The sequence below is a fragment of the Phocoena sinus genome, chromosome 7 (assembly GCF_008692025.1).
Source record: "Phocoena sinus isolate mPhoSin1 chromosome 7, mPhoSin1.pri, whole genome shotgun sequence".
In the NCBI taxonomy this organism is placed as follows: domain Eukaryota; kingdom Metazoa; phylum Chordata; class Mammalia; order Artiodactyla; family Phocoenidae; genus Phocoena; species Phocoena sinus.
In genome coordinates this window covers 91,929,557-92,073,735 of record NC_045769.1, presented here as the reverse complement: position 1 = coordinate 92,073,735, position 144,179 = coordinate 91,929,557, and the positions used below count along the sequence as shown (strand labels likewise).

The window sequence follows — 144,179 nt, the reverse complement described above, 5'->3', positions numbered from 1 at the left end:
TATATGAAGAATATACAAAAGCCAGAATGACTGTTGAAGGATTAAAGGTGGGCGAGTGCTAGGGTAGGTAAGACCTTTGGGTCATAGTAAGGACTATGTATTATTTTCCTGAGTATATTGGGATGCTACTGGAGGATTTCAAACAAGGGAGTGATATGCTCGGATTTCAATATTAAAAAAGAACTTGAAAGCTCTCTAGAGACTACAAAGTAAGGGACAAGAAAGGCTATGGGAGTGATAGTCATAGCTGGGAGTAGGCTATGGCTGTGGTAGAGTGCTGAAAGTTGTTCTGACTGAATGTATTTTTGATGGAAAAGCAAACAGGAGTTGTTAAATTGGATGTGGAGAGTATAAGAAACAGAGGAATCAATGAAGTTTGCTAAATTTTTTTGTCTGAGAATCTAGGTAATAGATCGTGCCATTCACTGAGATGAGGAAGCCTGGAGAAGGAGAAGCAGACATAAATGAAGAATTCTCTTCTAGACATTACATCTGTAATGCTTACTGAACAGCCAGCGAAGATATCAGGTGGGCAACTGGAGATGGGAAGCTCATGGTGGGAGGAAAGGAGAGATTGGGGCTGGAGATATAAAGTTTGGAGTTGTCAGGGTGTTGGTATATGAAACCAAGAGACTTCTTGATATCACCAAGTGACAGTAGAGAAGAGAATTTTGAGGACCGTGTCCAAGAGCATTCCAATATTTAAAGCTCAAATCATAGACTCATGGACTCAGGAGTTAAAAGGCTCTTAGAAGTTATTCGATTAAACCCTCATCTTTTCAGTGAAGAAACTAAGGCTCAAATGATTAAGTTGCTCGTGTCAGATCATATAATTTGTGCTGGCAGAATTAGGCTACCATCCAGACTTGGCAGCTGCTTGCCCACTGCTTCTTCATCTATCTTATAATCAAAATAATAATTCCTGTGCTGAAGGAGAAAAAGAGGAATTAATAAGATGAAAGAAAAAAAGGGAGGGAAACAAAGTGTGCAGGATCATGTTTTCCCTTCCATATCCACTCTCCATCCTTCTAGTAGGTGCAGAATACATTCTATGGAAAGGATAGAGTATTTGATAACACTTGTATTATTTCAACTAGGAAAGGGCTGGGAGAATCCTCAGCAGTCGCCAATACCATCGTAATGTGGCAAGGAACCATCTTGGGGAAAGTAAGATGAGCTGTTGGAAGAAAGAGAAGGGAAAACTCCATCCATTGTCCTCACATCACGAAGCAGAAGTTAATCTGGTTTTGCTGGTCTGAGAGCTCCAGATTTGGGTTGCAGTTGGGGGTGAGGGAAGGTACGACAGGACAGACCCATGATGGAAATGATGGACATGGTGGAAAGGGTAGAAGAGCCTCAAGAGGCAGGTCCCATTTAACCAAAATGTGAAGAGGTCAAATTCAGGGACTGAAAAATAACGGTGGATGGTGGGAAAATAGATGGGACTTACCAAAAAATATCCAGAATGACAAATAAGACGCCCCAGTCCTGGAGAGAGCCATTTCTTCAAGAAGCCCAGGTTCCTTTTAATGGAAAATGGCATTAAGAAAGCAACAGCAGCCTTTAGAGTGTTGTTGCTTCTAGAGTCTCTGAATGTATCAATCAATGTATGGATGCACACATATAAACCTATACCTGTTTAATCCTTCTATCTACCTACCTGCCTGTCTTTCTATTACAGGCCAGTTCAGTCCAGTCCAGCGCTATAAAGTGATTAGTATTCCCATTTCCCTAATCCTAACTCCCTTATCTGACAGTGAAAAACCTGGCTCTCATTGTTCTCACTGTATTTACTTATTTGCTCAATCTCCTGACCACACCAGCTGAAAATCTGACCCTGGGCACATTGGTCCCTCCCATCACACCTCCAGCTCCACCAAGCACGCCAGCCAACAGCTTGGAACCAATGAAGGGAAGGCACTTCTCTGCCTCTTTCCACCACTTGGCCCCAAGGCCACTCAGCTTGAGCTCAGGGGTGCAGGGTTTCCATCAGCTTCTGGCTTTCACTCATGCCCTGATGTCTCCCCAATACTTTCATCAAATAACAAACAATCACACCAACAAAAACAGTTCTGTCTTTTCCTGGTCCTTCCATTTTGTCACAGAGACTCTAATAAAGTTTATTGGCCAAATGGGGGGCAATGGTTTTCTGCTCCTAGTTTCTTAGCACCCACTCAGGCCTTCCTCATCTACTTCCCAGTCTTCTAACATTCAAATTTCCCCCTCTTTTCTGAGTAACAAAACATGTGCCAATCCTACTGATGGATGTGAACAGATCCTGGAGGAAAGAGGGTGGAGTGACATCTGGTCTAGAGTTCTGTCAACCCCAGGTGCCCATCTCCCTGATCTGATGATCTCTTGCTGCTTTTAGCACCCCAAAGACAGGCTAGCAGCAACACCTAAAAAAGGGGCTGGCCACCTCCCATATCCAGCCAAGCCCTGTGGTACTCTGGAGAGAAACACTCTGCTCCAGAGCTGGGCCAGCCCTAAGTGACTCACACTACTTGGACCAGGCTGAATGGAGCGACAGAGCTGTGGGAATTGATGGATCGTGCTTAGATCGCACCACGAGGCTAGTTGGCTTCCAGGTTTCTTCAATTTGAAACAGTCTGAGTACGTCCTGTATTCCAGATGGTGCTAAATGGTGAGGTTACAGGGTTGAATATTAATATTAAAAATCACTATTTATTAATAGTCCTTTTGATTGACATGTACACACTTCTATATTTTAAAGTAGAGAACAAACAAGGACCTACTGTATAGCACAGGAAACGCTGCTCAATATTCTTTAATAACCTAAATGGGAAAATATTTGAAAAGGAACAGATATGTGTATATGTATAACTGAATCACTTTGCTGTACTCCTGAAGCTAACGCAACATTATTAATCAACTATGTTCCAATATAAAATAAAAATTAAAAATAAATAAATATATAGTCCTTTTCCTCAAATAATTCACTGCCTAGTTTAAGGGACAGACAAATGAACAAATCATTGCAATGTATTATATTTGGTGGGATGCCAGAAGTATGATAGAAACATAGAACAAAGAGGAGCTGGCAGAGACTGGTGAGGAAATGTTTTCAAGACAAGCTCCTAAGCATTGGAAGGGGAGTAGCATTAGCCAGACCCAGTATACAAAAGAAACAAAGGCATGTAGGTGACAGAACTTGATGCTTGGTGGGTGGGGATGGGGGCGGGGCTTGGGTTAATTAGCCAAAAACGTTAGGAAATCAGCTCAATCACACCCTGAGGTTCTGCTGTACAGTCCAAATTGGTACAATCTTCCTGGAGGACAATTTATATTTCAACAGCCTTGGTCTTTGACCCATTGATTGCATCTTTATGCATTTATCCTAAGGAAATAATCAGAGAGGTAGGAAAACACTTATGCACAAAACCATGTTTATCTCAGTATTATTTATAATAGCTATTTATAAGAGCTAAATAAAGTGCCTATGGTGAAAAGAAAGATGAACCTCACAAAGGAAGACAAGGGAGAATAATCATTGAAACAATTATTTCAAAACATTGGGAATGACTTCTTTTTTTTTTTTTTTTTTTTTTTTTGCTGTATGCGGGCCTCTCACTGCTGTGGTCTCTCCCATTGTGGAGCACAGGCTCCGGATGTGCAGGCTCAGCGGCCATTGCTCATGGGCCTAGCCGCTCTGCGGCATGTGGGATCTTCCTGGACTGGGGCACGAACCCATGTCCCCTGCATCGGCAGGCGGACTCTCAACCACTGCACCACCAGGGAAGCCCGGGAATGACTTCTTTGTCTAATAAGTTAGGGTGGCATATTCATGGGTTCATGAGATGGAACATTACACCATAGTGACTTTGAGGACTTTGGTTGGGTTGTTTACCCATTTTAAATATAGCAGTGTGTTATCTTTTAAGTCAAGAGGAGTGTCTTAATTCTCAGAGCAAATGGCAAGTCAGTAAGGGTTTTAAAGGGAGTTTGGGGGAGCAAAGACTGGGTGGGTCTGGAGAGAGGATCAGATTTACATTTGGAAGTAGAAAGATGATTCTCTGTGTAGAGTGGAGAATAAATTCAAGGGGGGTGGTCAAGAGGGAATGAGGTCATTACTTAGGGCCCAGGTCAGTGCACACAGGAGCGGGTGATGGTTGTACCATGGCATGGTGAGTGGATGATTTGGGAGTAAAATCAATGAAACTTTCCCATACAAGGAATATGGGGAGGTGGGGAGACTCCTCAGTCTGACGTCTACGATATTTAGAACTTACTATAATACAGGTGTACCTTGTTTTATTGTGCTTCACAAATATTGCATTTTTTACAAACATTCGATTTGTGGCAACTGCTTTGAGCAAGTCTATGGGCCATTTTTTTCAACAGCATTTGCTCACTTTCTGTCTCTGTGTCATATTTTGGTAATTTTCTCAGTATTTCATACTTTTTCATTATTTTATTTGCTACGGTGATCTCTTATCAGTGATCTTTGATGTTATTGTTGCAGAAAGATTACAACTCACTGAAGGCTCTGATGATGGTTAGCATTTTTTAACAGTAAAGTATTTTTTAATTGAGGCATGTATCAATTTTTTTTAGACATAATGCTGTGGCACAATTAATGGACTACAGTACAGTGTAAACATAACTTTTATGTGCACTGGGAAACAAAAATATTTGTGTGACTTGCTTTATTGCGATGCTTGATTGATTGCCATGGTCTGAGACTGAACCTGAAGTATCTCTGAGGTCTGCTTGTAATTAGAGAGAAAAGGTACAAAACGTGAAACTGTATGGCAGGATATGTTAACAAAATTAACATGCAGACCAGAGACTACACTGAAGCTGGGGTGGAGTAGAAGCTGAAAGGGTGCCATAGGCTGAAATGATCAGAGGAGACTTAGGGAAGAGTAAGGCCCTGAAGGAATGGGAGAATTTGGACAGGTCACGTAGTTATGTGGTTAAAACGTTGTAGTGGACTTTATGCTATCTCAAAGGGAGCAGAAACTTTTTTAATCTGAGAGAGACTGAAAAAGCTATAGGATCAGTCCGAGATTTTGTCCAGGGGAGAGAAAAGAAAACATAGTTCACAGAGAAGGCTGGAAGGCAGTGAAAGCAAGAATCAAGTTGGTTTCTGCTCAGATTCTACTCTATTGAGTGTATTCAAGCATTGGTAGTTTTTGGCAGAGCTGGTGATTTGTGGTAATCTATACCCCAGGATTAGTAACAAATCTGTTGGGATTTCTTCTAGAGCAGGGGTTGACAAACCACAGCCCAAAAGCCAAATCTGGTTCACAGCTGCTTTTGTAAATAGAGGTTCACTGGCTCCCAGTCACGCCCTTTTGTCTAGTATTGTACCCAGGGCAACTTTAGCAATACAGAGGGAGAGTTGAGTAGTTGTGACAGAGACCCTTTGGCCTGCAAGCTAAAAATATTTATTACTTGATTTTTAAGAAAAAATTGTGCTCATCTCCAATCTAGAGAAACTGAGGAATGAGAAGTTCACTTCCTAATGCAATGTAATTTTAGAGAGAGATATACTGATTTAAATGAAAACAAATCCAAAAGTTTTTATTGAACAGAACGTGAGAAGTCAAATAATAGGTCTAGAAAAAAAGAAGTTTATCCACATCTCTACTACAACATTATTCTACCATTCATTCCATCTTCCATTCATCTAATAATTACTTATCGAGTACATACTATGTGCCAGGTGCACAGCTAGCTGGGAAAATCTCCCATCACCTTGAAGCTTTACTCTTGGGAGTGGGGAAAGCGTGATGAAAAGAAAAAAAAATGAAAGTAAAGATACATAGAATGCTGATGGTGATGCATGCTATGGAGAATAATAGAGCAGGAAAGGAGGAGAGGGAGGGATGGGTAGTTGAAATAGGGTGGTTAGGAAAAGCCTCATTAGATGAGCGGATATTTGAGCTGAGACCTGATGGAGGTGGAAGAAGGTTGCCATGTGGCTCTGGGGCAGAAGCTCCCACAGAGTCGGCCAGACGGCCAGTGTCTTAAGGCATGAACATGCCTGCTGAGTTAGTAGGACCCGAGGAGGCAAGTGTACCTGCAATGCGGTGAAGCCAAAGGAAACAAGGTGAGAGAAGAAGTAGCAAAGTCAGATGATGAGGGATGATTGGAGGGACTTTGGCTTTTCTCTGAATGAGAAGGCGGGTCTTGCAAAATTGTGGGCAAAAGGGTAGTATGACCTGACTTACATTTTGAAGGGTTACTCCGCCTGCTACTTGAGAATATACCGTCAGGAGCCTGAAGAGGTGGAGGCGAGCCAGTTAGGAGGCAATAATCCATTCCAGCGGTAATGCGGTTTAGAACAGGGCAGGCAACTGAAGTGGCAGCTCCAATGGGACCTGCAATTGGGTTGGATATGAGGTACGAGAAAAAGCACAGTCAAGAATGACTCCAAGGTTTTGGGGATGAGCAACGGGAAAGATGATGCAAGCCTGTGGGGGGAGCCAATTTTGGTTGAAGATTAAGAGATTGAGTTTGGATTAGTTAGGGTTGAGATGCCTGTGGCATCCACATGGAGTTGTCAAATAGACAGAGAGGTGTATGGGTCTGGAGTTCAGGGGAGAGGTCCCTTTTGTTTTAGTCCTGAATATAGCCGTTCCAGAAATTTGGGGAGCCCACAGGCCTGGGTTGAGATGCCTGTGGCATCCACATGGAGTTGTCAAATAGACAGAGGGGTGTATGCGTCTGGAGTTCAGGGGAGAGGCCCCTTTTGTTTTCGTCCTGAATATAGCCGTTCCAGAAATTTGGGGAGCCCACAGGCCTGAGAAGGGCAAGATGCTGTTGAATATGATGGATTCAAAGGCTTTCAGACTTAAGGACAATATAACACTTGGCTTTAGGCATGTAGAGGTAGAGGTTTTCTTTTTTTTAAAGGAACTGAATATTGAAAATCACTTAAAACTGATTTTTCCTATCTAATAAAATATGTCTCAACAAATATGGTTCCAATATCCTATTGCTTGATTTTTCCTAAGAAGGCCTTGTAGCTGAAAAGTTAAAGCAAAACAAAAACAAACAAACCAACTGATGAGGTTCAGGGGAGGCCACCCCAAAATATACCACTTTGACATATTGATTATTTTGATTTAAAGTTACTTAAGAAACATCAGGTGCAAGAATAAATGAGAGATAAATCTCTCATGTGAAAGGTACCCTCCCTGTACCAGGGGTTAGAGAGACATCCTTATCACCAGAGACAGGGAATTCAGGTCCGAGAAGGCTGTATAAACAATTTTCGTTACTTCCTCAGTAATTTACTACCCTATGCTCAAACTTCTTTGTCTTATCAACTCGTCATGAATTTATCATTTCTTTGTCTAAAAACGTATAAAACCTGCCTGCTTTGGTCACCTCTTTGAGTCTCATATCTTTGGGGTCCCTGTACATACAAAATTCAATTAAATTTGTTTTTCTCCTGTTAATCTCTCTTTTATTATGGGGGGCGTGGTCTCAGCCAAAAACCTAGAAGGGTAGGGGGAAGACTATTTTTCCTCTCCTCACAACCAAGCAAAACCAAAGTATAGTTTATAAGAATTAGTCATAAACGGTCTTGCAAAACTTAAAGCAGGTTATAAATTTCTCATCAAAATGCAGAGTAAAACCTTGTGGAGAACCTAAGTTTAGTAGTTCTTTTTTAAGTGAAAAAAGAGTGAGATGGTAAAACATGGATCTGATGAGTAATGTTTAGAAAACCATACATACTTGAGAGGCTCATTTCTCCCATATTTACAAATCCAGTTTATCTGCACATTCTTTCTGATTGAGTCTCAGAAATGGTCTCTCACACTCCGAATAACACGCCTCAAGGGAAACATATTCCCCCTGTGCTGGTCCGTCTTCATTTGCTGCTGCCTCTTCCAAACCAATCCGTTCCCTGCCTTTCTTTGCTCTGCTTTGAGCCACGGAAATCTGACCTCTACATGTTGTACTGTGTGTTCTCCATTGCTCTTTGGCTTATGGTTGAGTTGATCAGTGGAAGCACCAACGGGAGATTGGAAGATGGGAGGAGAGAAAGATTGGGGTATTTCTTCCTCAGCTCCATCCGTGCTCCAGACTAAAATTCTGTTGAGTCTTCCTCCCTTCATGGCTCAGCTCTTGTTGAACATACTTTCTTCGGTAGTAGCTCCAATTCACTGATTTTTGTTTTTGTTGTTCTTGTGATTTTTTTTCTTGTTTCCTTCCTTCCCTTCAGGCTTGGGAGTAGTAGGGAATTCCCACTGCTGCCTTCCCTCGGTGTCTCAACACCCTTTGGTAGTTCCTCAATCCTTGCAGTACCTCTGTAAATAAGTCCCTCATTAAATTTTTTTCAGAATACCTCTTCTGGGTGTCTTTTGTTTCCTGCTGGAATATTGACTGATAGATATATCACCTAAGGGTGAACTTTACTAATTCCACAATATGTCCCCAAATGGAGGGACCCAGAAGGTAGTCTCCTCATTGTCAAGTGAATTAAACACAAATTACTGGGCATACTAGGGGTCGGGCACTTTGCTAAGTGCTAGGGAAGAATGATGAATAAGAACAATGAAGAAGAGATCCATGGTCTGAGCAAGTGGACAATCTAGTCAAAAGGACAGTGCTTTTTTAACACAAATTATATACCTGCTATTTATCATTGTGTCCACATTGTACCCTGACCAGATATCATGTCACTAAGGTTGCACCTCAAGGCAACATCTATTAAGAAGCACATGGTCTCTGGACACAGTTATTCTGCCATAGACCGTGTTATATTTATTACCACCTCATAGAAAATCATGGAAAATAATATTTGATGAGTTGAGGTTTTATTGACCTGTCCTTGAAGTCAAGTGCTCACACTCAGCATGGAACCCTCTATACTGATACTTAGACAAGATCTCCATGAAAGTCGGGTGGGAAGGTTTGGGGACGAAAGAGTTAAACATTTCCAGTTGGGTAACCCCAGCATGTGTTTTGAAATGTTTTCTCTTTCGCTTGTTTCTTACACATTCATACTATTTGTGAATGAGTTAATCACATCTTGCATCTTGCCTGCTTTCCCCCCAACCTTTACTACAGGGAACAGAAAGATGACCATTCTTTTATTTGCAGCAGATAGGATTTTATTATATTCAGTTAGAAAAGACCTGAACAAAAACTTCTTCCTGAGTTTTGCAGGAAAAAGGCTATAGCTTTTTTCCTAAATGAAGTTGTTATTCTTGGTAAACATCCTCAATAAATAAGAATGCTTTATTGTGAAATAACTTCATGTATTTCCCTCAGCATACATTTTGGAAGTGGTTCGTTTTGTAGAGTACATCAGAAAATAACTTCGGTGAAAGTTATTTTCATCGACGAAAACTGGCAATCAATCGATAAGGGCTTTACTGAGAGTTTGTTTGGGGAAGGATAGCTGTTGGGTTTCCTCTTCCTTAGAATGACTCTCAGGTTCAAACTCTTGTAACCATGTTTTGTGGAAGAAAATGTTGAGGATCCCAAACAATACCAACAACTGTTTTCTCAGCCTATCTCACAGCTGGGATTGTGCAGTCCTAGGGAATGTGACGTGGACGTCACTGGGAGGGGCTTCGGGGAAAGCCCTTTACCGTGGGGTAGATAAACCAGCCTGTTTCATTGTTTTGGCTTTGCCCGCTGTCTGTCCTTTTCCTCCTGTCTGATATAAGACTGCATTGATGCAAACGTTTTCACTGTGTGGTAAGGAGGAGAGGAAAGCCACCTGCTAGGGATGGCACAGCAGGAAGAGCCTGGTCCCTGTTGGCAAGATTACATCATGATGCTTTCATAACAGCCCTAGATTTCCCTGCTTACCTCCAGACTTATTTTACATGAAAACAACAAAACCTTTATTTGTTTAAGCCATTCTAAGCTGGGTGTTTTTTAGGTGGAGCTGATATGTTCTCTGCCCCTATTTAATTGTGAAGACCATATTTTGGTTATTAATCTAGAAGAGCTCTTTTGATTTAAAGGGTATGAAAACACCGTACTGCCAAATCTTTTCCAGTTTTTCATTTTAAAACGTTTTTGTGTGGTCTCTTTTGGTATTTAAAAAATTCCAGGATCAAATTTATCAGTCTTTTGTTTTTATAGTTTCTGCCTTAGTGTCATACTTGGGGAAACCTTCTTCACTACGTGATTATTCACTTATATTTTCATTTAAAACTTAGGTTTCAGTTTTTACCTAAAAAAAACTATGATGGTATATCTGCTGTTTTCCCCTCCCCCACTCATGGCAGACATTGCTAATTGGTTATGTCACTCATTCTTAGTGAGCAGCAAAGCAGGCTGCAAATCCTTTTCAACACCATTTTCTGGGTCTCCACTACCAAACAATAAAGTTTCATATAGCATAAAAGCCATTTGTCATCATTGATCTATAGCATTTTGTATTAAAAAAACTTTCCCTCTAAGCCACCTTAAATAATTTCTTGGACAAGATGAAATGTAAGTAAATAAATAGAGAGACTGATCTCCTGGTACTTTTAATAATATTGGTCAAGCATCACTGAGGGCACATGAGCAGTTATTAATATTTCATAGACTAGAAAAGAAGCTAAGAAACATTTTTTTAAAATTATGTAGCTTTCAGTCTAAAAAGAAAGTCAGTACAATTCAAATGATAATGTCCCTCAAATGACAAAATTACTGACCTATCTAAAGGAATCAACAAAAATTATTTAGACAGACACAGATGTTTTCTTTTGGCCTCTCACTTCCACAATATAAGCTAGTGTTTGGGTAGTCTAAGTGTTTGTGGAGGAGTCTAGATCGCTGGTATGTTCAGAACCATGTCAATTTAATGGGAGGACTTATTTTTTTTTTGGCTGCCCTGCTCCGCTTGCGTTCCTGTCCAGGGATCGAGCCATCACCCTCTGCATTGGAAGCTCGGGGTCCTAACCACTGGACTGCCAGGAAATTCCCTAATGGGAGGACTTAAGAGGGAGATGAGCATCTTTGCACAATAGCTCAGAAATAGGGAGTAGTGATTAATGAATTAGAAACAATAAATACAAATCCTTTGGGAGCAAAAAGTTCTTCAGCAAGATTTGAGGAACTAAATGTTAGAGGAACGTCATCCGTGGATCCTAGGAATAAATTATCAGGAGCATTTGGGAGTCATGGCGGATTTTTCTTTGACCTTCAACTTGGTCCATTCCCTTCATTATCTCTCTTGGAACCTGCCCGCCTCTTACCTAATATAGAAGGTGCTAATACCTGTTATGACTGTCCTTGCTTTCTCCTTAGAATGCAAACAAAGGGGCACTGCAGGTGTAGATGCTTATAAAATTGAAAGGAAATAATTCTTAAAAATATGCATTCTGTAGTTCCTTTCAGGGTTTAATTTATATTATTAGGTTCTGAAAGGAAATACCTAGACAACCTCTAAAAGCTTCCTTTTAGCTAGTGTCTGCCACAGAGCTACTAACTGAAGATGAGTGGCTGGCTGCTCTGATGTTATCATGGTGATACCAAAGCATAAAGTAGGAAGAAATAAATGGGACTGGGCTTCATTGGTTTAACCTCAAGAAGAATCATGGCACTAAGTAGAGAGGTTGTGGGAGGGGATCAATAGTTGACAAATGAAAAGAGTCTCAGTCAGTTGGAAAGAGCATTTATTTTCCCATGATGTAGCAGAATAAATCACTTGCAGAATCCCACAACTCAGGACTGTCTCTTGCAAAATAACACCCTCAGTTTTTTGTTACCTAAAATCTTTGAGAACTACAGTACAGTTTTTCTTTTTTCTACATTGCATAATCAGGAAAATAGAAATACACTCTCTAAATCCATGCTGGAAGAGAAGCAAATCTATTATCACTGTCATTGTCCTGATCAAGTACTTATGTAACGTATAAAATTATGTGGTACAACATCAGGTACCATAGAATCAGCTTAAATAAAATGTGATTCCCCTTCCCATCAAGTTATTTCCTCTCAATAAAATAGCTTATAGCCTACTAGTAACCTATGGTCTCAATGTTCTTTTCTATTGAGAGAATGATCTCAAATCATTATGTATCTCTCACTAATTCTTTGTGTAAGTAAAATTTATCTTTTACATTTGTAGGACTCTTGGTTGCATGAAACATAAATATGTTTGAGTTATTTTGGAGTTATTCTACACTTGTCCTTCCCGTTCTCCATCCATTCACTGCCAGTATGGCTAATGGCTAGTGTCTGCCATCGTGTTGGTCAACGCTCTGGGATGCTGAGCCCTCTGGGCTCATTCACGTGGACCATCTTGTTGATTGACTTCTGGTTGGCTTTGACAGTGGGAAGTGCTGTCAAATATGAATGAAGGTAAGAGGAGGGAGAGACCTGGATATTCATTTCTTTCCTCTGCTGTTCTTTGAGCAGTGGCTCCATTCCCTGGACCACAGCTTCCCCTAGGCTTTGCTCACTCCTGCAGCTCTCACTGGCTCTCAGTATACTATTTTTTCCTTTATTTCTTTAACTTAAGGTACCAATGACCTCTAGCTATTGCTCATCTATGGGTGCCTCACTGTATTTGTCAGTTTTTATTGTGGCAACAAACAACTGCAAAGTCTCAGTAGCTTAAAACAATGGACACTTGTTTTGGGGTCATGTAACATGAGGGATATGAGTCAGCTGTGGCTCAAGTTCCAAGTGTCTTCTCAATTTAAATCCCAGGCTGAAAGGATATGATGTTTTCATGACAGAGGGCAGAAACTTAAGAAAGTGAACCAACCCAAACCCCACAATTACACATAAAGCTTCTGGTTGGATAGGGCAAAAGTCAAGTCTACTCACTTCCAAGTGGCCAAAGCATGTAACATGGCCAAGCCTAAAGTCAAATAAGTGGGGACATTTACTTCTTCCACAGGATTCTCAGACAATCTGGGTGACCTTTATTTCCTGCTATGACTCTAGCTAATACAACTATCTATAGGAAAAAAAAATGATTAAAATGATACCTAGAGTAGTCTCGCTGAACCCAAAGACGGGAGGGATTGCAGCCAGCTCCTGGGAATGAACTGGAATCAGAGACTCGCATGCTTGCTGTTTCTCATGTCTGCTGCTTTCTGTTTGCTTCTCTCTTTCTCTTTCTGTAGGATAGTTTCATTTGTTTCTTTACCTACACGTTGGAAACATCATGGCCAACAGTCCCTAAGTGTCTCTTGGTCTTACCTTGACATTCCCAGAGAAAACTTCTGGCTGGCTCAGTGTGCAAGAGGTGCTCATTCCCAGTGCTACTGAAGGAATCCAACCGGCAAGGTCACATTGCACAAAATAGCTGCTGGGATCCAGCAGTGTCACTACATTGATTCTGCCAAAGTAAAATTGATAGGAGACAATGGGAGTGGCAAGACCATCCATTAAGTGCTCACTATACATGGATATTGTTTTGGTGATAGATTTTCCTTTGTCATCATTATTTTGTTAAACAGCATTTATAACTAAGTAAAATTAATTTACTTTTGCTTTACCTTTTTGTTTAGTGCAATATCTATTCTCTACTTAAAAGAAATCTGGGCTTTTTAATAAGAAGTCAATTGTCCCTTGTTTTTAAAATCTTTCATTTTCCCTATGCAGGACAAAACGTCCAAATATTCACCTTCTCCCAAATAAAGAAAACATCTTTTTATATATATATATATTTTTTTTTAAATTTATTTATTTTTCTTATTAGTCATCCACTTTATACACATCAGTGTATACATGTCAATCCCAAACGCCCAGTTCATCACAACACCACCCCCACCCCACTACTTTCCCCACTTGGTGTCCATATGTTTTTTCTCTACTTCCGTGTCTCAATTTCTGCCCTGCAAATCAGTTCATCTGTACCATTTTCTAGGTTCCACATATATGCGTTAATATACAATATTTGTTTTTCTCTTTCTGACTTACTTCACTCTGTATGACAGTCTCTAGATTCAACCACATCTCTAAAAATGGCCCAATTTTGTTCCTTTTATGGCTGAGTAATATTCCACTGTATATATGTGCCACATCTTTATCCATTCGTCTGTCGATGGGCATTTAGGTTGCTTCCATGACCTGGCTATTGTAAATAGTGCTGCAGTGAACATTGGGGTGTATGTGTCTTTTTGAATTATGGTTTTCTCTGGGTGAATGCCCAGTAGTGAGATTGCTGGGTCATATGGTAATTCTAATTTTAGTTCTTTAAGGAACCTCCATACTGTTCTCCATAGTGGCTGTATCAATTTACATTCACAACAATAGTGGAAGAGGGTTCCTTATCTCCACACCCTTTCCACCATTTGTTGTTTGTAGATTTTCTGATGATGCCCATTCTAACTGGTGTGAGGTGATACCTCATTGTACTTTTGATTTGCACTTCTCTAATAATAAGTGATGTTGAGCAGCTTTTCATGTGCCTCTTGGCCATCTGTATGTCTTCTTTGGAGAAATGTCTATTTAGGTCTTCTGCCCATTTTTGGATTGGGTTGTTTGTTTTTTTAATATTGAGCTGCATGAGCTGTTTATATATTTTGGAGATTTATCCTTTGTCCGATGATTCATTTCCAAATACTTTCTCCCATTCTGAGGGTTGTCTTTTCATCTTGTTTATGGTTTCCTTTGCTGTGCAAAAGCTTTTAAGTTTAATTAGGTCCCATTTGTTTATTTTTGTTTTTATTTCCATTTCTCTAGGAGGTGGATCAAAAATATATTGCTATTATTTATGTCAAAGAGTGTTCTTCCTATGTTTTCCTCTAAAAGTTTTATAGTGCCTGGTCTTACATTTAGGTCTCTAATCCATTTTGAGTTTATTTTTCTGTATGGTGTCAGGGAGTGTTCTAATTTCATTCTTTTATATGTAGCTGTCCAGTTTTCCCAGCACCACTTATTGAACAGATTGTCTTTTCCCCATTGTATATCCTTGCCTCCTTTGTCACAGATTAGTTGTCCATAGGTGCATGGGTTTACCTCTGCGCTTTCTATCCTGTTCCATTGACCTATATTTCTGTTTGTGTGCCTGTACCATATTGTCTTGTACTATAGTCTGAAGTCAGGGAGTCTGATTCCTCCAGCTCCGTTTTTTTCCCTCAAGACTGCTTTGGCTATTCAGTCTTTTGACTTTGGCTATTCGGAGTCTTTAAGATTTTTTGTTCTAGTTCCGTAAAAAATGCCATTGGTAATTTGATAGGGACTGCATTGAATCTGTAGATTGCTTTGGGTAGCATAGTCATTTTCACAATATTGAGTCTTCCAATCCAAGAACATGGTATATCTCTCCATCTGTTGGTATCATCTTTAATTTCTTTCATCAGTGTCTTATAGTTTTCTGCATACAGGTCTTTTGTCTCCCTAGGTAAGTTTATTCCTGGGTAATTTATTCTTTTTGTTGCAGTGGTAAATGGGAGTGTTTCCTTAATTTCTATTTCAGATTTTTCATCATTAGTGTATAAGAATGCAAGAGATTTCTGTGCATTAACTTGTATCCTGCAACTTTACCAAATTCATTGATTAGCTCTAGTAGTTTTCTGATGCCATTGTTAGGATTCTCTATGTATAGTATCATGCCATCTGCAAACAGTGACAATTTTACTTCTTCTTTTCAATCTGTATTCCTTTAATTTCTTTTTCTTCTCTGATTGCCATGGCTAGGACTTCCAAAACTATGTTGAATAATAGTGGTGAGAGTGGACATCCTTGTCTTGTTCCTGATCTTAGAGGAATGCTTTCAGTTTTTCACCATTGAGAATGACATTTGCTGTGGGTTTGTCATATATGGCCGTTATTATGTTCAGGTAGGTTCCCTCTATGCCCACTTTCTGGAGAGTTTTTATCATAAATCAGTGTTGAATTTTGTCAAAAGCTTTTTCTGCATCTATTGAGATGATCATATGGTTTTTATTCTTCAATTTGTTAATATGGTGTATCACATTGATTGATTTGTGTATATTGAAGAATCCTTGCATCCCTGGGATAAATCCCACTTGATCATGGTGTTTGATCCTTTTAATGTGTTGTTGGATTCTGTTTGCTAGTATTTTGTTGAGGATTTTTTCATCTATATTCATCAGTGATATTGCTCTGTAATTTTCTTTTTTGGTAGTATCTTTGTCTGGTTTTGGTATCAGGGTGATGGTGGCCTCGTAGAATGGGTATGGGAGTATTCCTTCCTCTACAATTTTTTGGAAGAGTTTGAGAAGGATGGGTGTTAGCTCTTCTCTAAATGTTTGATAGAACTCACCTGTGAAGCCATCTGGTCCTGGACTTTTGTTTGTTGGAAAATATTTAATCACATATTCAATTTTATTACTTGTGATTGGTCTGTTCATGTTTTCTATTTCTTCCTGGTTCAGTCTTGGAAGGTTATACCTTTCTAAGAATTTGTCCACTTCTACCGGGTTGTCCATTTTATTGGCATAGAGTTGCTTGTAGTAGTCTCTTAGGATGCTTTTTATTTCTGCAGTGTCTGTTGTAATTTCTCATTTTTCATTTCTAATTTTATTGATTTGAGTCCCCTCCCTCTTTTTCTTGATGAGACTGGCTAATGGTTTATCAATTTTGTTTATCTTCTCAAAGAACCAGCTTTTAGTTTTATTGATCTTTGCTATTGTTTCTATTTCATTTATTTCTGCTCTGATTTTTATGATTTATTTCCTTCTGCTAACTTTGGGTTTTGCTTGTTCTTCTTTCTCTAGTCCCTTTAGGTGTAAGGTTAGATAGTTTATTTGAGATTTTTCTTGTTTATTGAGGTAGGCTTGTATAGCTATAAACTTCCCTCTTAGAACTGCTTTTGTTGCATCCCATAGGTTTTGGATCATCGTGTTTTCATTGTCTTTTGCCTCTAGGTATTTTTTGATTTCCTCTTTGATTTCTTCAGTGATCTGTTGGTTATTTAGTAGTGTATTTTTTAGTCTCCATGTGTTTGTGTTTTTTATGTTTTTTCCCCTTTAATTCATTTCTAATCTTATAGCGTTGTGGTCAGAAAAGATGTTTGATATGATTTCAATTTTCTTAAATTTACTGAGGCTTGTTGTGTGACCCAAGATGTGATCTATCCTGGAGAATATTCCCTGCGCACTTTAGAAGAAAGTGTAATCTGCTGTTTTTGGATGGAATGTTCTATAAATATTAATTAAATCTATCTGGTCTATTGTGTCATTTGATGCTTGTGTTTCCTTATTAATTTTCTGTTTGGATGATCTGTCCATTGGTTTAAGTGAGGTGTTAACTTCCACCACTATTACTGTGTTACTGTCAATTTCCTCTTTTAGAGCTGTTAGCAGTTGCCTTATGTACTGAGCTGTTCCTATGTTGGGTGCATATATATTTATAATTGTTATATCTTTTTCTTAGATCAATCCCTTGATCATTATATAGTGTCCTTCCTTGTGTCTTGTATCATTCTTTATTTTAAAGTATATTTTATCTGATATGAGTATTGCTACTCCAGCTTTCTTTTGATTTCCATTTGCATGGAATATCTTTTTCCTTCACCTCACTTTCAGTCTGTGTGTGTCCCTAGGTATGAACTGGGTCTCTTGTAGACAGCATGTATATGGGTCTTGTTTTTGTATCCATTCCGCAAGCCTGTGTCCTTTGGTTGGAGCATTTAATTCATTCACATTTAAGGTAATTATCGATATGTATGTTCCTGTTACCATTTTCTTAATTGTTTGGGGTTTGTTTTTGTAGGTCCTTTTCTTCTCTTGTATTTCCCACTTAGAGAAGTTCCTTTAGCATTTGTTGTAGAGCTGGTTTGGTGGTGCTGAATTCTCTTAGCTTTTGCTTTTCTGTAAAGCTTTTGATTTCTCCATCAAATCTGAATGAGATTCTTGCCGGGTAGAGTAATCTTGGTTTTAGGTTCTTCCCTTTCATCACTTTAAGTATATCATGCCATTCCCTTCTGGCTTGTAGAGTTTCTGCTGAGAAATCAGCTGTTAATCTTATGGGAGTTCCCTTGTATGTCATTTGTCATTTTTCCCTTGCTGCTTTCAATAATGTTTCTTTGTGTCTAATATTTGCCAGTTTGATTACTATGTGTCTCAGCATGTTTTCCTTGGGTTTATTCTGTATGGGACTTTCTGGCTTCCTGGACTTGGGTGGCTATTTCCTTTCCCATGCTAGGGAAGTTTTTGACTATAATCTCTTCCAATATTTTTCTCAGGTCCTTCCTCTCTCCTCTCCTTCTGGGACTCCTATAATGCAAATGTTGTTGTGTTTAATGTTGTTCCAGGAGTCTCTTAGGCTGTCTTCATTTCTTTTCATTCTTTTTTCTTTATTCTGTTCTGCAGCAGTGAATTCCACCTTTCTGTCTTCCAGGTCACTTATCCGCTCTTCTGCCTCAGTTATTCTGCTATTGATTCCTTCTAGTGTAGTTTTCATTTCTGTTAGTGTATTGCTCATCTCTTTTGTGTGTTCTTTAATTCTTCTAGGTCTTTGTTAAACATTTCTTGCATGTTCTTGATCTTTGCCTCCATTCTTTTTCCGAGGTCCTGGATCATCTTCACTATCGTTATTCTGAATTCTTTTTCTGGAAGGTTGCCTATCTCCACTTCATTTAGTTTTTTTTCTGGGGTTTTATCTTTTTCCTTCATCTGTTACATAGCCCTCTGCCTTTTCATCTTGTCTCTCTTTTTGTGAATGTGGTTTTTGTTCCACAGGCTGCAGGATTGTAGTTCTTCTTGCTTCTGCTGTCTGCCCTCTGGTGGATAAGGCTATCTAAGAGGCTTGTGCAAGTTTCCTATGAAAATATCTTAAGTAGATATCTCTCTGAAGACACCTGAGGGTACAACTACCTGTTAATCTGCACATATCACTTTAAGCCTGGTAATAAGGACTTTTCCACTGATATACCAGGTACTTTCGAAGAAGAGATTTTGAATAAAAACAATGAAATCTAATTATTTACACTGGCTTTGGTGTGTCTTCATTGTCTAAAATTATTGGTAATTGGTAAGTAGAAAATAATAAAAAGAGTATTTTGCTTTAAGGTTCTTATCATTCCTTACAGCTCATAATCTCAACACTGCTATGAGTTGGGTATTCTAACTCCATTTTGAAGATGGGAAAACTCAGAGAAGTTGGGCATGTCGCTCAAGGTCACACAGCTATTAAATGGAGGACTTAAGACACAAATCTAGGTTGGATTAACTACAAAGTCTGTACTTATTTGAAAAGTATCTAGGACGGTGTCAGACCCATAGTAAGCATCAACAAACATTAGCTCCCTTTTCCTATAAAGACTCTTTCATTTCTGTTATACTATGATTTGAATGGTTCTTTCAGAAAGTGAGTGGAGTGGGATTATGATAAAGATATGCTGCATTTACCACATTAGTGCCAGAGGGGCTCTGAGAGTGAGCTGGTTTCCCAGATCCTATTGGGAGTGGGATGTGAGCTTAATCCTCTTAACTAAGATTTGTAATTTCTCTTTGGCCTAAAAGTTCTGCAAAATTGTTTTATGTTTCAGGGACTAGAGTAATTCCATGGGACCTCTGTTTGTCATAGTGTGGATGACAAGAAAGAGAGAAGGTAGAGAGCATCCATTACTCATACAATCCTGGGGTTATTCCATTTTTTGAGAATGTATTGAGCCATACACTGAGGAAATGTTCTTAGTGTTTTTATATCCCAGTCAAAAATTTTGCACATAAGATATAATGGTATATTTACTGCATTACCATACTATACCTATTGCAACTACATAAACACTGTATATATATGCATGTGTACACAATATCCATATATATGGGTACAGATGAGAAGAAAATATATTTAACTTATTGGTGATGAGATTATGGGTAATATTTTTAACTTAAAAAAACTGAAATTTGAAAGTGATTTGTTGAACTTAAAAATAAAAAAGTAACAAATGAACAGATCACAGCACTTCAACTAAACAGACACACACAAAAGGGAGAATCTGGGGAAACTGAAAACACTTTGAATCACTTAAAACACTTCAGGACATATTCATTTATCTCTGCCAGGATACACAAGACATTTATACTATGGTTTTCCTCTGGAGAGAGAAGCAGAGTGGCAATAGAAAAGGGGTGGGAGAGAGGACTTCCATTGTATATCATGTTGATACCTTTGGAATTATGAATCCATGTAAGTGTGTCACTAACGAAAAATAATGACAGAAGAAAAAACATATACTCTTCTTCCCTATTTTATTAGGTGAAGTAGAATTAGCATGATTTTCAAATTCTATTTTATTATCTTTTAAGAATTCTCCAACTCTGTTTTTTTATGGGTCATTTGTAAAACAAATATTTTAAAATACATAACTTCTAATGTTACAGTTTAATACAATATAACATCAGATACATATCACTTAAAAGGCAATAGCAGGGGGACCTTCAAGATGGTGATGGTCCTTCTTCCCCACAAATACATCAAAAATGCATCTAAACGTGGAACAACTCCTACAGAACACCTACTGAACACTGGCAGAGAACCTCAGACTTCCCAAAAGGCAAGAAACTCTCCACGTACCTGGGTAGGGCAAAAGAAAAAAGAAAAAACAGAGACAAAAGAATAAGGATGGGACCTGCACCTCTGGGAGGGAGCTGTGAAGGAGGAAAAGTTGCCACACACTAGGAAGGCCCTTCGCGGGTGGAGACTGTGGGTGGCGGAGGAGGGGAGCTTCCGAGCCGCGGAGAAGAGCGCAGCCACAGGGGTGCGGAGGGCAAAGCGGAGAGATTCCGCACGGAGGATCGGTGCCGACCGGCACTCACCAGCCCCAGAGGCTTATCTGCTCACCCGCCAGGGCAGGCGGGGGCTGGGAGCTGAGGCTCGGGCTTTGGTCAGAGCGCCGGGAGAGGACTGGGGTTGGCGGCGTGAACACAGCCTGAAGGGGGCTAGTGCGCCATAGCTAGCCGGGAGAGAGTCCGGGAAAATGTCTGGAACTGCCTAAGAGGCAAGAGACCATTGTTTTGGGGTGCGTGAAGAGAGGGGAGTCAGAGCGCCGCCTAAACGAACTTCAGAGATGGGTGTGAACCGCGGATATCAGTGCGGACCTCAGAGATAGGCATGAGATGCTAAGGCTGCTGCGGCGACCAAGAAGCCTGTGTGCAAGCACAGGTCACTATCCCCACCTCCCCTCCTGGGAGCCTGTGCAGCCTGCCACTGCCAGGGTCCCATGATCCAGGGACACCTTCCCCGGGAGAATGCACAGCGCACCCCAGGCTGCTGCAACGTCACACCGGCCTCTGTCACCGCAGGCTCACTCCGCATCCATACCCCTCCCTCCCCCCAGCCTGAGTGTGCCAGAGCCCCCAATCAGCTGCTCCTTTAACCCCGTCCTGTCTGAGCGGAAAAACATACGCCCTGCGGCGACCTACACGCAGAGGCGGGGCCAAATCCAAAGCTGAGCCCCAGGAGCTGTGCGAACAAAGAAAAGAAAAGGAATTTTCTCCATGCAGCCTCAGGAGCAGTGGATTAAATCTCCACAATCACCTTGATATACCTGCATCTGTGGAATACCTGAATAGACAACAAATCATCCCAAAATTTAGGCGGTGGACTTTGGGAGCAACTGTGGACTTGGGGTTTGCTTTCCGAATCTAATTTATTAGTGGTTTTATGTTTAATCTTAGTTTAGTATTTAGAGCTTATTTTCATGGGTATATATATTTTTTGATTTGGTTGCTCTCTTCCTTTATATATATATTCTCCTTTTTCTCTTTTTGTGAGTGTGTATGTCTATGCTTCTTTGTATGAGTTTGTCTGTATAGCTTTGCTTTTAACATTTGTCCTAGGCTTCTGTCTGACTGCTTATTTTTTTTTTTAGTATTGTTTTCAGCACTTATTTTCATTGGTGGATTTGTTTTTTGGTTTGGTTGCTCTCTTCTTTTCTTTACTTTATTTTTATTACTTTATATATTTTTCTATTTTTAATAAATTTTTTTATTTCTTATTTTAATAACTTTATATTATTTTATCTTACTTTTTTTTCCTGTCTTTCTCTCTTTGTTTTCCCTCCCTTTTCTTCTGAGCCATGTGGCTGACAGGGTCTTGGTGCTCTGGCTGGGTGTAAGGCCTGAGCCTCTGAGGTGGGAGAGCCGAGTTCAGGACATTGGACCACCAGAGACCTCCTGGTCTCACATAACATCAAAAGGCGAAAGCTCTCCCAGAGATCTCCATCTCAATGCTAAGACCCAGATCCACTCAACGACCAGCAAGCTACAGTGCTGTACACTCTATGCCAAACAACTAGCAAGACAGGAACACAGCCCTGCCCATCAGCAGACAGGCTCATAATAAGGTCAGAGTCCCCTCAAAACACACCACCAGACACAGTCCTGCCCACCAGAAGGACAAGATCCAGCCTCATCCACCAGAACACAGGCACCAGTCCCCTCCACCAGAAAGCCTACACAACCCACTGAACCAACCTTACCCACTGGGGGCAGACACAAAAAACAACAGGAACTGTGAACCTGCAGCCTGTGAAAAGGAGACTCCAAACACAGTAAGTGAAGCAAAATGAGAAGACAGAGAAATATGCAGCAGATGAAGGAGCAAGGTGAAAACCCACCAGACCAAACAAATGAAGAGGAAATAGGCAGTCTACCTGAAAAAGAATTCAGAGTAATGAGAGTAAAGATGATCCAAAATCGTGGAAATAGAATGGAGAAAATACAATAAATATTTAACAAGGACCTAGAAGAACTAAAGAGAAAACAACCAATTATGAACAACACAATCAATAAAATTAAAAATTCTCTACAAGGAATCAATGGCAGAATAACTGAGGCAGAAGAATGGATAAGTGACCTGGAATATAAAATAGTGGAAATAACTACCACAGAGCAAAATAAAGAAAACATAATGAAAAGAATTGGGGACAGTCTCAGAGACCTCTGGGACAACATTAAATGCACCAAGATTCAAATATAGGGGTCCCAGAGGAGATAGAGAAAAAGAAAGGGACTGAGAAAATATTTGAAGAAAATATTTGAAGAGATTATAGTTGAAAACTTCCCTAATATAGTCACGTATAGGAAGCACAGAGAGTCCCATAGAGGATAAATCCAAAGAGAAACATGCCAAGACACATATTAAACAAACTGTCAAAAATTAAATACAAAGAAAAATTATTAAAAGCAGCAAGGGAAAAGCAACAAATATCATACAAGGGAACTCCCATAAGGTTAACAGCTGATCTTTCAGCAGAAACTCTGCAAGCCAGAAGGGAGTGGTAGGACATATTTAAAGTGATGAAAGGGAAAAGCCTACAGCCAAGATTACTCTACCCAGCAAGGATCTCATTCAGATTTGGCACAGAATTTAAAATCTTTATAGACAAGCAAAAGCTAAGAGAATTCAGCACCACCAAACCAGCTTTACAACAAATAAAGGAACTTCCCTAGGCAGGAAATACAAGACAAGGAAAAGACCTACAGTAACAAACCCAAAACAATTAAGAAAATGGTAATAGGAACATATATATCGATAATTACCTTATTATCGATAATCCAGACATAGACCGGCTGAATGGATACAAAAACAAGACCCATATATATGCTGTCTACAAGAGACCCACTTCAGACCTAGGGACACATACAGACTGAAAGTAAGGGGATGGAAATAGATATTCCATGGAAATGGAAATCAAAAGAAAGCTGGAGTAGCAATTCTCAGACAGAATAGACTTTAAAATAAAGACTATTACAAGAGACAAAGAAAGACACTACATAATGATCAAGGGATCAATCCAAGAAGAAGCTGTAACAATGGTAAATATTTATGCACCCAACATAGGAGCACCTCAATACATAAGGCAAGTGCTAACAGCCATAAAAGGGGAAATTAACAATAACACAATAATAATAGCGAACTTTAACACCCCACTTTCACCAATGGACAGATCATCCAAAATGAAAATAAATAAGGAAACACAAGCTTTAAATGACACATTAAACAAGATGGACTTAATTGATATTTATAGGACATACCATCCAAAAATAACAGAATACACTTTCTTCTCAAGTGCTCATGGAACATTCTCCAGGAGAGATCTTATCTTGGTTCACAAAGCAAGCCTTGGTACATTTAAGAAAACTGAAATTGTATCAAGTATTTTTTCTGACCACAATGCTATGAGACTAGATATCAATTACAGGAAAAAAAATCTGTAAAAAATACAAACACATGGAGTCTAAACAATACACTGCTAAATAACCAAGAGATCACTGAAGAAATCAAAGAGGAAATTAAAAAATACCTAGAGACAAATGACAATGAAAACACGTTGACCCAAAACCTATGGGATGCAGCAAAATCAGTTCTAAGAGGGAAGATTATAGCAATAGAATCCTACCTCAAGAAACAAGAAACATCTCAAATAAACAACCTAACCTTACACCTAAAGCAATTATGGAAAAAGGAACAAAAAAAAAAAAACCAAAATTAGCAGAAGGAAAGAAATCATAAAGGCCAGATCAGAAATAAATTAGAAAGAAATGAAGGAAACGATTGCAAAATCAATAAACTAAGAGCCAGTTCTTAGAGAAGGTAAACAAAATTGATAAACCATTAGCTAGACACATCAAGAAAAGAAGGGAGAAGACTCACATCAATAGAATTAGCAATGAAAAAGGAGAAGTAACAACTGACCCTGCAGAAATACAAAGGATTATGAGAGATCACAACAAGCAACTATATGCTAATAAAATGGACAACCTGGAAGAAATGGACAAATTCTTTGAAAAGCACAACCTTCCAAGACTGAACCAGGAAGTAATAGAAAATATAAACACACCAATCACAAGCACTGAAATTGAAACTGTGATTAAAAATCTTCCAACAAACAAAAGCCCAGGACCAGAGGGCTTCAAAGGCGAATTCTATCAAACATTTAGAGAAGAGCTAACATCTATCCTTCTCAAAATCTTCCAAAATATAGCAGAGGGAGGAACACTCCCACACTCATTCTACGAGGCCACCATCATCCTGATACCAAAACCAGACAAAGATGTCACAAAAAAAGAAAACTACAGGCCAGTATCACTGATGAACACAGATGCAAAAATCCTCAACAAAATACTAGCAAACAGAATCCAGCAGCACATTAAAAGGATCATACACCATGATCAAGTGGGGTTTATCCCAGGAATGAAAGGATTCTTCAGTGTGTGCAAATCATTCAATGTGATACACCATATTAACAAACTGAAGGATGAAAACCATATGATCATCTCAGTAGATGCAGAAAAAGCTTTCAACAAAATTCAACACCCATTTATTTAAAAAACTCTGTAGAAGGTAGGCATAGAGGGAATTTACCTCAACATCATAAAAGCCATATATGAGAAACCCACAGGAACATCGTCCTCAATAGTGAAAAACTGAAACCATTTCCACTAAGATCAGGAACAAGACAAGGTTGCCCACTCTCACTACTTTTATTCAACATAGTTTTGGAAGTTTTAGCCAGAGCAATCAGAGACGAAAAAGCAATAAAAGGAATCCAAATTGGGAAAGAAGAAGTAAAACTGTCACTGTTTGCAGATGACATGATACTATACATAGAGAATCCTAATGATGCCACCAGAAAACTACTGGAGGTCATGAATGAATTTGGTAAAGTACCAGGACACAAAATTAATGCACAGAAGTCTCTTGCATTCCTACACACTAACGATGAAAAATCTGAAAGAGAAATTAAAGAAACACTCCCATTTACCATTGCAACAAAAAGAATAAAATACCTAGGAATAAACCTACCTAAGGAGACAAAGGACCTGTATGCAGAAAACTATAAGACACTGATGAAAGAAATTACAGATGATACAAACAGATGCAGAGGTATAACAATTTCTTGTACTGGAAGAATCAACAATGTGAAAACGACTATAGTCATTCAAAGCAATTACAGATTCAGTGCAATCCCTATCAAACTACCAATGCCATTGTTCACAGAACTAGAACAAAAAATTTCACAATTTGTATGGAAACACAAAAGACCCCGAATAGCCAAAGCAATCTTGAGAAAGAAAAACGGAGCTGGAGGAATCAGGCTTCCTGACTTCAGACTATACTACAAAGTTACAGTAATCAAGACGGTATGGTACTGGCCCATAAACAGAAATATATATCAATGGAATAAGATAGAAAGCCCAGAGATAAACCCACACACGTATGGTCACCTTGTCTTTGATAAAGGAGGCAAGAATATACAATGGAGAAAAGACAGCCTCTTCAATAAGTGGTGCTGGGAAAACTGGACAGTTACATGTAAAAAAATGAAATTAGAACACTCCCTAACACCACACACAAAAAATAAACTCAAAATGGATTAAAGACCTAAAGGTAAGCCAGACACTACAAAACCCTTAGAGGAAAACATAGGTGGAACACTCTATGACATAAATCACAGCAATATCCTTTTTGACCCACCTCCTAGAGAAATGGAAATAAAAACAAAAATAAACAAATGGGACCTAATGAAACTTAAAAGCTTTTGCACAGCAAAGGAAACCATAAACAAGGTGAAAATACAACCCTCGAATGGGAGAAAATATCTGGAAATGAAGCAACTGACAAAGGACTAATCTCCAAAATATACAAGCAGCTCATGTAGCTCAATATCAAAAAACAAACAAACAACCCGATCTAAAAATGTGCAGAAGACTGAAATATACATTTCTCCAAAGATGATATACAGATAGTCAACAAACATATGAAAGGATGCTCAGCATCACTAATCATTAGAGAAATGCAAATCAAAAGTATAATGATGTATCACCTCACACCAGTCAGAATGGCCATCATCAAAAAATCTAGAAACAATAAATGCTGAAGAGGGTGTGGAGAAAATGGTACCCTCTTGCACTGTTGGTGGGAATGTAAACTGATACAGCCACTATGGAGAACAATATGGAGGTTCCTTAAAAAACTAAAAATGGAACTATCATACGACCCAGCAATCCCACTACTGGGCGTATACTCTGAGAAAATCATAATTCAAAAAGAGTCATGTACCACAATGTTCATGGCAGCTCTATTTACAATAGCCAGGACATGGAAGCAACCTAAGTGTCCATCGACAGAAGAATGGATAAAGAAGATGTGGCACATATATACAATGGAATATTACTCAACCATAAAAAGAAATGAAATTGAGTTATTTGTAGTGAGGTGGATGGACCAGAGTCTGTCATACAGAGTGAAGTAAGTCAGAAAGAGAAAAACAAATACTGTATGCTAACATATATATGGAATTAAAGAAAAAAAATGGTTCTGAAGAACCTAGGGACAGGCCAGGAATAAAGATGCAGACGTAGAGAATGGACTTGAGGACATGGTGAGGCGAAGGGTAAGGTCGGACGAAGTGAGAGAGTGGCATGGACATATATACACTACCAAATGTAAAACAGATAGCTAGTGGGAATCAGCCGCATATTACAGGGAGATCAGCTCGGTGCTTTGTGACCACCTAGGGAGTGGGATAGGGAGGGTGGGAGACACAACAGGGAGGAGATATGGGGATATATGTATAGCTGATTCACTTTGTTATACAGCAGAAAGTAACACATCATTGTAAAGCAATTATACTCCAATAAAGATGTTTAAAAAAAAAAAAAGGGCAATAGCTTTATCTGGGCATTGTAGGATATCCCAAAAAAGTGGAAAATGTGATCTCTGGCTTTGGTGAATTGGATGACAGAGCACATGAAGTATAAATAATAACACAAGCTAAAAGCTGTGTGTATGAAATTATTACTGCAATGCCTAACATAGATTGAAATAATTCACATAGAGATTATAGTGGGTTAGAGCACATAGAGAAGATCTTTTGCAATATTTGTATTAGTTAAGCTCAAGCTAAGGTGCAGTAGGGTGGGCTTTTAGTTAGCTGGGTGGCTATCTTCCATGGTTGGAAAGACATTCAGATGGACAGTTGTTTTGCCCCCCTTTCTAGGCAGCATCTCAGGTCCTTTAGGTCATCTATCTGAGACAGCCAAAGGGAAAAGAGCATTGGCAAGCCTGAATGTGCTTTTATGGTAAGTCTACACATGTCTTCCTCTCACATTATACTAGCTGTAGCTCAGCAACCAGGCCATACCTCACTGCAGGAGAGGCAGGGTCATGCAGTCTAGTGGTCCAGCAATACCCTTGACCCTTCCACTGCAATGCGAGGAGGAGAAGGCCCCATCCTGGTGGACAGCTGACAGTCTCTATCACAAATATGGAAAATCAGTGATTCGGAGGAATAAAGAAGAGAAAGAATGGCTTTATCCAGGCAGGAAGAACAATAAAAATAGCTAAAAAAAAAAAGGCTGTTGAACCTCATCAGGTCACCAATTCTTTATCTGATAAACAAAACCTATTCTAGAGTGTTTCCATCTTTTAAGCTTCTGTGGTTCTGGGAGCTAGCATTCAACAGGTATCGCATTCAGCTGGAGCAATGTCTTCATGTTGGAAATAAGGTAACTCAGGTGGGTAGTGGGGGTCTTGAATAATCACTGTTTTTTCGCTGGAGATTTTTAAAAAATCGAGTGACAGATATTGACTAAGTACCTACTACACACCAGACACTTTGCCCAGTGCTGTAGCGGACACAGTTAACTCATTCTTTCTAAGAGATTATGGGCTATTTATGGGGAAGCTGAGCAGCATGATGAAAAGGGAAGACGACCAGTGAAGCAGAACGGGATACATTCCCAGGGTTCCAGACCTCGCGTTATGGGGTAGGACTAGGACATGAGGTGAATATGAAATGACCCTTGAATATTTTTTACAAGATTTTTATGAAGAAAAAAAATCTGTAGCAAGAGCTTCTTTGCCTGTGATTTGTCACTGACAGTTGGAGACATGAAATTTCCATTCATTGAATGTTCTGATTAATTAACTTGGGGTTAACGACAGTTTTACTGCAAGTAAAAATGCATGACTCCATCCTCTATTTTATGAAGTAAAATTGGACCCTTGGGTAATTAAGGCATTTCACACAATTTACCCATTTCTATGAAAATGTATTCTCAGGTGTTAAAATCAGTTGAAAATTCTGTCAAATGTAGTAACTGCTGTTAACTCTTAGCCAGTCATACCTCTAATACATCCCAGGACTCTCATCTTTGGACATAATGGTTTTATTCTGACTTCATTTTTCCAGAGTTTTAGGTTTAAAAAATTTTGTGTTCTTAGAGAAATCGCTATCCTGAGGATTTTGGAAAGAGAGCATTTCCAGCCATTTTCATGTTCAATTTTGGCTTCTGGATCACATCTTGTAATAAACTCACCACAATTATTTTTGTTTTGTTTTGAATATCTTGCTTCAATTTACCTTTCTTCTGTAATACAAGACCTGGGAAGAGGAGTCAGGAGACCTGCATTTCAGTTGGCTTTGTCACGTACCAATTGGACATGTCCTTGACTCTGATGGGGTCTTGGTTTTACTTATCTGTCAAATGAGAGGGATGAACCAGAAGATAGTATAGGCTGTGCTCTCTTTCAAATATTACTCTTCTATATGTTAATGTTGGTTTGATTACTTTCTTGATTTGGTTATCAATCTGTTAGTTTAATTTTCATTTTTGAAAGGGTCTGTTTCCTTCAACATTTTTTAAAAGTATTGTCAGAAGCCTATTGGAACCAGCACAACCTAGGGTTCTTATTTAAGATGTAGATCCTTAATTCCTAATTTACGAATTCCATTTACTAAATCAGAATTTCTAAGGAAGTACTTCTCAGTCTTTAATGTCAATACAAGTCACACGGGTATCTTGTTAAAATGAAAACTCCAATTGGGTGTCCGAGGTAGGACCTGAGATTCTGTATTTCTAACAAGCTTACAGGTAGTACTGCTGATGTACCAACTGCACTTAATGGCAGCTCCTACTCAGCAGAACCATGTCTTGAATGGAGAAGGAATTAGCCAACTGTGGAATGTTTAAGGTGTAGCAATTGTGGGTCATGTAGCATCTGCGTCATATAAAGAACAGTGTGGCAGAATACAGATTAAAAAATATAATGTGATATGAATCAGGTTCTCTTATGAGTACCCACGCCAGAGAACCATACTCACTCTTGTTCTGTTATTCTAGATCATGAGAATGTGTTGAAATTCCAAGTACCAAGCAGTAGGAAGAAAGAAAATTGTTTCCTTTTTACTGATTATGCTGTGCTACACGGTGTCCACAGGTTTTTTTCTCTTATTTCCCTTCCCCAGATTTTACAGACCCTGTAGCTGATATGATCACATTGTCCAGAGTCATGGAAATATGACCTCTTTTCTGATTCTGTGTGGTGATGAGTAACAAGATTGTTTCTGCTGAGGGGTGAAAAGGTCTTCAAACTCGTTTGCTTTCTCGTAAACAGCTGGCCTAGAGAGATCCTGAGAAGATAACTAACACCTCCTTGAAGATTAAATTTCTGCTAGTGCTTTTTTATTTTTTAAATTAATTTTTTTATTGAGGCATAATTGACACAAATTTTATTGCTTTCAGGTGTTCATCTATTAGTTTGATTTTCATTTTTAAAAGGGTCTTTTCCTTTACATTTTGAACAATTTGTGATTGGGTATAAAATTAGCTTACATGAATGTCCTTTTCCTCAATTGAAGTACTCAAAGGCAAAAATGGTTTTGTGGAAATGTGTGCATTTGCATGTTTAAATGGGATCTGATTTGTATTGTGCCAAGTACCATTAATGGCAATGATGTAGGCTTTGAAATGAAATTATGACTACAAAATATATGTGGCATATTTTCTATGCCAATTAAAAAATATGCCTGGGGAACTTTCTTTCTTTCTTTTTTTTTAATTCCACAGATCCTGCTAAAATCTAAGAATCATGTAGACTGATTTAGCTTTTTTTTCTTTGCATGCATATCATGTTTATACCACTCACTTTTGAACATCAGATAGTTTCAAATCACATTTCATTTGTAATAATAATTATAACAATCATAATGGCAGCTCACACTTACAGAATTCTTACTAGATGCCAAGCTATGTGTCAAGTGATTTATATGAGTTATTCTTTTACTCTACTTTAAAATCTCCATAGCCTAGCTGTTCTGTTTAATATGAACATATGGAAAATCTTAATGCTCAGTTGATAAAACACACACACACACACACACACACACGCACGAGCACACACATTAAACCACTGTGAGGAAAAGAAACAAGAACAGTCTTAAAAAACAGCAATAACCCTGAAGCCATGTGACAGATTTAGCAAATTCTTTTTATTTACATAGAAATGTGTACACATACTTTCTCTGTACACAGAAAATTCTAAGTTTATATACATAGATGGTTCCCACATATTTTACAATAAATAGTATTTTAATCTTGTTTCTACGTGAAAATAAAAAGATGTCTCAAAATATTTCACACCAACCACAAAATTACAAAAGCGCCCGATGAACTCAGAGCAAAAATTTCAAGCCTGTACTACCACACACTAAGTCTAGTACAATTTTTACAAAAGACAAAAACCAAACACTGTGCAGATATCACCAAGAAAAGGAAAGGAATGGAGATGCAAAATAGAGATGAGTGCTGCTGGCTTTTTGAACAATGTAGTAAGAGCATTTTTGTTGGTTAGGACTGGTCTTCCTTTAGTCCTCAATTTAATGTTTTACTTTAACTGATATTTTTCAGGTAAGAAGGGGGAAACAAGTTAACGTCTATCGTAAAAAAGAGTAACCATTCCATGAGTCTTACAGGTTCTAGAAACCTTTGTACTGGTCAGCCAGACTGTCTTTCTGTGCTAATTCAAAGACCATCCAGTTCTATGACACAGGATGACCGTCGACCCCCTCAGAGAAGATGAGGAGGACAGGGTTGTGAAGCAACATTATTAGGAAGTCATCTCAAAAGACTGGTGAATCATGCATCTTGGTTATTAACACTTAATAATAATTAGCAATGTTTAAATATACTCTTTATTTCCACAATTTGATCCCTCATGTAAATAATTAAATGCAAGGAGAACTTAATCTAAGAGGCTAGAAATAATGAATATATCATCCCAGGATTTCCTCCTTCCAATTCCAATTTCTTTCCCATTCTAGCCTAGGAAACAATCACTTTCTCTCAATTCAAGAGTTGTTCTACACCTGTATATAAAAATCATACTACCAAATGAATAGAATGAGGTTAAAGGGTGAATACAGATTTATGATATCTTTGACCACCTCACAGCACTGAATCTGACAAAACAATCTAAAAACGTCCTGATCGTCATTATTGTTGAACTGACTTACAATATATCCAGATTTGCTTTCTTAATACACTAATGTTACTACCTGCATGAGAATCCTGAGGCTGGTGACCAAACCAGGGCTAAGTGTTTAAATCCCACTCCACTCAATCACTGTGGCACTGTAACTGCACACATGAGTTTTGAAACAAATTTTACCCCTTCATCTCTCATATCAGTGACAGCACAGATGTGGGAGAAAAGACAGCAATAAAAAAAAGAATTCAGTGTCAGAAATGCGATTCATCTACCCAATACAATCTTTTCAGTTGCTTTACTGCATCTGCTATTTTTAAGGTAATCTTCCAAAACATACTTCAAAGGCAGGCTCACTTCAAGAGCAATGTTTATCACATGCATAATTCGGTTCTTTCCTGTTACATGTTGCTACCATCGACTCTTAGAGAAACAACAATACCTGGAGGACTTAGCCATCCTATGTGAGAGCGATGGCTTCATACACAGTTTTACTCTTTAGATTCAGGTACTTATGATCGAAACAAACACAATTCACATTTAAAGATGTTTCTTTTTAAGTTTGAAAACCTTATAGGGAATGAAGGTTCACTGCCAGAAACAAAAGGGATCCCTTACCACGAAGAGCTGGGCTTGGTTCTTGGTCATTCTAATTGAATATATATTTGTCCTTCCTTTCTATTGGCTGTAGAAAGATTCAGCCAGAAGATAAGTATGGAGTCTCACTATGGTAATTGTAGTCAGGACAGACCTTTTGCACAAGTTTATAATCAACACTGTAAAAGGCAATGTAGATGCAAATGACCTTGAAGGGCTTGGAACACAACCAGGAAACGTGGCTCTGAGTCTGCTCCTGGTAGCAGATCTTGGACGGGTCGAAGTTGCACAGGGCAGTCTTCTTCGCCCGATCTGTTTTTTCATACTCAATGCGACAATTGAAAGATTTGGATTCCTTGGTCTCCAAGGTAGACTGTGGGGAAACTTCAAATTCCACCACTTTGGAGGGGGGTACCAAACTCACTGAAACATTGCCCAGGCCTGTGGAATTATGTCGGAAATAAACACTGAAGGTTCCATTTCCATGGTCAACGATCTTCCCCGTGATAAGGAGGTTGAGCTTAACAGTTTTAATGTTGGAATGGAAGTCGCCCCATCCAAACATTTTCTTAAATTTTCCCGTTTTCACTATTGGCCTCCGTTTAGTTCTTGCCAAGGGCTCCTGAACCTCCGTGATATTGGCCAGCCAATCCCAAAAGTTCTCCAAGCTGTCCGCATACGCCAAGTGTCCGGGCTTGGGGACTGGAGACTGTTTAACAAACAGACGCAGAGGATTGATGATCCTTGAGTGTACCACGTTTCCCACCAGTGTCCCGGCAGCATCTTTGTCTTCCCAATCCAGCCCTTCTGTGGCATGCACCACCTTTTTACTGTCACAAAATAGCTGTTCGAAAAGAAGAAAGAGAAACACACTTTAGGTTAGGCTTTGAGTGCCTTTTCTTTTTTTTTTTTTTTTTTGCGGTACGTGGGCATCTCACTGTTGTGGCCTCTCCCGTTGTGGAGCACAGGCTCCGGATGCGCAGGCTCAGCGCCCATGGCTCACGGGCCTAGCCGCTCCGTGGCATGTGGGATCTTCCCACATGTGTGGGAACCCGTGTCCCCTGCATCGGCAGGCGTACTCTCAACCACTGCGCCACTAGGGAAGCCCCACCAGGTTAATTCTTGTAATTTATTTCAGTTCCTGCTAGATAGCATTTCACACACACAGCTGGGCTCCACAGTGTAACAAGATGACCATTTAATTCAAGCAATGTAAATCCATGAGTACGAAAACGGAAATGATGAGATCAAGAAGAGAGTACAGTTGGCTCTTTGTATCTGCAGGTTCTGAATCCAGTGGATTCGACCAACACTGAATTAAGTTAAAAACAAATGAAAACCCCCTCCAATACTCCCGCCCCCAACCAGAGATTTCCAAAAAGCAAAACTTGAATTTGTCATACTCTGGCAAGTATTTACATTGTATTAGGTATTATAAGTAATCTAGAGATGATTTAAAATACATAGGAGGATGTGCATAGGTTACATGCAAATACTAAACTATTTTATGTAAGCAACTTAAACATCCCTGGATTTTGGTATCCAAGGGGATCCTGAAACCGATCCGCCATGGATATCAAGGGTTGATTGTATTTCATTTTAATGGGTTGATGTGGTTTTAGTCTCTGTTCCCTAATCTTTACAGTTCTATCTTCCCAGACTGGGGGAAATAGTATATTTTGGTCTCTTATTTCATAAAAACATTAAATTTGTAAGATCTTTTTTTTTCAGGTAGAAAACAACTCTAGAATGCTGAGGTTTCTACCATGGAGCTAGAAACCACCTGAATATAAGATATTGATAAGACTCTTAAAATATTTTTGCAGGTACTAAGGGTATTATTGTATTCAAAGCTTGTCATATAATTTCATAACTTCTGATATAATTTGACTTCAAATTCTGTAACGAAAAGTAGTGTGAATAGGAAGTTCTACAAAAGTTTTAGTTGAAAAAATATAATTTCAAATTTAGCTGCCTTTATAGAAACAGAAATAAATTGGAAATGTACATTTTGAATTAATTAATAGACCTATAGTTGATAAATTAAATTTTGTTACAACTGAATAATACCCTGAAAGATAGGATTGCCAGGAAAGAGTCATGTGCATGTGTTTTATGGATTCCACAGTATTTTGACTCAAATCATACCCACTGAAACATAGCACTTTATTTGCATTTGATTTTTCTTATTCTTTTTGTAGTGTAAGAGTCCTCATGATTTCTAAAAATCACTTAGCTAAGTCAATATGAATTTTGAGGGACAGAATCATAATATATGAATCTGTTGCCTGGCATGAATATTTACGGATGAGTTATAAAGTCTGGAAAATAGAGGTTTCTAGTGGAAACACAGAGAGCCTCTTATCTCGAATGGTACAAAGCACTCTGGTAATGATTCTCTGGAAAAGTGTCAGCAAGATGAAAAGGATGAGAAAGAAGTGGGGCTGTGTTTATGTAGTTTCCCCAACCATTTCAAACTTGGCAAAGCACCTGGTAAAACCAGTCTCAGGTTGTTACAAAAATTATTGCTTTCAATACAATTTTGAAAAAAAAAAGCTTGAATTATTAATATTGCACCTGACTACATGGTAGAGTTTAATAATATGAGGTTACATTTTATATATTCATAAACGTTTTAACAGAGTTTTGTGAGAAGTGTTTTCATCTATAGCTTGTACCCAAACACTTTAGAGGAGGAGTCCAAGGACTTAAATATATGTGTAGATTTTTCCTTTTTTTGCTTTGGTGGGGAGGGAGCACATAATAATGTTTTGGTCCCTTTGATTAATTTCCCGAAGGCTTTCCCCCACTCAGGTCTGGTATTTTTAGAAATTCTTTTCTCTTTACTTAAATTACAGAGGTTTGTCAGACTGCATGCTGCATGTTCTTACTGTTTTGGAAACCTAAATCCGTACTACCTCTTCTTAGGGGCTTACACATCCTGAGTTGATGCTTCTTTCTCTCTCCTGGCGTTAAAGGGCTGGCATATTCACCAGGAAAAGAGGTATCATTGCTCAGGATTTCTGGCTCAAAATACTCTGGGTATTTCTGATACTGTAACTAGCTTTCTGTCTTTGAACACTCTTAATTATAATGTGCACAAAACCTCATTCAGATCAACTGGTCATACAGCTCATGAAGGTCAGTACAGGCTCCAGATATGACTTGAGTTTCCTGGGAACTGATGCAACCTGGTCCAAGTGACTTGTCCTGTTCTCTCTCCAGGGAGACATTCAAGGACACATGGGCAGATAAGAAACCCCTTGCTGATCAAGGTCCAATTTCTCTTCTCTCTGATTATGACTCTTGCTGTCTATTACCTATTGTTTTGCCTGTTTCCAGTATTTCACGAGATGTGCCTTGGTCATTGCTGACAGTCACAACTACTGTTCCTGAGAATCACTGGTACTCAAGCTTCTCTTTACTTCCTGATCTCAACTCCCCTATTTGTACAACTTCCTCACTTCTTCCCTAGCTCCTGCCTTTCATTCTCTCTTTCATAGGGTAAATTTCCTTTCGCTTGCTTTTTCAAAAAACGCCCCCAAATCTTAATTCTTACTTTTACACACCATGCTCCTGATGAATACTTTATTAGCAGAATTAAGATCCATTTTCCGTTCAAAAAATTTTTTTCACTTACAAGTATGACAACACTCTTCACTACCAGGAGAAACATGCTCTTTTTTTTAAAAATGTTTGTTTTACATTACACATTTTCCTGAGTTTTTTCTGCCTGGATCATTTTTCTTGATTTAGTCCTTTGCCTTATTTTTCTCCTTCCTGTTCTGTTATTGAAAACCTACCAACATTGAACCCATTGTTCAACAAGAAGTCTTCAATCATGTAGAGTCTCAAGTTAACTGGTATTAGCGTATTTTAGAATACATGATGGGCCCCCTTATGAGATAGACATTATGAGATCCTTCTTTTATCTCTTGGACTTCTGATGTGATGGTTCTGAGATTAGTCAATAATAATTACTCAGAAAGTCATTTATTGACTTTTAAAAAAACTGAAGATTTTCTTTGTAGTAACATGGTGTAGCAACTTGACCCAAACATATGTGACTCATCCTAAAGAAATATGAGTGTAAAAAAAAAAACCTAAGCTTATCAAAAGGATACATTAGATATGATTATTTGCTTTTAGAAAGGCTTTTCAATTCTTCAGGAAAGATTCTCCAGATGAGAATTTAAAATGAAATTTGATTCCTAAAAAATATATTCTAACACAATACTCTTCAGGTTCAAACCTGCTCGAGGAGCCCTTGATTTTAAGGTTGGCTTATATAAAAATAATCAAATTTAACTATTAAGCACAGATCTATAATTGTTCTCTGTTCCAGTGAAAAACAGTCACTGACAGTTCCTTAGACAAAAAAAGTAGATGGATGTATCTTTTAGTTTTTTTGCTTTGCCCTAGACCATCACATTTGTCACTTGCTTTGATAACATTAAACAAGGTGAGAAAAGCTGTGTATAACTTCATCTGTTTTTTACTCTAAAATGCATGGACGGTTCTTACAAGTACTGATTTCCAAATCTAAGCCCAAATTTTAAAAAAACTTTTGGATGATTATGTATTGGTAGAAGAGTATAATTAAAAGGGTAAATATATTTCTAGTTGTCTTAAAAAGCCAACAATTGTACCTCCTCTCCCAACTTCCTCTCCCTTTGGCGTAACTTGTTCAGCCTTCTCTCTGGAATATTTTCTTAAAGGCATGCATCACTGCTGAGAGGGCACCCTCTCCTAAACAGGTCTACAAAGACAGTTGTGAGACCAAAGTCCCCAGGGCTCATGCTTCACCTCAAAAGACCTAACCGGGGATGACTGGGGTTTGGATCAACCACAACCCTGCCTGCACTCATCCACAGACTCCCAATATGAAAGCAGCATGGTGGAAAAAGCATAGGGTTTGGTGCCTGATGACCTCATCACCCCCTTAGCTTGAAGTATTTGATGTGAGCCCCAATTTTCTCACCTTTATGTCCTTTGCCGGTTGATTGTAAGGACTAAATAAAAGAATGGATGGAGACTTCCCTGGTGGTCCAGTGGTAAAGAATCTGCCTTCCGCTGCAGGGGATGCAGGTTCTGTCCCTGGTTGGGGAACTAGGATCCCACATGATGCGGGGCAACTAACTAAGCCCTTGTGCCACAACTACTGAGCTTGCATGCCTCAATGAGAGAGCCCGCGTGCCGCAAACTACAAGAGCCCGTGCTGTAAGGAAAGATTCTGCAGGCCTCAACAAAGATCCCACGTGCTGCAACTAAGACCTGACACAACCCCCCAAAAAGAAAAAGAATGGCTAGAAATTACTGAGCCCAATCTCTTGCAAAAGGCATTCAGTGACTGCTGGCTCTTACGTGGTCCAAAGTGTAGTCCCATGCCTCCTATCCAAGAATTGTTTTCAAAGGATTTTATGGATTCTCCGGTCTCCAGGAAACTGATTAGTGGTTAATCAAGCAACTTGTTCAGTGCCATATGATACATTAACGAGTAGAAATTGACTTTCTCAACCCCAGAGCATCAGTCAAATGCTGCCTCGTGTTTCCAGTCTCGCTGACATCTGAGTCATATCCATATCACAGGGACAGGTGAGCTGTTTTTGCCAACAAAATGTGTTTGTGGATCTTTTATTCCAACCTACGAAATGAGTCAGCAAAGGATCTGAAAGTACAATGTGTCTGGCAGGTGCCCTCATTCCTATATAGACAATTTCGGTGATATAGCCTGCTGGGAGAGGACCATAGGTGGTTCTGAGCCTGTTGGCAAACCACTCTGTCCAAGGCAAGGTTGTTAGATGTTATCTGCAAAAACACAAGGCTGTATCCTCCATTACTTTTGTACTTGCTGGGGCTTCCTATGCTAATATCAGTAGCACTGCTATCTTTTGTCCCACCATATTACAATAATAATGCAAAAACATTTAACGGCATGCACAAAATGGAGTTTAAAAAAGGGAGAAAAAGAGGAATTGCTGTGTTTTATCTGTTTGAACATTCCCTGATTTCAACACATTTATCAAAGCTTAAGTAATTTATGTCTTGGCAGGGTGTATCAATTTCACAAAGCACACACATTAGCCAGATACAATGATATCATATTACCTTTTTCTGCATCTTAGAGAGGAGCTCAAAAAGATTAATAAAACCTCAAACCCTCATCAATTAAATGAAGCAGGTGGAAGGAAGGAAATAGAGGCAGAAGACTGTATTTCATTTCAGTTCTTTTGTTTTTAGGGGGGAAAAGGGGCTGACAAGTTCAAATCATTCATAACAGGCTGGAGTTGAATTTCACTGATAATTAAATGCAGTTTCCCAAGAGGCAGAGAGGGCACAATGAATTTTATAGTAGCAGATGTGAGAACTGTCACGAATTATGGAAATAATTTATAAACTAAAAAGCATCTCCCTTTGCAAATACTATACCAGAAGATCTTTTTTTTCAACCGTATTTGTAATGTATTTTTCAATAAACATTTTATTTTAGAATAGTTTTAGTTTACAGAAAAGTTGTGTGGTACAAAGAGTTACCAAATACCCTGTACCCAGTTTCCTATATTGTTAACATCTTACACTTGTCACAACTAATGAACCAATGCTTATACCTTATTATTAACTAAAGTCCATACTTTATTCAGATTTCCTTAGTTTTTCCTTAATGTCCTTTATCTGCTCCAGGATGCCATCTAGGGTCCCACACGACATTTGGTCATCATGAATTTTTAGGCTTGTCTTGGCTGTGACCATTTCTTGGTCGTTCCTTGTTTTTGATGACCTTGAATGTTGCAGAGAGCACTGGTTAGGCATTTTGTAGAATGCCTTTCAATTAGAGTTTGTCTGATGTTTTTCTCATGATTAGACTGGGCCTTGGGGAGGAAGAATACAGAAGTAAGGTGCCGTTTTCATTACTTCATCTCAAGGGTACATGCTAGCAGCGTGACTTAATCACTGTTGATGTTAATCTCTGGCTTAGGTAGGGAAGGTTTTTTTTTTAAGTTTTGCTTTCAGAATTTTCACAAGGCTTGTACATTTTTGTTATTATAAGCTTAGTTTAATTTACATTTAATTCAGTGGCACTTGGTTTAGGATTGATTTCTTTTAAATGTCAGGAACTCTCAAGCATTTCAATTTATAACCCTTTACCACATCACTGAATTATCTCAAATAACGTCAGAGTTGTTTAGGAAATCCTACACTATTCATAAATTATTCTGGCGCTCTTATGTGCTATAAGTATGTCTGTCATCATCAGTTATTATTATTGCTATTTTATTTAGTATTTATTTCTTAAAAATGGGGCCTATTTTGTTAATTGATAGTTCAATAAAGAAGAGCTTAGTCTAGGGCTTCCCTGGTGGCGCAGTGGTTGAGAGTCCGCCTGCCGGTGCAGGGGACACGGGTTCGTGCCCCGGTCTGGGAGGATCCCGCATGCCGCGGAGCGGCTGGGCCCGTGAGCCATGGCCGCTGAGCCTGCGCGTCCGGAGCCTGTCCTCCGCAACGGGAGAGGCCACAGCAGTGAGAGGCCCGCGTAACGCATTAAAAAAAAAAAAAAAAAAGAAGAGCTTAGTCTATAAATATCTCACATGGAGTTGGAATTACTTGCTTAACATATTAGATTCAAATGTCCCTTTTCTCAGTTTTGGAGCTCCATCATACTTGACTCTATACATCCAATGAGTCAGTATCAACATTTATGTGGGGCTTTCTTTGCAGGTCTGTTTACCAAGGGGAATGGAGCTAAGGAAAGAGAGCCTCCCAAAGCAGAGTTCTACATTCATAGTAAGCTGGGTGCTGCAGGACCATGACCACTACTCGCTTTCCCTTGGCATCTGAGACAGTCAGACCTCTGCCGTAATTATGGGATAACCATCTTCTATATGTCCCTCATTGTGATAGCTTTGCTTCTTCCCTGTCGCTGCATGTGGGGATGGGTCCTAAACTGTGGGGGGCAGGGGAAGAAGAGGGGGAGGAGATTTGTCTACACCCATGAGTAATAGAAAGGAAACGAGGGCATTTAAAATGTGAGCTTCTGGGGTTCAAATTCCATTCAATGTATAGCATGCCATTATCAGTTCAAGTAGCTCTGTCCTAACAGGTATTATTTTTTATTTATTATTTGAAGAAACACCTGTGGATGAAATATCAAGACCAGCCTTGCTGTCCAGTCTGGGGTTTAGCAATTCTAATTGACACGTTTATTTAGCCCCTATCGACTCTTCACGTACACAGCACCAGGAAGTTGAAGGAGATGCTTCAATTTCCTAAGTAGTTGAAGCATAGCTCTTCAAGCTCACTGCTTCGAAATACAGCTCAAGAGACTGGATGAACTTAACACACCTTGTTTAAGGGAGTGGGAAACCTCAAATGGTTTAGAAATATTCCCACTTTATTTTTGCAGGAGTAAGTTTATGGCTCCACTGATTTTTATCTTTGCCTGCCATCCTATGAGTGCTACGGTACTCCCACATGGCACTTGCAAATTATTGGACGGAGAGAAAAAGTGAGTGTCCCAATCAAGTCTGTGCATTGCAGAAAAGAATCTGTTGGCACATCCTCCAGTGGCTGAACTTCCGTAAGTAAAAGATTGTTCTAAGAGTGAAGGAATGAATGAAAGAAGCAGGGGCGATGAACCCAATCAGAACAGGTAAAAACCAAAGCAGGAAAAAGCAAGCAATGGAAACAGTAATGCTTTGATTTCCTGGAAGGAGTTGGAGTCAGGAGCCCTGGGATGGAACATTGGTACTGTCACTTAGGTCCCATCACCTTGTGCAAGCCATGTGCCCTCCTGAGCCTGCCCTAAATGGTGAAAATGAAAGGTTGGAGTTGCACTTCAAGGAGACGAAGGAGGCTCTGAGGTAGGAAGTGAGCTAGAGTGAGGTGGGTCCTGGGGCAGGAACACCTGTAAGGAGGTGAGTTCTGTAGTCCAGGGAAGAAGTGCGGAGGCCGGGAACCTTGGTCACAAATGCATGTGTTCATTTATTTTCTTTCTTTTTCTTTTTTTTTTGCGGTACGCGGGCCTCTCACTGTTGTGGCCTCTCCCGCTGCGGAGCACAGGCTCCGGACGCACAGGCTCAGCAGCCATGGCTCACGGGCCCAGCCGCTCCGCGGCATGTGGGATCTTCCCGGACCGGGGCACGAACCCGTGTCCCCTGCATCGGCAGGTGGACCCTCAACCACTGTGCCACCAGGGAAGCCCTATTTTCATTTTTTAAAAAATTAAATTATAGTTGATTTGTAATACTGTGTTAGTTTCAGGTATACAGCAAAGTGATTCAGTTATATATATATATATACATACACATATATACATATATACATATTATTTTTCAGATTCTTTTCCATTATAGGTTTATTACAAGATATTGAATATGGTTCCCTGTACTATACAGTAAGACCTTGTTGTTTATCTATTTTACATATAGTAGTGTGTATCTGTTAACCCCAAGCTCTTAATTTATCCCTCTCCCTGTTCCTCTTTGGTAACCATAAGTTTGTTTTCTATGTTTGTGAGTCTGTGTTGTAAATAAGTTCATTTGTGTCATATTTTAGATTCCACATGTAAGCGATATCATACGATATTTGTCTTTCTCTGTCTGACTTCACTTAGTGTGGTAATATCTAGGCCCATCTATGTTGCTGCAAATGGCATTATTTCATTTTTTATGCCTGAGTAGTATTCCATTGCATATATGTACCACATCTTCTTTATCCATTCATCTGTTGATGGACATTTAGGTTGTTGCAATGTCTTGGCCATTATAAATAGTCCTGCAATGAACATTGGGGTGCATGTACCTTTTGAATGCATTCATTTTAAATCACTGATTCAACATGTATCTATCAAATGCCTTCCAGGTTCAGCACCTGTGCTCTGGGCACTGGGAACACACTGCTAAACAGGGCAGATGCAGTGCCTGTCTTCATGCGATTTGCAGAAGATTAGGGAAAAGGAACATTACATATATAATCATAAATAACATCCCACTGATGAATAGTTGTCATAAGGGCCTGAAAATATATGTATATATGTCTATATCTATCTATCTATCATCTATCTATGAACAGAGAGATATATCAGGCAGGGAGCACTAGTCCTAATAAAAGGAGGCAACGGGCAGGGGGTGAACAGAATTGAGAAATTAATATCTTTATTCTTTATAGAGAAATGAAACCCAAGATATACTAGTTGATTGTTGAAAATGAATGGATCAGTGACAAGAAAATGAATCAATCTTGGTATTTATATTTCTTTTCTTCTTGTTCCAAATCGTATATTGATTTGTTTATAATTATTATTTTTTTTGCGGTACACGGGCCTCTCACTGTTGTGGCCTCTCCCATTGCAGAGCACAGGTTCCAGACGCGCAGGCTCAGCGGCCATGGCTCATGGGCCCAGCCGCTCCACGGCATGTGGGATCTTCCCGGACTGGAGCACGAACCCGTGTCCCCTGCATCGGCAGGCAGACTCTCAACCACTGCACCACCAGGGAAGCCCTGTTTATAATTATTAATGAGAGTGTAATAACAATGTAAGACAACAGTTATATTTTTCCTAGTGAAACACTCATTTTTAATTTTCTTTTCCAACTTTATTGAGGTATAATTGACAAATGAAATAGTAATATATTTAAATTGTAGAACACGATGATTTCATATATGCTTACATTGTGAGAGGATTCCTACCGTCAAGTAATTTAAGTAACACATCCATCCCTTCACATAGCTACCTTTTTTCTTTTCTTTTTTTTGGTGAGAATCCTTAAGATAGGGTTCTTAGTAAATTTCAATTATACAATACAGTATTATCAATTACAGTCACCATGTTATATGTTAGATGCTCAGACCTTATTTATCTTATAATTTAAAGTACACGTCCATTTCTTTTAACAATAAATAGGCTCCAAGTTTCAGTCAGTGCTAAATTCCTTACTTGGAGGTCTTATGCTTGGGGGTGGCAACCTTAGCAGGCTTTGTGTTTCACCCTTAAACCTCCTAAGAGCTGTTAAAGGTAACAATAGTTATTTTTTGGGTTCTAGGACAGTCAGACCTTTGCCATAACTGTGGTGTAACACTTTTCTATTACCCTATATGATTATTACAATATATATTAATGCTTCTTGATAATGAACCAAGTATGTTCTGGGTAAATAACAATATTTTGAAATAATGTATGTTTGTCTTTATGCTTATAGGTGTGTGAAGATATGCTAACAGGCAACAAATCTGACTAATGTCTATGATTTTCACAAGAACTGATGAATGCTCTAAATGAAAGGTAGAGAGGACTTTCAAGATGATGGAGGAGTAAGACATGGAGATCACCTTTCTCATCACAATTACATCAGAAATACATCTACACGTGCAACAACTCCTACAGAACACCTACTGAACGTTAGCAGAAGACCTCAGACCTCCCAAAACGCAAGAAAGTCCCCACGTACCTGGGTAGGGCAAAAGAAGAAACAGAGACAAAAGAATAGGGACGGGACCTGTACCAGTGGGAGGGAGGTGTGAAGGAGGAAAGGTTTACACACCCTAGGAAGCCCCTTCTTGGGCGGAGACAGCAGGTGGCGGAGGGGGGAAGCTTCGGAGCCGCGGAGGAGAGCACAGCAACAGGGGTGCGGAGGGCAAAGTGGAGAGATTCCTGCACAGAAGACCGGTGCCGACCGGCACTCACCAGCCCGAGAGGCTTGTCTGCTCACCTGCCGGGGTGGGTGGGGGTTGGGAGCTGAGGCTCGGGCTTCTGAGCTAAGATCCCAGGGAGAGGACTTGGGTTGGCGGCGTGAACACAGTCTGAAGGGGCTAGTGCACCACGGCTAGCTGGGAGGGAGTCTGGGAAAAAGTCTGGAACTGCCTAAGAGGCAAGAGACCATTGTTTCAGGGTGCACAAGGAGAGGGGATTCAGACCACCGCCTAAATGAGCTTCAGAGACAGGCGTGAGCTGCGGATATCAGTGCAGACCAAAGAGACAGGCATGAGACGCTAAGGCTGCTGCTGCAAGAAGCAGCAAGAAGCCTGTGTGCAAGCACAGCTCACTCCCCACACCTCCCCTCCCGGGAGCCTGTGCAGCCACCACTGCCAGGGATCCAGGGACAACATCTGGGGGGAGAACACATGGCGCGCCTCAGGCTGTTGTAATATTATGCTGGCCTCTACTGCCGCAGGCTCGCCCCGCATCCATACCCCTCCCTCCCCCCCGGTCTGAGTGAGCCAGAGCCCCCTAAACAGCCACTCCTTTAACCCCCTCCTGTCTGGGCAAAGAACAGATAGCAGAGGGCGACCTACATGCAGAGGCGGGGCCAAATCCAAAGCTGAACCCCAGGAGCTGTGGGAACAATGAAGAGAAAGGGAATCTGGAATCTGGAAGCCTCAGGAGCAGCAGATTAAATCTCCACAATCAATGTGATGTACCCTGCATCTCTGGAATACCTGAATAGACAATGACTCATCCCAGAATTGAGGCAGTGGACTTTGGGACCAACTATAGATTTGGGGTTTGCTGTATATGACTGACTAGTTTCTGATTTATATGTTTGTCTTCGTTTAGATTTTAGTACTTGTCATTGGTGGATTTGTTTATTGGTTTGGTTGCTCTCTTTTTTTTTATTACTTTCATTTTTTATTTTAATAATATATTTTTTAACTTTTTATTTTAATAACTTTATTTTATTTAATTAAAAACAATTTTTTTCCCTCTCTTTTTTTTCCCTCCCTTTTCTTCTAAGCCATGTGGCTGACAGGGTCTTGGTGCTCCAGCCAGGTGTCAGGCCTGAGCCTCTGAGGTGGGAGAGCAGAGTTCAGGACACTGGAACACCAGAGACCTTGTGGCCCCACGTAATATCAATCAGCCAGAGATCTCCCAGAGATCTCTGTCTCAACGTTAAGACCCAGCTCTATCCAATGACCAGCAAGCTCCAGTGTTGGGCAAGCTATGCCAAACAACTAGCAAGACAGGAACACAAACGCACCGATTATCAGACAGGCTGCGTAAAATCATAATAAGTTCACAGACACATCAAAACACACCACTGGACTTGGTCCTGCCCACCAGAAGGACAAGATCCAGCCTCATCCAGCAGAACACAGGCACCAGTCCCCTCCACTAGGAAGCCTAGACAACCCACTGAACCAACCTTACCAACTGGGGGCAGACACCAAAAACAACGGGAACTGTGAACCTGCAGCCTGTGAAAAGGAGACCCCAAACACAGTAACTTAAGCAAAATGGGAAGACAGAGAAACACACAGCAGATGAAGGAGCAAGGTAAAAACCCACCAGACTTAACAAATGAAGAGGAAATAGGCAGTCTACCTGAAAAAGAATTCAGAGTAATGATAGCAAAGATGATCCAAAATCTTGGAAATACAATGGAGAAAATACAAGAAACTTTTAACAAGGAAATAGAAGAACTATAGAGCAAACAACCAATGATGAACAACACAATCAATGAAATTAAAACTTCTCTAGAAGGAATTAATAGCAGAATAACTGAGGCAGAAGAATGGATAAGTGAGCTGGAAGATAAAATAGTGGAAATAACTACCACAGAGCAGAATAAAGAAAAAAGAATGAAAAGAATTGAGGACAGAGGACAGACAGTAGAAGAAAGAACAACTACAATCCTGCAGCCTGTGGAACAAAAACCACATTCACAGAAACATAGACAAGATGAAAAGGCAGAGGGCTATATACCAGATGAAGAAACAAGATAAAATCCCAGAAAAACAACTAAATGAAGTTGAGATAGGCAACCTTCCAGAAAAAGAATTCAGAATAATAATAGTGAAGATGATCCAGGACCTTGGAAAAAGAATGGAGGCAAAGTTTGAGAAGATGCAAGAATTGTTTAACAGAGACCTAGAAGAATTAAAGAACAATACAACAGAGATGAACAATACAATAACTGAAATGAAAACTACACTAGAAGGAATCAATAGCAGAATAACTGATGCAGAAGAACGGATAAGTGACCTGGAAGACAGAAAGGTGGAATTCACTGCTGTGGAACAGAATAAAGAAAAAAGAATGAAAATAAATGAAGACAGCCTAAGAGACCTCTGGGATAACATTAAATGCAACAACATTTGCATTATAGGGGTCCCAGAAGGAGAAGAGAGAGAGAAAGGACCTGAGAAAAACATTGGAAGAGATTATAGTCGAAAACTTCCTTAACATGGGAAAGGAAATAGCCACCCAAGTCCAGGAAGTGCAGAGAGTCCTATACAGTATAAACCCAAGGAGAAACATGCCGAGACACATAGTAATAAACTTGGGACAAATTAAAGACAAAGAAAAATTACTGAAAGCAGCAAGGGAAAAATTGCAAATAACATACAAGGGAACTCCCAGCTGTTAATCCATAAGGTTAACAGCTGATTTCTCAGCAGAAGCTCTACAAGCCAGAAGGGAGTGGCATGATAAAATGATGAAAGGGAAGAACCTACAACCAAGATTACTCTACCTGGCAAGAATCTCATTCAGATTCAATGGAGATATCAAAAGCTTTACAGACAAGCAAAAGCTAAGATAATTCAGCACCACCAAACTAGCTCTACAACAAATGCTAAAGGAACTTCTCTAAGTGGGAAACACAAGAGAAGAAAAGGAACTACAAAAAGAAACCCCAAACAATTAAGAAAATGGTAACAGGAACATACATATTGATAATTACCTTAAACACGAATGGATTAAATGCTCCAACCAAAAGAACCAGGCTTGCTGAATGGACATAAAAGCAAGACCCATGTATATGCTGTCAACAAGAGACCCATTTCAGACCTAGGGACACATACAGACTGAAAGTGAGGGGACGGAAAAAGATATTCCATGCAAATGGAAATCACATGAAAGCTGGAGTAGTAATACTCATATCAGAAATAAATACACTTTAAAATAAATAATGTTACAAGAGACAAGGAAGGACACTACATAATGATCAAGGGATTGATCCAAGAAGAAGATATAACAATTATAAATATGTATGCACCCAACATAGGAGCATCTCAATACATAAGGCAGCTTCTAACAGATCTAAAAGAGGAAATCGACAGTAACACAATAATAGTGGGGGACTTTAACACCTCATTTACACCAATGGACAGATCATCCAAAATGAAAATAAATAAGGAAACAGAAGCTTTAAATGACACAATAGACCAGATAGATTTAATTGATATTCATAAGACATTCCATCCAAAAACAGCAGATTACACTTTCTTCTAAAGTGCTCATGGAACATTCTCCAGGATAGATCACATCTTAGGTCACAAATCAAGCCTAAGTAAATTTAAGAAAACTGAAATCATATCAAGCATCTTTTCTGAACACAACACTGTGAGATTAGAAATGAATTACAGGGAAAAAAAATGTAAACAACACAAACAAATGGAGACTAAACAATACGTTACTAAATAACCAAGAGATCACTGAAGAAATCAAAGAAGAAATCAAAAAATACCTAGAGAAAAAAGACAATGAAAACACAACGATCCAAAACCTATGGGATGTAGGAAAAGCACTTCTAAGAGGGAAGTTTATAGCTATACAAGCCTACCTCAAGAAACAAGAAAAATCTCAAATAAATAATTCAACCTAACACCTAAGGGAAGTAGAGAATGAAGAACAAACAAAACCCAAAGTCGGCAGAAGGAAAGAAATAAAGATCAGAGTAGAAATAAATGAAATAGATACAAAGTAAACAATAGCAAAGATCAATTAAACTAAAAGCTGGTTCTTTGAGAAGCTAAACAAAATTGATAAACCATTAGCCAGACTCATCAAGAAAAAGAAGAAGGGAACTCAAATCAATAAAATTAAAAATGAAAAAGGAGAATTTACAACAGACACCGCAGAAAGACAAAGCATCCTAGGAGACTACTACAAGCAACTCTGTGCCAATAAAATGGGCAACCTGGAAGAAATGGACAACTTCTTAGAAAGGTATAACCTTCCAAGACTGAACCAGGAAGAAACAGAAAACATGAACAGACAAATCACAAGTAATGAAATTGAAACTGTGATTAAAAATCTTCCAACAAACAAAAGTCCAGGACCAGATGGCTTCACAGGTGAATTCTATCAAACATTTAGAGAAGAGCTAACACCCATCCTCCTCAAACTCTTCCAAAAAATTGCAGAGGAAGGAACACTCCCAAACTCATTCTGTGAGGCCACCATCACCCCGATACCAAAACCAGACAAAGATACTACCAAAAAAGAAAATTACAGAGCAATATCACTGACGAATATAGATGAAAAAATCCTCAACAAAATACTAGCAAACAGAATCCAACAACACATTAAAAGGATCAGACGCCATGATCAAGTGGGATTTATCCCAGGAATGCAAGGATTCTTCAATATACGCAAATCAATCAATGTGATACACCATATTAACAAATTGAAGAATAAAAACTGTATGATCATCTCAATAGATGCAGAAAAAGCTTTTGACAAAATTCAACACACATTTATGATAAAAACTCTCCAGAAAGTGGGCATAGAGGGAACCTACCTGAACATAATAAAGGCCATGTACAACAAGCCCACAGCAAACGTCATTCTCAATGGTGAAAAACTGAAAGCATTCCTCTAAGATCAGGAACAAGACAAGGATGTCCACTCTCACCACTATTATTCAACATAGTTTTGGAAGTCCTAGCCATGGCAATCAGAGAAGAAAAAGAAATTAAAGGGATACAAATTGGAAAAGAGGAAGTAAAACTGTCACTGTTTGCAGATGACATTATACTATACATAGAGAATCCTAACGATGCCACCAGAAAACTACTAGAGCTAATCAATGAATTCAGTAAAGTTGCAGTATACAAAATTAATGCAGAGAAATCTCTTGCATTCCTATACACTAATGATGAAAAATCTGAAAGAGAAATTAAGGAAACAGTTCCATTTACCATTGCAGCCAAAAGAATAAAATACCTATTAATACACCTACCTAGAGAGACAAAAGACCTGTATGCAGAAAACTATAAGACACTGATGAAAGAAATTAAAGATGATACCAACAGATGGAGATATATACCATGTTCTTGGATTGGAAGAATCAATATTGTGAAAATGAGTATACTACCCAAAGCAATCTACAGATTCAATGCAATCCCTGTCAAATTACCAATAGCATTTTTTACAGAACTAGAACAAAAAATATTAAAATGTGTATGGAGACACAAAACACCCCGAATAGCCAAAGCAGTCTTGAGGGAACAAAGCGGAGCTGGAGAAATTAGACTCCCTTACTTCAGACTATACTACAAAGCTACAGTAAGCAAGACAATATGGTACTGGTGCAAAAACAGAAATATAGATCAATGGAACAAGATAGAAAGCCCAGAGATAATCCCACACACATATGGTCACCTTATCTTTGATAAAGGAGGCAAGAATATGCAATGGAGAAAAGACCGCCTCTTTAATAAGTGGTGCTGGGAAAACTGGACAGCTATATGTAAAAGAATGAAATTAGAACACTCCCTAACACCATACACAAAAAATAAACTCAAAATGGATTAAAGTCCTAAATGTAAGGCCAGACACTATCAAACTCTTAGAGGAAAACATAGGCAGAACACTCTATGATGTAAATCACAGCAATATCCTTTTGGACCCACCTCCTAGAGAAATGGAAATAGAAACAAAAATAAACAAATAGGATCTAATGAAACTTAAAAGCTTTTGCACAGCAAAGGAAACCATAAACAAGATGAAAAGACAACCCTCAGAATGGGAGAAAATATTTGCAAATGAAGCAACTGACAAATGATTAATGTTCCAAATATACAAGCAGCTCATGCAGCTCAATATCAAAAAAACAAACAATCCAATCTAAAAATGGGCAGAAGACCTTAATAGAAATCTCTCCAAAGAATATAAACAGATTGCCAACAAACACATGAAAGGATGCTCAACATCACTAATCATTAGAGAAATGCAAATCAAAAGTACAGTGATGTATCACCTCACACAGGTCAGAATGGCCATCACTACAGAATGTACAAACAATCAGTGCTGGAGAGGGTGTGGAGAAAAGGGAACCCTCTTGAACAGTTGGTGGGAATGTAAATTGATACAGCCACTATGGAGGTTCCTTTAAAAAGGAAAAATAGAACTACCATATGACCCAGCAATCCCACTACTGGGCATATGCCCTGAGAAAACCATAATTCAAAAAGAGTCATGTACCACAATGTTCACTGCAGCACTATTTACAATAGCCAGGATATGGATGCAACCTAAGTGTCCATCGACAGATGAATGGATAAAGATGTGGCACATGTATACAATGGAATATTACTCAGCCATATAATGAAATGAAAGTGAGTTATTTGTAGTGAGGTGGATGGATGTAGAGTTTGTCATACAGAGTGAAGTAAGTCAGAAAGAGAAAAAGAAATACTGTATGCTAACACATATATTTGGAATCTAAAAAAAAAAAAATGGTTTTGAAGAACCTAAGGGCAGGACAGGAATAAAGATGCTGATGTAGAGAATGGACTTGAGGACACAGGGAGGGGAAAGGGTAAGCTGGGATGAAGTGAGAGAGTGGCATGGACATACATACACTACCAAACGTAAAATAGATAGCTAGTGGGAAGCAGCCACATAGCACAAGGAGATTAGCTGGGTGCTTTGTGACCTCCTAGAGGGCTGGGATAGGGAGGGTGGGAAGGAGACGCAAGAGGGAGGGTAATGGGGGTGTATTTATACGTATAGCTGATTCACTTTGTTATACAGCAGAAACTAACACAATGTAACACAATTATACTCCAATAAAGATGTTAAAGAAAATAAATATATGAATAAAAGATAAAACAAAACAACTGAATTTTTCCCCATAATCATAGCATCTATACCTCAAGTGGATGTTTTCAGTTTTTGTTGTTTACACTGAATATAAAATATTTATAGCCCATACTGATTTTCTGTGAAATGCTTGCAATATTAGAAATAATGCACCATGCATAGATTGAATAGATCACCTTCCATTAACAAGGAAGGCCGTATCCTTAACTATTTTATAGTACATCAAAAATATGTAGTCCATCAAGGAAAAATAATTATGACTTTCCAGGATCAGGCAGAATGAGCTGAGTGCTCCAAACTTGTGAATTTATACCAAGCTGGGAGGATTGGCTTTTCCATGATAACAGGACTGGCATATGCTACTAGAGATAAATTGATACAGATCTGTACAAATATTTTTAAAGGCAGCTGGCTTGCCCCCACTGGATATCCTGGAAGCATTTATTAATGTTTTTTCACAGTGACAATCATTGCTAAGTGCCAGTTTGGAAGAATAACTGGTTTAATAGATTTGTTTATAGTACTGTTGCTGATAGAATACATTAATTATTTCACTGGGGTAGTATTAATTCAAGCCAAGGACCCCCAAAGTGACCACTGCTATACAACATAGAGGTGGCCTGCAGATCCCACTATAGCTGAACAATTATAGAACCAATAATGAAACGTGGTCTCAGGCATCATTTATGTTGCATATATATATAGCTTATATAACTGGATTGCTCTAACAATTCTGTCCCGTATCCTTCAGTTAAAATCAAACAACGACCTGCTCAGCAGGAAGAAAAGGGAAAAACCCTCTTATGATCGAAATTAGCACCCCATTAAATTTTTTGCTTGTAAACGAATTTTGGAAAGCATTTTCTCTGGGTCGAAATTTTGCAGAGTATCATCCCTGCTGACAAGAGAACACGTATCTGCTGGACAACGGGCAACACTATATTGATGATTAGTAGTATGGCTTGCCCTGAAGTCATATTTCTGGTGCTCCATTACAGAACTGCCACAGCAGATTAAAAGAAGAATGGCATAAAGGGAATGAAGAATGACAGAATCAAACATATATCAATGTATTAATTGTACCTATTAATATTTTGTGGCATAATGTGGCATTGTTTCAAAATTCATCTTGCAAGTTGAAAAACAAATGATTGCTTAGGAGAAGAAAGCTAAACAATGGACGTCCTTTCTGCTGAGGGTAGCAAATTCATTTTACCTTCCAGATATCTTTTAATAGCTACCCTTTACTTTTTTCTAAATTGATATAGGAACTAACAGGAAACATAAATGTGAAGACAGAAATCTTAGTAGTAAGAGCCAGAAAGCTAGATTGCAAGGCTTGGCATAGTTTTATTGCTAAGGTTAAATATGGCAATTCTTATTTTATCTTGATGACAGTAATCTGGAAAATCGATGACACAACGTCTGCAAAAAATCTTACACACACACACACACACACACAGAAGCCCACATTCTGACACACAGAAATATCACGTGTATAAATGCATGTGTGCATGCACATACCATAATTTCTGTAAACATTTAAAAGAAATGGTGTGATACTAAGTGAAGTAAGCTAGACGGAGAAAGACAAATATCGTATGATATCACTTTTATGTGGAATCTAAAAAAAATTATACAAATGAACTTATACACAGAAGAGAAATAGAACCACAGACAGAAAACAAACTTATGGTTACTAAAGGTTGGGGGGGAGGGATAAATTAGGAGTCTGGGATTAACAGACACACACTACTATATATAAAATAGATAACCAACAAGGATCTACTGTATAGCACAGGGAACTGTACTCAACATTTTGTAATAACTTATAAGGGAAAAGGATCTGAAGAAGAATATATATAGATAGATAGATAGCTATAAAACTGAATCAGTTTGCTGTATACCTGAAACTAACACAACATTGTAAATCAACTATATTTCAATAAAAAAGAAAAGAGATGGTGTGAAAGAAAACAGATTTCATTTTGTATTCGCAAGCTGCATAAAAGGGCCTCTTTAACAAATTATGAACAGACTAGAAGTAAATTTTAAGATGCCTTGTGGTAGAGGGCTGCTAAATGTTAGGCTATGGCTATGCTTCCAAAGTAAAACAGGGTCAGAGTGCAATCTCATTTAACCCAAGTTTTGCAGAGTCACGGAAGGTATTCTTTTGATCATCTAATAGAAACAGTCCTTTCACTGTTAAGGAATAAGTGACTCAGCATGGTAAGTGGCACTGTCTCTTTTCACCCCCCATCCTTAGAAGCCCCATCCAAGTTTTCAATGAGAGAGAAGAGCTTTGCATGACAGGAACACATAAATACTTCTGAAATATAATGGCCTGGGAAAGACAACAGGCATCTGTGTCTTGACCCCTAAATGCTGGCATTTAAAAAGGAAAGTTTGCAACAGAGGGAAGAGCAGTGAAAGAAGTGGAAATGGCAGATATTGTATTTTTTTACGCCAGTTTAGGCAGAGTTTCAATGCAGGATGAGGAAACATGGCAGGTTGGTGGGTGGACAGGGCAGGAGACAGGGGTTAGGAGAGGTGTACTGTGTATGGCTTTGTACTCTACCATCAAATCCATTTGATATTTCAATCTTCAGTTACCAGTAATCCAGCAATTAGCACATACTGCCTGTGAGGGTTAGTTTTAATTGCCAACTAGGCTAGGCTCTAGTACTCAGTATGCAAACACAAGGTGCAAATACCAGGTGCTGCTGTGAAGGTATTTTGTAGATGTGGTTAACTTTGCCAATAAGTTGATTTTTCTTTTTTCAGTTAAAAATGTCAGCATTTATTGATTACATCTTTCACCAAACATTACATTCAGTAATTTAAAATAATTTTTCAAATGGTTTTAGATACACAGATGATATTTCACTTAAATGTAAATATTCATAGTCTATTGGGGATTTTTACAGGATCCTCCATAAAAATGCTGCTTTATGATGGTCCAATATAAGTATGTTTTGTAAGATCAGTGTCAGTTTCCACACTAAAAAGCATCTATTTAATAAAAAAAAAACTCAATGCATATTGCTTGTGTATATGAAACTGATAACTGTGTCAAAATTATTTTTGCATTAATCACTCCTGACATTTATACTGAGAATTACAGAGTTTCTGTAGCCTGAGAGAACTTCAGAGACTTGCCCAAGGTCTAAGTATTGAGAAGTAGCAGTAAGTCTAGAAATCAAGTCTTTTGTATCACGTCACTGCTCTTTCCACACTAATACTGTAATGGACCTGACACACAAAAAAGCTTGAATAATGTAATATAAATAATAATATAACATTTGCCTTATAAATAAAAATTTTTTCTAAGTACAAAATGAAGTTTACTGTAGAAAATGAAACTAAGAAAACTGAAGAAAATTGGTCTTTACAATTACTAATATTTTAATATTTATTTATATTTTCTCCAAATGTAATAAAAATAATATATATCTTATATATTACTTTAATTATTTTTAAGGAAAATACATTGTATTCAGTCACATAATAATTCAAATGGTCTAGAAGAAAAAAATCTTGCTATTACTAAGAGTAAAATCTAAATTCTAATCTGGGTCAGTTTCCCCTAGACCTCCTCCCTAGATCTTGAAGGACATTTTACTGTGCCATCATTTGGGATCATGGATCTTTCTGGAAAGAAGCAAGCTCACTGTCCTCTGGGTGAGCTGCAGTAGCAGCCCCTCAGTCGTAGCCCAAGGAGGTATTGTCAGCCCTGGTCTTTGCATCCATGGCTCTGCCCTCAGAGTCATTCTTTCTTTATTTTGTCCCGTCTCTGTGCCTCTCAGTCCAGGCTGGAAAAGTTTTTTTCTTTTTTTTTTTGACTGCCCCGCATGGCACGTGGGATCTTAGTTCCCTGACCGGGGATCCAACCCATGCCCCCTTCAGTGGAAGTGCAGAGTCCTAATCACTGGACCGCCAGGGAAGTCCCTGGCAATGTTTCTGATGGCATAAAATTCTTAAAACCTTGTCAGTTTCCTGTGTAGTTCACTGGGGTCCAAGCCATCAATAAGAGTGCCCTCCAAGCATCTTTTCTGGATAAGTGTGTCTCTGCTTCTTGTTTATGCTGAGATAGTTGATTGGATCCATGTGTCATACACCCAATATCTTCAGCAAAAGTTGTTCAGTCACACCCTTTGGTGTTTTCTCCAGAGCAAACAGTTTGACTCTAAGTAGATTATTCTTGATGTTGTGAGTGGGCCTTATCCAATCAGTTGAAGTGTCTTAAAAGCAAAACTTCTTCCCTGAGGAAGAAGACATTCTGCCTCAAGATTGCAGCATCGACTTTTGCCCAAGAGTTTCTGGGGTCTGCCCTATGGTGTCAGAATCGCCAGCCCCCATAATTGCAAGAACCAATATTTTGAAATACAGCTCTTTAGATTATCTATCTATTATCTCTCTCTCTCTCTCTCTCTATCATCTATGTCTATTTATCTATCTATCTATCATCTATCTATCTATCTATCATCTATCCTACTGGTTCTGTACCTTTGAAGAACTCTGATACACTGCCATTTGATTTTAATAATTATATCCATGTGTGAATGTCTTATTTTCATGATTCAATTATACCTCTTTCTTTCTTGTCTTCTCCATAGAACCGAATACAGTGGACCCTTGAACAACATAGGTCTGAACTGCATGGTCCACCTATATGCAGATTTTTTTCACTAATTACGCATTACACTACTACACGATCTGTGGTTGGTTGAATCTGTGGATGCAGAACTGTGGATATGGAGGGCTGAATGTACCCAGATTTTTGACTGTGCAGGGGGTGGGCAACTCTTAACCTCTGTGCTGTTCTAGGGTCAACTGTAGAGGGATACTTGATGGTGACTTAATTGCTGGTTCAGATTTAGGATCAAGGGACTTCATGTGGCTCCCAGAGGAAACTGTGAAAGTTTAGATCACTGCACTTGTCATATTGTTTATTATTATTATTAGTTATGTTTTACTTGACTCTTCCTCTTGTAAACTCCTTGGTGGCAGCTACCATATCTTGCTCACCTTTATGTTTCCAGTGTTCTTCACGGTGCTTGATTCACAGTAAGTGCCCAGTAAAAACTGAATACATAAATCTGACAGAACATCCTGGACTTTTCACAACTTTTTATTTCTTTAGGCCTTACTCTTAGGACACACTGGAAAATGCTTTAAATCTTAAATAAAACGTAGTTGGTAAAGGAGTTAAGTAAGAAAAACAGTGGAGATGGAGAGTAAGGAGTTACAAGTTGGGAGAATGGAACTGAATAATAAGTAGTGATAACTGGATAGAAGAATAATGAAACCTCTACTGTAGAGGACAGGGAACTCTACTCAGTATTCTGTGATAACTTATATGAGAAAAGCTTCTGAAAAAGAATGAATATATGTGTATATATAACTGAATCACTGTGCTGTACACCTGAAGCTAACATAACATTGTAAATCCACTATACTCCAATAAAATAAAAAAAAAGATTATAGTTATTCGACATAAAAAAGAACAATGAAACCTAAATAAAAATATTAAAAATAATATTTGAAAAAGTTAGGAGGAATTATTAAAAGGATTAATTTATAGGGTGTTACTTTCAAGGGGTCCTCATACCTGTGTCTTCATCTAATACCTATAAGCTAATTCACAGGCCTCCACCTTCAGCCCAGACTCTCTCTGGAGTTCATGATCCGTATATCTCCCTTTTTAAAAGACAGCCTCACTTTAAATGAACCATGAAAAGTATACACCACCAGTTTTGCACTTTGTAAAACATAACATGCTGCCTTCAAGGTTGTGGAAGCAGCAGTTAACAACGAGGATAGAAGGGGATTGGGAAGGCTACGAGCTCTCTGTTAGAACTCAACGGACTGCAACGCTTCCTCATCCGACCTACTGGGCTGACGTTCATGCCTGCACAACTCCCTGAACTTCTAGAAGTACCTTGCTGACAACCGGCACAGCCAGGTATATATCCTGGGAGCTCTCTTTCAGTCATCCGATACTGGGCTAAGATCAACTGTGGCTTCTTTCTTGCCATCTGCAATCATTTGTAAACCAGACCAAAATCAAAGTCTCCTCTGTCTCTCCGGCTGTCTCTGCACACCTGGTTCAGAAGTCCTGGGAAAGGTCAAACAGTACGGTCCTGGGATTAGGAGCTGGGTCAGGACCACAGGCAGTGGGCCAGGCTCTGTCTTGCAACCATTTCCTGTCAAACCATATCCATCAGGCATCTGGTCCAGTGAATTTTCTAAGATCTGATTGTGAGCCTTTAAATATCTCCTTATTACCCAGAGAAGTATTTTCACACTTTCAAAGCTCTGGAACCTTTTCCTCCTGAAGTAAGCTTTTGTAGAGTCTCAATAAATACAGGAGACGCAAATGGCATTTACATGCACAGTTATACATGAGTTCAACTGTGTAACAACTATTATTGTAAACTTCATGAATGAGTGCAATAAGGATCTTAAAACAAACATGAAACTTGAAATCAGAGGTAACAGATGATTGTTTCAGTCATATCTGCCTCAAAATAGCTCACGGTAGTACTTCCTCCATAAAGTATCTGTGACAATCTGATGGTCTTGGCTGTTCTCCTTTTGGGCTTCCACCATTACACTCTTATAACAGCACCTGAACTGGTTGGTCTCCCTTCATTAGGCTGAATTCTTTAATAACAGGGGCATTTTCTTGTTCTTTGTTGTATTCCCAAGGCCCAGCACATTGTCTAAAATAAAGTACACATACTTAGTAAACATATGTTGCTGAAAAAGTGTAACCCTTCCCATAAAGTGCCAGTATCATTTCAATATTGACTGAATGACTTGGTTAAACTTCCCCTGAGATTTTATGTATTGCAAAGTCATTCCTGGCTTGTACCCAAATGACCATATAATATTTTTAATTTATTGGGGATCAAATACATGAAGTTTAACTGACTGTGGTTTCCATAGAGAGCCTGGAGAGAAAAGCCACGCTTGAGGAAGGAAAAAGGTGGGATGCTACAAACTATTCCTGATGGCGTCCAGGCCACCCTGGCCCTTGAAGACTCAAGCATAATCCCATCCTCTGGGATCCAGAAGAGAAGGGTTCCTGGACTTGGTTGGGGGGCGTGGTCAGATTCAGGAAGGGACCTGGAATGGGGTGCTATGGCTTACCCTAGTTAAACAGGAAAAGGGGGAGAAAGATTCCTGTGAAGGGTGTCCTTCTGGGCCTGGGGGAGAATTAGCAGAGCATCCACCAAAGTACCAAGGAGAGAGGATGCTTTTCCAGGAGTGTCCATGTCAAAGTGAAGAATGAAGGAAGGAGTTATTCAAGTAAGTTACAGTGTTGTGGGGAGATCTCATGATTTCAGACCGAAAGTGTTCTGAACCTCAATCACATACATTCCATTCATCACTGTACCGCACTTGGCTTTTGTAGACATATTTAACAATCCACCAAATAAGCCAGAATACTTAATAACAAGTGGAAACCTTTTCAGTGTGTTATTGGGGAAGGGGGAGCAGTCAGTGATTCACTAGGTCTTCATGTACAAATAAGTGTTGAGAACTAATCAATCTGTTGATGAAAGTCGGTTCACTTTGGTGCTTACTGAGCATCTACGGCATACAGACCACGTGGGTGACATCCCCTCACTACAAACTTGCAGTGGAATCGATGGGGCTGCACATGCGGGAAGTAGCTTGAAGTGGTGGCAGAGGGTGGAAGTGGTCAGAAAGCAAAGTTATCCAGAGACTGGGAAACTTGAAATGTAAACTTATCCTCCGCCATGCCCATAACAGGGTCACTTACACTGATTTCCTTTCTGATTTCCCTCCTGTAAAAGTATTCTCCTCCCTTTGCCACGGGATCTCTCATCTGGTGCTTCTCCATCCACCAGTCACTCATCCTAGCTCAGTTATTCTGAGTCCTCCCTTGTTCCTGCCCTCCACAGCTAATTCATCACTAATTCCTATAGTCTATTCCCACATCTATTTTAAGTCTGTCTACCTGTCTTCATCAACAATGAGATCTCTCTCCTGGACAACTTAGGAACCTCATGTCCAATCTTGCCCCTTCCACGGCTCTCTGCACAGCATCCAGAATGAACTTTAGGCAACCAGGCCGTGTCCCTCCACTGCTCAAACTCGTCAGCAGATTCCAGTGCACTGAGAATAAAACTCAGACTCCTCAGACGGTGACCAAGGTCCTCTGGCTCTGCTCCTCCTGGCTTTCCAACAGCATTCCACTCACTCCCAGGCAGTAACCTTGTGTCATCTTCTTTCAATTCCCTTTGAAAACCATCAGACAACTTTGCTCGGGGTTCTCTAACAGCACGTGAGCATTCTGCCTTGTTTTACATTCTCTCACTGGATTGCAGGTTACTTTGAGAGTCTCCCATCACATCCATTCTGCACATATTTGAGGGGCACTCCTGCGTTCCAGGCACTGGGCTGCGACGGTGGATGAGAATGGTGACAACTCCCACTTCATGGAGTGTAGCATGGAGTGGAGAAGATGGACAGAACATGTGTAAACAAATGCATTTACAAAATAAATGCAAACTGCGGGGGGTGCAGAGAGGAAAAGCAAGAGGAGATTCATGAGAGAATAGGGTGAATCACTTGAAAGTGGGTAGCATGAGGGGGTGGCATTTAAGCTCACACAGAGAGAGTGAACTGAGCTCACTGTAGGAACAGTGCAGAAGGGGTGTTGCGGGCAGAGGGCCAGTGTGTGAAAGACCAGATAAAGCTCAGGGAATCCTAAGAATCAAATGAAGGTGGTTAGTGGGAATGGAGGTGGGGGGATGGGTACAGGTGATGGTGGAGAAGTAGGCAGGGGTCAGATCACTGGTAGGAAGGGTTGCATAAATACTTGTCGAGTTTTCATGAGGTGAATATACTCCAGCTGCAAAATTATACAGGCTAAAAAACTGAGGTCCTTAAAATTAAGAAAGAAAACCTAGAAGTGAGGTCTCCACATTTCCAGTTGAGTTCTCTTTCTAGTATCGTTATAGACCGTTAAGTCCACAGGGAGACACGGAAGCAGAGTGGAGATGTGATCACTCACATCTGAAGATGAAGTGCCAGCTTCTATCATGCACAGATTGAACGTGATTGACATGTACTAATTGACAGCCTTTTATCAGAATGCGTGACAGCTACTGAGTCTCCCTGAGTCCAGCTTCATTCTGAAAGCAGATCCTGCTCTCTGCCTGAATGTTCCCTTTTCCCCAAACTCCTTTTGTCTAATCACGCTCTGTGATTTTTCCATCTGGGGAGCTTTTTCTCATTCTCGGGACCAAGTTGTAAGTCTCATAGATGAACTCTTGGAACCTGAGCAGCCTTGTGAGAAGCTGAAGAACTCTGCTGGAGAGATCTTGTGTGGAGGCTCTGAAATTACATGGAACAGAGCTGAGTCTAAACTTCCGGCCACCCTTCCAAGGCCCTGGGCGTGTGAGTGGAGCCGTCTCGAACCCTTCAGATCAATTCAACTACTAGCTGAGTACCTCCAAGCGATGCCCGTGAATGCCCCTTGGAGCAGGAGAATTAATCAACTAAGCCCTGTCTAAATTTTGGTCCACAACATCATGAGACATAATAAGATGGCTGTTGCTTTAACGTGTCAGATTTTGGGGGTAGTTTCTTACGCAGCCAGTAACTGACACATGGAGAGCATGTGTAACTCTGTGAGGTGAAGAGTAGTAGCCACCAAAGAGATAATCAGAACTTTTCATAAACAGAGCCTGTACATGAGGCTGTCTGTATGTGGAGTGACCCGCAGCATAAGCCTAGATGGTTCAGCCCTGAGCTGTTCTGATTTATGGATCCCACCCAAAGCCCTGGGGTCTGCCTAAACTCTGCCTTTCACGGTCCTCATTGAGGAAGGCTCTTGAAAACTCCAGACCCAATCCCTGGGCTCCCCCGAACACGATCACCTGCGTCCAGACTGCTGGGATGACTTCCACAAAGATTCTAAGATCGTGTTTATACCATCAAGGAACCAGTGCTAGTTCCTCAGCAGCTACTGCAGAGCTTTGGTCAATTTGTAGATTTCAATGAGATTCAAGATATGTGTAAGGGAAGCTTTAGTGACTATCCTCCAATGCTAAGTAACCATCTCTCTGCTTTGCTTTGCCTAAGATTTCCTATGTCTTGGGTCTTACTTGGGCACCTTTTTTTGCCCAGAAGAAAATTGTTAAAGGTTGATTCTGAAAGGACAGCAAAAGAGAAAGAAAATCATCAAGCAGGCACTGTTAAGCTAGGCTAACAGAACGCAGGTGACACTCATGATTGTGGGGTTTTATTTATGTAATAATATATTCACAACAGACATCATTTTTATACATAGCTTATTTGATCTTTAGATATATCTCACTCCTCATCTTGATACGACATAATTCTAAAGAGTGGGTGCCTCAGAACACTTGGAGGTTTGTAATATTTATAAAGGAATCACATCAAGGATAGCAGAGGAGAAAACAATCAGAACAGGCATAATTTCTTAAGTCAGTTGTCAGAACTGTAAGAAAGCCTTTTTTGAATAAATTAAAATTTTTTCCTTGTTATACAGTGCACATAAGTTATATTTCCATTGCATGCATGTTCTTTAAGAAATTTCCAACAAGGAATTAACGATTAATAACACTACACCCTGCTTGCCTCTCTTCCATATTATCTCCTTTTTGAATAGCTTTGCTTGATTTCTTTTCATGCTTTGCCTCATAAATGCACTTATGCTTCTCAAGCTTTCTCTCTCAACATGGCTGAAACACTTAGGAGAGGCCATCTGTTCTCACCACCATGGTCAATTAAAAGAAGGATTCTACTGGGCATATACCCTGAGCAAACCATAATTCAAAAACAGTCAGGTACCACAGTGTTCATTGCAGCTCTATTTACAATAGCCAGGACATGGAAGCAACCTAAATGTCCATCAACAGATGAATGGATAAAGAAGATGTGGTACATATATACAATGGAATATTACTCAGCCATAAAAGGAAACGAAATTGAATTATTTGTAGTGAGGTGGATGGACCTGGAGTCTCTCATACAGAGTGAAGTAAGTCAGAAAGAGAAAAACAAATACCGTATGCTAACACATATATATGGAATCTAAAAAAAAAAAAAAAAAGAAAAAACAGTTCTGAAGAACCTAAGGGCAGGACAGGAATGTAGAGAATGGACTTCAGGACATGGGGAGGGGGAAGGGTAAGCTGGGACGAAGTGAGAGAGTGGCATAGACATATATACACCACCAAATGTGAAATAGATAGCTAGTGAGAAGCAGCCTCATAGCACAGGGAGATCAGCTCAGTGCTTTGTGACCACCTAGAGGGGTGAGATAGGGAGGCTGGGAGGGAGACGCAAGAAGGAGGGGATATGGGGATATATGTATATGTATAGCTGATTCACTTTGTTATACAGCAGCAACTAATACACCATTGTAAAGCAGTTATACTGCAATAAAGATGTTTAAAAAATAAAAGAAGGATTAAAAAATAGAAATGTTGATCACCTACTTCTTTACCAACAGCTGTAGGATAAAACTCACCGTTACAAAGGTGTGAGAGTGTCTCTATTACGAGCCTTTGGTCAGGCTAAAAATGTAAGGTAAGGTCCATGTCTGCGAGCTGCCATATACTTTACAGATCCTTAATTGTGGCCATTTCTTGATTTTTTTCATCAAAATGTGACTATATCTAAACTGTGAGCTATGAGAACTCTTTTGGTATATCTGAACGGCTGTCCAATAGAAGCCAGGTGAGATTTCTAACCATTTGCCCTGGGTATAAGTACGGAGACAGAAGGTAAGCAGACTGTAGTTGGTAAAAGAAAATGATTTCTAACCATGAGGACTATCCATCAGTAGAACAGCCTGCTCCTATGATGGGGTAATGGGTTGAGTTGTGTACTCCCAGAAAGATATGTCGAAGTCCTAACCCCTGGTACCTGTGAATGGGACTTTATTTGGAAACAGAGTCTTTGCAGATGTAATCAAGTTAAGATGAGGTCATTAGGGTGGGCCCTAATCCAATATGACGGGGTCTTTTTAAGAGAAGAAAAAACACACAGGTAAAACACCATATGAAGAGAGAGACACAAAGACAGTCTCTGAAGAGGGCGACAGAATTGGAGTTTTGCTGCCACCAGCCCAGGAACACCTAGGGTTACCAGAAGCTGGAAGAGGCAAGGAAGCCTCCTCCCTTAGAAGCTTCCAAGGGAGCATGCTCTTGGCCAACACCTTGATTACGGACTTGTAGCCTGCAGACTGTTACAGAATAAATTTCTGCTGTTTTAAGCCCCCTAGTTTGTAGTACTTTGTTACTGCAAACAAATGGTGGCCCTAGAAAACTAACACAGGTGGTCAGTCTCCCTGTCTTCATCACTTGAGATGTTAAAGCAGAATATCTGAGGTTATAAGGAAATTCATAAATCAACTAAGTATTCACTTAGACAACGTTTATGTTTCTTCCAGTCTCAAAATTGCCTTCATTTTTAATATACTTTTATATGGTCTGTAAACGATATTTGAGGTTTTAATAAGATCATGTATCACCATTATTATTTAATACTGTTGCAGAAGTTCTGGCCAATTCAATAAGGCATAAAGAAAAATAGTCGGAAAAACTCCTGGCAATGAAATGACTAAATTATTATTACCTGCTGAGAAAAATAAGTTGGATAAACAGGAAATCCAAGGAAATGAAATGAAAAAGATTCCAAATTGATACTAGTCCTGCATAGTAACTAGATAAGAGATTAATACGCAAAGATAAATAGTTTTCTATATTTTAGTACTAACTGTGTTAGAATGTAATTTGAAAAAGATGCTGTTCATGGTAGCAACATAAAATTTAACGTAGGGGTGGCCTAGGACTTCTGTGAGTAAATTTACAGAACTGTACGAAGAGAAATAAAGGACGTCTACATTAAATGGAGACATACGATGTGCTTGACTGGGAAGAATGGATAGTGTGAAGGTATTACTTCTACTCAAATAAATGTATATATTTTGGGTAATTTGATCTAAAAGTTCGAACAGGATTTTTTGGAGAACATAAAAAATGATTTTAAAGTCCATTCAGAAATAAAATAATAAATGTCAAACATCTCTTGGTATTGGAATTCTGACTAATGAAATTAAAATGCAAACACAAATTGATAAACTATTTAGAATAAATATGGTAGAAAAAAGCTTCCTAACCTTGTCATATAGAGAGATTTTATCAATACATATCATTAAGAAAAAGGAGTAAAAATCACAATGAAAACGTACACAAGGATAAAGACATATAATTCACCGGAAAAGACATACAAATAGACAATGAATATTGTGATAAACACACAAATATCCATTTAAAAATAATGACATAATATTTTCCAAAAGTTAGGTTGGAGTTTTTTAAGTGAAACAACCAATGTTGAAGGTTGGGAAAGTGCCTGGAAAAAGAAACAGATGCAATCTTCCTAGAGAGACATTTAGGCACATGAATCTATAGCCTTAAGAACTGTGATACCCTCAAACCCAATATTCCATGTTTTAGGAATTTACCCTAAAACAAAAGGATGCCCCAAAGTACTGATATATGGAGAGACAAATAGAGCAATGGAACAGAAGAAAGTACCCAGAAATAAACTCACAAATAGATGGTCAATTGATTTTCGATCAAAGTGCCAAACTAATTAAATGGGAAAACAGTGGTCTTTTCAACAAATGGTGCTGAAGTATCTGGATATCCACATGGAACAAATGAACCTCTTATACATAATAATTAGATCCACTAGATTTAATTACTGGATCTAATGGATCTTAGACCTAAATGTAAAATTTAAAACTATAAGACATTTTTTTACAAAAGGAAATGATTTTCAAGACCTTGGCATAAGCAAAGTTTTCTTAGATAGATAGGATTTAAAGAGCAGGAATCATAAAAGAAAAAAAACTGATAAAATTGTATGTCACCAAAATTAACAATATCTGTTTGCTCTCTGAAAGGCACTGTTGAGAAAATGGAAGACAATCCAGTCTGGGAAAACATATTCACAATACAGTTATCTTACAAGGGTTGTATCCAGATTATAGTAAAGAACTCATTCAACTCAACAATAAGAAGACAAGCGATTTTTTAAAATGGGAAAAATAGTTGAACAAAAGAAGATATATTTCACTAAAGATATACAAATGTCCAATACGCTCATTATAAAATACTCAATAGTCATCAGGAAAATTAAAATGAAATCCACATGAGATAGCACTACATACCAAAATTAAAAAGACTGACGGTACCAAATGGTGGCAAAGATGTGGATTAACTAAAACTCTTATACATTGCTGGTGGAAAAGTAAAACATGAAAGAGCAGTGAGAACAGATGAATAGGGTTCAAGGTCTAAGTGGGTTCAGGGAGCTAGGCCACGGTGGGGTAAGAGTGAGGGCAGATCTTGCTATGCCCAGTTTCTGAGAGAGATAGATGCTAGCAAGAGGGGTATTTTCTGCTGGGATTAGACTGAGTCAGAGCTTCGGGTTAGCAAGTCTCATACCTGATCCCAGCCCCTCTCCTGCTGGGGTGCAAAGCACCAGCTGTGGAAAAATGTTCACGTTTATTTTCTTGTTAATAGTAACCTTGAATTCAAAATCCTGCAGGGGGCCAAAATATATTAAGATATAAACTGAGGCATGTGTGCTAACATGTGCACTCTTGTGTAATAATGGAACATTGTTCCATTCATGTGCTGGTTGTGTCCTTGCGCTGCCTGTGCAGTTTGAGGACATCAGCGAATTCCGTTTTCCCTATTTTCCAGTAAGCCATGTAAGGCAAACTGTAATAACCTCATTTTGCAGCTGAGCTATCAGGGCACAGAGAGTTTAAGCAACTAATCCAAGTTCCCCAAGCAAGTGAGCCCTGGAAAATAAACAGAGCCCAGTTCCTTTTATTACCCTCACAGGGATGCATCTAATAGTCCAGTTTAATCCAGCATTCAAACCATTTTAACATAACCTAAGACTTTTCTTCTAATTGAATAAGGTGTATAACAACCAAGCCCTTAGTAAAATATATATTTAGCACTACAAACACTTAAAAAATAAACCGTAACAATTCAACAAGCTTTTCACCTACTCATACCTGGTTTCTAGCATTTCTGTCGTGCTGAAACAGTTTATGATATTGCTAACAATTACTGCTGGGTATCAGACCACATAAATATTTAATGATGCCATTAATTTCTGAAAGGGAACCTTGACATTAGGTTTAAATGGATAAGGAATTTATTTCCCTATATTTTGCACTGATATTTAATTTGAGGTTCTTGGATTGAAGCCTCAGATCTATGACTGATTAGAATTTGACATTGCTCTTTGGGTGTTTCTCTTCACCTTTAAATATGGGCTTTTCTCTGCCTTGTGCAGCACATAAAAAGAGGACTATTCAGCTCTCCAACAGACCAGCATCTGCTGACCATTCGTTGGCTGGATTTCTTAGCTAATGTCCTCTCTCCTGCTCATTTCTTGAATGCCTGGGAGATTTCACTTTACATTTGCTAAGGCTGGTTCATTAAAATACTAATTTTAAACTGTAATTATCTGTTGGTTCATATCAACGGCTGAAGCACAGTGGCACTGATATCTTCGAACTGCAGGAGAATTTCACATCTGTTCTCATCCCCTGGAGCCTCCAGCAAGAGTTACCTTGTCCCTCACTCCAAAGAAGGCAGTTTGAAAGAGATGGAGAGAGCTGTATTTTAAGAAGAGGAACAAAGGCAAGCAGGAAGAATTGTAAATATGGTAAATAGACTCCATTGTAAAAGTATTCATGATAATACCTTCTGGGGAAAAAACAAAAGCTATCAAATCGGAAGCATAGCAGGTAATAGTTCTGTTCAGGTTGGGAGGATTTTAACTGTGCAGCAGCTATTCTAATTCCTGGAGGGTTTGCAATCTGCTGGCCCAATCAGTGGGAGCAGGGTGGGGTAGGTTATTCCTTGTTTTAAGAGAAAGGTCAATGATATCTTTAGCCTGGAATGGCATCAGCCAGACAAGGGAATGCCCTTTGGATGGCAGAACTGAGTACAATTCTCAGACTTAAGGTAAAAATATGTGAGAAAGAAAAAAAATAAAATAAAAGGCGAAATAAGTAAAACAGAAAGGGGTTTTAAAAAGGAAATAGGAATAAAAAGAAGGATAGGATAGAGGAAAGAGCAAGAGGAAGAAAAAAACATTCTAGGGAGCAGCTGCAGTATTTTTTGAGCATGAACTACACACAAGGAGAGAGGTTAAAAGGACCATTCACTGAATGTTTATGATGTGCTTGGTGATTCGGGTCTTTGGGTCAGGTGGGTATTATCTTCATTGTACAGATGAGGAAAATGAGGCTTGGAGAGATCAGAATCTGGGTTTGAGACCCTGGTTGTCTAACCCTATAGCTTTTACATTATGCGACATTGTCCTTCAATATTTCAGAGAGGTACAACGATGAATAAGACAGGAATCCTTCCTTCAAAGAGTTCATGGCCTATAGTATAAATTGTAAAAGCAGTGTCATCCATATGCTACAGAAACTTGCTTCATTTAACCGAGGGCTCTGGCCTGCTTAGAGAATCTGCCTTAGGTCATTTGGAGAAATTCACTTCAGAGCATTTCACGTCTACGTGAATGTCGCCCCTGCGCATGCGCAGAGCTAGCTTTGTTTGTAGGGAGAGGGTCTTCCCGGCTGCCCACGATTGGAGAGGAGAGGGGCAGGGGCGGGTGTCTCTTACTCTGGCGTAGGGCAAGGCAAGTGTGGAGGAATGTAGGGAGAATTCTCCGTAACACTGAGGCTACGTTACCATTTTCTAGAGGCTGTTTCTTTATCTTTTAATATGTTCCAGACTCAGTCCTGACGAGCAAAACTCTAACGTTGGCCCATAGATCGTATCACCTCCTGGTTCCCACACACAGCGTCCACCACCAGAATTACAAGAGATTCAAAATTTTTCTTGTGTCACCTTCCAACTCTACCCGCTTCATCCCCACATTGCTTGAATAAATTAACCGGAGGAAAAAATAATAATGATGGAAGCATAGCAACACTGCGGCTGGAGGGGCAGATGACTTTGACAGGGAATAGCTGGTGCTTCAAGTACAGTGTAAAATGCTGCTGCCTTTGTCTACATGTGAGAAGTAAGTCTCCAGGTGCTGAGAACAAAAAAAGGGAAAGATCTTTTAAATCTTTGAGCAGACAAATAAATGTTTCAACAATGGCCAACCAAAGGGAAGATAGAGAAGTTTAGGAGGACAAAAAAAACCTCTCTTCTGTTCTGAGTGTAGAAGGAGGTAAAGCAAGTGAGAGCTAAGTCCAGCTTAATGAGAGCTAAATCAAGGGATGCTCTATTGACAAATGAATTTGGAAATCGTTTAAGAAAAATTGTGCTTCAGCTCTTATTTATATCTGCTGGGGAGAATGGGCTATGATCTCTCCCTTGTGTTAAATAACAATCATTTAACCCAGGAAATTACAGTCCATTTTTCTTTTATATCTCTAGGACCCAGGGACTGGATTGTTAATAATTTAGCTAACTGAGTAAAACCTAATGCTTCAAATCTTGAAGCAGGGAAATAAAAATTCAAGATTTCCTGTAGATATGGGATGCATAATATTTAATGCTTCAGAGATCATTAGTAAAAGAAAATATTACAGCCATACACACCCTCTGAGAGTCTAATGAACGCCTCCCAGCTGCTGTTGAAAAATCAGCAGCAGCATCGGTACCAATTTCAAGACAAAGCACAGCTGACAGATGTTTGAAGGGATAAATCAGGCTGTACAAGGATTAAAATAATAAGTCCCCAGTGCCTTTTAAAGGCAGAGGTGCCTCAGCAAACTATTTCCAGCCACTTGAGTACAACTGAAAGATCCTGGGGGTCATTAGCTAGTAGTCATTAGCTCAGTAGGTGTCTGAGTGGTTTATTACTAAAACCCAGCACAAGTTCTTAACCACACCAAGTTTTAAGTAAGAACAGCTTTTGCTGTTACTTCTGTTTTAAGGGAGTCTCAAGGATTCTACTTCAGTTACAATGTTTGGGAAATGCTGTGATTAAATGGGAATCATCTGGCCAATATAATGAAACACAACTGACAGTGATTCTTTTTGTACATTGTTAAGGATGCTTATCATGGTAATACAGCTATCACATAAAAAGGATGGCAAACGTACTCTTAATTGAGAAATGGTACTTATTGGGAATGCATTATGTGTCTATTCCTATTTATCATTTATAAGGTGGGTTAGTGGGATTTTATAACAAATACAAATGGTTAGGGCTTCATTCCAAACTATGGAACCCTTGGGAACTACAGACTTCTCCTACAACAACTCCCAGGATATGGCTTTATTACACCAGTTACTAAAATGCATTGTAATGGTTTGAATGCATGCTAGCTACACCCCCCTTGCCCGTATCAGATATGAGCCTACTGAGGGCAAAACTTGGATCCGAGTCACCTTCCCTCAGAGCCTTAGATGATGCCTGTAATACACACATTTGATAAAGGTCTTAGTATTTTCCTATGTGTCATAGTGTGATGGTTAATTTTATGGTCAATTTGACTGGGTCTTGGGGTGCTTAGATATTTGGTGAAACATTATTCTGGGTGTTTCTGTGAGAGTGTTTTTGGACGAAATTAGCATTTAAATCAGTAGACTGAGTAAAGCAGACTGCTCTCCCTAATGTAGGTGGGCCTCAGCCAATCAGCTGAAGGCCTGAATAGAACGAAAAGACTGATCCTCCCCTGAGTAAGAAAGAAGACTTCCTGCCTGCCAGCCTTCAAACTGGAACATTAGCTTTTCTCCTTGCCTTTGAACTTGAACTGAAATATTGGCTCTTCCTGAGTCTTGAGCCTGCTGGTCTTTGGACTGGAACCGCACCACTGGTTCCTCTCCTGGATCTCCACCTTGCCGACTCACCCTGCAGACCTTGGGACTTGCCAGCCTCCATAATCATATGGACCAGTAAGGATACAATAAATGGTTCTGACTAAAAAAAGTGTCTTTAGGCTACTAAAGTGTAAAATGTAAGCAGTTACAAGGGAGGCAATGACTGACAGTCCAGCCTCTCTAAGTCTGTGGTTCATTACTCTGGCCTTGTGTTAGAATCAGTGCTCCTTCGAGTATGATCCACAAATTGTCACCAGCCCAAGATAAATCCTTCTGTGTTTAGAAACTTTTATAGCAATTTGCCATTTGCAACAGCATCCAGTCATGTGGTTTTTCATTTTACGAAAGTATCAGATTGGAACTTAAAACAAGCAACAACGGCAACAACTGGTCATTTACAAAAAATGGTTTGAGAAACACTGACCTAGAAAGCTTGTGCCACCTCAGACCAATTAATTCAGAATGCGAGGGATGTGGAGACTGAGCATCTCCTGGGTATTAAGCTCCTCAGGGGATTCTAATGTGGTAATACTAAATAGATCTAACAACTGGCTCAGCACAGGTACTAGCCAATCAGAATGGCGGCTGGTCAGTGCCCACCAATCAGAACAGACACAGGCTATAACCAATCAGCACTACAGTACCAGCTGAAGAGCAGCCTTTCACGTTAAAGGGTCCAAATGGGATGAATCCCTAGATGAAGACATCTGAGTTAATTTGGATAGATGAGGCCACATGTGAAAGGAAGATATTTTTCTTAACCATATAGATGTGCTTTAAAGGTATTCAAATTGGAAATTTATGAGTACACACTGGCTATGAAGTAGAGTTAAACTTCGTTGTGGAATGGAGCTAAGGTACACTGGGGTTCAAATTATGTTCTTCAAAATGTGACAGCCATCTAGAGTTAAAGGCTACCATAATGCAGTATCTTGTCTCCCAATAAGAAAATAAAGGGATATCTATGCTATTAGATTGCTATACTCTGAGAGCTATAACTATGTCAAGTGGATCTTATTCACCAGGGTAGAACATATCACCATATTTTTCAAATAAGCACTATTGAACATTATCAATCTAATACACTTCTTTTCAGATTTGTAAATCATTTCAATTTGATATAACAAATATTTGTGTAGTGGAGATGCAAAATAATCCTCTTACAGAAAATATTATTATTATTAATAAGATCTGTGTTTCTTTATCCTTGATTTGAGATATGGAATTCTCATACTGTGAATCTCTCTCTCTCTCTCTCTCTCTATATATATATATATATATGATATATACACATATATATCACATGTATTCTTAGATACCAGACATCTTAATAATCATTCTTCTACAAAGAAAATGTGTTTTTTAAAGTTAAGATGAAGCAATGACACTTCAAACTGTCCTTATTTTGGCAATCTAAAAGCCCAAGGACTGTCTTCTACCTAATCCTTCTTAGTAGATTTTCTTCAATTGCTGATTTCCTGCATTGTCATTACAATTCGAGAAGTTACCATTATCTAATTGAATTCTCCACTTTATTCTGAATTTGCTCTGTACCATCACTGGCAAGTTGGTCATCCTGTCTGTGTTTAAACATGTCCAGTGACAGGTATCTCCCAAGAGATCCTATGTCATCTTTAAATTCTCTATTACAGTTCATCCTGATATGAGCTGAACATTGCCTGCCTATAATATTATTGAGTGGTCTGTGTTCTCTCCCTCTCTCTCTCTCTCAGTCTCTCTCTGGAGTCCCAGAGAAGAAGCTCAGTGAATCTATACAATAAACCTTCTAACAGTGGAAGACATTCATATCACTGAACCAGCCCCTCTTTAGACTAAATGCCTCCACTTGCTTCAATCATAAGCTGTCCTTCAGTTCCCATAACCACCCTGGTGACTCTGCTCTTATTGATACTGTTTCACAGTACATTGTTCACCGCTAGTGGGCTCTTCTTCTGAGTTGAATGTGAGATAGCTATTTGTCCTCATCCTGTTTATGCCACTTATATTGGTCATTTAAATTATATAACTTAATACAATATTACATAAGCTGATGAAATATGAGTGAGAAAAGAAAGTTATCATTTATATGAAAATCAAGTTGAATGCTTAGAGAAACTTGTTGCAGCTGAGTCTCTTAAAATATTTCTGTCCAGCTAAGTGAGAGCAAGAAAACTGTAAAAGGACAAAAGAAAAAAATATCAAAATTCTAAAAAGATTTGAATGGATTGGAAGTTGTCTTTAAGTAATTGCTCTATTAAAAAAAAAAGCAGCTAGAAATCTTAGATAATTAATGAGGGGGTTTGTTTAAGTGAGAAAATGAAAAACTCCAGTCAGGGGACCCATACGCAGGGGGATGATATTCCAAATATTATTATAACCAATGAGAACATACGCCTAGCAAATGGGAATGGAGGCCAGTCACAAATCACAGATATGGCCGTATCAGGGTGTATTTGGTGGAAGGTCAGCTCCACCAGCAAAGGAAAAGGCTTGATCCTACACCAAAAAATGTGTAAAAGAATGAACATTCATAGTTGAAGTTAAAAGGTTTAATGCACATTTGATAGTTTTACGAATAACTTAAAGAGTTGCTACGATAAGCTGGAGATGCAATCTGAAAAACGGTTGTCTGACCCCAAAGAGCATTTACTTGACATCTGTGTATATTGCCTGAGAATGCTTTATGTTATCACTTTTCTCTTACTAAATACCACAGTCTATTAATACAGTCTAGGGTTGCATAAGCATTCTGTAAAACTTATGCACATTTGGAAAGCTTTGGCCATATTGATGACTCAAAACTTTAGTTTATTGCAACTAAAACTTTTCCATACTTGCTCACCATATATCGTTTATCCTCTGGTGGTGCTGTTCTTTTTGTATCCAAGTGCCAGACCTTAAAATTATCCCTTTTAACTTTCTTCTTTGTGGATTTGGTCCATCACTCTAGCTTGCTGAGATCTTTTTGAAACCTGTCAACCAACATATCCCGCCCCTGTCTCTCTGAGCCTCATGCCATCAGCTAATTTAATAAGTAAGACTTGTGTCTGCCCTTTTAAAATCTGACCTTGTCAGAAGGCTCCCTCGGCAGTCAAGCTGATGACTATAGATACTTCCTCCATTTCTTCCTCACTGGAATAATTTGTGCTTGCAGTCACAACTCTGACTGTCCCAAGATGCCAGGGCTGTCTTTCGGCAAAGCCTCATATGCGTTGCTTTCCCTGTCTTGTCCACAATTGCATTTAGTCTAGTACACAGGGCATTTAATAAATGTATTTAGATCAGAGAATTTCATTCTTTTTTCTGGCATAGGACGATAAGGAAAGCCTATCTGGAAAAAAGCAAAAACAAAAACAGCTGCTACTTTCCCCAGCCATCAGACACACAAACTGCTCTGAAACGATCCCCAAAGCCATGAACCTAAACTTGGGAGAAGAATGAGCACAGACAAATTAAGATGTGTTAGAAACTATCTGAACATACAATTGAGCCAGCACTATTTCTTACGTCAGGATTTGAATATTGCAAAAGACTATATTGATTGCCTAAACCTAAAAATAATTTCATTAATAGAGGCAGATGTAATGTGATTTAATATGCAAATTAATGCTGCATTCACTGAAAAATATTAAATAACCCCATTTAGCAATTTGACTGAAAATCTCTAATAAAATTCAAGATGGCTTTGTTTTCTTTCTTCACAATTTTACTGAAAACTCTTGAAAGACAATAAATGTGTTCTGAATATTCCACACAGAGGTCTAGAAATAGGCCCAAACTAATGTGAGATAGTGTTTATTATTCTTTGAATATTGTTCTAAATTAAGCAGACAAGTTGTAGAAGAGTTAACTACTGTGAACTGGAAAACCTCCAATTAAATGGTTGGATTCCAAACTCTCCTTGACTCAAAGGCTGGAGGACATTATCAACTCGTAGGGAAATCAAGACTGAAAACAAGGGCTGGTTTAGACAACAAAACACTCTGATTCACTCTCTCCATGTTGACAAAATACTCTATGCCCACAGACCTAGGCTATGTCCACATTCACACACACCAATTGGGAACAAAAACAAGTGAGCGTTTAAATTTAGACCAATTATGACAGCAAAAGCTGTGTTCTCTGGCTTTCTACCAAACCCAACGCTGCAGAAACCAGCACTTCACTATTCCCCTGGCCCCCGTGTGTGCTCTAATAGCAGGACTAGCTATTTAGACCCCGCAGGACTGACTCCTCCGAGAGTCACTTGGGGAAGCTGGGATGTGGGCTGGCGGTTCCGCTTGTGGTCCTGCAGTATCTCAGGATGATAGGAGCAGCAGTGGGACCCAGCATCCCCCAGGAGGAGGTGAGGGAGGGCCCCTCAGGCACTGCATTTTTCTCTCACTCTTAAATCCTACAAGCAACCTTTGCAGCTTCTCTTTTTTAAAAATATTTTAAAATAGTGCTAAAATATACATAACATAAAATTTACATTTTAATGATTTTTAAGTGTACAATTCAGCAGCATTAAGTACATTCACATTGTTGTGCAACCAATATCATTATCTAGTTCCAAAACTTCTTCATCACCCCAAACAGAAACTCTGCAACCATTAAGCAATAACTCTCCATTCACCCCAAGGCCCTGGTAACCTACTTTCTGGCTCTGTAAATTTGCTTCTTCTAAATACTGTGTATAACCAGACTCATACAGTATTTGTCCATCTGTGTCTGGTTTATTTTACTTAGCATAATGCTTTCAAGATTCATCCATGTTGTAGCTTATATTAGGACTTCATTCCTTCCAATGGCTGAATAACATTCTGTTGTATGTAGGTACCATGTTTTGCTCATCCGTTCATCTGGTGATGGACACTTGGTTTGTCTTCACCTTTGGCTATCGTGAATAGATTCTTCAATGAACACTGGTGGACAAGTATACGTTTGAGTCCTGTTTTCAATTCTTTTCAATTTTCTTGTTTTTCAATACCGAGAAGTGGGATGGCTGCATCATATGGTAATTCCATGTTTAGCTTTCTGAGGAACGGCCAAACTGATTTCCACAGCAAATGCACCATTTTATATTCCAACCAGGAGTGCACAAGAGTTCTAATTTGCAGCTTATCTCCAGACCCAGGCATAGTGGTTAGTTCAGCTGACAGTTACCGTGAAGTCACCTGGCATCCTTACTCCACCTCAGACTCCAAAAGATAAATTTTACTACAAGCTATTACAGTTTACCAGCCCCAGACCTACGGTTGCCCTTGGGAGTTTCCTTCACTAACACCTTTTTTTCTATGCTTTAGGCTAATTACTCTCCCATTAACATAGCCCTCATTCATTCACTCTCCGTCTCCCTCTCTGCTGAAAAGTCTAATCCACCTCCGAATCGAACTCATCTAAACCACCCAGGGCCAACGTTTATCCAAGTTGGCATCCCCACCACCACTTCCTCAGCCTCTGCCTGACCTCACTTGAGCCCTCAGCGTTTCTTCCTGATATCCTCGCTGCTCTTTAGTGAACGTTCCTCTTGCTGCCATCTTCCTAGGGCCGGCTCCCCTCTTACCAAGATGAGGCGAGATGCTGCTTTTAATTCAATGCAGTCTTATGGCCGCAGTAACTGAATTCTATGTAAAACTCTTAGCCAGAGAAAGGAGGCTGATAATTAATGGCCACTCCTATAGGAATCTGCTTCACCTTTTTCCAGCATTTACACTCTCCTTTCATTCCTCCATCTGCCTCCATCCTGCTTGGTGGCTGTACTTATTTCACGGCAACAGCTTCCACACTTGTCCAAACTCGTGTCACTGCCTCTGAAGTGCACCTAAGTCGAATCCATCTTGTCAACTGCAATCACAGTACAGCTCATACAGCACAAATTCTTTCACTCAAACCCCCTTCAACTCTCCCTTGGTTCCTACTCAGGATGATTCCAACACCTAACTCCCGCAGTTGGCCCAACTTCCCACGATGGCCCAACTCACATTCCCCTCGTGATCGCCTACTGTTTCCTAGCTGTGTTTCTTGTCTGCCCAGGCTGTGCACGTCCTCTGCATCTAGCTCATGACTTGGCTTTTGGATTCTCGTTCACCAACACCCTTTGCCTAATGAGCCTCTACACTTGTTCAAGGATAGAGTTTCTGTGATGACTCCAGCTAGAAATGCAATGCATATCCTCTGCTGGTCTCGCATAGTTTACAGCACTTGGTTTATGTTTTAGTTTGATCTGAAAAGTATTCAGTGAGCTTGGGGTGCTGCTAGAAGAGGGCAGACGGCCGGCTGCCAAATGGTCTCAATCAGGTCACCTTGGGACATTCACTAACATCAGGTGCTATCCTCAGACTGGTAGGTGGGGAACCTGACTTTGAAAGCTTATGTTGGTCAGTATTATTTCTTAGGAATGGGTACACGTTACCTGAGCTTATAGAACTGGTGTGTGTGTGTGTGTGTGTATGCATTGTAGGAGACCATGACATTAATTAATTTATAATGACAACTATAACCTACAGGGATCGAAGCCTGCGAGTCACATGAGTAGAAGAGTCTCTCCCTGATGGACAGACTTAAACTAGAAGCCAATTTCTAACCAGAATATTAAGTGACTGCAGAATCACAACAAGTGGCTGGTCGATGACCCAAAACGGGGACTCCTTTGTCACAGGGTCTGAACGGCTCATCTCCTCAGGCCAACGCGCACTGGACTTCGGAGCTCCCTCCTCCCTGGGCTGACGACCTTCTGTCGGTTCCGTTTTCTCCAAACAGCCTAAATACAATTCACCTCAGGATCACCTCTCCCAACCCTAACACATGCCTTGAGACATTCAGGCACCTTTGAGTGTAGCTTTGTTTGCCTGAAATGTGCAGCAGCAGATTGTCTGTGGCTCACCCTCAGACCAAGGGCAACGCCTGTGAATGTGTCGAAGTGTACCTTCCTAGTTTACCTCCCAGAGGCAGAGCTATTTTCTCCCTTCTCTAAGCTCTTAGGACGGACTTTATTGTTCTGCCATGCACTGATTACTCTGTGGCACTGTGCACTAACTCTATTGCACTACAAGTACTTGGGCTCAGCCTTTATTTCCACGTCTGGATGGAGAACTCTTTGAGGACTAGTCCAGTGTCTTGTAGGTCTATCTACACCCTATACAGCCTGCCTGCCACACAGCAGGTATTCAGATAATACTATTGAGAAAAGAAACAACTTAGTAAATATTCCATGATAAATTCCCTCCAATTCTTCCTTCTCTCAGCTGTGTCTACCATTTGTGATTGTCTTGATAATTTTTAATGTTGGCTGTTCACAAAAATGCTCTGAATGAAATTAAATAAATTAAAAATTTAAAAATTAAAAAAAATTAACTATGCAATGCATCCAGGCCTCCAGTGGTTAACTGTGGAGAAACAGTCTCTGCCAAGTTGAAAAGGGCTTCCTTTGGGGAGAAAACTGGATTTGGAGGTTATTCGGGTTCTGCTTCCACCCTGCCGAGTGGCTCTTACTTGGGGCTGGGACTGGGCCCTTGGCCGCTGCTTGTCTGAGAATCTGGCCTCCCTTGACTGGAGCAGCAAGTCTCAGAGTTACAGGAGAACATGCCGGATTTCCTCAGCTATGTTGCTGGCCCCAGCAGTCTGAAGAGGGACCCTTATTCATTAGGAGTAACAGATATTTTATTCCCCTGACATCTTTAGATGCTCCAGAGGGAGACAAGATGCAAACCGAGCGAACATGGCTCCCAGCTTTGCTGCACGGTACTGGGTGATACGGGGTGCTCAGTACTCATCTTCTGATTTCAGTGAGGGAAAGGGAAAGAATAGGAAAGGAGAACACGAGAACAGAAAACCCTTTCTAAAGACTGGCTTTCACTGCACTTAAAGTCAATTGTAGAAATCTTAAAAAAAAAAAAACACAAAAAACCGCAAAATTGATGCAAGCAAAATCTCCACTTGCTGAGGGTCCCAAGAGAAGTGCTATCTCGAAGCATTCTGTGATGAGGCCGTGGGCCCAGACAATAGGACTGGGACAGGACAGAGGGCACAGGGGATGCTTCCCTGCCTTTTGTTTCACACAGACTCAACAATGGACTCACAGGGGAATCCAGTAAGTTTCTTATTGAACCTTTCTGTTTTCAGTGTGAATTACTGAACAATCCTCCATACTGATTTTTATCTCCTCACGAGATAAATTTCAGTTTCTATTGGCACATTCCTATTCAGAGCACCGCTCTCAAATTATGTTAAAAAAAGGAAAAAAACCCTACAGTCAGTGGAACAAGACAGGCTAGAAAAGTCAGTGAGAAGAGCTTCTTCCCTTTTTCTTGTTGTCAGAAAAGTGTAGGTGCTTAAATATATGTCCTAACGCAATATGTCACTCGTTTGGATTATAATTATTGGTTATTTCTGGGTTCAAATTCATACTGGAATAAATTAAATTTATTTTCTATTCCTGCTTCTCTCTCTTCTGTGTGTATATGTGATGGGGGTGTGTGTTAAATAAGAGAGCAAATAAAATCTCACCATTAGCTCACTCCTAGTATGATAGTTTTATGTTATCGGTTCCTTATTTTTAAAAGTACATCCATTCACTGTTTTCATTTATTCAACAAATATTTATTAAGTGCCTGTCATGCATGTACCTCACTTGATGCTGTATATACCCTCATTTAGACAATCTTTGTATCCTGAATTTCTTTGAATTCCTAGAAATGGAGTAACCCTTCTCACATAAACATAAGACTTCCCTATTCCCAGCACCTTAGAAAGAATATTACAGTCTTTTTTTTTTTTTGCGGTACGCGGGCCTCTCACTGCTGTGGCCTCTCCCGTTGCGGAGCACAGGCTCCGGACACGCAGGCTCAGTGGCCATGGCTCATGGGCCCAGCCGCTCCGCGGCATGTGGGATCATCCCGGACTGGGGCACGAACCTGTGTCCCCTGCGTCGGCAGGTGGACTCTCAACCACTGCGCCACCAGGGAAGCCCAGGAAGAATATTGCAGTCTTTTTGAAGATGATGTGCAAGGCGAGTGCTGGATTCTTCTAAACACAGAATCACTGCCCCACAAACTGGAAAAAACACACTTTGCTGACGATGGCCTGATAAAAAATATAAGGTAAGGTACTGAAAACTAGGTTCACCTCTGAGATAACGGTGTTAAGACATGAGAATTACTTTATTTCCACCACGTCCTCCCACCACATTATCTAGTTTGTTTTAATAGATTTATGCAAAATAGCACAAGAACAGAATCTAGAACCTGAAACTAGACCATGTACTAAAACAACCTAACTTCATGCCAAATTTTGTAACCTCTAAAGGCATACACATATACAAGGTAGACAGATAGATGCTGATACTTTTTTTTCAATTTGTTGCTGTCCATTAACATTAGCTCTGTGATTCCTGTATCCAGAGAAACAAAGGAAATCACAGAAAGCATTACATATGTGCAATATATGTTTAACTAACGTTACTTGCAACGTTAGTTAAAAGGCTTATTAACACATTTTTCTCACACTTTTAAATGAAAATCCATAAAACATTGTGACCAAGCAAATTAATTTAGGATTTAATTAGAGATGTTGGAAAATAGATTCTGGGTTAATACAAAAGAGATCAGAAAGAAAGTTGTTTTCACCGTATTAATATTTTTTATTACAGTTTGTCTTAACTAACCAAATTGTTTCATCCTATGCTCATTTACTTTTGATATAATCACTCATGGCTTCCCAGAACATTGCTAAAACTATTTTATAATGATAACTGGACCAGTGTTGCTGTGAAGGACCCTTCTGCTGTAGAAAGGATCCTAGTGAGGGCATACTTTCTGATTATGATAAAAAAACAAACCATGAGGTGCTCAGAACTAGAAGTAGAGGGAGGGGGCAGGGTTGCTCTGAGGTCTTATGCCTATAGAGGTGCAGTAAATTTGATCCTGAGCAGTGGGTCTACAACAACATTGACAGGCTGAGCCTGAGAATCCTATCTTGAATTGTGACTCTTAAAGAGACCAAATGGTCCCAGATTGGTGTAAACCTTTACTTCACAGCAGAAGCAGATACAAACACTCTCCTGAGGAAAGCATCCCCTTAGGATCCCCACCAATGAAGAAGAAACAGAAAGCCTGAAATCAAAGATCCACAAGCAAAGATTTCCCTGGCAGTCCAATGGTTAAGACTCCATGCTTCCAATGCAGGGGGTGTGGGTTCGATCCCTGGTTGGGGAACTAAGATCCCACATGCCGTGTGGCACAGCCAAAAAAAAAAAAAAACAACAAATTTTATTAAAAAAAAGAAGAATGACAAGCACAAGATAAGGCAAGCTCCATGAGTGACAGTCAAATGAAATGACAAGGAATAGATCTGGGCCTTCAAGGATGCAGACACTGAAATTGTCTGATGTAGAATTAGAATAGTTATCTGTAAACAATTCAAAGAAATAATATAGAAATTAAAAATACAAGCAAGAAGCAAGGGATTAACAGGAATGACCACGTTGCTATGTAAAATATAAACTTTCTATGTAAAATCAGATATAAACTCTAAAAATGGAAAATTTTGGAGGGACACAAAAGGCAAAAGTGCCATTTGGATAAAGCTAAAGAGAGAATTAGTGGACAGAAAGAGAGCTCTGAAGAAAATATCATCAGAGAGGACAAGAAGATGGAAATATGACAGAGAAGTTCTAGCATATGTCTAATTAGAATCTCAGAAGGAGAGTAGAGAGAGAATGGAGAAGAAATATTTGAATAAGTAATGCCTGAGAATTTTCCAGAAATTATAAATGACATTAATCTACAAATAGTAATCCAAAGAGGATGAGTAAAAACAATTCCATGAGTAGATACATCATAGTGAAATTCCTGAACACCAGTGAGATGTGAAAGAGGAGATGTGAAACTTGAAGAAAAATACAGATTATCCACTGATTATATTAGTGATGGAGACACTGGTGTTCCGTTGACTCTAGTGCTGAAAAGGATTCTATTGCATTGTAGGTGCACTACAGCCACTTTGCTTTTCACTTGAGTCCCTGTACATTTATTATAATTGACTATAAGCTAATAGCTCTCTTGGCACAAAAGCTGTTATCTATTAAGTCGACGTAGAATTTGATTTTTCACTCTAAACTCAATTTTTAAAAAACAGATATCATTTTATACTAGACACATAGAAACATATTTAGTTCAGCTGTTTAGAGCAGGGTTTCTCAATCCTGGCTGCAACTTAGAGTTAGTTGGTGGGTTTTTTGATGTATATAATTTTGCACAAATTTTACATGCGTAGCTGGATGAATTATAACAAAGTGACACACCCCTGGAGCAGGATGGCTTACTAAACGCTTCCTCTCCTGACTTGGAGGGCAGAATTCATCAGTGATAGTGCACTGGCATGCTGACAGGTACATGCTGGCTTGGAGCAGACAGGAGGCTAGGAATCCCACAAGAGTCAAGGGAAAAAAGACCTTACTCTGGTGGTAGAGGGCTTTCCTGTTTTTATTCCTGGACAGAGCTGCTTCTTTTATATTTTCCTTCACTCTCTGAAGTAGAGGTCTAGAATTACCTAAATCTTCATTTCTTTTCTCTCTCAGGTCCTGTACATTTTCTAGGATTCTTCCGCAATCTCATTAGCCATCTATTCTTTAGAGAACAGGTCTTCAATACTAAGGGCAAAATACTCCCTTGCTAGGCTCTGTACATTGGGGTGGTGTGAGAGTTAGGGAAGGAGCTGGACTGGCTGCTGTAAATGTAGTTCTTAACTTAAAAAATCTTGGTGTTTGGCTGATGATCTGCTCTTGCCTTTGTCCTGACTGTACTTATAGTTTCTTTGGAAGCTATCTCAAGAAGAACTATTCTTATCTCTGGTGTTTCTGGCTGTCTCTCTCCAAAATTTCCTTAAACTTTTTTGCCCATTGTCAACTTCATTTTTATTTTGTCTTGCTTTATCTTCAATCATTGTTGCATTGTTTCCGTATGTGTATATCTTTTTTACTATTTTATGTGGCCATGGAAAATGCGAGGTAGCTATTTTGTCTTTTCCAGACACCAATTCATGATATCATGAATAACCTCTGATGATCAGTTTCACCAAATTACCTGACATAGCTGTAGTCCTTGTTCATAGGACACAGTAAAAGAAGTGTCATATAGTAGAAGAAATGCAGGACTGAGTGACACAAAGCACAAGGTTCCATTCCCCATATGGGCATAAACTTATGTCACTATGATCAAGCCACCTCACCTTTCTAGGGCTGTTTCCTCCTGTTTAAAATGGAAGAACAATTTGTCAATATTTATCAAAATTAAAAATACATTTAGGGCTTCCCTGGTGGCGCAGTGGTTGGGAGTCCGCCTGCCGATGCAGGGGACACGGGTTCGTGCCCCGGTCCGGGAAGATCCCACGTGCCACGGAGCGGCTGGGCCCGTGAGCCATGGCCGCTGGGCCTGCGCGTCCGGAGCCTGTGCTCCGCAACGGGAGAGGCCACAACGGTGAGAGGCCCGCGTACCGCAAAAAAAAAAAAAAAAAAAAAAAAAAAACATTTAACTTTTCAGCCAGCGTTCCATCTTTAGAGAATTTATCTTGTAGGTACACATGTACAAAATGATAGATGGATAAGATTATTCATTGAGCATTAAAGGAAAGAATTCCTCTCTCTAATATCTGAAAGAATTCAAGTGTTTCAAACCAATAGAGAAGTAATTAAGTAACTATAGTATACCTACACAATGGAATACTATGAAGCCCTAACAAGGGAGAAAGCTTTTTATACACTGAGAAGGAAAAATCTACAGGACATATTATTGACTAAAGAAGACAAGGTAAAAAGCATGTGCGTAATCATACAGCTTCTCTATTACCCAGCAGAAATACCCCAGTTCTTTTCTCCACATGAGAATCACCTGCAGAAATTTTAACAATACTCATGGCGTGGCACCTCAGGTCAACCTATATGATTCACAAATATGAACAAATAGCAGAATATCAACAGAAAGGTGAGGAAACACAAAGGATCCCAAATGACCTAAAAATTCTAAATATTATCTGTAGAAAAACTAGAGAGGTTATTACACCTACCAAATAAAAAGAATTTTAAAATATGATTGCTGAAATAAAAAATTCAATCGATCACCACATATTATAATAGAGTTAAAAAACAATTATTGATTTGGAAGCTCAGGCAAAGAAATTTCCAACAGTCCAAAACAAAAAACAAAAATGACACAAAAATAAGAAAAAAAAAATTAAAAATATGGAGAAAGAGTCCAAGAAGCTCAATTGTTGATGAAAATCAGTTCCAAGAGGAAAGATTAGATAGGAAAGAGGGGGATAATAAAAGAAATAGTGGAATAAAAATATCCCAGACTGAAAAAACAAGAGCCCTCATATTGAGTAAGTCTCATCAAGGCTAGGTGAGGTAGATGGAAAAAAAGATCCATACTTAAACACTCTCTGTTGAAATTTCTGGAAAAACAATTTAAAAAATGTCCAAAAAGACAAAAAAACGAGGTCATCTATAAAGGAAGGAGAATCAGATTAACAGCAGATATTCCATTAGCAGCACCGAACACTAAACTCAAAGGAACAAAAACCATCCGAAAACTCGCTGGGGTAATGACTCTGGATTTAGAATTCCATATTTAAACTATTATTTCATGTAACATTTTCAGTCATACAGATTCTCAGAAAGTTTATCACCCTCACAAGCTGTCCATAAGCATTATTCAATAAGGCTCTTATTGAATAATAAGCAGATCAAACAAGAAAGAAATAAATTTTAAAAGACCTAATTAAACTTAAAAGCTTTTGCACAGTAAAGGAAACCATAAACAAAATGAAAAGACAAACCACAGAATGGGAGAAAATATTTGCAAATGAAGTGACCAACAAGGGATTAATTTCCAAAATATACAAACAGCTCATGCAGCTCTACATATAAAAAAAAAAATCAAAAAATGGACAGAAGATCTAAATAGACATTTCTCCAAAGAAGACATACAGATGGCCAAAAGCACATGAAAAGATGCTCAACATCACTAATTATCAGAGAAATGCAAATCAAAACTACAATTAGGTATCACCTCACACAGGTCAGAATGGCCATCATCACAAAGTCTTCAAACAATAAATGCTGGAGATGGTGTGGAGAAAAGGGAACCCTCCTACAAGATATACATGCACCCCAATGTTCACTGCAGCACTGTTTACAATACTCAAGACGTGGAAGCAACCTAAATGTCCACTGACAGAGGAATGGATAAAGAAGATGTGGTACATATATACAATGGAATATTACTCAGCCATAAAATGAATGAAATAATGCTGCTTGCAGCAACACGGATAGACATAGAGATTACCAAACTAAAGGAAATAAGTCAGAAAGAGAAAGACAAATATATGATATCACTCATTGTGGAATCTAATTTAAAAAATGATATAAATGAACTTATTTACAAAACAGAAACAGACTCAGATTTTGAAAACAAACTTACAGTTACCAAAGGGGAAGCGTAGCGGGGAAGGATAAAGTAGGAGCTTGGGATTAACATACACACACTATTATATACATTAAAATAGATAACCAACAAGGACCCACTGTATAGCACAGGGAACTCTACTCAATATGCTGTGACAACCTACATGGGAAAAGAATCTGAAAAAGAATGCATATATGTATATGTATAAATGAATCGTTTTGCTGTACACCTAAAATTAACACAACACTGTAAATCAACGATACTCCAATAAAATTAAAAAAAAAAAGAGTACACCATGAGCCACAAGAGTAGCAGCTGAAATGTCTTACGAGGAAAGAGAAAAACTCAAAAGAAATTAGCGGAGAAACCACTACTATCATGCTTGAATCATCATCCTTTGAGTGGCTGGAGATTAGTGTCTTAACATTATATTGCTTTCTCTCTAAATCCAATAGCATAACGGTTGTACAGTAAATATTTATAAGAGCATAATCTTATTAAAGCCTCTTAAGTTGGGGTTAAAAATTTTGCATTAGCCTATAGACTAAACATGGGATAAATAATCATAGTCATGGAACAGCAGATGTAGGGAAGTAGGAGATGGGAGACATAGTATCACTCATTAGATGGTATAATTTTCATACCAGGAAGTCAAATAGGAAAGAGAGAGAGAAAAATATAATTTAAGCAGTAATGATAACCCCAGAAGAACTATAACACAGAAACTTCCATGTGTTTATTCCTGGGGGAGAATATTCAAAATATAGTAGAAGATAGCTGAACATTTCATTTTTGACCCTTCTGTATGATTAGACTTTAAAAAATACATTAAATACCTCCTTTATCAGTAAAGGATTACTTAAATAAATTGAAGTGGAATCAGATAATGAAATACTGTATAGCCTTTGGAAAGAATGAGATTTGTCAACGTATATTTTTATGCAAGGTTGTCCACAATTACATGTTTAATGTAAAAAAAGAAAGGAATTTGCAACATAATATTGTGTCATCCTCACTAAGGTAAAAAAAATATGTCTGTGTGCATATATATATGTAAATATCAGGGAGGAGAAACTATAAACTGACAGTACTGGGGAAAGGAAGGAGTCTTTCAGTATTTACTGCTAAAACTTCTGAATTGTTTTAATGTTAGAAATATGTAATATGTAATATTACTTTTAAATTACAAAGGTAATATGTGTTGTAACAAATCAAAAATGTAAATTTATAAATGTATAGTGTTCTTACTTTCTTCCTCATTTTTTTTCTTCCTTACTTTCTTCATTTAAAAGTGAATTGTTTAAATATATTACTAACATTCAAATTATTTTTTGCTTTGATAGCCAATAATGCCAATATTATTTATTAAATAAACTCTAATTCCCATGGCATGGAAATGCTCTCATTATCATATAGTAATGTTCCACATTTACTTATATATGTTTCTCAGTTTGATTCTATTCCCTGCTATATTTGCTTTTTCTTGTGCAAAGAGCATTTTTTTTTATTACATTAGCTTTAAAGTAAATTCCAATATCTCGTACTACCTGTTCCACCTCATTATTCTTTCTCCCTCTTACATTCTTGAGCATCCTTGCATTTATTTTTACATATGAACTTTTAAATCATCCAGTTCAGTAGCAAAAATAAATCTGTTGAATTCTGGTGGGATTACATGAAACATGCATTGTAAGTGTAATAAAAAAATTTTTTTAAAATAAAAAAGCAGTATGGTTAAATCAACAGAGGGCATTTTCACCAAAGGGAGGACAATGCAAAGCAGGTCTCCTGCTGATTGTATGAAGAGCACAAGCAGTGAGTGGTAGAGGACTCCATCTTCATGCATCAAACAAAATCCTGGCTAACAGAAAAGATAAGTATGGCAGTAAACGTCCTTGTCGGCAGACAGTAACAAAACATGAGTGTGTGTGCACGGCTGGGGTTATCATAAACTGAAAGAGTAAACCTCAGCAAAGTATGGGGCTTTTCTTAGCCAGCTTTGAATGGGTGGTGAGGGACAAGGTCATGTGGTTAAAGGGCTGACTGGTCTACAACTGGTGGTGTGTGATGTAATTCCTAGTCATGGTTTTTTACACGGACAATTAATCTTATTTATGTAACTATAAAATTGATGACCCAGGTCATGGAGGCAACGTAGCTGCAAAAAGAAAAAAAAAAAAAAAAGGTCTGCCACCGAGAGCCTTGCATCACTTAGGAGGAGATACTGTCACAAAGGTAGATGCATGGCACCCCGCACAGTGCGAAAATTATGGGCACTGGTGCCATGACGAGAAAGCATGACTCAGATGCCTGTTTTCCCACTGTCTAGTCATGGGATCTCGGGCTCTCTTAGCTTCAGTTCCTTTATCTGAAAAGATGGACAGAACTGCTTGTAAGCAGGGCTACTGTAAGCATTAAACAATACATAAAGCCCCTTGAATAACACCTGACACATAGCAGGCTCTCAATAGATGCTCGATACGAAGGACAATCAGAAACGTACAGCAGGAAAAAACTGGGCAGAGAAGGCAGTATTTCAGAGTGTCTGGAGTAGAAAAAAAGTGTTTAAATGTGAAACTGAACGATGTAGGTGGGCTTTATTAAATACTCTTGCATTATGAAATTAAAAGTGGCCAGAGTGGGGGACGTCTGAGCAGAAGGCTGAGAGGAACACAAGAATTCAGTTAGAAAGGGCCTTGTAGGCTAGCATGCCAGGTCAAGGAATCATGATTATATGGTACAGCAGTTTTTCTTTTTCAAAATGGAGCAAAATAATGAGGTTCATGTTTTATAAAGACCTTCCTGGGAACAGTACAGAGGATGTCCTGGAGGTATTTGGAGGTAGGACTTGGTGGTAACACTGCAGGCAGGGGGATCACATTATTTCAATAGAAGCATTAGACTTTTTTTTTTTTTTTTTTTTGCGGTACGCGGGCCTCTCACTGTTGTGGCCTCTCCTGTTGCCGAGCACAGGCTCCGGACGCGCAGGCTCAGCGGCCATGGCTCACGGGCCCAGCCGCTCCGCGGCATGTGGGATCTTCCCGGACCGGGGCACGAACCCATGTCCCCTGCATCGGCAGGTGGACCCTCAACCACTGCGCCACCAGGGAAGCCCCCCCTTTTTTTTTTAAGTTGCAGTGGGTGCGATATGACGTGTGCAGAAAAATGCTAATAAAAATGAGTATGTTGAATAGCTAGACAAGTGATACAAACTCCGGGAGTTAAGGAATCCATCGTTAGGTTCCGTCTTGCTCTCTTACCTTTCTTCCCCCCTCTGCAAACCTAAGAGTAACATTGGCTTAAAGTTCCCCAGGCTGAGCAACCTTGTCAGCAGGTGGATAATGCCTGTAAGTTTGCAGGATTTAGATGCAGCAGGTAGATATGAGAGTGCAACTGTGCTTTGACCATTCTGTCTTTGTTGAATGTGCAGACCCACACGAACAATGGATGGAGCCTGGCTATTTTTGCTTGTCCCTGCTTCATTTAGCAGAGAAAGCATGGGCAGCAGAGGCAGACTGGAGGTTGTGGTCTAGTGGCTCCATTTTCACTATGGGTAAGTGAGTTAATGTCTCCCAGAGACTCAATCTCATCCGTAATGCCTCTCTCATGAAATATGGAAGCTGAAGTGACATCAATAAACAAATATATTGCAAAGACGGTATGGGTAGTAAAGAAGAACACAGCAGTGTGAGGGGATAAGAGAGTAACTGAGAACCACTTTTTACATAAGGTGATCAATGAAGGCATCTGAGATAAGGTTTTGAGCACCCACCTTCAGGAAGTGAGGGAGTAAATTTTGAAGATGTTTGGGGAAGAGAGAATTCTAGGCTTCGAACACAGCACATGCAAAGGCTCTGATGTGGAAGTAAGCTGGGCATGGGGGAAGGAACATCAAGGAGCCACGTGTGGCAGGAGAAGAAAAGTGGTGGAGATGAGGTCAGGGAGGGGGTGCAGGTCAGATCACAGTGGGATCCGCAGGCAGCGTGGAGGCTCGCAAAGGAAGCGCTGGTAGGCATCCAGGCCAGCATCGTCTCTGAGTCATCAGAGAGATGGCAAGGAGTCCTGAGAAGAGCAGGGGCGCCACCTGACTTGCCTGAGCCTCACTGGGGCTGCAGTGTTGAGTACAGACTGTAGGGGGTGTCGGGGGGGGCATCATTCCCACAGTGAGGAGGTACTATGAAGGGTCAGTAGAGCCATGAAGAGGATCTAGATTCGACTAGGAAGTGGAGGTGTTGTGGGGTGCTTATACTCTGGATGTTTTAAGAAGGTGGTGCCGACAGGATTTGCTGATGGATGGTTAAGGTGGGAACTTTGGCTCAAGAAAGTTTTGGCTGGTCTTGTAAGAATAAAGCAAAGTAAATAAAATGCCTAGAATGTGACAGTTGCTCAAAAACATGAGTTCCCTTCCACCTTCCTTGGAGGTTTTTTTTTAGCCTCTCCAGCTGCTTGGCCCAAGAAGAGCTTAGCCATGAGTGGCACAGGGGGGAAAGAAGGATGAAAGAAGAGTAGGAAACTCTGTACAAACTAGATCTGAGTTTAGATTTTTCGCCAGAAGTTCTCTCCTCATCAGTAAAGGCCCAAATCATAAATGACATGGGAGAGGAGAACAGAATAAAATAAAGGGGAAAAAAGTGGCATAAGGTGCTTTTTCAGTTATTATCTACTGCTTCCTGTGTCCTGGACTACTTGTTTTCTGGGTGAACAAAAATAAAGAGGTTAAGTGTCGCATTATTTTTATATCTATCGCCAGGGCAAGCAGAGACAAGAACTCCTTGAGACGAGATATTTTCTTTCTCAGAACAGCACTGAGGAGATTCATTGTAGGTTTTCGCATTGAAGCACAGCCAAGCAACAGAAATAAACACACAAACTGTGTTTCTCAAGACTCAAAGCTTTATTCCAAGTAGCTTTAATGAAGCCCTGAAAAGCAACAATCAACTGTGGCAGAGAATTTAGTTCCAGAGAGAGCAATGAAAAAAAGAAATTCACTGAACATTATAAATACTGAAAAAATGAAAAATGGATGGAAAAAAAAAAAAACATGGTTAAGTGTACCTACCAGAATACCTGACATCTAAGGAGAAACCAACCCCTTTGACCCAAACCTGTTCCAGGAATCTAGTTTTCAATGACTAAGCTGTAAGGCTTCTTTTCAAGTGAGGTTTTCATGTTAGCCCAATTGTTAGGGCAGCAGCCTTGGTTTTCTTTTTAAATTAATTTTATTGGAGTATAGTTGCTTTACCATGCTGTGTTAGTTTCTGCTGTACAGCAAAGTGAATCAGTTATGTGTATACATATATCTCCTCTTTTTTTGGACTTCCTTCCCATTTAGGTCACCACAGAGTATTGAATAGAGTTCCCTGTGCTATACAGTAGGTTCTCATTAGTTGTCTATTTTATATATAGTAGTGTATATACGTCAATCCCAATCTCCCAATTCACCCCACTCCTCCTTTCCCCTAGGTATCCATACATTTGTTCTCTATGTCTGTGTCTCTATTTCTGCTTTGCAAATAAGTTCATCTGTATCATTTTTCTAGATTCCACATATTTTAGATGCCTAATCCTAGGAACCGAACGGGCAAGGTGCAGCGTTTTATGTGCAGATACAGCCAGAAAAATCAGGATACTAAGAAAACCAAGGCAAGCAGTTCAGTTCCTAGGGTTAGGCATCTCAAAGGCCCTTAGGTTTTATTTTATTTATTTATTAATTTTTTAAAAGATTTTTTTGATGTGGACCAGTTTTGAAGTCTTTATTGAACTTGTTACAATATTGCTTCTGTTTTATGTTTTGGTTTTTTGGCCGCACGGCATGTGGCATCTTAGCTCCCCGACCAGGGATCAAACCTGCACCCCTGACACTGGAAGGTGAAATCTTAACCACTGGACCGCCAGGGAAGTTCCGGCCCTTAGCTTTTAGATCATAAAGGGATACCAACTTTTACTGGCCCTCTGCCTCCTGTCAGGTCCTCAGAACTCAGTTTAATTCTCTCAGTAGCACTCTGGATTGACTATCGGTATTTCCAATTTTCAGAGGTGGAACTTGAGACTAACAGAGGCCAGGTCACTCACCCCCAGCCCACAGATGTTACAACTGACTAAGCAGAGACAGATGGCCAGGCCTCTCCTCTGTGGCCTCAGATGTCCTCCTCTCTCACTGGCTAGTATGTATGGTTTGTGGATTATTTCGCCATTATGCCTAAACCATTCATTTCATGGTTTATTAATACTTGTATCAGGAGCAACATTAGGCAGAGAGAAGATTTTATCAACTTTAGGGAGTACTGCATCACACTTAGCACGACGGCTTTACTCCATGTCTTCAGAGTTTGCAATAAGTGATGAAGCTTCAGCAAGGAATGAACTCATGTCAGACAATTTCAGCAAACCACTGCTGTGCAATGGGCTTATGGGGTGTGTGTGTGTGTGTGTGTGTGTGTGTGTGTGTGTGCGCGCGCACTTACAAACACTGTATGAAGCATTCTGTATGGGTTGGTGGGGAGAGTTCAGCAGATCACTGTTCACTGTTGGATACCTGTCCCTTTCAATGGTACCTTTCCCGGTACTATTCTCCCCCTCACATTATTTATTGCTATTGTTGCCTTTAAGAAAAGCAGAGCCTCACTGGGAAGAAACACTGAGTGTAGCCATAGTATATGACTGCTTCGGTGCTCAGATAATTTGATGAAATGGCAAAACTCTACTACTGATAATTTTGTGCATATGTGTTTTTTGTCCAAATTAGTCTGTTAATGGCTCAAGAAGAGGAATGTTATAATTAACTAAATAAACATCAACGGAGTGCTTATTACACAGCAGGCACTCATGCATGTAGCATGTAGGCCCCTTTGGAACTTGGCTCTCTTAACACAATAGGAGCACACATAGTTGAGAATTAGTCTATGAATGGAAGAGACACGCTGACAGCAGTCGCTGGGATTGCCACTGTTACTATGACCGAGCCCTTCTTCTGGAGTTCCACATATGGACGGCTCACTATTTTTTTGTTAACAAATGGCAGTGGTGAAAAAGATGAGCTAAGACACAGAACGATTAAAATACAATTTGCATTTGCTTTGAAAATGTAGTCTGAAATATAAACATGGATTATGTCGATTCCATAACAAAAGAGTTGAGAGGCCAGTTAATTATTGGAATATTTTATTCTGCTACTTCAAACCTCTGTAAGTTTTAAAATGTGCAGGTATTTGAGGTAATGCACTACAAATATTTACTAAGTGGTCGATTTTTAAAGTTTTCACTTGATGCTTTGTTAATGGACTCTGCATCCCCAAATAGATAAGACAGACTCACATATTTACCCATCCTCTGAACTCAGATTTTACTGTATTTACTAGTGTCCCAATCTTTGATAAATATTAGATCCTTGGGGGAGGATGGAGAAAAGAGATAAATCCACAAAGCTATGATTTCTTATGTGATATGAGTGTCTGATTCAGTAAATGCTTGTTGACTGAACATTTGTTTATTGAAGGCAAATAATTAATAGATGCTAAATTGTGACTGTTTTAGGTAAAGTTCATGCAAGCTTTTTTTTCACAGATAGTTTTAATTCATGATTGTGGCAACAGGTTGTTACAGATGTAACTTATGTTACATAATATTTGGCATTGTAGATACACTGCTTCTTATTCTTGAGTTTATCCCACATTTGTTCCACCAAACTATGTATATAGTTCTTTGTATTTCAAAATAGTCTTCTGACAATGAGTTGTATTTTCCAGCTTCAATGATCAGTGGCTTTCTCTGACAGTCTCTGTGCTTTTATATTTTCCTGCATTTAAAAATCCATTTACTGTGTGTAGAGAATTTTCAAATGCACAGGTAAGAAGTATTATCATTGTTCTGGGATGCCTGCTTCTAGTATTTACTGTCATTCACATTATCTCCATTTATATTCTTCTTTCCTAGATATATAAGTTTGTTTCATCTGTGCTACAATTTCCTGACTATATCTTGATATTGTAACTATTTGCATATTGACTTTTTCTCCTCAGCACCATTCATAATATCTCCCTTGGTACCGCCAGTTTAGAGTTTAATTAACATAATGTTGATATATTTCCCCCTAGATTATTAATCAAGATGTAGAAATTGTGCTGCTGAAATGAACCATTATTATTACTGTAATACTTTCCTTAGGATTTCTAGAGATTAAAAATATTCAATCCAGGGCTTCCCTGGTGGCGCAGTGGTTGAGAGTCCGCCTGCCGATGCAGGGAACACGGGTTCGTGCCCCGGTCTGGGAGGATCCCACATGCCGCGGTGCGGCTGGGCCCGTGAGCCATGGCCGCTGAGCCTGCGCGTCCGGAGCCTGTGCTCCGCAACGGGAGAGGCCATAACAGTGAGAGGCCTGCGTACCGCAAAAAAAAAAATTCAATCCATACCGAAATCAGCTGCTTAATTTGTATCAATTTGAAAAAAAAATAAAAAAGGAACATGCATAAAATATCTCCAACACAGCACCAAAGACCAAATTTTATTTGTTGTGTATATGACATGTTTTCATATTATTTGACCTAAATAAATTTCCGCCAACTGAGTTTACTCCTAATTGTTGTGTACCCTGACAAGGTTTCTGGAAGACAGAGACAGATGTTACTGTATAAGGCTAAGTGAATGAAAATATTAAATAGTAGTTGGAGGCTCAAGTCTCCAGAGTCAGGCTGCCTGGATTCCAAACTTAGCTCTCATATTTCCTGGGTATTTGACCTTGGGTAGGTTTCTTCACATCGCTGTTACGGACTGTACTGTGTTCCCCCAAAATTCATACTTTGAAACCCTAGCCCCCAATGTGCTTGTATTTGTAGATATGGCTTTTAAAGAGGTTATTAAGGTTAAATGAGGTCATACGGTGGGGCTCTAATCTGATAGGACTGGTGTCCTTATAAAAAGAGGAAGGGACACCAGAGCTCTCTCTCTGAAGGCACCTAGGAAAGGCCACGTGAGGACATGGTGAGAAGGTGGCCATCTGTTTTCCAACCCTGCTGGCACCTTGATCTTGGACTACCAGACTCCAAAACTGTGAGAATATCAATTTCTGTTGTTTAAGTCACCCAGTCTGTGGTATTTTCTTATAAGAGTCCTAGAAGACTAATATAATCTCTAAAACAGAGTTTTCAACCTTCTGGGTATAAAAATAGCACATACCTGATAATGAGTATTTGAATTAAAAAGAAAGTCATTTCAATTACTTAGCACAGTAGTTGACATATTGAAGGATCTCAATATAAATATTAGCTTTTATTATTTCTGATAAGAGCGTGCTTCATGTGCTAGAAGTCAAACAGAAGGCTTTCACCTAAAACACATTCTTTCTTAAAGAATAAACAATGCTTACAAACACAGTGTAAATAAAAAATTCCTAGATGAAAATACTGCCAGAACAACAATGTAGACACACTTATTCTCTGATAAAAATGTTTGCCATTATCTAGACATCAAGATTTGCATAATAAACAAAGCCAAAATTATAGATCACAATGGGGAAAATCAGTTTAAAAAAATCCAGATGTGGCTTTACGAACTATTTTAATGACTTCTGTTTTCATTTTTCATTCTAACTGTTGGGATTCATGTAGACACAAAGTTATGCTAAAGGGTTGAAGCCATTTCCTAGTAGTTATTAAAATACCTTATGAATCTACTTAATTTTTAGGGTTAAATTTGATCAGAACTTTACTTATATTTCTTCTTATACATATTGGCCCAATTATTATACAAGATTATCTGCTTTTCAGAGAAAACATTTTAGATTACTGTGTATGGGTCCATTCTTCTCCCGATGTTCAGAACTACCCTTATGTTTTGCTAAATATTTTATCAGGTAAGAGGTTGTAGTTGTTGTTCTTAAAAAGAAAATATGTTATTTCCTCTTCTAAAAAATGAGGTTGATGTTGAATTCTGCTTAAAATTCAATTTTTTTCTAGACGTATACAGAGTTTTAATATCATTCCAATTATTTTCCTGGACAAATTGGATTTACTTGTTCCTTGAAAGAAATGATATTTCTTCTTTTATAAAGTGAGATTGATGCTCCAAAAAAGTCTAATCTTCTACTTTTTTTTTTTTTTTTTTCATTGAAAGCACAGTTTCTAGTACATACTTGCATGCTTGGAGTCCACCTTCAACTGGGGATGAGGTGGGGAAGTAAAGGATTGGATGTTAGAGGTGACCTTCCTGGTGTTTGCCTTCAATAGTTCCAGATAATTTCTTTCTGATCTGCTTGTGTTACATGAGAAAAATGTGAATAATAATTAGGGACCCTTTTTCATTTCTGGATTATTTTTTTAGGGAAGATTTGTTAAACCCTATTTGAGGAAAGTTCAGAAGATACATTTTGGATCCAAAATAAAACTTTTGATTTGTTTTCCTCTTCCTGTCCCAATCTGTATATCCTTGGTTTTCCCACCCCAGTAAATATCACCATTCACTTCTCAAGCCAGAAACTGGTAGTGATCCTTCATACTTTCAGTTCTCTCCATTAGCACATTCAGTTCCTCCTCAAGACTTGTCAGTTTCACCTTCAAACCTTACTTTGTGTCCACCCATCACTCTCTGTCTTCAACACCACTACGTTTGTCCAAGCCAACAGCTTTGTGCACCTGAGCTGCTCGGTGAGCCTCAGAATCAGTCACTCTGCTTCCTCTCATCCCCTTCCCTCCAGTTGCTTTAACGTCTTTTAAAAATACAAATCAAAACATCATCCTCCCGATTAACCTAAAATTTTCCTGCTGCACTTAGAGCACGCTCTGAATTCTTTGCAGTGGCTAAAACGTCCTCAAATAGCAGATCCCACCTACCTTCTGACATGACTTCTTCCTGTGTGGTGCCTTGCCCACTATGGCCCAGCTACACTGGCCTTTTAGTTCCTCTGACTGCCAAGCTCCTTCCAACATATGTTGCAGTTTTAAAACATGGTCCCAGAACTTTTGACACTCCTGTCATGAAGAAGTGGGGTCCATGGTGACCCTGTTTGGGTAGGTTTGTGAATGCTCTAATAGAGTATATCATAAGTGATGTTTTGTGATGTATGAATGTGCTTGGGCTGCCATAACAAATACCACAGACTGGGTGGCTTAAAAGAAGTATTTTCTCACAGTTCTGGAGGCTGGAAGTCTAAGACGGTTTCTTCTGAGGCATCTGTCTTTGGCTTGTAGACAGCCATCTTCTTGTTGTGTCCTCACATGGCCATCCCTTTGTCTGTGTTGTCTGTGTCCTAACTTCCTCTTATAAGGACCCAGTCATATTGGAAGGGCCCACCCATATGAGCTCATTTCACCTTAAATACCATTTTAAAAGTCCTAACTCCAAATATAGTTGCATTCTGAAGTACTGGAGGATAGAACTCCAACATATAAATTCTGGGGGATATATTCAGCCCACAACACTTCTGAGGCCAGGTTATAAAAGTTAAGCAACATCTATTGCTAATTCTTGAGGCCCTGAGCCACTAGGTAAGAAATATGATTAGCCCAAGGCACCATGCTATGAGGAAGACCAAGCCGTTGGCCAGGCTATGTGTAGATGCTTGGGTTCATGACCCCAGCTAAGCCTAGCCTCTTTTTAAAAAAATTTTTTATTGAAGAACAGTTGATTTACGATCATGTGTTAAGTTTCAGGTGTATAGCACAGTGATTCAGTTATATATATATGCATGTATCGAAATTTTCATGTTCTTTTTCATTATGATTTATTACAGGATACTGAATACAGTTCCCTGTGCTATACAGTACGACCTTCTTGTTTATTTATTCTATATATAGTAGTTTGTATCTGCTAATCCCAAACTCCTAATTTATCCCTCCTCACTCTTCCCCTTTGGTAATCATAAGTTTGTCTTCTGTGTCTGTGAGTCTGTTTCTCTTTTGTAAATACGTTTATTTGTATCATATTTTAGATTCCACGTATAAGTGATATCATATATTTGTCTTTCTCTTTCTGGCTCACTTCACTTAGTATGATAATCTCCAGGTCCATCCATGTTGCTGCAAAAGGCATTATTTCATTCTTTTCTTATGGCTGAGTAGTATTCCAGTGTATACATGTACCACATCTTCTTTATCCATTCATTTAGGTTGCTTCCAGGTCTTGGTTATTGTAAATAGTGCTGCTGTGAACACAGCCTAGCCTTTGAGTCATGCTAGCACAAGAGCCAGACGTGGGAGTGAAGTCCTAACAATTCTGGCTCATTTCGGCCCCTAGTAATCCAAGTTATCCAGATATTTTGAGTCATCTCAGGTGATGTCCCATACTTTGTGGAGCAGAGACAATCCGTTCCAGCTGCACCCTATCCATATTCCTGACCCACAGGGCTGATGAGCACAGTAAATTGGCTATTTTATGTCACTAAGTTGGGGGTAGTTTATTATGTAGCAATAAGTGACTCTAACAGCATCTTGGGGGGAGAGGTTCACATAGGCTCTTTACTCTCCCTGGAGTGCTCTTCCGTTTATCATCATCCTTTGATTCTTGCCTTAAACGTCACCTCCTTAGAGACGTCTCCTCTGACTACCAAAGTATCCCTTTTCATTTGTCTTAGAGCTTCCTGTTCTTCTCCTTCAGAGCTCCTATTAACAGTATCTAATTCTTTAATTTTTCAGTTTCTGTCTTCCATGATACTACTTGCTTTTGAAGAGCAGGAACCACTTTTCACTTGTTCTCTGAGCATAGGATATGCTCTATGTGTTCATCATAAGGGGCTGGGGAATATCTGTTGAATAGATAAACGACTGTGGGTTCAGTATTGCTCTGTTCTGGTTACAAAAAAGTTACTGAAAGTGAACTGATCGGATTTAGGAAGAGGCTCGGTTACATGTAAGCAGTATGCTTTTACGGAGCACCTGTTCTTGCTAGCTCTAATCTAGCAGCTGAGGAAGCAGTGACAACCAGGAACACCACATGTTAAATAAATTCTGGAGGGGAGAGAGCACTGTGGCAACTCGCAAATAGTCTGCATGTTGGCAATAGTCTCTCCAGGCCCTTGGCAACTTAAGGTAGGTGTCAAAGTGATGAGACTATAAAAATGCTCATCCCTGTCTGTGCTTGGTTGGTGAAGTTGTTTCTACCTTCTCCCATAAATGCCAGCCTAAGCCTTTAGAAGTCTATGGACGCTAAAGCTGAAAGATTTAAGCAAACTCGTAGAGAGATTTGTTAGAAACGAGAGCGGTCAACCCAAGGGGAGAACTGGAGGCTTAGGGATGAAGGACAGGACGGGAGACTCGGGACTTAAGACCAGCATGCTGGTCTATGGTGAACAGAGCCATCAAACCATCACAAGGAGGAGGGGGAGGTGATGGCGTGGGCTTGACAAGTCTGACTTCACAATTCCTAAGAGTCACTTCCTTCTGAAATAGTGCCTCTTTTTTTTTTTTTTTTTTTTTTTTTGCGGTACACGGGCCTCTCACTGTTGTGGCCTCTCCCATTGCGGAACACAGGCTCTGGACGCACAGGCTCAGCGGCCATGGCTCACGGGTCCAGCTGCTCTGCGGCATGTGGGATCTTTCCAGACCGGGGCACGAACCCGTGTCCCCTGCATCAGCAGGCGGACTCTCAACCACTGCGCCACCAGGGAAGCCCCCGTGCCTCTGTTTTTGCCCCCAAAGTCTTACAGTTGTTTCTCGTTATTTTCTCAGTTCTCATGCGTTGTACACTGCCTCGACCTGCGATCTGCGTGTATGCACCTCTGCCCAAAGTCTGAACATGATGTCTGGGTAGGCTGCTCCAAGCGGGCCGGTGTGGTTGAAGACGTGGATTAAGAGGAAACAGAAATGAGAAAAACGTGACTGATGTGGCAAAGGAGATTAAGGAACGGCTTGATGGTCCTCAGAAATCTTGGTTTAAACATGGAGTGTGTCAAACTGGAAAGAAGAAACTACAGACTGCGTTGCTTTCCACGTTTTGTTAATAGCTCACGTGCTGTGTCAGAAGCAGGGCTCTGGGATTAGGGATGCATCATCTCAGGCATCAGAAGTATTTTTAGGATACTACTGTAGAGAAATTTGGTCCATGGAAAATCAGAGAGAAGAAGAGGGGGCCGGGGAGCTCCGCAGGTGATCTGTCATGGGGACAGCACCGGAAGAGAGGTAAAAGGCACCATTCAAAAGTCCCCACTGTGAGGATGGGGACTTCTTTCACGAGAAGGTCTCCTGTGAAATTCTGTCAATGTTAGACTGGAGGCTGCGGACCTTTTCTACATGAGGGGAGATCCCCTGGCTCTCTCAGGTCTGGTGGTCTCACCTTCTGATTCCTACACCTCAAACTTTCCCCATGTGGGCCCTGACCTTCTCAACTGCCTTATCACTTTGGCTTTAAGAACCTGTGCTGTTTTCTCTTCGACGTCTCTTCCTGAGCCTAGGGTCTTTTTTTTTTTTTTTAATTTGTATTGGAGTATAGCTGCTCTACAATGTTGTATTAGTTTCTGCTGTACTGTGTATATGTTTCTGTGTATATGCATATACACACTGTACTGTGTATATTAGTTTCTGTGTATATGCATATACACACTCTTTTTTAGATTTCCTTCCCATGTAGGTCACCACAGAGCACTGAGTAGAGTTCCCTGTGCTCTACAGTAGCTTCGCGTTAGTTATCTGCTTTATATATAGTAGTGTATATATGTCAATCCCAATCTCCCTCTGAGCCTAGGGTCTTTTAAATGTTCCCTCTGCTGGTATTCTGAGTCTAGTTTGTGGCCTGGACCTTTTATTTGAAGTCCTGATAACTGACTCCTCATAATTCTGAATAATATAGCTCTTCTTCATTCCATTGCTTATTCCTTTTATTCTACTTTTAGAAGTTTGCTCACTGCCATTGATGATACATGTCACAGCATTGAGATTGCTGGTATCCTAATCGGTGTCTAAATATATTTACATGATTTTCAGGCCACTAATACGTAGAGCACGTCTTTGGATTATTATTTTGTGTGCCATCCTTTGAAAGACACTGCCAGTCTAATTTGTGGTGAAAAATCAATCCAGTATCAACACAAAGGAGGTATTCTATTGTCTTGTTAAACAGAACATCTTCATTCTCATACGTAGACCCAGTCCATCATAGTAGAATTTGGATTAGGTTTTGGGTTCCAAATCTGACTCTATTACTTTCTAAAACGTATTTTCTTTATCTGTAAAATGGGAATGATATATAACTAATGGGACTGTTCTTATAATTAAATAAAATGAAGAAGAAGAAAAATACACTTGGAATAATGCATGCATTTAGTGGACTCACCCCCAAATGGTAACTACTATTTCTAATTTTTATTTTGGAAAACATATTTTCACCTCTCCTCCTTGTGTGCAAAAATCTTTATCTAGCCTTTAGAGATGTACCTATTACTTTGGTCCACAAGGTAAAACACTAAGAAAAAAAACACACTGTGGTTATTCAAAGGACTGTCTTGACACTGATAAATGGGTCTTTTGTCCAATACAGATTTCCTCCATCACCTTGGTGCTCATTGCAGAAGCACCTCTGTTCTATTCTCTCTTTTACACTTTTGTTCCTACAACAAAGGAAATCAAATCACCCAAGTTCAATACAATGCAGTGCAACTCTGATCTAACTACATTGAAACAAAGAGTCAGAACCAAGGGGACTGTCTGAATTTGCTCCCCTTGCTCTGCCCAGTGAGTCCTGCTTGCAGGGAAATATATTATCGCTCATGCTGTATGTGCCACAGCATCAAAGGGAACACAATCGGGTGAATTGGGAATTTAATCTCTCATCAGCTTCTTTGGGGATGGACAGACCTATAACACCATCCTCAGGGACCTTGTCTGCTTGCGACTCATAGAAGCTCTAGAGAGTGCAATGAAAGTCAGCAAACCCCAAAAGATACCTTGTCTCTAATAATTAATGAACTCCTGGGAAACAGGGTCTATTTTCTTTTAAGAGGAGAAACTTGTTAAAACAATGGGTTAAAGTCCACATTGGATGTAGGATGGTGCATAAGATTGCAATTATTGTTTCCACTGGCAATGCTGTATTGCTTGAGGAGCAGAGACAACAAAGCACTGCATCAGTGTTAAAAATAAAATATCCACAATAATAACCACAACCACCAACACTGTCATCATCATCATCACCACCATCATGCATTTTCATTCATGCCGCAAGTAACCACTGAATTCCATCTTAGATTCCACACTACACTGCTGTGCTAGGAGGCTCTGGGAAGAAGGACCACTGCTCCTGTGTAACGAAACAAATGGACATATACAAACACCCACGATAATTGATGCCAAAATTTCATACACACACGTATTTGGAAGACGGAGAAGTAATTACTGGCCATGCTGATCAGGAAAGGCTTCACATGCAATGTAGTGAGGAATTACTTTGGAAATATTGAGACGAGCTAAGGCACGAAGGGCACAAAGGAGGATGAAGGAAACCATCAAGGGAGGACACGGCAAGAAGTCCCACGGGCTGGCCACACAGGGTGCCCACAGTGGGACTGCGCTAGGCAGGGTGGGAGGAATATGGTGGGAGCAAGCCGTAGAGGCACTTGGATGCCAGGTTGAGGAACTGTGATTCTCTTCTGCAGTTTAGTTGATGGAAAGCCATCTGCTCTCCAGTAGGGAAATGACATATGATCAAAGGTGTGGTGCAAGATTAACTTAGCAGTTGTGAAGCTGCCTCAGGTCCTTTTTTGGAATGAGGTAAGATCGTTAAGTATGTAGAAAGAAAGAAAGAAAGAAAGGAAGGAAGGAAGAAAGAGAGAAAGAAAGAAACAGAAATATATGTAAAATATAGTGTCACTGTACAGAATGGATTAGAATGAGAAGAAAAAACAAACAAACAGAACCAGGGAGAACAGATAGGAAACAGATGGAGAGATGTAGTTCTTGACTCTGGAATTATCTGGATGGACAGAGTCTCAGTTGTTTTTGTAATGACTGTTTGCCCTAATCTACCTATATCTGTTCACTATAATCCTCTTGCGTGAAATGGTGCAATTTTGCACCATGGTGTTCCGTATCCACAGAAAAGAATCATGCAAACAGGCCCACGCCAGGCTCAAGCTCATGCTCAGGTGGGGCAAAGGGCCTGAGCAGCTGGAGATCAGCTGCAACACTGCAGCAGAAGAGGATGGGGCAATTCAGGAACCAGGGGAGATTTTGGTAACTGGGTCATCCTAGTCACCTTAGGAAGAGAGGGTCCCAGAACCACAGATATCTTAGACAAAGTCTGTCCTTTGGGGAAAAAAAAAGAGTTAGGAGCACAAGGTAAAGTATTATTCTTCAACTTTTTGGCTGGAGATGCTCTGTTTTTCCTGTTTCCTCTCTTACTCAATATGCCACACAGAGGTCCAATTGTTCCTGAAATTTGCTTGCGTGCTTGTGCACCTCTGCAGAAGATTATCAAAGTGGGATGAGGGGTTCCAGTCATCCTGAAATGAATCAGCTAATTAAATTAATTTTATCTTGGATATGCTGCTCAGTCCAATTAAGTTACTAATCCAATCACATCAGAATAAATCAACCATATTGTTACATAATTCTTTTTAATAAACAGAGTTATAATTATATGCAGGCAATTCTGAGGATACCATATGCTACAAAGTAGGGAATGTAATTCATTTCCTTGATTTGGAGAGATAAACTCACTCATGTGTAATAACTTTTATCATCCAAAATTTTAATTCTTATTGCATTCTAAAGTTGAAAGTCTCTTGCTTGCTTAATAGATCACAGTAAAAATTTTGTTCACAATGGGGCTTGAGGGCGAAAGGGAGGTTACGTAAAAGGCCTGAAATGGCGTGCATAACTGCGTGCTGCAAATTCCGCTAAAGCAATGTTGGAAACGCGCGCTGGTTCCTCCTGCACTTTAGAACAGCCGATACAACTCGAGCTGTGAGTGGGGGCTGGGTGGGAAAAATACGCCTTGAAATAGACCCTTTAAGTGAAGAGCCATGTTGGGACAATCCCCTCACTTTCCGCCTCCCTCTCCACCTTTTCCTGGCAAGTCATAGGCGCTGTATCCATTCCTGGTGAAAATGACTGATTTTAAAATAGAACAGAAATCCACTTAACAGCTCGGAGAAAGGGAATGAAAACACCTTTGCTCGACAACTAGGCCAGATTCTCCATGAATGCTGTTGACGTTTCGGCTTTGTTGTGCATGGGAACCAGTAAGGCCTGCACTAGGAATCAGTCCACAGAAGCATGTTGTTCACAGGCAGTTATATCTCCGGCCAAGATAGTGCTGGCAGAGCCCTGGACACCCTTGGTCCAAGAGACGGATGGCCTGCACAGCCCTGCACACACTCATTCATCCAGCCACTCAGACAAGGACTAGCCCAGGGAGTTCAGAACTGGTGAAGTATTAGGCTAGAGTCCCTGACAGCTACCTTTGCTTACCTTCCCTTTGAAATGATTTTCAAAAATGCTAGAAAAGTGGGAAATCCTCCCCCACCTTTCCCCCATATTTCTCACTAATGAAGTTCTGAAATTGTAGTGATTTCTGGAAGAGATAAACAAACTGATTTCTCAACTGGAGATGGCACTTCTTGTCACTTAACTAAGTAGTACCACTCATAAGCTACTTGGAATCCTAAAATGAAATAACCTAAACATAATGCAGAGTACTAACCACTATAGATCATGGCAAAATGAAGTAACCTAGACACGAACGTCCAAATTTAACTAGAAAAAAATCTAGACTAAAGCAACAAAAGTAACAAACATTGACTTGAAAGCAAAGTACTTAGTGTATTATATACTTTCTGTAGTGTTTACATCTAATCCTACCCTGTATTGCTGCTAGAAATGACTGGATATCAACCACATTTACTTCTATTTCCTTCTGCCTTTATATAATTAACTGGATGCAGAACAGACAGAAGTAGAGGATGCTCAAAGCAGAGAAACCCCAGTATTGGGCTTGATTTGGGCATTAACAGGGAGAATGTTGCCATGGTAAAATGTGTTACTGCTAATTCATGGTTACACCTTCCACAGAATCTAGCATATTGCTCTCTTATTTAGTAAGCTTGCAAAGTCAATCCCATGCCATCATTTGCCCATTATTCTGGCCAACTGTCAGCATTCCAAGTGAAAGAGATCAACACAAAATTTGGCTCGAATTGAACCAGTTCATTACTGAGGTATTAATCCCAGGAATAATGAGTCTTGGGCTCCCAATTTAGATTGTTTTATTTATCCTCAACAACTTCAGAGCTGGGTGTCCAGCTTCACAGATGTGAGATACCTCTGACTATCTTCAGGTGCTCTGCTGTGATGCGGGGCTGGAGACCTGAAATAGGTGTGGTTTTTTTCTGGAACCTACAAACATTAAAATACTGAGGAATCCTGGGATGAAGTGAGGGCTTTTTAATAAAGCATATTGAAAAAAACAGTAGTTGCTTTTGATAAGCAAGAGATGAATTTGAGTCTTACTAACATTTGTGGTGAACATTCATTTCAAAAAACTCTGGTACGACTGTAGAGTCAGATAAGATGAAAGGTTTTGTCCCAAGGTTTCCAACACACCATAAGTGTCCACTGACAACAGCTGATCCCATGATGTATGCATGTGACAGGAGTGTGTGTGAGACCCCAGCAGGACACATGGAGGAGCAGTGCAAATCTCCCAAATGGCTGAAACTACATCCACTCCTGGCAAGCATGCATCTGCCCTTGCTGTTGAGCTCAGAGCAAGTCAACTTTATTAGATGAACTCAAATAAAAAAATAGTGACATAAATCTTGACTCAAGCTTTGGCAATGTCAGCAGTGTTTTTGAAGCTCAGGTTCCAGATATCTAGCAGGCCTAGAGATTGACCTTGAATAGAATGAATTATATCACAGTAGAGATATGGCTGGGGTAAAAAATGGCCAATATTACTTGGTCTTAGGTATGGCAAACACAAACAGCAACAATATTGTATCCTGCATTTTCACTTCTAAATCCATGCATATTGGTATAATTTAGTGAGATCATTTCTTATTTGCAGGACTGTTCTCTCTGGTAAACACTTGCAACTCACAATTCAAAAAACTTGCCAAAAGAAATCATTTGCAAATGTATTTCAAGAGAGTTATTATAGTGTCAAAGTAGTTCTTTTGATTGTTTGTGACAAAGGCAGTTGGTCTGCAGCGATTAAATAAGGTTTCCCAATGCAAGGAGAAATGGATTTTGTGTATGTTATGAGGTACCTCTCTGAAATCAGGGTCATCTGGGCAGGATCCAGTTCTAGGAGAAATGGACTGAAACTAATGTCCATCAACTGCTGAATGGATAAACAAAATGTGGTATATATTCATACAATGGAATATTATTCAGTCATAAAAAGGGATGAAGTACTGATACATGCTACAATGTGGAAGGACCTTGCAAACATTATGCTATGTGAAAGAAGCCGGTCACAAATGACATTATCATAGGATTCCATTTGTATGAATGTCCAGAATAAGCAAATCCATATGAGGAGTAAATTCAAGTTGTCTAGGGTTGGAAGGGAGGGAAAAGATGGAGAGTAACTATTAATAGGTATGGCATTTCCTTTGGGGTGATGAAAATGCTCTAAAATTAAAACTAGTAGTGATGGTTGTACAAGTTTGTGACTATATTAAAACGCATTGAATTGTACACTTTGAAAGGGTGAATTTTATGGTCTATGAATTATATCTCAATGAAACTGTTATAAAAATGACTGAAGCGATCCTGTTATTTTAATTTATTTTTTGCCATGTCTTTATCCTACTCTCTTTAAGAACATTATTAGTAGAAGACTGACATGGCTATAGCAAAAACTATTCTTTCAGTAGGTATAATGTTATGAATTTGTTGTGACCATTAGAATGTAGGGACTTTTTTAAAAGAATTTTCTTACCATAGGGACTTCCCTGGTTGCACAGTGGTTAGTAATACGCCTGCCAATGCAGGGGGCATGGCTTCAAGCCGAGCCCTGGTCCGGGAAGATCCCACACGCCACGGAGCAACTAAGCCCGTATGCCACAACTACTGAGCCTGTGCTCTAGAGCCTGCAAGCCACAACTACTGAGCCCGCGTGCCACAACTACTGAAGCCCACGCACCTAGAGCCCGTGCTCTGCCACAAGAGAAGCCACCTCAATGAGAAGCCTACGCACCGCAACAAAGAGTACTCACACTCGCTGCAACTAGAGAAAGTCCGCGCGCAGCAACGAAGACCCAATGCAGTCAAAAATAAATAAATTTATAAAAAAAATTTTTTCTTACTATAAATAAAATAGGCAATAAGTTTTTCCCTCTAATTAGTACAGATAAATAATTTGTGAATTGATGACCGACTTAATAATGGATCTCTTTCTTGTCAATATAAAGGAAAGTGAAAAAGAATAGGACAAAAAAAGAGGCTTTTACAGAGGGAGAAAGAGAGGCAGAATGGTAATTTATTGTCATCTTTGGTACTGGTCCTACTATTTCATATTAGTCTTTACAGGCTTGTATAAACTGGCTGTTTTTGAGTGTCCAAAACCACCTCTTAGACTAATCTTTTCCTTGATTAGCTCAATGTTTGGGCAGTGGGTAGGTGTGCATCTGATCTTCCTGACACTTACCGATGCCCTTAATGTGCTACCCTTTGCTGCCATCTTCCCTACGTCTCCCTCCTTCAGGTGTCCAGACTCCCTTCCTCTTCTTGAACCTCCCTTATTTTAATGGACCAACTTGAACATGCTTCCCAGTTACTCTCCTTTGGGTGCAGCTCTGGTTCTTAAGGTCTGGCTTCTTCCAGTGTGAGGGGAAGAGTTCTTCCTGGCTCCAGCCTCACCACGCAAGGACCGAGAGTCAGGCTCACTTCTTCCCTGGTTTGGTGGGGGATCTCTGAGTGCAGACTGCTGCTTCCAGAGGCTTCTTCCCATCCCCAGGCCGCTACACAGTGGACAATTAAGTGGTCATGTGTTCCTGAAGAGTCCGGGACCCTTAGCCGGACCTTAGCAGCCTTCAGGGTGCACGTGCAGAAATGTGTGTCCAGCTGTCACCTTTCCACGTGTAGTTAGCAAAGCTGTGGGAACAGCCGCAGCCACTGCTGTGATGACAAGGCGAGCCCGTCCACCCATACATCGGCTCTTGTAGCTCCAAAGTCTAACAGAGAAAGCCCTCACACTGCTCTGATCATTGTTCTGGTTGCAACCGTAGCTGGGTGCGCCAGACACCTAGCACGCTGAGCAAACAGAATGGCTAACGATTCTTGTCTCTTGCTAGAAAGGAGAAGCAGAGAGAAGAGTCATCCCCTAAAACGGGACCGAGGAGATCACAGGGTTTGCACTGGATACTAACAAATTGTTTTCTAAAGTGGTTGTTCCAATTTACACTCTGAGAGTCGTGTTTAAGAGAGTCGGTTTACCTAAATTCTCCCAACACACAGATGGATATGGAATAGAATCTTTTTGCTAGTGATTATCAGTGAGGTTGAAAATGCTTTTAAATGTGTACTGACTACTGATGTTTTCTCTTTTGTTCATTGTTCAAGTTTTCACGTTGCTCATTACGTATATTCTTTATTTTTTTAACTGAATTATTTGGACCTGTTAGGGATTTGAAGTCTTATGTTTAATACTTTCTAATTGAGAAAAAAATAGGAGAAACCTGCAAGTGAAAGGAAAATTCTTAGAAACATAATATTGGGTTAAACAGTTGTGAATGGATATTCATTGTATGATATGATTTATGTACATTTTTAAAACACAGAGAATAGTTCTGAATTATAATAAATTTATTTATATGTATTAAAGCATGTAACATGTCAGGAAAAGCCACTCTACAATTTCAGGAGCAATTTCAGTGCTATTGCATTTGGGGTGGGAGAGGAATTAAATTACAGAGGGGGAGCACGGACAGTAGGAAAGTGCTTTAATTGTGTCTATAATGTTTTATTTACTGAACTTGATATACTTCATAATTACAAGATGATTAAAGGGTCATAACTCCATTTGGTGTCGGTATGGACATCCTACTCACACGGGACGACATAGCTGGTGGCGTACTCCACCAAGTGATTGTCAAATCTTTATCGACCATGTGAAATTCTGGTGGAAGCGTTAACAGTCATGGGGATTGGGGTGAGGAAGGTGGCAGCCCACAACTGGACTTCCTTCTTATGTGGCTATCCGATTGGATGAAGCTGACACCCTGGGCCCATTCTATGAAGGCATTAAGGTGATGTTGCGTGTTGAGCCTGCTGTAACAACCAAGCCCACCAAATTCTCCAGTCTCATCAATTTCGACATAATAATAGCAGATGCCCCTGGGAACCAATGGAGACCTCTTCATGGCCGCCATCGATCCCTCTGATATCTGTCTCTGTTTATCCCTCATTGGGATCTCAAGAAAGGACAAGCTACTAGACAGATTAACCACCTATATACTGTGAAGGGGCAGTTCACTGTGTCTGCAAATACCTGGCAATACAACTTCTGCAACTAAGAGCATCCCTTGTGTAGAAATTGGCCAAGACTTTCGAGGCTCCCTCGTTGTACCTGGCTCCAGTCATACGGAGAACGAAAGGTGACTTGTAACTGACTGTAGGGTGATCGCTGTTGCCCTGCGATAGCTCTCAGAGCAACAGGGAGCTTTGGTAGCCAAACCCTGCCCAATATGCCCAGCTGCCCACCTGACCAAGACTCCCCTGGTGGGTAAGGATATTGCTAATCTTCCTTGTAAACAAAAATATTGAACTAAGCAGATGGGAAGGCAACAAAAGACTACTGCTCTCTGTGGCTCACATCCTACACCCTGGCCTCTCTTACTTAAAGCCCCATGACTCCATTATCCCTGAATAAGTCTCACCGTCATTTCCACATCAGAATTCTGTTGTTAGCATTGTCTTCATCTTAAAGAAGGGCCCAGTGCCACCACATACTTCCTTTAGTTTTTTTTCCCCCAAGTAGATTTCCTACAAAGAAAGATGTTTTTAGACCAGGAGACACTAAAGACGAGTAACTGTATGATAGACGCAGTGCCTGGCCCTGCCTTGTGAGAAGCTTCTCCTTAAATTTATAGGTGCCAACCTATTTCAGGGGTTCATCAAGTACATTATAGTTCCTGCCCACCTAGGGTTAAATACTCTACTATGGAGATAAATCTCAAGTTACTTGAGCATCCTGCTGTTGATAATTGTTCCTAATTATTTGCTGTTATAAACAGTGCTGTGATGAACATTCATGCACATTTATCAAACATCCTCAAGCTCCACAGGGTTATGACAGTTCAGTTCCTATTAAGCCTGATGGAGACCTGGCAGGGAGAGAAAAATGGTGCCCTTGCCTAACAAACCTTGCTGAACTGGTGAGTGTCCTGGGGCTGGTTGTGCTGGGTGCAGAGTTTGGGGAGGGCCTGGTTTATTAGGACAGTCAAGGAGGCACATACCCGAGTTTGGGGACTGTGCTTTGACACCATCTGGATGGACCACTGAAGATCCAACTGAAACTCTTAATACAATCCCAAAGGCTGTTGGGGGGCCCCACATGGTACACTTGGCCCCAGATTATGACCTTTTCCTTGCCATGGCTGTGAGACCATCACAGTGTTGATGGATCCTCTTTGGAACATGGCACCATTGTGGTGCTGGAGGCCCTGCTGTACCTGGGCTTGCTCTAGGACGAGTGTGGATCAGAAAGGTGGCCATAAATCTCACCACACACACACATCAGTGCACTTTAAGAGCTTTTTATCTGAAATCAGGCAAACTCTGGCCGGGTCCATCCTTCTGGGGACAGAGGCCTGAGAAGGCATGCTGGGAGAGTACCTTCCCTGCTTGAAGTTGACCCAGCCTGACCACACAAAAAAATATGCCAATCACTCATAAAATCCATTTATGGGTATCAACTGTCTCTCCAGAATTTGCTAGACTATCTCTCCTTTTTCCAGTTTCAGTTGCTTACCTTCATCTACCCTGCCTCGGACTCATTTTCACCTGCACACCTCCCCTTGTTCTTCATCCTCTGACTTTCTTGCTCAGATCTTCCTTTCTGGACTTGTTTCCCTACCATGATTTTAACAGCTTCCCTCTACCTTATTTTTGAGATTAGGGGAATGGGTTTGGAATCCGATGCCATGGATTCTTGTACGGCTTTGTCATTTACCAGGGCAAGCACCTTCATGTATTCACTCAACCAATGTCTTATGAATGCTGTTATGTGCCAGGCACTGTGCTAGGTGCTAGTGACGTTGCAGTGTGTCAGGAAGGAAGAGGGATGATGAACAATTAATGTTTGTTTAATCTTGCTGGCCTCAGTTTTCTCATCCGTAATGCAGGAATGAAATGGCTATACTGATCTCAGAGGACTGTTGTAAGGTCTGCTGTGAAGCTTTTAGCACGGTGTTTGAGAGTGAGCGCTCATTAAACCTTAGCTCAGTGTCATCATTTATATCCTCCACAGGTCAGCATTGCAACAAGGCATCCTGTTGCCCAGTAAGGCCAGTTCTGGGTCGCCTCCCCATCACGGTCCAATCCTTGCACAAGAATGATAGCAGAAACAACAAAAAGGTGGGCCAAAATTACGGTACCAGCTAGAAAGATTTATTACTGAACTGGATAGAAATGGGCCAGAAATGGAAAATGAGATTTGAGATTCACACAAATACACGTGCACACAATAATACACTGTTGGCAATGTATTTATTGTGAGAGGAAGAAATCGCCATGTTGAAACAGCAGAAAGAGGAACGTCCACTTACTATTGGATTTGCTTTTAGAAATCAAAGATGGCATGGTACTACAAACTAAAAAGAAGAGGAATCAATATACAAAACAGAGCACCTGTTGTTAGACTGAGAATGGCATTTTTTTAAAAAAGAAAATTGTGCATTGTGGTCAGCAAGCTTAACTTGTGATTACATAATAAAATGGAACAAAAGAAAAATAGTTTTGCATTCTCACTTCTACATCTACTTCTCTTACCAAAAGGCCACATTTCTGATGACCTAGTTCATTTAGTCCTACATTTTCAGGTTTGATTAGTAAAGTTACTATTAATGATAATACCTTATATATTTATTTTTTTCCCCATCTCAAAAAAAAGTTTTATTTTGAAGTAATTCTAAACTTAATGTGCTAAACTTAATCACATATATGTGATTTCCATATATGCCTCATACATTTCTTTATGTTTATCAAATTATGTTCATACACTTTACCCTATATTATCAATATGTGTTTAAATTTTCTAATGATGGATTTTGATCACGTAAGATATTCAAAGAATAAACTCTTTATTAAAGAAAAAACCAAAAATTTAACACAAGCTCAAGAATTAGAGGTTTCCATACACATTATCTTTTATCTGCCTCTTTAACCCAAGCAGAATTCTCAGTTTAAAAAATAAAACAGCAAAAACATTCAAGGGTTTGAGGATGGTTGCTTGAACTACAGAGAAAAGAAAAAAAAGAGCGATGATTTTAAATCACAAATAGTTAAGAGTACAGTTTATAATGTCAGGATAAAATAATAAATTCACTGACATGAAATATTTCTTTTATGAAAACACCACAGTGTAAGTTTTTGTTCCTCATAAGGGATGAATTTAAATGAGCAAACATTCCTCTACCAACTTAATTTAAGACCAGTGCAAGCGTTTCCTCGTATCTAAAGCAAACCAATAGCAGGGAGTGTGTTGCTTACATAAAGGACTTGTTTTGTTTTTCATTTCAAAAATGCTTCGAAGTCAGGCTGCAGCCAGGAACCCAGGGCACTGGTGCTCGTATTACCCGTGGATCTCAGGGAAGGCAAGCAAATAGCATACCGGGTGTTTCACTGATTAGGGGGTATTTCAGTTTAAACATTCTTTCCTCTTGGCCCTAAACAGAAAATACACAAGGGTGTGTACACACAGAATGATATTCAGTGACACGAGGCTCCTACAGAAGGAAAATAATAATGCAATCTTCTGTTGCCTCCAAAATACAGGAGGCAATTTTATTTTATTTTATTCTTTTATTTTTTTTCCATGGTAAAGACCGAAAAGATGTTTCTTTTTGTAGTTCACCATTTACTATGTTCAAAAGAAGCATTTTATGAATGTGAAAGTCCTTGTGTGTTCTCCTTTTGAGTGTCTCTCAGAACCCCCAAAACTTGGAATATATGGAAATAATTTAATTCTAAACGGTAATATACAGTCCAAATATAGCCGACAATACAAGCAAGTGAAGGATTAAATAATTCATCACTTTTTGGATATAAAAGAAACTCATGAAATAAGAAAAAGTTCTATCTAGAGTATCTAGATATTGCAAATATCATGATCTAGCCCAGCAAGTAGAGCTGTAAATGTGTAAGAGCAGCATGAAGCCTCATTCATCTGTCTAGTCACTCATTCATTCATTCAGCAAACATGTATTGAGTGCTACTGTAAGGCCATGAACTCTGCTTAGATATTAGGGACACAAAGGTGAATAAGACACAGTCCTTGCCTATGAAGGCCTTATACACAAGTGGATGACGACAAATCTACTGGATAATAACATGACTTCAAAAATCAAATTAACAGGAAAAGGAGATGTATGCACAGCCCCAGAAACTAAGACAATTTAAAAAAACCCTAAATATTACAGGCTTTTTCACACTGGCATAGGACAGCTCTTTCCGTTGAAGGACCTGACAAGACTGATTGAATGAAAACATTCTGTGGTCAGACAAATGCACCCCTGAACATGATAAAAATAATTGGAAAGAAAAAACATTTCTAGGTTGTTAAAAAACTAACCAAGAGTTAGTCAATGGCACTGAGTTAAACCAAACAGAGTTTATTTTATTAAATACTTTCTAACAAATGCTTTGTTACTTGAAAAAAATATAGAATAAACCCCACGGGAGGCACTAGGTTTAGCTCTTAGAACTATGGTCAGTTTGGGAACATATTTATTTGGTGAACGGTGTATGACATAACCTTAGAGTAATAACATAAAGCTTTCTATTCTAGGAAATATACTTCAAATTCCACGGCCCTAACCTTCTTGCTAGATAAGGCAAGAAGACCTCTTTAAATACTTCTCTCTGCTAAATCTAAACCCTGCCATTGGCTATTCACAGATTATTTTCCTGATTTTACCCTTTAGTTCAGAGTTGATTTCCTGCAGATAAATTAAAAGTATAATTAAAATTACCATACATTTTGCTTTTTTACAAAGGCAGGCCCATGACTTTACTAGGGTCTTTCAATACTGCATTTCAATATTATTCGTAGCTTTAAAAATTTATTTTTAATAAATGGCAAATTTATGTCTCTCAATCCAATATTTTTTTTTTGTGGAAGAAGCAAGTTTATTCCCATTATAGTCTTTCTCATCTTATGGAAAAATATTCCAAGAAAAACGTAAGTCTATTTACATCTTTCAAGGACACAATCTCCAGTTTTATTAAACTACTCTTTCAAAAGCTGCCTTGTAGTAGCCCCACCATCATCAAGGGGAGGCAAAAAGGATTCTTGCTGAACCAGACAATATTAAATGGTGTCATACCAGAACAAGCCTTAGCATCCTTCCTTTGAAATTTATATCTACTATTTCAATGCTCTTGTTATTCAATCTACTAATACCTAAAATAGGAAGTAATGGGCATCATTGCATTTCTGTACCTTCTTCCTGGATACAGATTCTCTTTCCCCAGCTATTCCCACTTCCGGTTTCTTCATTTCACTCTGGTCTCAACTCACATGTCATGTCAGGCCTATGTATCCATATAGCTATATACTGCTCTTGGTTATCTAATATATACTCAAAGTGAAATAGAATTTGGAATATATTAAAATACACACGGATCACATTAGAATATCATCTCAAATAACTATGTGCATAGAATTACCATTTACTATTATGTCTTCCATCTTTTAGTCAGGTTTTATGAGAAACAAACGTATACATTTTATTTCCATATTGGCTGTGAAGCTATTGTGAACAATTCTTTTATTTTACCCCCTTGAAATACCCTAAATAATAAATTCTTTCAGAATCTGGAACAGGGGAAAGTTTTGTTTTGCCTCTCTGAGAAACTGGTATTTTCCCTCTTCAAAGGAGACATAATTTGATCACATTCCTTGTTTTTCTTGGCCACCGGGTAAAACAGTGGCAGCTTTCATGATGAATTTTAACAACGGTATTAACTTTTACAGTTAAAGTATTTGTTTATCCTCTCGTAATTCTGTTTAGATGTTTTCAAATTAATTTTACTCTATTTTTCTTCAATTCTTATTTGAAAGGCTGTGAGGACTACTGAATTTAAATTGTAATACTAAATATTATATTTAATACTCAACATTAAATACCTGATACTAAATTGATTAACAGACATCATTGAAATTGTGGGGAGATAACTTTAGGAATATTTGAGATGCCTAAATTACTTTGAGTTTGGTCTCAAAGATACATTAAACTATGAAATGGAGCCCTGAAGGGATTAAAAAATAAATTTTGAGAATAGAGTAATAAAGAATGATTTAATTCTAGCTAACAACATGGTTTAAAAGGCCTCCTGAATCTAACGATGTGAAAAGGAAATGTAAAGAGAAAATGTCCACATATGATTTCTTTTCCACTCCAATCTTATTAACGAGCTATAGAATTCTGATAAATCCTTTATTTTATTTCAGCATTAGTCTCCTTATTCACGGATCTGAAGAAAAACACTGTCTCTGTGGGGTTATGTTCGGGACTGGATGATATAATAAAAGGAAAGCATCAGGTGGAATTCCTGGTCCTAAATTAACGGCAGAGGTTTCAGGAGAAGGCCTCTTATTTGATGAGTTTAGACCTAGCACTCAGCCAGTTCAAGAGATACCTATCTCTATCTGAGATGTGTACATACATCATGCATACCTTAAACATTTTTTTTAAAGTAAACTTTTTAAGCAACATGGATGGACCTAGAGATTATCATACTAAGTAAGTCAGAAAGAGAAAGACACATATATCACTCATATGTGGAATTTAACTAAAAAATTATATAAATGAACTTATTTACAAAACAGAAACAGACTTACAGATTTTGAATAAAAACTTGTGGTTACCAAAGAGGAAATGTGGCAGGGGAGGGATAAATTGGGAGCTTGGGATTAACATACACACACAACTATATATAAAACAGATAACCAAACAAGGACCTACTGGATAGCACAGGGAACTCTACTCAGTACTCTGTAATAAATGGGAAAAGAATTTGAAAAAATAGATACATGTATCTGTATAACTGAATCACTACACTGTACACCTGAAACTAACACATTATAAATTAACTATACCCCAATAAAATTTAAAAAAATAAACTTTTTATTTTAGAACATTTTTAAGTTTATAGAAAATTGTGACAATGCCTGATTTCCCCTATTATTAACACCTTACATCAGTATGGTATACTTGTTTACTGTGATTAATAAATCAATATTGATACATTATTATTAACTAAAGCCCCATACTTTGTTCAGATCCCCTTAGTTTTTCCCCAACGTCCTTTCCTGATCCAGGATCCCATCCAGGATACACAGTCCATTCAGTTCTCGTTTCTCCTTAGGCGCCTCTTGTCTGTGACAGTTTCTCACACTTACTTTGTTTCTGAGGACCTTAGCAGTTTTGAGGGGTCCTGGTCAGGTATTTTGAGAAATGTCCCTCCCCTGGGATTTGTCTGATGCTCTTCTGTTTTTAGGAGGAAGACCACAGAGTTAAACTGCCTTTTTGATTCCATTGTATCAAGGAAATAGACGGTCAATATGACATCACTGTTAATTTTAACTCTGGTCACCTGGATGACCAAAGTTTGCCAGCTTTCCCCACCACATGTGCATTTTTTTCCCTTTCCATACAGTTTGGAAGGAAGTCACTATGGACAGCCTGAGCTTAACAAGTGGAGTTATGGTCCATATCCTTGAAGGTGGAGCATCTCGATAAATCATTTGGAATTCTCCTGCCTGAGAGATTTGTTTATTCTCCCCCACTTGTTTATTCAGTAACTTGTATCAGTAAGGACTCAGAGTTATTTATTTTAAACTTTGGGTTATGACTAATACTAATTGACTTTGTTGCCCACATCGTCCAGCTCTGACCACTGGAAGCTCTTTCAGTTCAGTCAAATTCTATATAATTTTTTAAAATTTACACGCATGAAGGTTAATTCTGTACTGCAAAATGGTATGTGCTTTAACAAACGCATAATGCCATGTATCTACCATTATAGTAGCCTATAGAATAGTTTCACCGTCCTAAAAACTCTCCTGTGCTTTACCATTCAAATCCTCCCCTGCCCCCTGAACCCTTGGCAATCACTGATCTTTTGACCATCTCTATAATTTTGCCTTTTCCAAACTGTCATATAATTGGAATCATAAAGTATATAGCCATTCAGTCTGGTTTCTTTCACTTACCAGTATACGTTTCAGAATCATCCATATATTTTCAAAGGTTGAAAACTCAGACTTTTTATCATTGAATAATAGTCTATTATGGGGTGTGCCCCAGTTTATCTGTTTACTTACTGAAGGACATCTTGAGAGCTTCCAGGTTTTGGTGACTCTGAACTAAGATGCTATAGACATTTTCATGCAGGTTTTGGTGTGCAAATAGGTTTTGAAATCTGTTGGGTAAACACCTAGGAGCTCAGATGCTGAATCATATGATAAAACTATGTTTAGCTTTGGAAGAAACAGCCAAACTGTCTTCCAAATTGTCTGTACCATTTTACATTCCCATCGGCAACAAATGAGAGTTCTTGTTGCTCCACAACATCCCTGCCAGCAATTGGTATTGAAAGTTACTTGGATTGTGGGCTTTCTAATAGATGCGTAGTGATATTTCATAACTGTTTTAATTTGCAATTCCCTAATGACAACTGATGTTGAGCATCTTTTCACATGCTTATTTGCCATTTTGTATGTCTTCTATGATGAGGCTCAGATCTTTTGCCCATTTTAAAATGTTTTATTGTTGAGTTATGAAAGTTCCTTGTACATTTTGGACACAAGTTCCTTATCAGATATGTATTCAGCAAATATTTTCTTTCAGTTTATGGCTTGTCTTTTCATTTTCTTATTAGTCCTTTCACCGTGAAGTTTTTTTTCTTTCACAGACTGCTTCTGGTTTTTTATTTAAAAACTCATCAACAAACCCAAGGTCACCTAGATTTTCTCCTATATTTTTGTTTAGAAGTTTCATAGTTTTGTGTTCTACATTTAGGTTTATGATCAGTTTTGCGTTAGTTTTTGTGAAAGATGTAAGGTCTGTGTCTAGGTACAGTTTCTGCATATGGATGTCCAATTGTTCCAGTACCATTTGTTGAAAAGACTGTCCTTTCTCTGTTGAACTGCCTTTGCTCCTTTGTCAAAGATCAGCAGACTATACTTGTGTAAATCTATGTCTGAGCTCCCTATCCTGTTGCATTGATCTGTGTGTCTATGTTACCAACTCTACACTGTATTGATTACTATAGCCTAGTAGTAAGTCTTAAAATTGAATAGTGTTACTCCTCAAACATTGTTCTTCTCCTTCAGTACTATGTTGGTTATTCGAGGTCTTTGCCTTTCCATGTAAATTTTAGAACCAGTTTGTCAATAACTACAAAATGGCTTGCTGAGGTTTTTAACTGGTATTGCATTGAATCTGTAGATCAAGTTAGAAAACAGTATTGAGACTTCCAGTCTATGAACACAGCAAGCATATCTCTCCATTTACTGAGATCGTCTTTGTTTTCTTTCATCACTTTTGTAGTTTTTTACATATAGATCCTGACATAGTTTGTTAGATTTATACTTAAGTACTTCATTATTTTTGGTGCTGTTGTAAATGGTATTTTTTAAAAATATGTCAAAGTCCAATTGTTCTTTGCCGGTATATTGGAAAGAAACTGACTTTTGTATATTAACCTTGTATCCTGAGACCTTGCTATACTCACTTATTAGTTCCAGAACTTTTTGTTGTTATTGCTGTTGATTCTTTGGGATATTCTAGTTATACAATCATGTCATCCATGAATAAAGAGTTTTATTCATTCATTTCTAATATGAACAGGATTTACTTATTTTCCTTGTCTCAGTGCATTAGTTAAGACTCCTAATATAAACATTTAAAATTTTGATCAAAACATATAAATATGCCAATCTTTCATTGTAAGGCCAAGACCTTTCCCTGAGAATGGGCCCAGTGATGGGAGTTAGGCATCATATTTCTTATAAAAACCACAGCTTTTCTAAGATTTCCAGTGCCAGTTTTTTAAGTACCTCCCCCCCCACCCCGCCCCACAATGAACATACTTGCAAAGTAATCTGGGTACAGAATCTGCCTAGAGTTTTAGGAAATTTTTTGCTTTTTTCCCAGTTGCCTTGCCCATCCTAATTTTCCGGTGATTAAAAAAAAATTAGCTTTTACTTAACCTTTCAAAGGCATTTAACTAAATACTATTTAGAAATAAAAACATCTTTCAGTTTTTATCAGTTTACAGTAATAATTAATTACAGAATCGCAATAACAGAGGTGGCATGAATAAGTTGGGTGCTGACTTGATAACAGCAACTCTATTGTACTGAGAAAGTTCTCAGAAAGGTATCTAGTGACCTCAAACTCTCAGTGCCGCATAGAAGTTTGACAGAGAGAAATGAAGCCACTGGTGAGACTGGCAAACCAGTTAAATGGGTTAAAAGGTAATTTACTGTATTAAATTATAGCCTTACTTTTGGATCAATGAACAAATGAGGCAGCACTTGGCGGGTCTGTGAGCCACTCATTTTAATAACTAAACTCTCACACTAGGCAAAGTGATGTAGCACGCAGTTTTCTTTTATACTTTGTGAAAGTGTGACTGTCTATAAGGAGTATGACTGCAACAGAAAAGAATGAACATGGGTTTAAATCCTCCACAAAACAAAGCTCCCCGGGAAAGGGAACTAGCTGTTTACAAGAATTATGCTGAGTACTTTTACATAGAGATTCCCATTAATTTGAGCAAGTTATAAAGTTCCTGTGGGCAAGATATATGCTTTAAACTTCCTCGTATTCCTCACTGTGTTGGCCATGTAATGGGCCAATTTGGCTGGGCTGGACTGAATGTCTCAGAATTTTCTTTAAGCTGATAGGGTGGCCCACAAAAGAGATTCTTGTGAGATCTGGAAGGCAGAGGGAAGGAAAAGGGCCATTTGGTGGGTCACACGTGTTGTTGATCTGTTGTGTTGAGACGAAGCAGCAGGTGGGTCTGTGATCAGGCCACCTTCCCTTGGATTCTCCCCACCTCCTCTACTCCTGGGCCGGGTATGTGTGTTTAGCTCGTGCTGAAGAGCCCTGGCTTCTGTAGGAAAGCCTTGTAACCAAGGTCAGAGTTAATGAGACCTGACATAGGTTGTGGTCTACCCTTGTGGGGTTGCAGCTCATCCTTGTTGGTTCTAGACAGCTTGTCATCTCCCCTTCTTGGCTGCCTGTGTGGCTGGCCTTCAAGTTCTAGCATCAAATGCAGAGACAACAGCCTTACAGAGACAGCTTAACCAGCCCACAGATTGCATTAGGTCAGTCCCTATAATAGATCCAATTATGTGCATACATACACAAATCTCTCTCTCATATATATATATATATATATATGTAATCTATATGTGTATATATATATGTACAACACACACATATATAGATGGATATATGTGTGTATATGCATGTATGTATGTATCTATCTGTAATATGTATATACAGATGGATGGATATATATGTGTGTATGTATGTGTATATATATATATATGTAATGTCTATTTATCTATCTATCATCTATCTATCTATCTATCATCTAATCTAATCCCCCATTGGTTCTGCTTGTCTAGTTGACCCCTAATACACACAACCATGAACTTTCTCCCAGAGTCATTTCTGAATGACAGGAGTGATTGTCCAAAGCAGTACCACTGTTACGATTTTGCCTCAGTAAGCTGTGTGATGAGAGATGGGAGAGGCACAAGGATGAATCAGGGATGAGTCTTTTTGATTCTCAGACAGACTCAAGGTTTTAGGAAAATTTCTATTTCCTAAATCCACAGACTAACTCTTATAAAAGAGGCCAAAACCCTTTATAAAACAGAGAAGTCCAGAAAAATGAAAAATCATAATTGAATAAGATTGTACCTCTTTTGAAAAATCTGGTCACTGATCTTAAATATTATCACCTGGGTTCTATGTATAACATTATTAAATATTATTACCAAGGAGCTATCCAGGGACCTAGGAGACCTCTGCTTGAAATGTGCTCTGACCCAAAGGACGTGTCCCTCTATCTTTGTGAAATAACTGTAGAATCACAGAATTTCAGGTCTGAGCACAACTTTAAAGCTCATATAATATTTACAAAAGAACATTTAGGTTCAGTGATATGGTGACTTGCTCAGAGTCACACAGCTGGTCAACGAGAAGAGTTCAGTGTTCAAGTTTGACTTCCTGCCCCCAAGCCAGAGTGCCCTACACGATATTATTTCTGTGCCTGACTCACGTCTTCACCTATCAGGCCCTGCAAACTCCCACATAAGTCTTCTGGCTGAAACACGCCCTGCCTCACTATCAAACGTCCTACATTTGTTGTCATATGCTTGCATTTGCAAATTCCAGTCCTCAAAATTGAAAGACTCATAATTAGAGACTGTGGCCTTAGAGATCGATTTCCCTGAGGGTGTACCATGTCTGGAGAATCCTGAAGTCATCAGACTTTGGTCTGTACCTCACCAAGAACACCAGCCAAAAGTTCACTCAAAAACGGTTCCGGGACATTTCGTTCTTGGTCTCCCATTCTGAGAGGATGAGAGTTGGTCCAATCACAATACATTTATGTCACGGAAGTGTTTCCTTTGGCTACCTTAGGAGATACAGAAGTCACCATCTCGGTTCCTGAGACATTTTGTGGCCCCCACATTGAGTTATAAAGCAATTTAGAAAGCAATATATATGCCGGGGAGGAAAACTGTCATTTGAAACTCCTTGTAACTCCTTCTGAACCCCATAAGACTCTGGTGTGTGGGTTTTAAGGATTTTATTTCTTCCTTTTTTTTTTTGGCGGTACGCAGGCCTCTCACTGTTGTGGCCTCTCCCGTTGCGGAGCACAGGCTCCAGACGCGCAGGTTCAGCGGCCATGGCTCACGGGCCCAGCCGCTCCGCGGCATGTGGGATCTTCCCGGACCGGGGCACGAACCCGCGTCCCCTGCATCGGCAGGCGGACTCTCAACCACTGCGGCACCAGGGAAGCCCCACAGCTATCTCTGATAATGGTTATTTCTTATTAAGGTCATGCATTCACAAAATATTTTAGTACCCTGTGTCTATTAGGACAGCTTGTGGTTTCAACTAACAAAAACTTAATTACCACAGTGGCTTAAACAGGCAGAAACTCAAGAAACAAGAAGTCCTGAGACAGGCAGACTAGGGCTGGCACAGATGCTCAACAAAGCCGTACGAGACACAGGCTTTGTCATCACTCTTCTCTGCCATTCTCAAGACGTAGCCCTCAGCCCATGCTTGCTGCCTCATGTTCACAGAATGGCTGCTGCATCCCCTGGCTATAATTCTATAATCCAGGAGGAAGGTGGGAAAGGGGCAAAGTGCCAAAGGGCAAAAGGCATTCCAGCCAAATTTATCCTTATTCTAATCAAAAAAGGAAAAGATTTCCTGGCGGTAGCACTCAGTAAATTTGTACTCATATGCCGTTGGCCATACCTGGTCTTATAAGCTACCTGGTGTTAGAATTTTACAAGGAACAAAGAGGTTGTAGACGATGATTGTGACAGCCAGCTAAGAGTGTCTGTTATAGATTCCTCTGCCACTCTTCTTCTATAAAGTGTTTAAATTAACAGTCATTCTGAAAAAGGCTTCATGTTCATAACCTAAAACTTTTTCCCCCAAATTAAAAAGTTAAAACTCACCCACAATTTGTTCATTCTCAAAGACAATTGGGAAAATTAAGAAACCCAACCCTGCATTGAACAAATACCTATATATCTTAGTGAGACAGCAGTAAAGTAAGAGGGCTACCTGCTCCCCAGCCACTAGGGGGCAATAATAAACTCATCTTCAAACCATTCTCTTTTCCTTGTTGCATGCTCTGAGTCTGTCCCCACACTCAATATCTGTTTAAGTTTTAAGATCACTCAGCCTGACCCTCTGAAACAGAAAGAGCTGTCTGTTAGGAACATGCTTACCAACGGTGACATCCTGAGAAGTTACATGTGGAGTATGGGGAACCACATCTCATCTGCCGCATAAAGGGTCCCTGCTTTGGAGGAGAAATACTGTCAAGATCCTTAGCTAATGGTCTGTCATTAAAAGCCATAATGTCGGGACTTCCCTGGCGGTCCAGTGGTTAAGACTCTGCTCTTCCAGTGCTTCCACTGCACGGGGTGCGGGTTTGATCCCTGGTCGGGGAACTAGGATCTCACATGCGGCACAGCCAAAAAAAATTAAAAAAAAAAACAAAACCATAATGTCCTTAGAGGAATATTTTCTAAAACAAAGTAGAACCAGCTCCCTTTAGGTTAGTGTTTCTCAAATTGCCTCTAAAATCTGCCTTGGAAGCCCTGCAAGATGCTGCTTTAAAATGCAGGCTCCTGGGCCCAAACTTCAACACCTGGTATCTATCTCCTGAGCACCAGCCCAAGAGTATGTATCTTTAGCAATCTTCCCAGGTGGCTGCATACTCCAAGTTGAGAGCCACTTTCACAGATTAACATTCCAGACTCATAGGCTGAGTGGACAGGCTGGCAGAGTTCTCAGTCAGACCAGACGTGGACCTTCTTTCCGAAGCCAAATGCTGGTGGGAGAACAAGAATTCCAGTTCTTTACATAAACCATGCTCTGGACAAAGGCCTGAGCTCCCTTTGCCGAGCAACTATTTGGAGCAAGAGTGGCCACCTGACTAAACCAGGCTCTGCACCTACAAGCCTCCAACTGACTAATACCGTGACCAGGTAAATGTCTACTATCCTAAAGGGATTTCAGGGTGCTGGAGCTAGCTTTACCTGAAGCTCAGAGATCCGTAAAGGTCCAAAGCTTTTGTCCTTGTGCCTGACCTACTGCTGCCATATGCCTCAACCCTCCCCTCCATTTGACCTTATCCAGGCCGTTCCAGCCTTCCCTGCCTGGGCTCTGCCGAACCTCAACTAATGATTTCACCAGGGCAGTCTCTAAAATGTTCTCTGGCTGCCCAGGGCTAACCCCTATGCCAAACATTCTCTCTGATCTGTATCACCTGACCTTACCACTCACCTATGGCTGTCAACTGCTCTAGCAATGGGGCAACCCTGACACCCAGCTTCTTGGCCAGGTCCCCAACAGTCAGGGGCCGCAGCCAACTCCCAGTCACACCTATGCATCAGAGCTTTTCAATGTAATGTGGCTGTATTTCTTTGTAGTTTTGAAATTTCTGTGATTTACTAATACATCTGCTGTGCCTCCTGTTGGTTTTAGCAAGAAGCCGAAGCATGTTCTGTGGCAACAGAAATGAGTGCTATTCTGAGAGTATGTTGGAAATCAGAAGGGGGTTTCCTGTGCCATTTGAAGCTGAGAAACGAGGATCCTGGATGGGGCATCAGTACCCGAGTACATCTTCCCACCCACAAAGTTCACTAAAATAAAGTTGGGAAAGTAGTTTTCCGGCCGCTTGCAGCTATGAGAATATTTAACTCTCAAAGATTCTGATTGAAGTACCTATCTGAAGCAAAATACGTTTTATCGTGTGCATTCAAATGTATGTATCATCTGAAGATAAAAAAGAAGGCTGGCAGATTCAGCTAAAGAGAAACCTAGCAGCTCTGAAATTTAGAAAAGTAAAAGCCAGGCGTCTGAAGCAAACCGTTTAAAAGTGCTTGGAGGTGTTCGAAGGGGATGTCATGGGAATAGTGCTAAATATACAAAAGGTCATCACATTTCAGAGTATACGGTGGCAAAGGTTTAGGCTTCTTAAAATCCAGAGTAGCATAAGGGTCAGGTACAACTGAAATTTAAGAGCGTTTCTTTCCTGGATTAGAGAAGGATGGTATATACAGAACCGGGAAGTAGCCAGGACAACATGGGTCCCCGGAGAAAGAGCTTAACAGGCGCTTCTGTTGGAAAGCATATTAAGCAGAGTCAAAGCTGAGTATATGTGAGAGGAGAGAAGGGAGCAGATGTGAGGACAAAAAGCACGACTTCTGCTTCTTTCATAGCACACCCTCTAGCCTACCCCTGACATACCTGGAGACGAGAGCCTTGAACTACACTCTATTATATCATCAACAAGGTCAACTTGACATAACAGAAGTCCACGGGCTACAACAGTTGTTACATCACCAAAGGAACCAGATTTCATGCCAATGCTGGCACGTCTCTCCCCATGCTTAGCAGTTTACCCAGAAGCCTTGAACATTCCAGAATTCTTAATACAAACTTCAAATCTCTCATTAATAACATTCAAAGCTGACAGCTTTTGCTCACTGCAGGCACTCATAAAAGACTGTTCTTCCACTGTAGGCATTTCATTTAGTAACAACTTGGATAGAGATGCTTTGCCTCTACATCTCCCCAATATAAATCCAAACACAGACAAATCAAAACCAAATATTGTAGAAGGAATGCACTTAATTACCCGGTCACGTGCCTTCACTGTGTCAGTTTTGGTCTACCAACTCCAACGTTGTACAACACACGAGAAGGGCTCATTATACCCTGGTATTTTTGTTGTTCAGAACCCAGAAGAAAAGCTTTTCCTGGATGAAAAATTCCTTCCCTGACAGCCTCTATGGAGTTGCTGTGGATAAACAGAGGATGCCTTTATCACATGGGAGCTTGTGGGCTGTGTCCTGCTTAAACCAGATAGCGCTCTTCAACTGAAAGTAGATCTCTCCCTTATCTGCTGGAAATATGCTTGTTTAGTATAATGAGAAGAGGGGCCATTCCCTACAGAGTCATGCCTGGCGCCTCAGGTCCGGCTGTCCCTACGTGCGTGCACCAGTATGTAACGTTTCACCTACTTGTAGAGAAGGTGGGAGAGTTGTGGCATATCTCATTGTTACAACAAAGTTACAGTGCTTATATGGTATGTTAAAACCATAGCTGGTCTTTGAAATTTTTAAAATAATCTAAATCATGAAATGATCACCTTAATTAATGTTAAAGTTAAATAAAAATCTGATTCATAGTGATTGCAATTTGAAAAGAGTAAGTTAATCTATACTAAGAAAAAGCCCTTAGTATATAAATGTCAGCAAATTAAACCTATTACCTCACAAAAAAATAAATAAATGAAATAAGGACCTTAATGTAGAGAAGCACTAAAATATCACAATTAAAAACCAGATCAGAAATCTTGATCCTAAATTTAAAATTGCTGAAGGTCTAAATCCTTATTTTCAAGGTATTTTCCACCTTATGATTGATTGTAAACTTTAGAAATAATTTTTTCCTATGTTATTTCTTCTCTAATTATATAAATATTGATATATTAAAAAGGACAAGAGCATGGCATATTGTACTAAAAACACGAGTCAACAATGATGGGAAGAGATTGTAAAGCATTACAAAGTGGATATTTGTGGACAAACATCTTTTGTGGCTAACTGTATTTACTTCTAAAAGGGTAAAAAATGGAACAGACCAGTCCCTTGGCTACTGAGAATATCCTTTCTTTGTTCTAATGTAAGAAAACAGACTTAGTCTTGAGAGAATCAGACAGAACAAATAACAGTCTATTTTGGTTTGGCACTTCGACCTAGGTGTAGAAGTTTTGTCCCAAAGGAGCCTTATGATACTGCTAAGAATAAGAAAAGTTAAGGGCCTTTTCCCATGTAAATCCAGAGCTTCAAAACAAAAGGGCTTCAAGAACACGTTGAAGGAGTTCAGCGACACTGAACAAGCAGACTTAGGGCTTGGATTTAATTTGCCAGCCAAACTTCTCTGTAATCGGTCACAGGTAGTTTTCCATTGACTTGGAAACACAGCCTATCAGGAAGGATACTGAGTGATTTCTCTCAATGGTTCACTCATTCATTCATTCATTTGAGCACTTACTGGATGCCTACTATGTGACTGACTGTGGTGTTACACAGACTGACATCCACATTCTCTGTGTTCATAGATTTCACTTGGGTTAAGTGGAATGCAAAGAGGAGCACCTGCAGATACAGTGCCATGAGATAAATACTACAGCGGAGGTATGCACAGCGTGCAGGAGCCCAGAGGGACACACTTAACACAGAGGTATCTTTGGAGGGGAGATCTGAAAAGCTAGGTGACCCCTGGGGACCTGAGGCATTCTTCCTCCTGTGTCACGGGCAGTGTAATCTGTATAACTGTGGCTCTTTTCCTCGGGGCTGGCTTATATTCCACCAACAAAGGGCCAAGGTTCCAACAGCACTATAAATTCATAAAGCCAAGGGACATCCAAAAGACCATCTGCTCTAGGGTTTCCCAAATCTGGCTGGGCCCCAGCATCACCTGGTGCCTGGGCCTCAGCCTGGAGACACTGATGTAACATGCCTGGAGACTCTGAAAAGGCTCTCTTGCTGCAGCCAGCCCATGAACCAGCGTTTGGGAATCACTGACTCCAACCACCTCCATTTTCAGAAGGAGAATTTTAGAGGAAATTCACACCCACAGAACTGAACTGACTTCAACAGATTTCGGGCACATTAGGACAGCAGTTGTGGAACATCTGGCAAAGAAAAATTTGGTCCAAATACTTTCAAAGAGTAGTTCCAAAGTGCATGATATAAGCCATATAAAACAGGACCATTTGTACAAGGTCAAGAACTATATAACAGGAGAGAAAACGTCAAGAAAACTGGGCTTGGACTTCCCTGGTGGCACAGTGGTTAAGAATCCGCCTGCCAATGCAGGAGACATGGCTTCGAGCCCTAGTCTGGGAAGAGCCCACATGCCGCGGAGTAACTAAGCCCGTGTGCCTCAACTACTGAGCCTGCACTCTAGGGCCCGCGAGCCACAACTACTGAGCCCATGTGCCACAACTACTGAAGCCCATGTGCCACAACTACTGAGCCTGTGCTCTAAGGCCCGTGCTCCGCAGCAAAATCCACCGCAATGAGTAGCCCATGCACTGCAACGAAGAGTAGCCCCCGCTCTCCGCAGCTAGAGAAAGTCCACACACAGCAACAAAGACCCAACACAGCCAAAAATAAATAAAAATAAAATAAATTTATTAAAAAAAAAAGAAAATGGGCTTAATAAAGGTATTTGTTGCAATGAGCTATAAATTACCTCTGCTCTTCCCGGTATGAAAAGTGAAAAAGGAGCCAAACTGAGTTGAAACTCTCATTCTTTAAATAAGGATGCTTGATTTATCAGGAAAACAGGTTTTTGTCCTTAGGAATATATTCCAAGGAAAGGCTTAGCATAGTGTCATGCCTACAGTAGACACTTCAACTGTCGAATAAAGCAATGAATGAAAATGTGAGTATGTGTTAACTAAAAAAGTGTTTTCCTACAGCCACATCCTACATTAATCTTTGACAGAAGCTAAGAGTAAATCAGTAAGTAACGACTTATTTAGGCATTTGTACAGAGTGACAGAAGCATTATACAGGTCTGTAACTTTCACGGTAGAGACAACACATCCTCTTGCAAGTGAAAAGATACCACCTTTTTTTTCTTTTGCGGTATGCGGGCCTCTCACTGTTGTGGCCTCTCCCGTTGCGGAGCACAGGATCCGGAAGTGCAGGCTCAGCAGCCATGGCTCACGGGCCCAGCCGCTCCGCTGCACGTGGGATCCTCCCAGACCGGGGCACCAACCCGTGTCCCCTGCATCGGCAGGCGGACTCTCAACCACTGCGCCACCAGGGAAGCCCCAGGATACCACTTTTGATGTAGTGGGAAAGGTTCAGTAGGAGAATGTCATCTGTGTGCATGTATGTGTGTATGTATTAAAGGCATGGGCTGGAATGCAGGAGCCCTGACCTGCCTGGCGTGTCTGTAACACACTCATGTGGAAAGCTACAGGAGCCTATACAAAGGCCTACCCGCCTTGACATAAAGGGATATATCCCTTTATATATCCCTGGAGTGGCAGCCCAGCTGCAGTTCACTGGAGTTCTCAGATTTTATCCCAATAAATAAGGTCATTATTTATGTATAGATTTAATTTCATGAAAATATACTCTATTTCAAATTTTAACACCAGCTGGGATTCTTTTTACTTTTTTATTACCACGTTTATCTCTGGGGAAGAAAATGCAAGTCTTATAGTACCTTCATAGATACAATTTCTTAAAAAATGAGAATTGCCTTAAAGGAGAAACTTAATTAAAAAATGCATTCTGATGTAGAAGAAAGTGATTCATATACCATTTATAAAAAATAGAGTAACTCACAGTTTACATTTGTAAACTTGAAAATCCCCAATTTTCAACAAAAAGAAATGCAGCCTAGCCCTCAAAAGTTGAACTGAATAGTTTTAAGTTACATTTTAAAAATCTCAAAAACTAGGTCAAATCTTCCACTCAAAAGTGTTACTGTCCTGTTTTGATATCCATAGTAATCTGGGTTTGGGATAAATTCTTTGAAGAATGTAATCCCACTATATTTTAATTATAACAAATAGGCACATCGAGGATGTTTTAGTTCACGTTTTTATTAACCAACTATTATTTATGGTTATCATTTTCAGTTTTATTTGCTATCTTCATTACAAAGTAACACTTCCTCATTACTGCATTGTAAATTATGGAAACTCGAAAGCTTTCCTAAAACTCTTGGAGCCAGCCCTAACTACTGGTAAGATGTGTACCTGAGGCAAGATGAAATGTGTGAACTTTTCTTGGAGGGAACTCTTATCCAGGAGAGGAATATCAGGGGGATCACTCATCAATCATTTCCCTCAAAAAGGAAAATTTGTCAGAGATGTGTGCACTGGGCACAGTGCCTGATGGACTTGGCACTCAAAAACTAAACTGAAGGAAACTTGCCTGAGATGGAAAGCAGTGTTAAGAAATAAACTAGGTCTTTGCAAAATGCTGACCCCTTCCCAACAGTTCAAAGACAAAGTATTTAATTGGGAGAGTCCAAAGAGCTCACCTGGTTCAGCTTCTCACAGCCAGGAATTCCCTTCACTGGTGGTTCTCAGTTGGGGTGTATTTGCTTCTCAGGGGACATTTATCAATGTCTGGAAATATTTTGGGTTGTCACAATTGGGAGAGTGTGCTGCTGGCATCTAAGTGGGTAGAGGCCAGGGATGCTATTAAGCATCCTACAAGGCACAGGGCAGCCACTTTTCTTCCACCCCTTCCCCCCGCTCAAGTAATTATCTGGCCCAAAATATCAGTAGTGCTGAGGCTGAGAAACCCTTCCCTGAGGTATGACACAACAGATGGCCTCTGCTTACCTCTTTTTTATAAAATGACTTTTTTGGAGGAATGATTGACACGCAAAAAGCTATACATATTTAATGTATACAAGTTGATGAGTTTGGAGATAAGTATACACCTGTGAAAAACCATCAAGCCACAATCTACACCATAAACGTATCTATCACCTCCTAGGGAAGGCGCGCTTATGGCCATGTCCTGAGCATGTCTTTACAACTGCTGGACAGCTCCTACCACTGAAAAGACCCACTTTATCTTGAAATTCACTGATGAATGATATTTGTCAAAAGCACTACAGAAAAAGAAGGGCACAAATACAAAATCACATTTTAAGGTCAAAATGCCTTTTCCAGATGTTAATATTCATTTTCTAATCCATTTAAATGATAGAAGAAATTAGAGCACAGAGTAAATAAACTTACATACTGAATTTTTGTTGGTTGTATTATTTTTAATTCTATTATTTGGTAGCTTTTAAGGCTTTAAGTCTATTTCTTTTTCACCATGTAGAGTTTTTTTAAATTTTTGATTGTTTTACTACTCTGTTTCAGTTTAAATAATATCATTGACTTCTTTTTATGAAGGGTGATGACTGTGCCTATCTCCCTTTCTCCAATTCTTGGTTTTGGTTGGTTGTATTATTATTTGTAAGTCTACTTCTTAATTTATTAACATTAGACAGCTTAAGTTCTTACTATGAAAAACAAGGAAACTGATATGCTCACCTAGCTTCACCTCTTGTATTCCCTTTACTTCCAATTTTTATTATTTCAGTTCATTAATGTTTATTATAGTTACATTCCATTCTTTTTTTTTTGCGGTACGCAGGCCTCTCACTGCTGTGGCCTCTCCCGTTGCGGAGCACAGGCTCTGGACGCGCAGGCCGAGCAGCCATGGCTCACGGGCCTATCCGCTCCGCGGCATGCGGGATCTGCCCGGATCGGGACACGAACCCGTGTCCCCTGCATCGGCAGGCGGACTCTCAACCACTGCACCACCAGGGAAGCCCATTCCATTCTTAAACTATGTTTAAATCATTCCTGCTTTGAGTACAAATCCATTTTAAACACAGCAAATTAATAAATAGCATTTATAAAACTGAATGGTTTAAATGAAATTCCCAGTAGGGCCACAGTGTGACTGGACCACACCAAAGGAAACAGAACCCACATCTCCCCTGGGTCAGGGGCTAATGGACCCTTCTCTAGCCTCCTTTGCTTCTTCTGAGTCATACTCAGATACCACGCTACCCCACATCATCCCCTTGTGCTATATTCTTTCTTGCTTTGCTGATGTACTTCTTTGAGGATTTTTCCATATGGAGTGAGTGGTAACTCCCCCGAGACGCCTGCATGCTCCAAATGTCATTGTTTATTTTCTCTTCCTTCTCTTCCTCCTACTTTTCCCCTTCATGTTTGATTGATAATTTGGCTGTTGGTTCAATATTCTTTCAGAATATTCAGAAATTTGAAGGCATTGTTCCATTGCTTCTAACATCCAGTGTGGTTAATGAGGCGTCTGTTTGTTTTGTTAGTAATCTCTGAAAGCTCTCAGCGTTTTCTATTTTTTCCTTTGAGTTCAGGAATTTCACCAGGATTTTATTTTTTTTATCAGCCCATTCAACCCTGTTGACTATGTTCCTTCCCCTCATAGCCTCCTGTTATCTGTTTCTGGGGCTCCTCGCCGGATTTATCCTCTAAGTCTCGTCACTGTTCTCTCGTATTTTCCATGTTGGTCTTCCGGCTCTGTCATGGCAGGTTCCCTTGATTTCACCTTACAGTTCACCAGCATGATCTCTGTTCCTGCTCCTCCTAACCTTCTCCCTGACCTATTAATTTTGTTATATATTTCACTTCCAAGAACTCCTTCTTATTACCCAGTTGATCTTTCTTCATAGCGGTCTGTGAAAAGGCCTTGTTTTTAGGATGCAATATCCTCTTGACTCTCTGAGAATCCTAATTAGGAATTTTTAAAATTGAAATCTGTCCCTTGTATTATTTGTTTCTTCCAGGGTAGGTTCTGTTAGTTTCTCTTTGTCCTTCTCCTCCTTATTATTTTTTTGCTAAAGATTTCACTTAAATGTCTGGTGATCTTGTGGTCTATGTCTATTTACGAGTGGAGATCTGGTTGATTAACACAAAGAGCTGGAATGGGTCTTCACTGTGGGTGCTTGGGTCTCTTTCTCCGAGCTCTTCCTGCGGTGGGAGTTCTGATCACAGGTTCTCTAACAGGAACATATAGTGTTGATTCCCTAGGATGCGTGGAACTGTTCATCAAAGTGTCCCACCCTTCTCAAGCCAAGGCATTATGACCCAAGCCATCTAGGCTCTCTCAACCAGAACATGGCATCTTAAATGAAGTGAAAGAAAAACTTGAGAGAAAAAGATGGACATTTATTCATCATCTTGGCCAATTGATACTTTCCCGATACCTAGACCCTTGATTTTGCTCTAGACATGCCTGATTCTCCAACCTTTCCTGTGAGCTGCCCTGTTTTCACGAATTTCTTCTCTAAGTTTGTCAAAGTCAGTTTCTATTGCTTACCCACAAAAAACCTAAGCTGTTGCAGGTGGAAAGGAAAACTGACCTTCGTTAAGCTAATGCTAGGTAATAGGCATTTCACTTTTTTGGTATATAATCATCATAACCCTAAGAAATAGCTATAATTACCATTATTTCAGGACAAAAAACCCACTGAAATTGAGTAGATGTGTTCTCTTGTCCAAGGTGCCAGAAAAAGCATTGGAATCCAAGTCAGTCTGACACCAAAACCTATGCTTTCTCCTTACTCTGAAGTATTCATGGAGTATAAGGATACAGACCTGGCTGCAGTTAAGAGTATGTGATGAATATTGGATGGGAGATTTAAGGCTGGAAAACCAGAAAGAGAAACTTAGACTCAATGTATTAAGGAAAAGGGAATCACAGTCTCATCCTTAATAGTGGAGTGGCATAGTAAATCAAAGGAGAATTTAAGAAAGATGATCTGTGACATGTGGAATACATTTAGAGGGCTCATGTTGGAATAAAATAGACCAGCTAGGAGGCTGCTGTAGTGATGAAATGGAAGCAGGTGGAGAGAAAGAGACAGTTTACAGATGGATTTGGAAGGAAATTTCACAGGATTTTGTGACTGAATGGATACTGTAGGGGATGAAGAAAGATGAGCCAAAAACGACTAAAAGATTTTGAGTTGCAATGAGGAAAGATGAGTGAATGTATTTACCTTTCCTCTCTCTCAAATTTCCAATGAAATGAACTAGGAATGCAAAAACAAGAACGAGTGCCTAGTGCTACAAAGAGGAAAGGATGCCAAGGGTCCACAAAATGTGAGAATCTCTGGAAGAGGTAAAGAAGAGTGAATCAGAATGATGGAGAAGCCAAGTGTGCTGAGCAGCCAGTAACCAAACAAAGGCAAAAGAGAACAGCACCTGAACAGGGGTTTACCGCCTCCCCCCCCCCCCCCCCCCCCGACAGAATCCCCTCTTCCCAGCACCAAAATCAGCACGGGAGGAGCTGGGAGTGCAAGCAGGCGCAGGGCAGCTATCAGGAGGTTGCATGTCCTTCACTAAAGTAGAAAGAGGGCTGAGGTCCTGAATGCTCACCCCTTAACTCCAGGCTTCATTCAACCTAGGCCACTTAGTCAATCAGCTATGGAATCTGCCCCAGAAAGCTTCTATTTAGCTGCTATATACGATTATTTATAGGTAATATGATTGTCTACATATAAAATTCAAGAGAATCAAATTAAAAGTTATTAAACCTAATAATCCAGTTCAGAAATAGAACTGATACAATAAATATACTAAAATAAGTAGCTTTCTTTAAATTCCAGCAAAAATCAATTTAAAAATGTCAGGCCTAGAAATGTAGCCACAACCCCATAATATATAAAATATCCAGGAATAGTAAAATAAACAACATTTGTGCAAGAGCAATATAAAAAAAAAAACTATAAAAGTTTAAAAGCTGTAGACAAAAAGAACTGAAAAATGGGAAATTATTTAAAAAGGAAGGAATCACAAAATAAATTCAAAGGATTATTAAATATAAGAATAAACTTCACCTTCTTAATAAGTAATATATAACAGATTTTAAAAACAATGAGGTCTTTTCCTCTAACAGATTGAAAACATAAACAAAAAAGCCACTATCCAGATAGGGATATAGGATGCATATCCACTGTGAGTGGTACTGTATAGTCATTAAGGGGAAAATTTATATTTATCAAAATTTATATTGTACATTCCCGGCCTTGGACAAGTATTTTCAATTCTAGGAATTCATTTTGTTTATTTTTTATTTTTTTTTCCTATTTTTTAAATGTTTATTTATTTATTTTCTTATTAGTCATCCACTTTATACACATCAGTGTACACATGTCAATCCCAATTGCCCAATTCATCCCACCCCCCCCCCAGGAATTCATTTTATAAATATACTCACAAATGAACTGAAAAAATTCAAGACAGTCAAAATTTTCATTAATAAGAGACTGATTAAATACATTATGGCACATCAATGCCATGAAATACTAAGAATTCTCAAAAATATAAGTCGTACATTGTATAAAAATGGCCACAGTATATTATTGCATTAAAAATACATGTTACATGATGTTATGTTGTGTTGATATAATTATGATGAAAGCATACATATCTGTAATTTCTGGAAAGAGACACATTAAACTACTAATAGTGATCTCTTAGTATAAGATGGCACAAAGCAGGCAGAGGTACGAATAGCTGCTTTAAAAATTTCTGCATGTTAAAAAAAATTTAAACAGACACCTTAGGTTGGGTTCCCCAGAAACAGACAGCAAGACAAGTGTCTGAGTGCAAGTGATTTATAGTGAAGCGCATCCAGGGGAGTCTGGTGGGGAAGCGGGGCAGCGGGGCAGTGAACAAGAGGAAGCCATGGACGTGTGCGATCTCAAACGAAGTCCCCTTGAGGGGAGCTTTGACCTGCTCTCACAGGGACACTCCAGTGTATTCCTTAAACCTCTGAGCAAGGGAGCTGGGCTTTTCACACTCTGGCACCTGTCAGTCATTTGTCAAGAGCTGTCCCAGAAGGAAGGGAACTGCAGTCTGGCTCTGAGTGCTTTCTGGCAAGGGGCATCCAACACCCCCAGGGAAATCCTCTGAAGGAGAGTTATAGGTGCCCAGTGTTAGAACAGAAACCAAAAAAGGAGAGGGCGCACAGAAATGGTAAGAAGAGATCCAAAGGGATCTGGGTGGAAAGCCAATAACATTCACTATGCTATACCACCTCTGTAATCAAATACATATTTTCATAAAAAGTAAGAAAGGGAGAGAGGGCAAGAGCAAGAATGCTACTGGTAGAGTAAAATCTTCTACGGAAGCTCACAAGTTCTGCGAGTCTAGTAGGTGTCAGCACCTACTAGATGCCTCCCCCCACCCCACTGGCTCCTTCTCACATTCCCACCTGTCCATTAAAAAACCAAGAATAAGTAGCTCTTCATAGTAGTTAAAGCCCTTCTCTCTCTTCCTGTTCACCTTTTCCATCTGAAGCGGGACAGGTTGAGATCTTGAGGAATTAGAGGAACTCTCCAACCCTCTGCTGATCCTAACTGGAACCACATCACTAGGCCGTCCACTTAGCCCTAAAGCTGTAAAAGCTGGAGCACCTGGAAACTAAACTCTGAGGCTAAATTCTAAACGGGACTCCCAATTAAGAGCCAGGCTCTAAAAATCTGTTTACTCTGTTAAACCTGTTGACTTCACGGCAAATTTGTTTAAAACCTTCCTAGAATGAGTGAGTCAAGGTTTCTGCCTCGGCATGGCTGCTGAGCAGAACAGAACATTTCCTGGAAACGTCCCTCAAGCCCTTCACTCTGGGGGTCTATGATGGATCTCACAGCCTTCTGCTACAAACAGATGCTACCGTGACCTTGGGGATGGACTGGGCGGACAATTCAAGTTGCGCCTTTTGTGTGGTCTGTATACAGTCCGTCTTGGAAATCTTCCATGCCTTTGTGTCTTCATTTTAAAAAATGGATGCAATAACTATTGCTCTGTTTACCTTCCAGAGTTGATGTGAAGATGAACCCTGAGATCACACACATGAAATTATCTTATAAACCATGTGATGCTTTATACTAAGTTGCTTGTCCCAACACAAAGATACCAGACATTAAAAAGGGGGACAAGGTAGTGACTTCAAGATCTGAATCCATGAATGTTGGAAGGTTACTTGTTCAGGAAAGCTGTGTGTGGCTGTGGACATGTTGAGTGTGAGTTGGCAGTAAAACATCCAAGGCAAAGAAAGTGAGCTACGGAGAGATGGCCTTGGAGGCTGAGCAGTAGGGTAAGAATTGAGGTACAAATTTGGGAGTCATCAACATGGAAGCAGCAGGTGAATTCATGACTGTGGAAAACACACTTTTGAAAACTTCACCTCCCTTTTCATTTCTGCAGCCACATTTCTTATACTGATCCCAACTATCTTCTGTTTGGGTTATCCAAATGCAAAAACTGTATTAATAAAAATGATTGTTATCATTGCTACAAAGTGTTAAATGGTTCTTTTGAGTCCCTATTCTCTTATGTACACATTATCCGTTCAAAATATCATGCAGATCATGGACTTTTAACAGCCATATAAATTACATATGTGGTCTCTCCCTTCAAGTAATCTCAACTATTTCCTAAGTTACAGTTTTGAGTGAATAAATATACAAGCCATATAACTTAAGGTAAAACTGATGAGATTTTAAAACTGTCAATATATATGTCAATGCTTGAAAATCACCATCTTGCATAATCTTGAATAAAGAGATTTACTTAAGTGTTTTTATGACCTGAGAATCCTTTTATTTGGCCCAAACCAGCACTATCACAAAGTCAAGTTTCATTTTTAAAGACATTCATGTTGTTTAGAATATAGTTGGACTGAACCCCAGGACTAGTCAGTTTGTTTCAGTTGACTTGTCCCCTGATGTTAAAAGCATTAACAATTTCTTCCATCTTTGATAGGTCTCACATGCCAGTTCTTTCTTGGTTTTCTTTTTAAAATTTCATACCATTAATATCAGAATTCCCAAGACCTTTGGAGTTAGTTAATAGTATTCCTGATTTAAATAGGTTGGATTCTACTGAGGTGTACAAAAAGTCACATGCTAGTTTTCTGGTTGAGGTACGGTATTAAGCTATAATGCTGCTTATCTTAATAATTAGAATTTAACTGAGAGCCAATTTACTTTTTATTTAAATTAAAGAAAGGAGTAGATGTTAGTGGTTTACAATTTAAAAATGGTATATAGGGGGAAAAGCCCTTATTGTACCATTTTAATTTAAATTTTATTGATTTTGCTGATTACATGTGTTAAATAAGTATTTGTCAATTCCCTTTGCCTAGTTTCACTAAATTGTCCTTTTCCACAAGAAGATATAACATTAAGCAGTCTTGTAGTATTTTAAATCTATTTCTAAATAGATGTACCATTTGTGATATGGTTAAAAGCACAAACTCCATGTAAAACTTATATTTAAAGCAATTATGTTTGTAGGTAAGACATACTTTAAATCGTACAGTAAAGATGTACATAATTCATAAAAGGAAAATACAGTAACACTGTTACTGTACATTAAAAAAAGGAAAGAGATGTTAGAAATCATTTTTCATTCTCTTTATCACTGATGACGTCATTGTACAGATGAGGGATTTGAGGTTATTAAATGACCAGCCCAAGACACACACACACACACACACACACACACACACACACACACACTCACACACTCATATTCTCATAGCAGTTCCGTTTTTTTTACTGTTATGTCCTCAATGTCTGCTACAGTCTCAGTGTAAAGTCAGGGACAAAATAGTAACTATTTGTTGAATATGCAATTTATTTAGAGATAGAACTCGTCTTTCGACTCCAAATACATTGTTCTTTCCAGTACACAAATGGAAACTTTCAACATGTCCTTCTTGTAGATTTTTTGGGAGAACAGAATGTGATAAACTGTGTGAAAGAAACTTGAAAACAGGTAGGTATATGCAAATCTAAGAGAGCATTATTATCATTGTACTTTAAATTTGTAAAACTTCCCAGTTTTCTTACTATGGGTCCATAAATCTAAGAAAAGCAAAATTTACAAGAATGACAATTTTAAAGACAACTATTTTAACTTCTTGAATGATCGGGCTAAGAAAAATATTTCTTATAGCTTTTGGGTTTAGATAATGAAATATTCATTTTTAATGGTAGCTCTATAAAGAAACAGAATTCCTTATTATATACTGATCTTACAGCATAATGAACCAAACAGTTATTTGAAGGTTTGCATCTAGATCTTCATAAACTAAAAACAACATAAATTGGAAGTTTTCAATCAATCATATCTTAGAATTCTTTCTATAATATGAAAATCTACACTGTAAATTGCTTTAGATACTTCTTTATTGAGCAAGATTTTGAAATAAAGAACAGAGTTGTCATCGATACCGTTGGTCATATCACAAGTAATAAAAAATTCAAACAGATTGTCAGCAAATAAAGACTCTTACAATTTTTAGTAAATAAAGACCAACTAAGGCATCTGAATTTGGCACAATTAAAATTGTTCGTGATGAAACAGTGTTACAATATCTTACAGTGGTTCAATAAATAGGTTAACTTGGAAGAGATTATTGAAAATAATTTAAACATGCTACATTTTAAATTATAACCACTGTGCAAGAATGATATAGAAATTAGTTTCTTAAATCATCATTCCACATACTATAAGAATATCTAGAGAGTAAACTCACATGGATGAGTGCTCAAAATCACTTGGACCAATTTTTTAAAGCAGCTTTAAAATAACTGACTCCCAAATCAAGATATTAAATGCCAACTTCTAACCGGCTATGATGCTTATGGCTAAGATGGAAATGAGATTCTTCACAGAAATGCTGACACAGCCCTAACTGTAGGCATTTGAGCGTGTGGCTATAATTCTTTTTTCAAATCTTACCCAGCAAAGCTTCAGGTAAAAGAGACCGCAGAATATGTAAACAGTAGGAGACAGTCCTGGAGCTTTTACAAAATCACAAACCTTGACACACTTATATTCATCTCTGATTGCTACTACTAAATAATGAGATCATTCACAATGTATTGATTAGCTCTTTAATAGATAAAAGGTGGGCAGTGTGTTGTAAAAATCAACATTTCTTAATTCATTCGATTTGCAAGAGCTACACATTTTAAGCTGAGAATGGAAAACCTCTAATAAAAGTTTTTCAAAAAAGCCTTCTGCCTTATTTAGCATTTTGACCACTAATCAGAAACAATAAAAAATTAAGAAAAAAACTATAAAAAAAAAAAAGAAAGAAAGAAACTATGGAACAAAAAGTAACAAGGCTTTTCTTTTCCATTCGGAAATCTATTGAGCTATAAAATAGGTTCCCAAGAGGAGTCAGTTTCATATGTGGAAGGCATTTAAAACTGAACTACACAAACCTAATCTTAAAATAGGCCAAGGGAACACAATTTATACTGGGAGGTGAGTGGCTGGAATAGAGGACTTAATTGTCTAATCCTAGTTCTCATTTTTAAAAATGTCTAAGATAATGATCCTTTTAATGAGGAGTCAATTTCAAAGCCCAGCCAACTCTAAGTCCTAACCATGATATGGTGGTTTTTTCTTCTCCTCTGCGTTGTCATCTAGGCAACAGACGACTATTGATCCTACACTGGAAAATACTGTTCTGATGTTAATTGATCAAAACTGTATAAGGGAAATTGTGATTTCTGAATGGAAGACAGTCATGAGTTATCACTTCTTGAAAATACAGAACTGGGAATAAATATATGTTATGACTATGACACTAAATATTAAAATCAATAATTTGCTAAGATAAAAATATCCTCAATAAGTTCATGTGGGATGATACTATATAATGAGGATGAGCTTAAAATTGTTAACACTTTGCATCACAAGTATTCTGATTTTATAGGATTCTAAAAATTTGCTAACTTGTATCGCTTTTTTAATTTATATTTTACTTGATAAACTCATCATTATATCACAGAAAAACAAGTTGAAATGTATAACAAACTAATTTTTAAAATCACCACTAAATTTTATCTTAAACTCAAGCTTATCATCCATTTAAATTCAAATTTAATCTTTTTACAATCTGCATTTTACTTAGAGGCAAAAATCACACTTATTATGAGTTACAAATAATCATGCAAATCTGTAAGAAGCTGTCAACTGGCGAAGTCTTTACCTTGTATCATGTCACAAAATAACACTCATTATAATATTAACTTCAAATGCTAATTTTCTCTTCATTAGATGGCAGACAAGAGATAATGTGCTATTAGTATTTTTATAAAGATACGTTGCTGAATAAGAATTTCAAAGAAAATAATACATTCAGGATTGATACTTAATTCTGCAAATGCCTAGTAATCTTATTAATTAGGTATAGCAACCTGTCTGTTAAAACACTAGACACAGGCCAGGAAAATTGGGTAAGGACAAATCACAGACACACATACTTCATAGTTTACCTGCAATATTTATCAATTCAGCTTATTGTTTTCTTAAAAATTATAAATATCCCCCAAATAAGTAAAAATCTTCTAGTTATTGTATCAGTATTATATGATAGGGACTTATTTGGGCCCAACTCCCTCTGACTGCTTTCATATGAATCAGGCAATTTTCTTAAAATTAAAATTTCAATATCCCCCAATGAATCCACTACTCATTTAAAAATATTTAGCATTTTAGGATGGCAGTGGGAATGGAAAAGTAAAATCCAGTTCCAGCGATAACCCAACCTCGTCTCCACTCCCTCCCCCCAAGGGCAGATGTACTATGTACACATGGTTCCTAGAAAATGAAAAAATTAGTTTTCAAACATTTTATCCACTTGCTATTGGGATTTACCAAAGAAGTTCAATATTAGCTGAAAAGGTAGACTAAAACTATAAGCCATCCGAAGGGCCAAATAATAACTTTTTTTTTGGATACCTGCTGGGTTGGGGCGAATGGTGGGATTGGGGGGTGTTTTCATTTAGATCTACCCTGCTCAGCCACTCTGTTTTCCTTTCACATCCTAACCCCCTTGTGTTATAAGGCTGGAAACAGCTCTAAGATTGTGGAGAATGTAAACAGCTTTTTATTGTCCAAAAGGATGGCAGTGTAAGGAATGTATGCTTATCACCCAGCTGCAGCTCCCCACCTCACTTACCATGATAAAGTGCTCCAGGAAAAAAACATCACAACCCAAGCACAATCCAAAAATGGATTAGAATTTGACATACACTTCCTTAAAAACTGATAAATCAAGCCACGCTGTAATATTAGAATCTAGCTCTTAAGGAGGGTATATAATCTTGTCAAGATGTATTTCTTATTCCCTATTGACTCTGGTGGTGTGAAAAAAAAAAAAAAAAAAATCTAACATTCCCAATACAGTAAACTGATGGAAGAACTTTTCCCAACACATCCCCCAGTATAGCTCCTTATCTTTAAGAGTCTAATACAGTGGAACAGATACACAGTTCATGATCATTGAATGCCAAAATAAATGAATGAACTAAGAGATTCATGAAGATATTCTGAAGATCCTACCTAAGTACCTGAGTTCCCCAGGTTTTTACAGTTTTACTTACACACACCATACAAATGTTGCTTTGTTAAATCACCTTTTTTTGGAATCTAGATCAAACATTTCAAAAAGCAAGGGATACTGAAGAGTATTATGGCATATACGTGGCATGCTTAATGCCTTAGATGTAAAATTTATTTTAACATGCCATCTTGTATATAGGCAGTATGTGCTGGCTCATTTAAGGACATTTGGGAACATCACTGCATTTTCTTCTTGAAGCCATTGAAGAATTTCTTAATGCTGTGCAGGTGAAGCTAATCTCTGTGGAAAAGGAATGGACAGGCCCTTTCGTGCTCTCTCCCCTTCACTAAGACATTTTAGAACTCCTTCCATCCTCAAACTTACAGAGTATCTTTGTGTCTACAATATCATATGTATCATAGAGAAACTTTAATAAGTTACTTGATTTTTCCCTCTAAAGGGAAATGAGAGAGAGAGAGAGAGAGAGAGAGAGAGAGAGAGAAGGGAGGGATGAAGGAAGGAAAAAAGGAAGGATCATCATCCTTGGGTTCCTTAACCCTGTTTTAACAGCCAGATTAAACTGGGTAAAGTCTTAAATATGAAGACCAAAGAAACCTTGGCTTCTGGAGAAAGCCCTCTTGATAGCACCGTATTAAGACAAGTGCCAAGAGAGCAAGAGAAATCCATCACAGAGGCGGACTGCGCCAAAGCAATCCCCTTCTATAATTGTACTTTAAAAGTTGTCTTCTTGAACGTCTTACTTGGGATCTCCCTTAAACAGAATTAGCTAGCAATCCATACAGCATACAGGTATATTTCGGAAGGAGGAGAGGGTGGCGCCACGCGGGAAAAGCGAGGAGAGATGAGAGGCACCACTGGAACGGTCGCCTAGAGCTTCCCTGGCGGACTGTGCAACCACCTTCTAATACCCTTCATATTCCTCGGTGCCCCCTGAGCCGCCCAGACCAGACAGGAGAGGTCTTTGGGAACAAAATGCGTAGAGACGACGGGGAGGGGGCTCCTGTGTGGAGTTGGATTTGAAAGTTACATCCTGCGTCCCCGCCGGCACAAAACCCCATCCTAGTCCCCAGTGCCAGATAGAAAACGAAGAGAAATCCAATCTGCCTCCCAAATCGGTCTTTTGCCTAAGTTTTTCCCCAGCAAGGAGCCACCAACCGGCCCTGAGAGCGAGGATGCACGATGCCGTGCTTTATAAGTGTTTGCGGGCATCCGGGCAAAATACCACGTGAAAAATAACCACCAAGCCCCCCAAACTCTGGGCTAGAGGCAGGTCTTTCAGCCCATCCTTATCGCGTCCGTCTACCCTTATCCCCTCCTTGACCGCTCCTCAATAAACCTCTTCCTTCTCTCTCACCTTCTTCCCTGCCACTTTCTTCCTTCTTTACCTCAGCCCTCCAGTCCCAATCCTCCATAAGCACCGCACTCGCCTCAGGGTCCCCACTCTGATCCCCGTTCCCTGATTCTTTCCCTTCAACCTCTAAGGCAACCCTAAACTCCCTCCACTGCCTGCGCCCCCCGACCCCATGTCCCAAGCAGCCCCAGACTCTGCTTCCGAGTCGGCAGCCGGAGCGGTTTTCCCGCCGAAACGCGGCCCCGGCGCGTGGGGCGTGGGGCGCGCGGCGGGCCGGGCACTCACCAGCTGCAGCAAGCCGGGGACCACGACGAGGGGCAGCGGCCGCAGGCGCATGGTGCCGGCTGGCGCGGCGTCTCACGAGCTGCGCGCCCTCGCCTGCCTCTCGCGCATCTCCACTTCGCGGGGCAGGACTGAGGACGCCAGGGACTCCGCGCGGCGCTTCCCTCCCGGAATCCGAGCGCAGCGCCGCGCCACGCCGCGCGGGTCGGGTGGGCGGGCTGGGAAGGGGGTGGGGGAGGGCGGTCGGGAGATGCTTCTGGGGCCCCGCGCGCCCCTCCTTGGAGGGGGCCGGAAAAGGAGCGTGGGGGGCAGCTCGAGCTCCGGCGTGCTGCGCGGGGTCCCAGCAGCGCCCGGGGCTCCCGCGTCCCGGGGTCAGGGTGAGCGCGGCGGACGCCCGCGGGCGGGAGGCTGCGGCTCCGGCGCTTTGATGCGGGGTTCCCGCGCGAGGCTGCTCCCGGAAGAGCTGAGCGCGCCCGGGAGCCCTGCGAGGCTCGGGGCCTTCTCCGCCCCCGCCCAGCAGAGGGCCGGTTGGGCCGGGTGCCCTGCCCACTGACCAGCTCTTGTTTTGCCGGGGAGGTGGCTGCGGGGATGGGGGGACGGGTGGTCTCCCTGAGTGGATGCAGGAAGGAGCGCGCCGGGAGAGCACCCAGGGAGTTCTAGGAGAAGGCGACGGCAGGGTCCTGAGGCGGGGCGTGGGGCGGGGGTGGTGGTGCTGTGGAGGGGTGCTGGAGCCCGGGACGCCCCGGGAGAGCGCCCTGCTCCGCAGCAGCCCTGGCTCTCAGAGCCCGGCGCAGGGGGTCCAAAGTGAGGCTGGTGCGGCTGGAAGAATGTCTGGAAGTGGAAAGTAGTGGGCACCTAGAGGGACATTGAGGAGGGGTAGCGGCAGGGCTCTGAGAAACCGAGCTAGGTGTAGGGGTCCAGGCTTACTCGGGTTTGAGGATGCTGTCGGCCGCTCGGTGTCCAGGAGGATAGAGCTGCGCCCGGGCGCCTGGGGAGAAGAATAAGGAGAGGAGACCCTGCCGCAGCCTCCCTCCCAGTTGGGAAATCTTGGAGAGGGATATTTCTGAGGCCGCGGCTGGGCGAGGCCAGAAACCTGCTGCCCGCGATCCCTCAACCCCATGTTAACAACTCTCCATTGGAGAGATCCTTAACCTTTAACTATCTCTGTGCTGGACCCTCTAGTGGAAAAGTCAAGGGACAGTGGGGCTCAGGTACTCCCACGTTTACGGCGGGTGAGAATTTAGACATCATCCATCAGCCTCTTTATTGAACAGATGGGAAATCTAAGGTCCAGAGAGGTAAAATCAGTTCTCCAGGGATGAGTCTCTAGGCAGCTACTTCAAAAGAACACTCAAGGCAAGGCTAGTTCCTACATCCTCTTGCAAATGAAAAACACGTTGAGGCAAGAGAGTGGAATTGAGATAGATTTTTATTAAAAAAAAAAAACAACAAAAAGTGAAATTTGGGTTGGAATTTTAGGGGAAAAACGTTTCCATCCCCTGCTCTTACTGCTCTTCTACCCCCAAATAAAATGAAAGGGGAGTTGGTAAGTCTTTGAATGGTGCAGGACCAAGGGCAGGAGGACTGACCTGGGTAGGGCAAGGTCCCACCCTTCCTTTTACCGGATGTGTCAATTTTGTGCATATGGGGAGGGAGGTCATTCCAGAGTGTTCTGGGGTCCCAATGTGACTTTGAAAGTTGTCCCTGAGGCTGCAGGTGGGGTACCTCTCTAATACAACTCCATTTCC

At 39.7% G+C, this 144,179-nt stretch overlaps 1 protein-coding gene across 1 annotated transcript; it reads right to left on the bottom strand.

The window, feature by feature from the left end:
* Window positions 1-32,315: 32,315 nt before the first annotated feature.
* Window positions 32,316-142,520, bottom strand: NXPH2 (neurexophilin 2). Its single transcript, XM_032637924.1, has 2 exons — window positions 142,435-142,520; window positions 32,316-33,571 (listed from the first exon to the last, which is right to left on the bottom strand). Exons 1-2 carry the CDS (start codon window positions 142,483-142,485, stop codon window positions 32,828-32,830), a joined length of 795 nt encoding a protein of 264 aa, XP_032493815.1. The 5' UTR covers window positions 142,486-142,520; the 3' UTR covers window positions 32,316-32,827.
* Window positions 142,521-144,179: the final 1,659 nt, after the last annotated feature.

Excerpts from the sequence above, each read along its gene's own strand:
- NXPH2 (XM_032637924.1), bottom strand. The coding sequence starts at position 142,485 with ATGCGCCTGCGGCCGCTGCCCCTCGTCGTGGTCCCCGGCTTGCTGCAG. Across the intron at positions 33,572-142,434 it reads TCCCCGGCTTGCTGCAGCTG|CTATTTTGTGACAGTAAAAA; the intron begins GTGAGTGCCCGG and ends CTTTTCGAACAG.